Source organism: Panthera leo, chromosome A2 (genome assembly GCF_018350215.1).
Source record: "Panthera leo isolate Ple1 chromosome A2, P.leo_Ple1_pat1.1, whole genome shotgun sequence".
NCBI lineage: Eukaryota > Metazoa > Chordata > Mammalia > Carnivora > Felidae > Panthera > Panthera leo.
In genome coordinates, this window is record NC_056680.1 from 135,743,615 (window position 1) to 135,887,793 (window position 144,179).

The window sequence follows — 144,179 nt, forward strand, 5'->3', positions numbered from 1 at the left end:
GCTCAGTCGGTTGGGCATCCAACTTGGGCTTGGGTTATGATCTCACAGTGCATGGGTTTGAGCCCCGCATCAGGCTCTGTGCTGACAGCTCAGAGCCTGGAGCCTGCTTCGGATTCTGTGTCTCCCTCTCTCTCTCTGCTCCTCCCCTTCTGACACTCCCTCTCTCTCTCTCTCTCTCTCTCTCTCTCTCTCATAAATAAATAAACATTAAGAAAAGGAATTGCTTATGATAAAAGGGTGAAGATTAATAAGGACTTTAAAGAATACAAATAAAGAATTCCTCAATGGGATGGAGTTAGGTAGAGGTTTGTGGGAAAAAATAATGTGTACAATGGCATGGAAGTGAAAATTTACAAGCACGATCAGGCATAAGAAAGAAAAACTTGACTGAAGTCAAATACTGATGTGGGAAAAACAGTGCAACATAAGGAGGGACAGGATGGAGACTTTCTGGAGTAATTATTCATTTCCACATTTATTGCCTTTATGTGCCTGGTATTGTGAATCTGTCAGGAGAGGAAGCTATGGCTGAGGTGGAGTAGAGAAGTATTGGGAATGTAGATTTCAAGGGTGACACGTCTCATTTAAAAAAAAATTAATTCATCCTTTTGTAATCAAAATGTTTTTATAATCTATGGATGTGTCAGATAACAAACCAAATTATCTTTGATTTTGAGTGACTTCAAGAGTCACACCAATAGTAGCTAGTAATTTCTTTATATAGCAGTGAATAAGAAAGTTGGGACAAATTAGCCATTTATATTTCTAGTTGTTGAAATCAAGAGAGTAGTAAGAAGCTGAAAGTTTCAGGTGAGGAGCTGGACATGAGGAAAGGTGGTACTAACACTCCCCATTTTTCCCCTCATTTGTTATATTTTGTTAGGTGTTACTTTCAACGTAATAGCATCTGTATTTACCTGTTATTTTAGGGAGAATGGAAAGGGATAAAAAGATGGGAGAATGAAGGGTTATGTGTAGAGATTAAGACAGGGAAAATGACAGGATGAGTTCATGGGAACATGATGTTACATCATGGGAGAGAAACTGATGGTCAGGAGTGAAGGAGTACAAGAAGAGTCCAGATGACAGAACACGTCAATAAGGCACAACAGTGTTTTATTCCATTTATTCTTAAACTATATGATGCTGGCATTCTGCCTAAAACTCTTATCCTTCCTCCGGTGTTGGATTCATAGACCATTGATTGCCCTCAAGAGTTTTTTTTTTTTTTTTTAACTTTTTTTAATGTTTATTTATTTTTGAGAAAGAGAGAGAGATAGAGCACGAGCAGGGGAGGGGCAGAGAGAGAGGGAGACACAGAATCAGAAGCAGCCTCCAGACTCTGAGCTGTCAGCACAGAACTCGACACGGGGCTTGAACTCACGAGACTTCAAGCCATGAGATCATGACCTGAGCCAAAGTCAGCCACCTACTCTCCTGAGCCACCCAGGCATCTCAAGAGTTTGAGGGTGTTTTATTATGTGAGAAAATCTAATTATGTATTAGCATATCTAGACCATTTTTAGTTACATTTAAAAAAAATTAAATCCAAGTTAACTTACAGTGTAGTATTGATTTCAGGAATAGAATTTACTGATTCATCACTTACACATATCACCTAGTGCTCATCCCAACAAGTGCCCTCCTCAATGCCCCTCACCCATTTAGCCCATACCCCTACTCAGTACTCTGCCAGCAAGATCTGAACCATTTTGAACCATTCATGTATATTGATAACTAAGTGAATTTACTTTCAATTTTAATATATTTAATTAACATAATAAGGTGAATTGTTTGAAAAGTAAACAAAGGACCACATAGAACTATATACAAGTATCTTTCTTATTTCAAAATTGTTGTATTTTCTGAGCTTTAGGATTAAATTAAAGCTATTTTGATTATTAAAGTTGAAATAATTATATGTGCACATTATTAACACAGAGACCATGTACTGACTGTTTCTATGTGGGACTCTAAATTCTAACTTTTAAAATCATTAATTAGTAATCCTATAAGTATTTACTGTGTGCTGACTCTGTGCCATTCACAATTGAGATAGAAGAGAGTCAGCAGTGGACAAGACAGAAAAAGTCTCTGCTTTTATGTAACTTAACTTTTATTAAGGAAAACAGTCCAGAGTAAATAAATCCATGAACAGGGAAATATCAAACAGTAAGTAGCATGAGATAATAAACAGGGAGTATCTGGAATGCCTTTTCATAAGGCTGGCAATAGAATGTCTCACTGAGGTGGAGTTTGAATGAAACCTGACAGGTCTGAAAGAACAGGCAGTATGAAGATCTGGGGTAGGAACTTCCTAGGAGACAGAACGGGAGCAAAGCAGTTTTAAGGGAACTAACACAAGACCAGTGTGGCAAGAGTCAAATGGTCAGAATTGTAGTACATGGAACAGAGACTTGAGAAGGGTTTATGCCAGAGAATCACGGATTCTGTTTAAGAATTTTCTCAAAGAATACATATAATATATTTTCACTTGATACATGAGTATTTTTATACATGAAATGCTTTGCCCCCCCCCCCCTGCCAGTTTATATATTGAAAACTCAACCACCAATGTGATGGTATTTGAGATGAGGTTTTTGGAAAGTAATCAGGTTTAGATGAAGTCATGAGAGTGGGGCCACCATGATGGGATTAATGTCCTTAATAAGAAGAGGAAGAGATACCAGAGCTATTTCTTGTGCAGCCATGTGGAAGACACTGAGAGAAGGTGTCTCTTAGCAAGCCAGAAAAAGGGATCGTACTAGAAATAAAATCTTCTGGCACTTTGATCTTGGACTTCGCAAACTCCAGAACTATGAGAAATAAATATTTTTGTTTGAGCTACCTTAGCAGCACGAACAGACTACCACTAGAGAAAATTTAGTGATTTTTCTATGGTCAGACAGTAAGTAAGTAAGTGATCTATGACTCTTTGACTCTGATCCTTTCTTCTTAGCCAGTGGCCAACATCATCTGTGTAAGTACTCTTAAAATGTTAAGAAGATATTTCTAACTCTTAAATAATCAGACTGAAAGCAATGTCAACAGAAAGCTTCTTTCAACATCAGTTTCATCCAGGAATAATATCTATTATTATTATGGAAAATTTATTTATTTTTTTTCAATATATGAAATTTATTGTCAAATTGGTTTCCATACAACACCCAGTGCTCATCCCAAAAGGTGCCCTCCTCAATACCCATCACCCACCCTCCCCTCCCTCCCACCCCCCATCAACCCTCAGTTTGTTCTCAGTTTTTAAGAGTCTCTTATGCTTTGGCTCTCTCCCACTCTAACCTCTTTTTTTTTTTTTCCTTCCCCTCCTCCATGGGTTTCTGTTAAGTTTCTCAGGATCCACATAAGAGTGAAACCATATGGTATCTGTCTTTCTCTGTATGGCTTATTTCACTTAGCATCACACTCTCCAGTTCCATCCACGTTGCTACAAAGGGCCATATTTCGTTCTTTCTCATTGCCATGTAGTACTCCATTGTGTATATAAACCACAATTTCTTTATCCATTCATCAGTTGATGGACATTTAGGCTCTTTCTATTATGGAAAATTTAAATTGTGCCTAGGATTAATCTTTTTCACAGATCCATCACTGAATATGAAGATGAAGGGAAATAATTCCTAACCAAATTTCTTTTACTTAGAGTTATAACCTAAATACCATCATTAAAATCTCTTTATCATCAGTTGAGCAACATACAAAGAAAATAGGTTCACAATGAATCGGCCAACTGTATTTAATATAACAATTGCATGGAACATTTTAATACTAAAAATATGAGTCTATCTCTGCTTCCTAATAAAATTATAATTGGGAGACATAAGAAAAATATATGAAAAGATGATTGTACAAAAAGTACGTAAAATGTGTGAATAAGTTGTAAAGATGGAAATGTTAGAGAAATTCAAGAACACATGGGGGTCTGAAAGGCCTGAGAAAACTTTACAAATCATTGGGACATGGACGGTCTCTTAATGATTAGCTATTGTCAGAGAAGAAAAGAGGGTTGTGAGGACAGAGTGACATGTAAAGATGGAGAAATGTAGTAGTACTGAAAGCAAATATATGTTCTAAGAGGTAAGCAGAGTTGAGTTTAGAGAGGAATATGTAAAAGAAGAAATGAGAGAGGAAGGATGTTGGCCAGGTAAGATGAAACCACGTTATTGCTGAATGCTCTGCTATGACAAAGTGCATGGAGGATATTTTAAGTTTGTTAGATATAAAATGATCTGGTTACCATAATAGTTGACAAGAATTACATCCATTGTTGAGGTTGAGAGTGGTAGCTTTTTAAAAATTCTTCATATGAATGAAAGCTTATAACTTTAAGAATCCACATTGGGAGATGCCAGAGTCTGTATGGCAAGCAATGGGCATCTAGATATATTTTTTCAAGAAAACAAAATAGAAAATAGTAATATTTGTCAAATCTTAGTATTTTGCATGATTGAAGTTTGTGCTGCAATTAGGAACTGAGTTTTTATTTAGTTATATGGACTGCATACATTAAAGAGTCCTAACATTCACATATCCGTGTGTGTGTGTGTGTGTGTGTGATGTATATTTGCATGTCTGTGTGTGGATGTGTTTGCATACATATGTGAACATGTTTATGAGTACATGTATGCATCAGTGCTGAAAGGAGTAGGAACAGGAGTTTTTTGGTTTTTTGGGGAACTATTGTAAAGGGGCACTTGAGGCCACTGCTTATAAAAACCATTGAAATTTACAATTTTGAAAATGACTTCAAATTTCAAGACTATCTTTGCTGAAGTCTTCTAATAGATGATTATTTTAAGTCATTATTGAGTTACATAGAAAGACAATTTAGTAACTATGGATTCCTACACACATTAACTAAAAGACCACATAATTTCTGTGAAAAGAAAGCAATTGCTCTGGTGATCCCTATTAATTCAAGTTAGTTCTTATGGTCTGTATTGTTACAAATAGGCTTCTTGGGACATTTCAGCATTTATTATAAAAATCTTGGGAGAACCAATGATAATGATGCAATTACTGTGTGTCAACTGCCTGGTTATTATATATCACTTACAGTCAATTTTTAATTAAAAAGCTCTCTGAATATTCTGGCATTCATCTTCATAGTGTTAATAAACAGAAGAGCTAATTGCAGTAAAATACTTCAGATTAGGCTTTAGAGAGTACATTTTTATCTAGATCCCTATCTATGTCCTTTTGAAAAGTACATCTTGGAAAATTATGGTTAGACTGTACTTTTCAAGTTGCTAAGAGGAGGAGGTATCTCTGTACATACTTTTTTTTCTTGGGTTGTAGATTTGACTAAAAAAACAGAATAATAGAACCTGGTGTTTGTAAAATTCCATTAAATAGAAGTGCATATGTTACACATACTCTTTATGAAAAGGGATATTAGTCTCAAGTATGAAAGGATTGTGTTGTAACCAGGAACTGAGCTTCCAGATCTGGCCAGATTATACCATTCCGATGGTATTTCTGTGGGTTTCAGTCCCCTTGTGAAAAATTTTAGTAGCTGAGAGGAGCCATTTGGAAAAATGCTTCAACTGATATTTTCAGTTTGAGGATTGGGGCATGAAGTTAACCTGTGTTCTATCCTTTTTTTCAAAAATTATCTATAATTTAAAGAGTGACCAGATAGAACACCTAAAATATTTCTGCGGAAGCTAGGAGATCACAGATTACCTAAATCAACATATAATATGTGGCAAGACTGTTGATAGCTTGAAGGGAACCAGGGGTTCCTGTGGTAGGAAGCAGAGACAAGATGCCACAGTGGCCTCTTGGAATGAGCCAACAGTAAAGGGATCATCAAAACCAGAAATGGGAGGCTTAAATCTTATGTTTACAAAAGTAGTGATGGTGTTCAGGAACTACTGTTCGAATCACCTCTAGACTATATTTAGCTTTGAGGAATAGAGGAGGTGGCTATAAATATGGATTTATACAAGTAAACCATATTTGCAAGTAGAAGTCTCTTTCTGGCTGGATAGTGAAAAGAAAATACTTCCTGACCATAAAAATCCATGATTGCCTAACTTTATTTTTACTAGATTAGAAATAAATGCTAAATCAAATTAAAATAAGATACGTAGTCATAAGCCTGGAACCTAGTCTTATATTTCTCCCATGAGAACACCTTTAATATATTGTCTCAAGTGAAAAAACATCCCATCAAAATAAATAATCATAAGGGATATGTTATATATATAATATATACAGGAAAAAATATTTTAAGTCACAAACCAAGAAATTATTCCATGTAATAGATAAACATTATGAACACTTTTTTTATTGTAAATTTAGGAAAATGATGGACTAAGTCTCAAAAGAAAATACACAGTCTTAAATATAATAAAGAAGGAAGCGTTCTACTCTTGTAACAACAAAAATTTAGTGAATGAGAAAGTACCAGTGGGTATAACCTCCCCTGCCCCTAACCCCTCAGGGTATGGTTAAAGTAGCAGCATGAGGGAATTTACATGGAACAAAGTTTGTAAAACAGTTCCTAATTATATTGCTAGTTACATGTATATGTACTCTGTGTGTTAAAATTCACAAAACTACCAAAAAAGTGCACTTTTGATATAATTATGATAATTAAAAACATAAAGTGGAAAAAAACCACATAGTCTGACACCTGAATACATATCAGTTATTTTTTCAACTTTACAAAATGATCACCTATATTCTGTTTTCATGTTAAATCCACATCTTTCAGTTTCTTCAGTTGTCTTAAGCAAGATATCTTTTGACCTTGTGTTTGCAAATTGAATTACAGTTGAGTTTCAAATATCTGTAACATATTTGAGGTGACTAAAGTATGAAATATAGAAGTTATTTTTAGCGAAAGTGCATTTAAATGAGAAAAACAATTTATTTCTTCTGAAACCATCACTTTGCCTCTGGAAATTTAGCTTCATTATGTCTGTATGGAAAATTAAATTTTGAAAATGATTGCCAAGTAGCATTACAAAGAATTCTGAAATATCTGCTGTTTAAGACATTAAGGTAATAAAGTTTCAAATATTTATGAAATTATCCATATCTATTTTGAAATACACCAGAATCTTTTTAAACACTAATGTTCACTTACTTGATTACTTAAATACAGTTGAGCTAAAAACTTTAAAATATTCACCAGTCCTGCATTTTTTTCCTCATTACCTTCTGATCATTGTTAAAGAAATTACTACATATTTACCAATTCTTTTGATGGTGCATTAAAAATTATTCCAAATACTTACCTTAAAGTTCTTTGGTATCAAGTTTCCTATTATTCTCCTGAAAGAATATTCCATTTGCATGTATTTTCATGATGAATTCTGAAATACAGCTATTTGTTTCCAGGTTCATTTAAATATTTCATCTTTTAATACCTTTTAATACCTTTTTATACCTTTAGAATACCTGAAATGTAACTATTTAATACTAAAAATTTAGACGCTTTATATATTTAAAATCCACACTTTTGAATTAATTTAGAAATAATTTTTGAGTTATTTTCTGGACCATACTACTTATAAAATAATCATTATTATAGGTTCATAACAGCTTTATCTTTTAATATACTTGCTTTGTTTACAACAGGGGATTTATGAAAAGCTTTTCTCCGGTCATAATTGCCTCTATCTCTAGTTCTTTATAGTGTTTTATGTTTTTTTTTTCTTTTAGATTATTGTAGAGATATATACTTGTACACAAACACGTCAATTGTAATTCAATAAATATCTCTCAAATATTATAAGCCTTCAATATTATAAACCTTAGTATCTTCAGTTGAGAAAAGAAAGTATTTTCAGTTGAGAAAATAAAATTTGACTATCCAACATACATCTCTAGTCTTACCTTTGCCCCTGAAATCTGGATAAATATATTTATTCAGTTGTCTACTCAACATTGCCACTTAGACTGAAAATGAGTATTTCTTTCCTGTTTTATCTTTAAATAGTAGACTTTATTTTCTAGAGCAGTTTTAGGTTCACAGCAAAATTGAGTGGCAAGTGGAGAGGGCTCCCATATATTCCCTGCACCAATACCCATTACTAGCCTCTGCTATATCAGCATCTGGCACCAGAGTGTTACATTTGTTACAACTGATGAACTTATAGTGATGCATCATTATCATCCAAAGCCCATACTTTACATCAGGGTTCACTTTTGGTGTAGTACATTGTATGGAATTTTGACAAATGTTTAGTGATATATATCCATCATTGTATTATATCATTGTATTATAAATTCCACAACCCTAATAATCCTCTGTTGCAGCCAGTTTTTTGAGTCAGGGGTTGGGTTTGAAAATTCAGCTTTCTTGACATACCCAATCTCAGGAAAGTGGGTGCTTGCCACCACTTGGTTAGCTCAATTGCATCCTCTCTGCCCCTTCCACATTTTCCCAATTCACTTTCTAAGGCTATGTAACTCAGGGGATGGAGCACTGGTCTCCCATATGAACATTTCAAATTGTTCCCAACCAGGGTGATTAACTTTCCCTCCCCCTCACATCAGTTGTTGTTCATCTCAGTAAATTATACCACCACCCCCCAAATTGCTCAAGCCCCAAATCCCAATGGCATCCCTGATCTTCTCTCTTATTAGTAACATCCGAATCAGCAGCACATGCTACCTGCTCTACTTTAAAATGACCCCAAAGCTGACTATTCTCCACAGTGCCCACTCCTGCTGCTGTTAGAAACAGCCACTGTCATTACTGGGCAAAAACCTCCTCATGGGTCTCTCTTGTTTTCCTCCTGACCCCCAAACAGCTATTGAAATATAAAATGTTAATGACAGGAGGTTCTTTGTGATCTGTCCCTGCTGTTGGTGCCACTTCATTGACTTTTGATCTCAAGCCACGTCGGCCTTCCTGCCAGTTCTCAAATCACTGAGGTCATTTTTACAACAGGACCTTCTAACTTGTTATTTCCATTGGTGAAATACTATGTCCTTTGTGTGGAGCCTTTTCCTCATACACTTACATTTCACGAAACTCCTTCATTTCATTCAGGACTTTGCTCAGATGCTACCTCCTCAGCAAAACCTTCCCAGACTCCATTTCTAAAAAGTGTACAGATAATCTACATCTTCAAGCCTGCTTTATTTTTCTTCATGCTAATTATCACTGACAGATCTTTTATGTAAGTTTGCTTTTTACTTCTTGCTTGACTGTTTTCCCCACTGCAAGATAGCTCCAGGAGGGGAAGAGCTTTGTTTTTTGTTCTCCCATTTATCTATAAAACCTAGAACATAGGAGCGTCTCCAAATAAATTTTCTGAACAAATGTATGTTACCATAGCAGTACATTAATCTACGTACCAGTAGTTTAGTAAACCAGAAACTAGACTCGTTTCTCTACTTGCTAGGCCATTGTTCTTTCTCTCTCGCCATATCTTTTTTCTCAACTTCAGTAGCCAGAAATCTGGTAGAGCTCAGCTCAAGTTACTGTGCATGGTTGAAAGGACAGTGGTAACATTCTTTGTAAAATGACTTGTAAGTTAGACTTTTCACTAATGTAGTCTAGCATTTCCACTAGTTAGCCTTTAAAAGCTCTTATAATTTCATCTCTATTTATTTTAATGGAATAGAAAAAAATATTTGTGAAATAATATATTATAAACTTTAGGGAAAAGATGCCTGAAATTAATAAGGATGTTGGTTAACTGTAAGATATTGAATTAATCATTAAGTTTATTTATTTATTTATTTATTTATTTATCTATCTATCTATCTATTTCCATGTAATTATTTTTAGTAATTTCAGAGTTTCATACTGTGAAATCCAAACATTAAGAAAATGAAATGTGATTCTATTAAAAAGCAGTATGCTAAAATAAAATGTATTAATTTGTATCCATGGCATTACTTTAGAGAGTATAAATAAACCAACAGTGACTACAAATTGAACTCTCCAATATCAAAAGCTAGGTCTTATTTCCCAACATAGTGTGGTACTTGGAACTTAGAAGAAGCTCAAATGAATGGTGAAAGGAGGAATTTAAAATTCTATACAAAAGTTTAGAATTGTTTTTTTTTTACACATAGTATATAATTTCAGTAAATATAATTCTGATTGTTCTTGAATACCACTTTTCTTTATCCAGCAACTATCTAAAGTACCCTAAACTGCATTTTTTTTCCTGTAGGTGCTCATTAATTCTGAGCCTTAAGCATTAGGGTTCAAATTAGAAATCACTAGACAAGGGTAATGACTAAGAAATAGAAAATCTCCGAATGTCACATTTGTGAGTTTCTTCTCTTTTTGCTATTCCTGTCTTTGGATCATGTTCATCTTATAAAATAGTTTTATTCCTCTAGAGATATTTATAATGTTCAGGACTGGCTTTAACATGGAGGGCTGTAGGAAAAACTGACAGAGCATGGTTTAAGGAAGGCTGTGGTATCTCTGGTACTTTAAAATGTTTCTTGCATCAGCCTGTCAAGGTCCAGTTTCTTTTTCATTAGAGAAAATTTATTTCCTTACATTATGTTCTTACATCATCCCAAATGCATTCTTTGCTCCATAGTCATCGGTTCAAATGTATTTAATATTAGGATATGTCCATAGATCTGTTTATATCTTTGAAAAATTTTGGGTTGTTTTCCTGAGTACTGTTTTATATACTTCTGGCTCCTACTTAGATTCCATAATATACATTACCATATTTTGTATAATGTTGTAGCTATTGATACCCATGTCTATTGTTTACAACTTCCTGTTATCACAAGCAATGCTACACTATGACCATCCTTATACATATCAGTGTGTTTTTTGGACAGGTTTAAACCCACAGTAAGTTTGCCAAATCATGGGGTAACTTTTCTGAATGATGTCACAGTGATTTCCAAAGTGTTTATATAATATATATCCTATTTTCATTTATCATATTTGAATCCACATTTTGAATTACCTACCTCTCTAATTTCTGACATTTCATTTTTGGGGGGTTTTGGTTTGAATTAGAATTTCTCTGACTCTTTATGATTTTCACTCTTTTTGTGTTTACATGATACAGCTAATGAATAGTAGAGATAGGATTCAAACCAGGCTGTTTAGTTCCAGGATCTGTGCTCTTAGCATCCTTTTTGTATTGTTCTTGGCCATTTGGATTGGATTTCCATGTATTTTCCATTTCTATCTTTGTCCATTTTTTTTTTCCTGATACAGAGATACCTCAGTGAACAAAACACAGTAGCTGTTTCATTGGGGTAGATGGTGAGTGGTGCTGTGGGAAAAAAAATAGAAACAGGGTGTGGACAATGTCAAGTTGTGTGGGTATTTATACTTCTCTATAGCATTTGTCAGAGAAAGAGCTTCTGGTATTGTTATATTTAAGAAACTTGAATAAATTGAGGAATAAACCAGTGAAATAACTGGAGACAGACTGTTTCACACAGAAGAAACAGGTGGCCAAAGTCATAAGGCGGGGGCAGATTTGGGATATTTGAGTAAGGGGGTCCAATGTGGCTGAAACAGGGTGACCAGCAGCTCCCAAGTGGTGGTAGGAGATGAAGACAAGCATATGATTATGGGGAGGGTGATGGGACAGACTATGTATATATATATTTATATATATTCACTGTCCTTTGTGACAGTGCAGAGCTTTCTTGGGGTCCTCTTTCTCGCTTTCTCTCTGCCCCTCCCCTACTTGCACTGTCTCTGTCTCTCTCAAAATAAATAAATTAATGTTAAAAATGTATCTTGAAAGATTCCTATAAAGCCCCTAAAATATCTTCTGGGCATGGCATTTGTTCATGCAAGGTAGATTATAACTACCATTTCCATTTCTTCAGTATATATATTTTTCGTAATATATTTTTGTTCTGTTTCTCCGGAGAACCCAATTTTGTATGTGTGTGTGTGTTTGCGTGTGTGTGTGTATGGGTGTGTGTGAAGAGATTTTAAGGAGCTGGCTTACACAATTTTGGACACTTTAAAGTCCTACATTTGCCATTTACAAGCTGAAGAACATGGGGAGCCAGTGGTATAATTCAGTCCCAGTCTTAAGGTCTGAGAACCAGGGGAGCAGATGATGTAGATTCCAGTCTGGATCTGAATGTCTGAATGTTGGAGTCAGGGGCACCAGGGAAAGTATTTATGTTCCAGTACAATCAAGCAGGAAGGGCCAGATCCTTCCTTCTTTGCCTTTTTATTCTATTCAGGTTCTCTTTACTAAACTCACCAATTCAAGTATTAATTTCATCCAGAAATACCCTCACACCCAGAAGTAATGTTTAGCCAAATATGCATCACCCTGTGATGACATGAAGTTGACACATAAAATGACCCATCACAAAAGAACTTTGGCTTTTACTCTGAATAAAATGGGAAGTGAATAGAGGGTTTTAAGCAGAGAATTGACATAACATTAGTCCTGCAAAGAAAGGGAAACTGCTGGTTAGAGAAAAGACGCTATGGAGGTAGGGTGGGAGCAAGGAGACCAGCTAGAATGATATTGCAGTGATGACACAGGCAACAGATGATGGTTATGTTCTACTTGACCATGATGCATAATTTTGATACATTGTTGCACACAATTAGCTGAAGTTCTGTTTATCATTTCTTATGTATATTTGTCTATTTAATTAGGCCTATACATGTTTTTCTAACTTTTCTTCTTTTTGATAAAATTATACTGGCCCGATATTCTGAAGTCTACAGATCTCTCTTAATTTTACTTTTCACTTGTTCTTTTTATTATTTGTACCATCTCATATAAATGGGATTAAATGTACCTTGAAGGGCATCTGGGTAACTTTGTCAGTGAAACATCTGACTCTTGGTTTCAGCTCAGGTCATGATCTGGTGGTTCGTGGGTGCGGCCCGCAGAGGGCTCCTTGCTGACAATACAGAGCTTGCTTGGGGCCTTCTTTCTTCCTTTCTTTCTGCCCCTCCCCTACTTGCACTTTCTCTGTCTCTCTCAAAATAAATAAATTAGTTTTAAAAATGTATCTTGTAAGACTCCTAGAAAGCCCCTAAAATATCTTCTGGGCATGGCATTTGTTTATGCAAGGTAGATTATAACTACCATTTCCATTTCTTCAGTATATATATTTTTCGTCATTTTTAGTTCATTCTTATGCACTTTTGGCATTTTGTATTTTACAAGACTTCTAGTAATTCTATTTACAGGTAACTATCTTTAATTTTTCAGTTTTTTTCATTCTCTTTATTTGCGTCTTTTCCTTTTTTTTCTTTATAGAACTTGCCAGAGATTTGTTTAAATTATCCTTTTTTCAAAGTACCATCTTTTGTTTTCTTGATTGGTTTTATTCTTTAATTTATATACTGACTGGTACTTTCTTATTTTATTCTTTCTTATTTCTTTGATGAACCTCCATTCCATTATTCTGTTGTTGGGTTGAATGTGAAACTCATTTCCTTCCTTTTTATTTTTTGATAAATAATGCATTCAAATATTCAAACTTTTTCTGCCTTTTTTATTTTTGTGAATAATGTATTCAAGCCACTATTACTCCTCTAAGCACCGCATTAACCACTTGCATAAATTTTGCTGTGTAATTTATTGTGTATATAAGTATTTCATACATTTTCTCTTGGCTTCATATTTATCCTTGGATTATTAATAGTTTGTTTTGTTAGTTTTTAGATCTATGTAATTTTCATGGTATTCCTAGTTCATGAATTTCTACTTTTCCTTCTTTAGGGTCTTTATCGCTAAGGTGTTAACACTTGAATCTCTGTATCTCAAGTTTTATTTTATATTCTCCACTCATCATGTCTTCCTGGTATTGTTTAGGGTGAGTTTCTTCGTTTCTTTGCTCCCTAATTTGCTCAGAGCCAATTGTGCTGTTTAACTTCTTTACTGAATAATTTGTTTCAGTTCTTATATTTTTTGTATCCAGGGAGTCCACTTGGTCATTTTTATGACTAATTGTTTTTGTTTCATTTATCCCATATCTTTGCTTATCCCATTACATTTGTTTTTATGCTTATTAATATTCTATTCTGTCTGGTTCACCAATACTGCTTATTTTGCCCTCGGTTGTGTCAATGCCAAACTTGCACTGGGTGTGTGAAATGGGGAAGGGACATTTCATTCAAGGCCACAAGGGAGAGAGACCAAAGATGCTGTGAACTCAATTCCACCAAAGAAAGGGTAGAAGAGATTGTAAGAACTGAAATGAAGGGGGGGGGGGGATCTTAGGCTTTTGTGTTTGTTAACGGTCTTTACCCAAAGGAAAAGTATGGGGCACCTGGTGGCTTCAGTCAGTTAACTGTCTCACTCCTGATTTTGGCTCAGGTCATGATCTCATGGTTTGTGAAGTCGAGCCCCATGTTGGGCTCTGTGCTGATAGCACAGAACCTGCTTGGCATTCTTTCTGTCTCTCTCTCTCTCTCTCTGCACCCCCCCCCCCCACTTATGTGCTCTCTCTCTCAAAATAAGTACATAAACTTTAAGAGAAAAAGGTAAATATTATGGTTATCTTTATGACAGGCGACAACTTTGAAAGTTGGAGCATGGTATCGTCTGAAATTAAGCTCAGACCTCCCACAGAAACTGGGAAATAGGAGCACTGTCATAATATTTGAAATAGATAGTTCCCAGGTTCTTAAAGGAGACATTCTTGGGTTGGAAAACTGGCAAGTGAATTAAAAAAAAAGATTTATATCTCAAAGGGGAAGAGAAAGAACTTAGAATTAAAAGTTTTCTAAAGAAATCCCTCTAACAAAAGGGAGGTCAGGGCTTAGAGTCAGGAAGAAGTCTGTCTAAAGTTAGTACAAGCTGAGGGGGAGGTTAGGGTGTGTTGATCATTTATTCAGTTAGTTGTCTCTCTCATGACAGTGATGATCCACACATACTTTGGTATTTATCCTGAGGAATGCACAGTTACTTCAAATAGCAGCTGCTTGGGGTGCCTGGGTGGCTCAGTCGGTTAAGCGTCCGACTTCGGCTCAGGTCATGATCTCACAGTCTGTGAGTTCGAGCCCCACGTCGGGCTCTGTGCTGACAGCTCAGAGCCTGGAGCCTGCTTCACATCTGTGTCTCCCACTCTCTCTCTGCCCCTTCCCTGCTCATGCTCTGTCTCTGTCTCAAAAATAAATAAACATTAAAAAAATTAAAAAAAACAAAAAAACAAACAGCAGCTGCTTTGTGTGGTAATGTTTTTTGGGCGGGGTAAAATCCTAGTGTCAGGGACACTAGGGTTTAATGAATGTGAAATGGATGGATGGGTGGAGAGATGGATGAATTGATGCAGAATGTAAGATGTTTTCTTACAAATTTGCCAATTTATAAAAACTGCATTGATTAAAAAGAACATAACGTTTAGATAGAGTTATTAATTTAAAAGTGTTCACATGTGACTTTATATAAAGTATATTACTTTGATGGTTAGATATTATAAAGTTTTATTAGGTAAAGAAACTAAGTGGTAAAAGTCTATCTCAGAATATCTCTAAGTAAGCTCTCACATGAGATACCTACCAAGAGGGAAAAAAATAAAACTTTATTAAGAAGTATACATTATAAAGGAAACAAGATGTGGTGTTTTTTTTTTCTTTACAATATAGGTTAATGATGCAGTTGATATTAGGAATTTTACCATAGGCAGCATTGTTTTAATGTAAGAGCAGTAAAGTTTGGTCTACTGGTAGCCCATGATCTCCCACATCTCTGAAAACAAAGACTAGTAGAGGAAATTATTAGTCCTGTTTCTAATTAATGAGACAATATAAGGTAATGCCAGTTTTTCTGTAATCATAGCATAAGGATAGACAAAGTACTATAAAAGGATATATTTGACTTTAATTTGGTTGTTTTTTGAAAGAAGACAAAAAATGCACTGAAAGTAAAGAAAAAACAAAAAGCAAAGTCAATAAACTTTAATGACCTACTAAGGATTATAGTTCATTGCTTATTATCCAGGTACTTGAGCTTTTTGGGGGAAAAAAGTGTGAAGCCAAAACAATATTCTAAAAGGTTTGTGGTTAAGATCATTTTTATTACTCTGTTGATGTTTGATTGGATGGTGATGTCTTTCAAGGGATTTCATTTGAATGAAAGTGCCTGCTGGTTGATGCCTTTATCTCATAGGCACACTACTAGTCTGTTCTTCAATCGCCTAATCTCTAATTGAAAAATGTTCTGTGTAGCAAGACTTGGACTCTCTTCATCTCACTCTCATTAGTTCTTGTTTTAAACTTTTTTTTTTCAATAAGGAGAATCATTTAGGAAACATGGATGATAATGCTGAGAATGCCCTTCTCATTGATAAAATGATGCTTGTAATTTCACACATTGCCAGTTTTAGGGAGGAGATAACAGGTTATTTTATTTTGAGTCTTCCCTCCCCATATTATTTGAGGATACATTTAGCATGCCCTCTCCTTTGGCTAAGGAGTTGCAAGAGCAGAAATGAAACTAAATGAAACCAAAATCAAAACCAAACATGCAGGTCTAAGCAATGCAAATTCTGCAGAAGCAATTTATTTCACCTCATTGTGACTGTATTTTTTTTTCCAAAATAAAATTGGCAGTGCCCTTTGAGTGAGGGCACCCTGCCATACAAACAGATGGACAGGGAAGTAGGTAGCTTAGAGACCATGTTTATTTGTCAGATTTGTTTATAGAGAGCGATGTTCACAGCCAGGATGGTGAATGTTGCTCTCTTAAAGTTTCTCTGCCTTTGGGAAGACTGTTTATTTTTTAAAGCTGAATGTAATTTGAAAAAAAAAATGTATCTCTGGTTCATGGTCAGACCTGAGAAAACACAGACTCAATCACTTTTTCTAGTGGAATAGTATTACAATGAATTATTGAGTGACTATTTCCTATAGGGAACTATCACCAAATCTTTCATAAAAAATAATCATTGAAAGGCAAATGTATGCTTTCAATAAATTAAGGCTAAAAAAGTTGGAAACAGATTTTATAATTTCTCCCTACATTATGCAAGTATGACATATTTGCTTAATAGTGCATCATTAAATTCACTGAAATTCTTTCTTGTCTGTCTATGAAAATGAAAACTGTAAGATAGGAGTCTAGTTCTATTCTTTCGTACGTGGCTATCCATTTTTGCCATCACTATTTATTGAGAAGACTACTCTTTCCCCATTTTGTATTCTTGTCTCTTTTTTAATAAATTAATTGACCATATATGTATGGGTTTATTTTTGGGCTTTTTGTTTTCATTGTTTTCTGTGTCTGTTTTTATGTCAATACCATGCTATTTTGATTACTATAGCTTTGTAATATAGTTTGAAATCAGGAAGTGTGGTGTCTCTAGCTTTATTCTTCTTTCTCAAGATTGTTTTGGCTGTTAAGGATCTTTTGTACTGTCATTAAAAAATCACGATTTTTCTGTTTCTGTAAAAATTACTATAAGAATTTTGAAAGAGATTGTATTGAATCTATAGAATACTTTAAATAGTATGAATATTATTTTATATTTTTATAATATTCTTCCAGTTCTTGAACATGGAATATCTTTCCATTTATATGGTTCCTCTTCAGTTTCTTTCATTAGTGTCTGACAGTTTTTGGTACAGATCTTTCACCTTCTTGATTAAATTTATTCCTAAGTGTTTTACTCTTTTGATGCTATTGTAAATGGGATGTTTTAATTTCTCTTTCTGATGGTTTGTTGGTGTATGGAAGCACAACTGATTTTTGTACATTGATTTTGTATCCTGAAAATTTACTGACTTAATTTGGAGTCTTTAGGATTTACTACATAAAATATCGTGTCATTTATAAGTAAAGACAGTTTTAATTACTTCTTTCTTTCTTATTTGGATCCCTTGTATTTCCATTTCTTCCGTAAATTACTCACTAAGATTTCTAGTACTATGTTGAATAAAGGTAGCAAGAGTGGGCATTCTTGTCTTGTTCCTGACTTAGAGGAAAACTTTCAGCATTTCAGTGTTGAGTATGATATTATATATGTGGGCTTGCCATATATGTTCAGGTGTGTTCCCTCTATACCCAGTTTGTTGAAAGTTTTTTGAACTTTTATGATGAAAAATTGTTGAATTTTGTGAAATGCTTTTTCTGCATCTCTTGAGATGTTGATATGATTTTATCCTCCGTTTTGTTAATGTGGTTTATCATATTTATTCATTTGCAGTTGTTGAATCATCCTTGTATCTCAGGAATACATCCCACTTGATCATGGTATATGATCTTTTAGTGTATTGTTAAATTTGGTTGGTAATAATTTTGCTGAGGACTTTTGCATCTGTGTTCATCGGGGATAATTTTCTTTTGATATCATTGTCTGGCTTTGGTATATGGGTAATGCTGTCTTTGCTAAATGAGTTTGAAAGTGTTCTGGTCTATGTTTGAAAAGGCTTGATATGGATTGATACTAGTTCTTTGATAATTTGGTGGAATTCACCACTGAAACCATCCAGTCTTGAACTTTTCTTTGTTGGGAGATTGTTAATTACGGATTCATCTTTAATATGATTAGTACTAAGTTTGTTCAGGTTTTCTATTTATTCAAGAATTTGTCTTGGTAGTTTGTATATATATCTAGGAATTTATACGTTTCTTGTAGGTTGTCCAATTTGTTGGTGTATAATTATTCATTTTTTATGATCCTATATATTTCTGTGTTATCAGTTATAATACCTGCTTTTTCATTTATAATTTTATTTATTTCTGACCTTTTTTCTTGGTAAGGCTAGCTAGAGGTTTCTATTTTTTGTTAATCTTTAGAAAAAAACAGCCCTCAGTTTCATTGATTTTTTAAAATTGTCTTTTTGTCTGCATTTCATCTATTTCTGCTCTGATCTTTGTTATTTCCATCCTTATGCTAACTACAGTCTTAAATTTTTCTTATTTTTCAAGTTCCTCGAGGCGTAAAGTCAGGTTATTAATTTGAGATCTTTCTTTTTTCTTAATGTAGGTGTTGATCAGTGTAAACCTGCTTGTGCTTCATTCCATAGATTTTGGTAAGTTGCATTTCCATTTTCATTTGTCTCAAGAGATTTTTTGATTTTTCTTTTATTCCTTCTTTGACCCATTGGTTGTTTAGGAGCATTTTGTTTAATCTCCACATATTTATGATTTTTCAAGTTACCTCTTGTAATTGATTTCTAGTTTCATACCATTGTGGTCCAGAAAGATGTTTGATGTAATGTCAGTCTTTCCAAATTTATTATGTCTTGTTTTGTGGACTAACATATGATCTATCCTGGAAGTGTTTCATGTGCCCTTGAGAAGAATGTGTATTCTGCTATTGTTGATGGAATGTTTTGTATATGTCTCTTAGGGGCCATCTGGTCTAATGTGGAAATATCCTGTTACTATTGTATTGTTGTCTGTTTCTCCCTTCAGATCTGTTAATATTGGCTTTTTATATCTAGATGCTTCTATTTTGGATACATAAGTATTTATAATTATTAGATCCTCTTGATGAGTTGGCCCCTATATGATTATGTAATGACCTTCTTTGTCTTTGTTACACTCTTTGACTTTAACTCTTGGCTTTCAGAAGTAGGTATTTGGGAACTTATTCCTCCACTTAGAGTCTTGAAAGTTGAGGTGCTTGATGTGGGGTCAAAATCCTTTACCACTCCTCAAGGAGAAGCTAGGAGTTGGGGATTCACTCCTACCTTCTCCCTACAGAGTAAAAAGTTTAAGTAGGGTTTATGGTGAGAGTATGTATCAGCCTTTTTACCCTTTTCTGTTTGGGTATTTACTCATTTGTCTGATATGTAGGAGTTGCTCAGCTAGTTTCTGGATCTTTTTCACAGAGGATTTCTCTGTGTATAACCACATATGTTGTGTATTATGAGAGGAAGAGAGCTCATGAATCCTGAATATGTCAAAGAAGCTCTTTTAAAAAGCAATTTATTTTATGCTTGTTTGTTGATTAACCAAATGTATGCCACCAAAATATTAACAGTCATGGGCAGAAAAAAAAACAAAACAAAACAAAACTCTTTCTTTAGGAGAGATCATTTAGGTCTCAGAGGGAAAAAGTAAAGCATACAAGCTGAATTTTTTTGTCACAATGATATGTGAATTTTCCCTGTTTTTCCAAGTGTCACAAAGTTTTATTTTAGCATACATAGCTGCTAAATCAGTATTCGCTGTATGAGCAATAGGTATGGATAATCTTTAAAATTAATGGGGTATGGCTATATTTTTGGTGGTTTCTGTGTAGCAGCCACACAAATATTGATATCATCATGACAAGGGTACTGTGTTGTGATAAAGAGATATGGAGCTCCTGGGGATGTTGTGCTTGGCTGTCCTTTCTATCTTATCTCTTTGCATATGTTTCCTTGCACTGTTCTCCTTATCTCATCCACTTCCTGCCATAGTACTCCCCTTAATGCATAAACTGGAGGCATAGGGAATGAATATCTTCTCTTTTTCTCCTTTATCATGTAGCATTTTCAGACTGAGTTGTGGTCTTTCTGATTGCCAGATGCAATAGCACCAGTTAGAGGTATCTCTCTTTCATACATATTTGAGGACAATTTATTTTTCCTCTAGTTTGGTGATACTTGCTAGTCTATTTCGCAGATGTTTATGGCCTTTTGGATTCATTATGTAGGAAATTAATTTGAAGAGAAGATTGAAAAAGTAAATAACTTGAGCCAAGGAGTCAGTAAGGTATGCTTGACCAGGTTCTGTTGTTTTGTTTTGCTTCAAGGATATTTTGATTTAAATCCATTTTGACTCTTACTGGGAAATTTGGGCTGATTGCTTAACTTTATGTGCTCAAGTTTTTGATCTGTAAGTTAAAGTAAAGCCTATAAACTGTTCAAATAGTATCTCACAAGCATTAGGTATATAATAAGTGCCTGTTATAGCTACCTTGTTTGTGCAAATTCCAAGGTAGTCTGTGCCTTTCAAGCACAGGGAACAGGATTTGCTCTTTGTCAAATTTTTCTTCATTGTAGAAACATTTGTCCTTGTACAGGCTTTTATTTTGTGTACACCTATCAGATGTGCCTAGATAAATGCTTGCTGAATAAATGGAAATTAAGACATTCTGTTCATGGTGTTTGGTTTCTTTAGACATCTAAGGATCAGGGCATTGATATATTTTCAATTAAAAAAAAGAATGAAAGCAAAATGTTCTCTATTTTTCTGACACTCACTGTGGTTTCTTCTAATCAGTAAAACTCACTTAAGGGATTTGAACTTAAATTTTATATTTAGTAATCTTAAGGAATGAATTCTTCAGAGGTATTATACTATTTTAAGAATGGTAGTCCAAGCAGTCTACAGAAAATTATTGAACATATATTATGGGTATTGTACTGAATTAAGTGCCATAGCCCTTTAACTTATATTCTCGAGAGGGAGACACTTTACACAAAGCAAGAGCAAGTCTGATGACGCGAACACCAGCCTTGGGCACAAAATTGCTTTCTATTATTAACTGTGTGCCCTTGAGGAAGTTCATTAATGTTTTGAGTCTCCTTTCCTCATATCTACAGTGAGAATAACAACCACTTTCTAATTTGCAGCAGATTTAAAAATAAAGCAGGAATGAGACAATAAGGTGATACCACTTTGAAAAGTAACTATTGTACAAGCATATGCTTTTGTATAGGCCAGAAACAGTCTTAGTTGGATAAGGGGAAAAGCAGCATGAGACTTGGGAAGTAGAGGGGATTAGGCCTGATGTCCCCTGCTCTTCCAGAAGGTTACATTAGTAGGTAGCTGGGAGCAAAGGTATTTGTCTCCATGCCAGGAGGAGGGGACAGGGATCCAGGGTACAGTTTACTCTGCTGTATGAAGAAGGTAGCCTGAAATGGACTGGCCTCAACTCTTCTCCATATGGGAGAGAGATTTAGGCTGCTGAGAGCATCATATTGAGAAATTCTGAAGCATATTTATGATGACACTTCAGGAAAGGAAGAAACAATCTAGTCTATGTTTTGATGGAAATGAGGTAAAAATACAAGTGTTTCATAGTGTTAATTAGAAGCTGAGGAAATAGAAGTGAATTCAGCCTGTGTTTTGCTGGCATCAGGTTTATAGCAGAAGCAGCAGCTGCTGCAGTCTGTGGGGATCCCTCTAGGTCACTGGGATTCTAGCTGGTGTCCCAGTGAGCTCTTCCAACCCTGTGGATTAATCATTTAATTTTAACCTGATCCCTGGAGCCTGGCCCATTGCATTTGATCAAGCAGCCATTCCTTGGCAGCCATCATTTGACTTTGTTGCCTGTTGGGCTCTTTCCTGTGTTACTTACTTTCTGTGTCATGGGCTTGCTTTGTTGGCATACACACGGCTCAACATACTCTCTGGATTTGATGTCCTTGCCTCAAATAAGGATATCTATAAATTTGGTTGACAGCATTTTCAGTTTAGAGATTAAGTGTCTATGAAAGAGGAGGAGACAGGTAATTGTCATCACTGGGTAACAAATGAGCACTTTTAGGCAAAGCTAACAGTTCCTTTGGCACCATGTAAAAGTACTGAGAAAAGCTGGCCTGGTAATAACACAACTCACTGCACCTGAGTAGCTAAAAAATTGATGGCTTGCGAAGTGATCTGTATTTCATTTAATTCTCAAAAATGCCAGTTTGGATATTTAGCTATGAGTTATAAACTTATGAAGCTTCTATTTTTCCCCATTTTTTCCTTTTTATTTCCTTCTCTCTCTTCTTTCCCTCTTTCCCCTTCCATTCTTCCCTTCTATCCTTTTCCTTCCTTTCTTTCTCCCTCCATTCCTCTCACTTTTTCTGTCTCATGTGTATGAAAGAAATAGTAGACAGTGTTAACCAATGCCTGTAGAGACTTGCTTATATATAAAAATTCATGAAGAAACACAGGAATATGCCCCAAAACACTTTACTATTTTATTTTATTGTGTCAAGAATACTTCACATGAAATATGCTTAATAGTTTCTTTTGGCATTTAATACAGTATCATTATCTATAGGCACAGTGTTAGTACAGCAGATCTCTAGAACTTAACTCATTTTGTTTAAATGAGATTTTATACACATTGAGAGTCAAATCCCCAATCCTCCTTCTCACAATTGGCAACCAACATTATACACACACACACACACACACACACACACACACACACACAAGTGTGTGTGTGTGTATACGTATATATGTATATATATATATTCTTTGATTTTATGAGTTTTTAGATACCTGATACAGGTGAAATCATACAATATTTGTCCTTTTGTGAGTGATATATTTTCTTTGAGCATAATGTTCTCATGTGGCATATGAGGATTTCTGTCTTTGAAAAAATTTTTTTTTAATTTATTTTGAGAGAGAGAGAGAACGAGTAGGGCAGAAGCACAAAGGGAGGGAGAGAGAGAATCCCAGCAGGCCGACAGCCCAGAGCCTGACTTGGGGCTTGATCTGAAGAACCCTGAGATCATGACCTGAGCCGAAATCAAGGGCTAGTTGCCTAACTGACTGAGCCCTTCAAGAGCCCCAGAATTTCCTTTTTTTTTTTTTTTAAGGCTGAATAGTACTCTATTGTTATGCATATACCATAGTTTTTGGGGGTTTTTTGTTTTGTTTTGTTTTTTAAATTCATTCATCTATCAGTGGACATGTAGGTTGTTTTAACATCTTGGCTATTGTGAAAAGTGCTTCGCTGAACATAGGAAAGCTACTATCTCTTCTAGATCCTGATTTTACTCCTTTTGGATAAAAACTCAGAAGTTGGGTTGATGAATGATATGGTAGTTCTATTTTTAAATTTGTCAGGGAAAAAAAGTAATATGAAAAAAAATACTGTTTTTTCACATTTGCTGCACCAGCATTCAACAGTATGCAAGGGTTCCAATTTCTCCACATCCATGCCAACATTTATCTTTTTTTTTTTTTTAATAGCCATCCGAACGGGTATGAGTTGCTATTACGGCTTTGGTTTGCCTTTTTGTGATGATTAGTGAAGGTAAACATCTTTTCATATACTTGTGGGCCATTTGTATGTCATCTTTGAAAAAAACGTATATTCAAGTGTGATGCTGACATTTTAATGAGATTATTAATTTTTTGCTGTTGGAGGAGTTTCTTATGTATTTTGGAAATTAACCTCTTATCTGATATTTGGTTTGCAAACATTTTGCTGTAGAGAAGCATTTTAATTTGATGTAGTCCTGTTGGTCTATTTTTGCTTTTGTTGTGTATGCTTTTCATGTTATGTCCATGAAATCATTATCAAGACCAATATAAGTAAGCTTTTTGTCTGTGTTTTTTTTTCCCCTAGGAGTATTATAATTTCAGGTTTTCATTGAAATATTTTATCTATTTTGAGTTAATTTTTGTGTATTGCATAACATAAGGATTCAGTTTCATTATTTTGTGTGTGGATATCCAGTTTTCTAAACACCATTTGTTAAAGACACTATCCTTTCTCCATTGTGTAAAGTCAGTACCCTTGTCAAAGATCATTTGTCTGTATATGCATGGATTTATTTCTGGAATCTGTTTTCTGTTCCACTAGTTTATGTGTTTTTATGCCAGTACCATACTGCTTTTTTTTTTTTTTAATATCAACTTCTTTACACTATGATTTGCTACAATAAACTATTCATCCTAAGTGTGTAATTTGATCAATTTTTAAAAAACATTTATTTATTTTTGAGAGGGAGAGACAATGTGAGCAGAGAAGAGGAAGAGAGAAAGAGAGAGAGAGAGAGAGAGAGAGAGAGAGAATCTCAAGCAGGCTCTGAGCTTTCAGTGTAGAGCTCTATGGGTGGCTTCATCTCACAGTGAGCCCATACCTGAGCCAAAATCAAGAAGTGGATGCTTAACTGATTGAGCCATCCAGGTGCTCAAACTGATATATATATATGTGTGTGTGTGTGTGTGTGTGTGTGTGTGTGTGTGTATAAATCAAACTGATATATATGTCACAATAGATCAGTTTGAATTTTCTAATGGAATCTTCCTGAGATCCACCTGTGTGATATATATTAATAGTTCATTCCTTTTATTGCTCAGTAGCATTCTGTTATACGGATATACTATATATTTTTTTTATACATTCACCTTCTGATGAACAGTGGATTGTTTCCAATTTGGGGCTATTATTAATAAAGTTGCTCTGAACATTTACAAAGATTTTTTTTGCAACATCTCTTTTAATTGCTATAGAATTGTAATATACTTTGAAATCAGGAAATGTGATGCTTTTAGCTTTGCTCTTCTTTTTAAAGATTATTTTGGCTTTTTGATTTTTTTTTGTTTTTCCATAGGAATATTAGAATACCTTTTTCTATTTCTATTAAAATTCCTTTTGAGATTTTGATAAAAATTGCATTGCATCTATAGATTGCTTTTGCTTTTACATTTAATATTTGAATTACTTGATTAAATTATCTACCTTTACCTTCAAAATTTTGGGGTGGAATCAACACTCTAGGATGATGAATTATATTTATCCAATGACTTTGACAAATCAGCATAAGGTCATATGTTCCAAGTGAAAAGTACATATAATGGCTAAATTATCTTTATCTGCCTTTCTTGTATTTCCCCTTTTTCATTAGTTTTGCTATGATTCCCTGTGTCCTATTCTTACTTGCTCATTTGCTACAGTGCTCCATGTTCTATACCTAGCCTTTCTGTTTTCCCTAGTGATCAGAATACTGATGACCTACATAAAAGGAAAAGAGCTGTTGTAATCAACTAGTTAACATGAAAATTTTTACAAATAATGGCCATTTGAACTTTTGAACCTCTAAATGATATTCTCATTGTTAAAGAAAGTCTCTAAAACCAGTAATTTATATTATTTTCACTTTATTAAAGTCTTTGTGTAGACCATTTTAATCTTCTAAAAGTTTAATAACCATCAGCAGGTGGGGAAGGGGTGTATAATGTCCTAGCCCTTCATCTACTCATCCTACATCAGCCACTCTTACCCACACACCTCCTGCCTGTCCTTTAATAGTAAGTGAAATAAGTTCAAAGTGATCCACCACAGAGGTGTAACTAGACATGTAGATTGAGGTTTATTTCCTTTCTAAAGTAAATGGGTATGTAAAAGAAGACATTCTCCAAAGTTTAGATCCCAGAACAATAGCTATATAAAGACTCTTTTAGGAAAGAAAATAAAAACAAAACAATTAAAATTGAAAGGAACCTGTTGATTCTCTTCCTATGTAACTTTGTCCAAGAAAATTAATAGGGGATTTTGACATATAGGGGTTAATCTTGATTGGTAATAAGGTCTTTGAGTCTCAAAAATTTAAAGTGGTTGGAAGTAACTCTGCCTACCTGGGAGAAGTACTGATCATTAAAGTTATTTTGGTAATATAATTATCATGATTTCAAGAGATTATCCAACGGCATGTTTTTTGAAGCACTCTGAAATATTCAAACTTAGATTCAAGTTTATGGTTATGAAATACATTGTCCAGCATTTTCCAGGGAGTGGTGCCAACCGTTGTCAGTGAAGTTAGATATATGACTTCCCAAATCACTTCAAACAAAATTACTTGGTCACAGAGCACCTTCCCTATTCCTAATTGCTTATCTTTTATTCCATCCAGAAATTGTTTTAATCTGTATTACTACCTTTATTGCCCCTCTAGATAGAACATTTATTTTTTTCTTTCTTTTCCTCCTCCTCCTCTTCCTCCTCTTCTTTTTCATCTTTTATTTTCTACAAAGGTCTGCACTGTCTGACAAAGTTCATTTTGTTTTCTTCTTTATATACTTCTGCATATTCTTTATTATACTGATCTTTTCAAAGATTAGATCAGGGTTCAAAGTCTAAATATACATAGGTAGGATTAAGGTTATATAAAAAAAGGATTTTATCCTTAACTAAAATATTATAATATATTAATGTAGAAATGGCTAAATCACATTTTTAAGAGATCCTGTATGAACAAATACTTTCAAATTCCTTTACTGTGAGTTGTGGTTGATATCTGGCACAGAGACCGCTATATACCAGATCACTTGATATGTGTTTTGTAATATATAATAATGAGCTTTACAAGTATTGATTTGAGAGGCTCCTGGGTGGCTCAGATGGTTAAGCGTCCACCTTCAGCTCAGGTCATGATCTTGTAGTTTGTGAGTTCAAGCCCCACGTCAGGCTCTGTGCTAACAGCTCAGAGCCTGGAGCCTGCTTTGGTTTCTGTGTCTCCTCTCTCTGCCCCTCCCCTTCTTGCACTCTCTCTCTCTCTCTCTCTCTCTCTCTCTCTCTCTCAAAACTAAATAAACATTTAAATAGTTAAAATAAATAAAAATACTAATTCGACAAACTTAATTTTTTTTTCACATTTATTTATTATTGAGAGACAGGGACAGGCAGAGCATGAACTTGGGAGGGGCAGAGAGAGGGGGAGACACAGAATCTGAAGCAGGCTTCAGACTCTAAACTTTCAGCACAGAGCCCGACATGGGATTTGAACCCACAAACCGCGAGATCATGACCTGAGCCGAAGTCAGATGCCTTACCGACTGAGCCACCCAGGAGGCCCTAATTTGACAAATTTAAAAGTAAGTGTTTCCTCCTAAATTATTCAAGTGTAGGGCCTTTAGAGGAGAAAGAAGGAGAAAGAAGGTCATGTTCAATAAAGATAGAGATGAATTATAAATCATTCTGTAATAATCAAAATACTGTAATTGTGTTTTGTAATTTATACTGTAATTGTGTATTTTCAGAAAACATCAGAACTTGGAGGTTTTTTGTGGCCTTCTACTTACTTTTTAACTGCTTAAAATCTTCAGTATTACAAAGATATATTACTGTTCAAATACTTTTTAATTCTTTCTTATTATACCTGTCTCACAGATTTTTCAAAGGTATATTATTCTAATACATTTCTATTCAGTAATTCCCAGTATGTAATCAAACATATTGCCTATTCAGTTTCTATTTTTCCTTGAACAAGATATTTCAAAGCAAAAATTTGATCTGAATTACCTGAATTGAATTCATCAAATTTTAGCTGACTTTAAATTCTCTAGGGGAATAATTTTTAAATTTATGAACACATTCTTCTCTGCATGTCTTTTTTTTTTTCACATGTGTTTATTTCATTTAGCTTTTATATGCTGACTATTTACATTTTCCTGTTAGCAAATGTCCAGATACCATAGGACAACTTTGTGGCTCAGTTCGTTGATGGTCCAGCTCTTGATTTTGGCCCAGGTCATGATTTCACCATTCCTGGGATCAAGCCTCCCATTGGGCTTTTGGGCTGATAGCACAGAGCTTGCTTGGACCTTTGTCTCTCCCTCTTTCTGCTCCTCCCCTGCTTATGCATTCTCTCTCTCTCTCAAAACGAATAAATAAACTTCAGGAAAAAAAGAGTTAGATACCACAATTTCATTGTTATTTTATTCAGCCTTGCTATATTGATTCTTTTCATATTAGGAAGAACTGAGACACCAAAATTGCATATTTTCTTTCCTATAAACCAATATTTTCTTTTCATAGGCAAATAGAAACAGTATAGTATTTAAAAATAAAAGCATCTTATTAGAAAAAGAAAAAAAAGAGACTTTTCATGCTAAGTAGATTTTATTTCTTCACATTAGGCCTTAGAAAATAAAACAAACACATCACTGATTTTATGTTATTCTTCCCAGACAAGGAAGCAAAGAGCAATTAACATTGCAAGTAACTCTAAAAGTTATTTTTTAAACAAGAATAAAATGAAGCTTTATTTCTAATGAATTAACAAATTTCAAGTATTCTATAAAGCTTTTTGGTGCGAGGGCAAAATCCAAAATAATTAGGATGATTTGAACTATGCTTCTACATTAATAGTTGTAAAGAAAATTGTCAACCAGACTTTTCTGAAATTACCTCAAATGTAGCAAAAATTTAAATTGCACCTATACATGTGTATATATAAATATATGCATATTTAAAATGAACATGTTATATTCACGAGTATACATGTGTAACCAAATATATATTCTCATAATACTTACACATTAATATCATATATATATATTTAAGTTCTAGTTAGTTAAAAGACAGTGTAATATTAGTTTCAGGTATAAAATATAGTCAGAATTCTATCTACATTACATAGTGCTCATCACAGTGAGTGTACTCAATCTCCTTCACCTATTCCCCCATCCCACCACCCACCTCCCCTCTGGTAACCATCAGTTTGTTCTCTATAGTTAAGAATCTATTTCTTGGTTTGCCTTTCTTTTTTTTTTTTTCCCCTATGCTTATTGTTTTTGTTTCTTAAATTCCACATCTGAGTGAAATCAAATGGTATTTGCCTTTTTCTGACTGACTTATTGCACTTAGCATAATACTCCCTAGCTCATGTCATTGCAAATGGCAAGATTTCATTTTTTAAGGCTGAGTAATATTCCATTGTATATATATACTACATCTTCCTTATCCATAAATCAGTCAATGGACATTTATTTGGTCTGTTTCTATAATTTGGCTATTGTAGATAATGCTGCTATGAACATTGGGATGTATGCATCCCTTTGAATTAGTATTTTTGTATTCTTTGGGTAAATACTTGGTAGTGCAGTGCTGGATCATAGGGTAGTTTTATTTTTATATAACTAGAAAATAAGTTATATTTTTATAAGTTTTATTTTTTATTTTTATATATATTTTATTTATTTATTTTTATTTTAGTTTTATTTTAGTTTTGTTTTTAGTTTTATTTTTTTAGTTTTTATATATATTTTGTAAGTTTTATTTTTATATAACTATAAAAAGTTATATTTTTTATAACTATATAAATATAGTTTATATTTCAGGTATTTATATGAGAACATATATATTCATACAAACATTTCTTATATTTTTAAAATATATATACTATATTTCAAATATGTATACACATAAATATACACATACATGTGTAATGTTTCTGTATATACCTATGAATACATATATTTATGCTTTTATGAACCTGGTGTTCTTTAGAGTTCTGTGTAATTTATTTTCCATGATAAATTTAGCTTAAATCATGACTTTTATTCTGAGTTATTTCCATTACATTTGGGTAATTGGCTAGGGTAATTTTTAAGTGTTATTATGAAAATGAAACCTATAGATGATTTTTTGAGATTTAGATGAAAACTATCCTGTGAAAACTGTTAATTTGAGAAATTAAAAGAAAAGAAAATGACCATATTAACATTTAAAAAATGTATTCTATCTGAAAATTTAGGACAAATGATACTTTTTCATTTTAAATAATGATATGCTTATTTATATTTATCGCGACACTGTATCTTGTATCATTTTTTCCTCTTGCCCTAGACTTATTTTAGTTGTACTTAAATTTATTAATTTTTTTACAGCTTTTTTGAGATGTAATGGAAGTTATATAAGTTTAGGGTATACAGCGTGATGGAGGAATTAAATTTACCCATTTTTATTGAATCAAATTACCTTTCCAAAATTAAATGATTAAGTACAAAATCTGATGTAAAATCTTGACTACTGGTATATATATATGTGTGTGTGTGTGTGTGTGTGTATTATTTTTTCTTATATTTAACCTACAGAAGGATTTCTGCTAGTCATATAAAGGGTCTGTTCTATTAAATTAACACATAGAACTCAAAAATATATTATTTCTTCTATAAAGGCAGAACTATTGCTTTATGTCTAAGCCTGGCTAACTTATTATTCTGTCATAGTTGGAAAGGTATATACATTTTTGCTTGGAAAGTAGATGGAGAAAGTTGGCCACTGGAACGAAGAGGAAGCAAGGACCAACTGTCCATTAGTCATGGTAGACACAATGGACCTAAGACAAACTTAACTTTTAGGGACCCATACAAATGTATAATGTATCTTAAAATCAGAAAAAAAAACACATTATCACATTATCTGAAGAAAAATTATATATATATATACATATATATATATATATATATATGTATATATATATATACACACACGTATATATGTATATATAATACTAATATATTCACATTTATAACAAAACACCTTTTTTTTATTTTTGTTTTAATGGAAGAATGGCCTATGACTACCATAGTTCTACCTTGGGTAAAGCCCATGCAGTGTATAGTACAATCAGGAATGTGAATAAATAGGGATTTGATGATATGAGGTTACTATCACAGAATTACTTTTTTGAAGACAGACTGAAATAAATATGAGGCTTATATGTTATGAAATTTCCATAAACATGTATAAATTGATAATGATTGCTGAATGAATACTCATGTGGGAAGTCATCTCATCTAATTGGGCTTTGTTGTTGTTCAGTGAAATTGCCTTGGAGGAAGCTGTGCCCTTAGTGCTCAGATAAAAAGACTAACCACAAAAGGCAACGCCACAGTTTTTCTGTTCCATCTATCCTGTGAGTTTATCAAGAACTTTTATGCAACTCTTTATAAGGAGACACTTTGCTTTATTGACTATTTGGGGTGATTTTCCATAGAAAACTAACTCATATCTAGATACTGTGTTTATCAAATGTTTTCATAAAGCCATATTTTCAGGCAGAAGAGGAGTGGTTAAAAAAACCAAAGTGTTTGTATTACTCTCTAAGTGAAATTATAACAGAGAGAGAGAGAGAGAGAGAGAGAAAACAAAGAGTAAGGAAACACTGAGAAAATTTGTAGTGAAAATGTCATTTATACTCTCTTGCTCATATCTTTTCTCTAGACTCATTGTTTTTTAAGTGTTTATTTATTTTGAGAGAGAGATAGAGAACAAACAGGTGGGGCAGGGCACAGAGAGGAGACAGGGAATACCAGGCTGGCTCCGCAGAGCCTCATGCAGGCTCCTGGAACCCAGGAACTGTGAGATCATGACCTGAGCCAAAATCAAGACTCAGATGCTTAACCAACTGAACTACCCAGGCTCCCATAGACTTGTGTTTTAATTGGCAGATTTAATAGAAATATATACTTAGAACATTTAATTTCATTATCATAACTGAGCAAAATCTAAGGGAACCCCCTGCTATATAAAACATTAAACTTTGGGGGCACCTGGGTGGCTCAGTCAGTTAAGTGTCTGACTCTTGATCTCAGCTCAGATCTTGATTCCAGGGTCATGAGTTCAAGCCCTGTGTTGGGCTGCATGCTGGGTGTGAAGCCTACTTAAAAAAACAAATAAATAAACTCTGGATCAGACAGGATTTTGAAGATTATTGTGATGGTTAATTTTATGTGAAAACTTGTTTAGGCTGTGATGCCTAGTTGTTAAGTTGTTTTCAAACACTGAAATACATGTGTTGTTGGGAAGGTTTTCTTTTAGATGTGATTAACATTTGATATCAGTTGACTTTAAGTAAAGCACATTGCCCTCCATACTGTGGGTAGGCCTTAACCAATTAGTTGAAGACATAAAGAGCAAAGTCTGAGGTTTCTAAAGAAGAAATTCTGTTTCAGGACTGCAACATAGAAACTACCTGAGTTTCCAGCCTGCTGGCCTACTCTACCGATTTCAAAGTTGCCAGCAATGGCAAACCTGGGTGACCCAGTTCCTTAAAAGCAGTCTCTAATATCAACCAATATGTATATATGTGTTTATGTGTGTGTATGTGTGCACATACATGTACATACATCTAGTTAGAATTTAAAAAAACAGCTTTATTGAGGTATAATTGATATATAGAATTTCACATATTGAAATGTATAATTTAAAAAGTTGTGGTGTATTCACAAACCAGATTCTCATTACAATTAAGATAGAGAATAGTGGATATATCCACTACCTATATGTTTCTATTACCCTTATTGGTTGTTTCTCTGGAGAACCCTGCCCCCATTGTAGCAAAGAGAATGAACATAAGTGAACTAGGCTTTTTGTGAACCAAACTTGGGATCTACAAGGCCAGGAGTTTGATTTGCTGGTCCTCAGCATCTGGCCATCAGACATGCTACCGAATCTTTTTAAATGTTAAGTAAATGAATCATTATCCTTTTTCCTTTTCTGTTTTCTCAGTATCTCCTAAATAAAGTAACTGCAATGATCTATTGCATTGCCGGTGAAGCAGTTAAATTTTAAATGCCTTGGGACTGGGGACAGTGTTTGTGTTCTTTCTTTTCACTGTCAGGCACAGTTTCTGTATATAATTGCTGCTCAGTGACTATACTTTTAAATATCCTTCGTATTTACTGGTCTCTGATTCCATGTATACTATCTACAAGGCTAAAGTCTGGTGGTAGCTCTAAGTTACACAATGGCACATTTGAAAGTATCTCTATTGTGTAACAAATTCCCTTCAGTGGGGCTCCTTTTAAGTAGCTTGCTACAATTTTCAATTTCAGTTGCAGACACATTAAAGCATGTCTGCAAAATGAATTTGTATAGTTTCTTGTAAGCATCTAAAGGATTAAAAACAGCGTTCTACTTCCTCTTTTTCTTCTTTTTGTTTTTAAACATTACAATGCTTTTCCACTTACTGTATTCTATTTTCTTGAATAGAGGATCAAAAAATCTAGCATTTTAGCTAATAGTCTTATGGTAAGAGAGGTAAAGTGACCTATTGCCTTCAAATTTGGAGGACTTTATATATATATTTTTAAATGCTGAGATGCCCCTTTTAGTTTATCTTTGAATTTGGACTGCAGGCTTCCCTATGTTTCTTTTAAATTGAATGTTTAGAGTCAATTTTGTGTGAAGCTCTGAGAACTACAGGCCTGCAGAGCTGGAAAAAGAACATTGCCTATCTCTATTTAAAAACACTGATGGCTATCGTTAGGGAATTAAAAAAAAATCTTGGCTTGCTGCCTAAGTTTCCCTCATTCTGTGCTGTTCTTTTTATTCCTTTTCATTCTTTTAATTTGCTGCAGCGTTTGCTGTGACTTCTTTCTCTTGACTATATCATACTCTTGGTGCTTTTTTTGCCCTGCTGGTCTACTCCCTATTCTGTTCCTGTCTTCTGCTCCCTCTTCTTCTTCCTTCTCCAAGGCTTCTGGAGATCAGGATAGCTATTCTGAGTCTGGAAAATTAGCTTTTCTTTATTTTGAAAAAAATTCAGCTCATAGACAACCTTCCTGTTGGACCCCATGCTGGTCACCTGCTAGATGGCGGGCACTACTTTCGTAGAGCATGTGGGTTCTCTTGGTCTCTGAATGTATAAACCTCCTACAGAACCCTAGGCTTTGAGGGGCAAACTGTGCCCAGGGTGAGTTTGTGGGGGAGATATTGCTCCCATTAACATTTAACCCTGGGAAAGAAATGCAGGGTTCCTTCTGAGCCGCGCATTGGAAGAAGAAATGAGGAAGGAATATGTCATCATTAGTCATCTATACTTGACTTTTTTTTATTATGGGAAGAAATTGCTGCAATTGAGTAAGAGTTTGTACTTAAACATTTAAATTTTTCTCCAGTTGATAATGGTCTATTTTTATAGTTCATACCAAGAAGGAGGGCCTATTCAGAACATCTTTGATTCCAGAATTTCTCTTTATTTGAGGTGAATTCTTCTACTTTGTTTTCCTCCCTTTTTTTTCTTCCCTTTGTACTTTCTTCCACTCTTGTATCATTATCACATAAATACTTAATAATTTTAGCACGTTTTTTTTTTGTTTCTTCTTTTTCTTTTCTTTTTAACCATCTGAAAAAGGTGAAACAACTAATACCAAAGTGAACACTGAATCTGGATTTGGAATGAAAATTTTGATGCTTTCTGTTTTTGTTTTTTTCATGACAATTCCTACCAGTGAACATTGTGTGTTCAGATGTGCAAGGAGAGTGTATTACACATAATACTGTACTTTAAAAAAATACAACCTTCCATGAGTTTGTTTGTTTGTTTGTTTGATTTCTTGGAAAACAATTTACTCATCTAGCACATCACAAGAGATAAGTTGTGTTCGCAATAAGCATTTATTGAACAGATGGTGTTTAACTGAATAGAGTTGAACAAATAAGTATAGTAGATATATTCAAGGCTATGTTCTGAGCTGAAGGTACCACCTACTTTCCCCACTATTTTAAAAATAGTGGTTCATCTATTTAAAATTTTATCATTTTTATTCCTGTCTCTTCACTCCCATCCTTTTGTGATTTTTTGTTTTTAGTATATGGTTTAGTTTTTCCTACTTTTTTCCCCAGTTACCATTTAAGAGAGCCTTTTTGGACAGGGATTATTCTAAATTTTAAGGATATAGAAATGAATAATATATTTCATCCAATAGCTCACAGTAAACAAGTATATGAAAGCTGATAATGCAGTAGCATAAATGTACTTAAAGCTCGAAGAAAACCACCAGTGATTACTATCAAACTGCCTATGAATATTAGAATGTACTAATATGCACTTCCATTTATAGGTAGGATGCTGCTATATGTTAGGCACAGTATTATCATGAACTATATCAAGTTCACATTATCTTTTTGTCTTGATAGTGCATTTTCTTTTATATTTTTTAAAGAAAAATTGTCTTTCTTTTTTAGCAAACAATATATGTTTATTTAAAAGCAAGTCAGGCAGTGTATCCAATTAAAAGACAAAAATAAAAATCATGGAGACCACTGTGACCCTGAAATGACTATTATTAACATTACGTGAATATGAATATGAAGTATCTATCCATGCACTATACAGATAAGATAAACTTGATATTTGAAGTGTAAAATATTTGCTACCTTTAATTATTAATAGTGAAAATATTAGTATTAATTGATGTAAAGGAGTAAAAGAAGCAAGTTAACTGAAGAAATGTTGATAAATAGTCCTTCATCCCATGCTATATATATTCTTCTTGAAGTTTATGGAAAACACAGAATTTATTTTAGTGATATTTGAATTACAAGTTAAATTTTGGACAGCGTTGAAGGTTACTACATCAAAGTTATAAAAACTGACAGTTGACTTCTGATGTATTGTTAATTCACTATTAAAAATGATATTGTCATGCTAGTATTTATACAACTATTTTATATTAGTTATATTATTATTTTCCATGGTTTAGGTGCATGACATTTCCATTTGTTCTGTAATAATAATCCCACAGGCACTTCAGTTTAGTTCTTTATTTTAAATATATCAAAAGTACAGCACCTGCTCTTTAAGCATTGTAATTTCCATTTCTTTTTTTTTTTAATGTTTATTTATTTTTGAGACAGAGAGAGACAGAGCATGAACAGGGGAGGGGCAGAGAGAGAGGGAGACACAGAATCTGAAACAGGCTCCAAGCTCTGAGCTGTCAGCACAGAGCCCGACGCGGGGCTTGAACTCATGGACCGCGAGATCGTGACCTGAGCTGAAGTCGGACGCTTAACCGACTGAGCCACCCAGGCGCCCCTAATTTCCATTTCTTAATGTTTAATTTTTGAATCATTATTTGGTAAGATTTCATTATCACGTTTTTTAAAAAGTGATTGTTGATTCTGTGTTCTCTGTTTAGGAACTTCAGTCTCTTTTGACTTAAATACAAATTTGTCTAGCTATAACATTCTTGAATCATACTTTTTTTACTCACATATCTGTATATGTAGCTCTGCTTTCTTCTGAAATTTAGTTCAGTTATAAGAAATCTGAGAGCAGTCTGGTTCTATTTTATCATATTAGAGGTGCAGTAAATAAATGTATTTCAATTGTATCAGTGTTTCTGGAACATATGACTTTTCCCATCTAACATTTTAATTCTTCTTAGGTTAGGGAAATTTTCTGCATTACAACAGTGAATGCTTTTTAAATATTATTGAAATTATTATTCTTCCTCAAACCCTGTAGGTATTTCTTTGGTTCATCTCTACTTGTGCTCTATTTTTTTTTTTTCTATTCTTATTCTTCTTTTTTTAATGTATTTACTTATTATGAGAGAGGGAGGGATCATCAGTGGGAGAGGGGCAGAGAGAGAGGGAAAGAGAGAATGCCAAGCAGGCTCTGTGCTGTCAGCATGGATCCCAATGGGGGCTAGAACCCATCAACCATGAGATCATGACCTGAGCCGAAATCAAGAGTTGGACGCTTACCTGACTGAGCCACACAGGCATCCCAATTTTTTTTCTATTATTCTTAAGTTTGTTTTTTTGTTATTCATTGCGGTTAATTCAGTACTTTCCTTTCTGTCAGCAATTCAATTTCTAGCACTGTCTATTATGTTTAATTTTGCTTTATTACCTGCCTTGTTGTTTACTGGTATGTTTTTGGTCCTTCACTTGCTATGTTTTCTGGCCCCCACGAGAGGTGGATTACATGGTCATTTTATAACCAAGGAAGTAGTCTCCAGGTAAGGAGGAAACTTCTAGAAAGCCCAAAGATTTTAACACTGGAGTTGGAATTTAAACTCAGTTGGCCTGAAGCTTTTCTTCTACATTTTATCCTGTTGTCTTTCCCCAGATTGTTAACTGGTAATAATTCTTTCTTATTATTTTTAGATGAAATTAATAGAGGCTATAGTTTTACTCATTTGTTATTACTAATTACCAATGTTTTTAATTCCATAATGTGTTTAAAGAAAAGTTATTTTGAACATTAGTATATATGAAAATAGGATGCTCATTTAGTTGCTTATTTACTTAAGTATACTTTGATATACAAAGGAAAAAAGCTGAGAGAAAATATTGTGATGGGTGGCCCAATTCAGTGAAATTTGATGGTTGAGTAAAATAGAGATTTCAAGAATTGAAGTAAGTTGTAAATTTCAAAAATCTGTTAGAGAAGGCAACACACACTGTTTAGTTTTAGTTATGTGTTGTCTTGCTTTAAGAAATGATTATACTAAGGAGCACCTGGGAGGCTCAGTCGGTTAAGCATCCAACTTAAGCTCAGGTCATGATCTCGCCTTTCGTGAGTTTGAGCCCCATGTTGGGCTCTGTGCTGACAGCTCAGAGCCTGGAGCCTGCTTGGGATTCTGTGTCTCCCTCTCTCTCTCTGTCCCTCCTGTGCTTACACTCTGTCTCTCTCAAAAATGAATAAATGTTAAAAAAAAATTAAAAAAATTACTATACCAAACAATACTTTGTAAAATTTTATAAATAAGAATTCATGCAAGAAAGAATTGTGGTCCACAGTCATTGACACTTAAATTTTGCCTTGCTCAAAAACAGTTGGAAGAATTAAAGCAAAATAAGTGTTTTTAAAGTCATTACTCCCAAGGTCATTGGGAGGAGCTGAGCTTCCAGAAAACAGCTGGTATGTCCATCTGAAAAATAATGTCCAAAATCTAGAGACCAGTGGAAAGGACTGAAAAATGAGGGATTCCAGAAAAAGTTAATGTGACATTCATTTGCCAAACATTCTCTTTTTATCAGGGCAACTTGGGGTCTTGGGAAATTTGACTTGAGCAACAACAGTCAAATTGATTGGGGTGAGTCTAGCCAACTTCAATATATATCAGAACACAATGACCAGAAAAAAGTGCTTGACTTGATTACATGAAGAAAAATTCTTAATCTGTGGTATTAGGCAATAATATATCTAGGGGCGCCTGGGTGGCTCGTCAGTTAAGCGTCCGACTTCGGCTCAGGTCATGATCTCACGGTCCATGAGTTCGAGCCCCGCGTCGGGCTCTGTGCTGACCGCTCAGAGCCTGCAGCCTGTTTCAGATTCTGTGTCTCCCTCTCTCTGACCCTCCCCCATTCATGCTCTGTCTCTCTCTGTCTCAAAAATAAATAAACGTTAAAAAAATTTTTTTTTAATAAAAAAATAATATATCTAATTTTACACAGTCTTTTTGCCTGACACATTTAAGAACCATAGTAAAAAATATTGTAGAAAATGTGATAGCACAAGGTCCTTAGGCTCAGAATTGAACTCCAAGCAAAGGCCTTCTGAAGCATGAGTGTGTGTGTGTGTGTGTGTGTGTGTGTGTGTGTGCGCGCGTGTGCACGCGCGCATGTGGCCTGTCATATGTGCATGCACATGTGCATAAGTAAGGAGTAAAAGGACATTTGGCCCCTGGTAGTGGGCCAAATTCTTCTTGGACAGCACTCTGAAACACTTCACATTGTAGCTCAAACATAAATAGGTAGACCCTTTATTGCCCTCCTCTCACTCTCCCAATCTTATTTAGTCAAATGTAAATAAAGCCCGAATAGATTCTACACGTTTTGTCTATTTTTTTTTCTAAGTTCTAATTTGTAATTCAGATTTTTACTAACTCACTTTTGTTTTGGAAGAGCTGATATGATTCTAAATTTTTATTATATCTTTGTCATTCCTGAAATCTCTAGGAAATATTTGTTTAACACATTGGGGGGCTTTCAAAATACTTAGCGTCTCTTTTTATCCAAAGTTTATCTAGTACCCACAACTACTCAGAACAATGAGAATAACCTAGAATTAGGTGGAGATATTTTTGAGTATCCTTTAAGAAGGTAAATTAGATCTCTCAAAGCCCATATCACCCAGAATATGGATGATGTTTTCTTTCTATCTGGACTCCAAAATTCTAGAGTTAACTTTTGTTTTATAAACATTTCAGATTAATACTCTAAATTAATATTTTATTGGACCAAATGCTCTGCTGATTTAAACCTTCTGTCTCCATTGGCAAATGTCCTATATCTCTCCACACATTTACATCTGAAATTCTAGTGTTTTTGGTAGAATATTCACTATTCTGTAATCATGTTAGCTCATTTATAGCTGGGCTGAAAATAGTCCCATTCTGACTATGACCAGTTAGTGTCCTCTTTCTTTGTCTTCAGTACCACAAGGAAATATTCAAGACTTTATACTATTCATCTCAGTTTTGGGAAAACTCAGACTGGTATAATAAATAGTTTTTCATTGTATTAAATAGGATTGTCAAGCCTTTGAACACAATTCATTTTTTCTGAAGAACCAATTTTATTTTGTGGTAATGAATGGATATAATATGCCTACACAACTGTAAGAGTTCTTTGTGCCAAACTGAGGATCAGGGGATCCATCTTTGGTTTGTTTTCTGTTCTGTTTCCTTTTTTTCTCTCTCAGGGAATACAGCAATTTTTAAATCTGAAGATAGCAGTGACTCTTGAAGAAGTGTGTTGTATTGCAATTATTTTTTAGCACATAGAGTAAGTGTTTTGATAGTTGATAGTATTTATTCATCTGGAGCTCTGGGTAAAGTTATTCTGCATACAAATAAACAGGCTGATGAAAGAAGCTAGTGCCTGAATCATTTGATTTAAATAGTCACATCGAAATTCTATAATTGTGCTTTACCTGGCTTTTGGATGAAAGCATTTCTCATGCAAAATAGCAAAGGACAGACAACAAATGTATTCAGTATTTTCATTATTTCTAAAAGTTAAAATATATACGTATGTATATTCTATTCACTGGAGACAGAAAAAACAAACTAAAATCTCCAAATGATTACCGAATCTAATTTTAGCTTATAGTTCCAAATTTCTTACCTTCAAATAGAAGAAAATTGATTTTAGCATACCCTTTTCTTTACAGCTAATGGGCAAACAAATCCACTAAAAGTACACAAGTTCTTTGATTACATTTGGGCTGCATGTATAGGAGCCAGAAAAGATGAGCATGTTTTTGTACACACATAGGCATGCGTAACTTGGGAATCCTCTTTATGCTAATTTTAAATAGACAGTTCTGAAAATGTTTTCCAGTGAAGCTTTAGGTGCTAAAAGTCTCTTTTAGTTTATATTTATCTGGCAAACTATTTCCTAAAACTAGCATTTCAAGCCAAACAGACTTTGAATTAATTCTCAATCTTTCCACTTATTCTCTGGGTGAGCACGAGTATTACGTAAATTCCCCAATAAAGTACTTAAATTCTCTCATAATCACAAATTTATCATGATGCTTACAGTCCAGGGAGAGTGTTAACATTAATATAAAATATTTATTGTATGTGCTACCTATAGCACACTCTCTAAATGTTATCTTAATGCCAATATGTATATGGTATGGTCACAACTGTACTTTTCTTATAGATTCTCCTTCTACTTTTCCAGTCATTTTTGTATTCAAGTACCAGAAACTTTTGGGTTTTTTTAAATAAAATTAATATACTTACTTCATTTTTTAGAGAAGTGTCAGATTATAGAAAAAAATTGAGTAGAAAGTACAGGCTCCCTATTAATACCGTGGTAAGGTTTGAGGGGTGGCAAAACGATTTTTAATCCTACAATTAGGTCCTAGTCTTTTAGATAGCCTGTATCACAAGCCCAGGGTATTATGATACTTCTTGGTAAATAAAGTATTGGTGCTTCTCAAACTTTAGCCAAATGTCATACACAAATTCTTTTTTTTTTCCATCTTCTGTTTTAAGGGAATTGAAGAATTGGCATGCTATAAATATATGGGATTTTTATTTTTAAATGCTAGTTTATGTATATTTATAATTTAGCTTCTGTTTTGTTATTGATTTACGATGACCTTTTAAAATATAGCAAATTATCCAATTTAGAAAGCATTTGGACTCAGAGTTTCTAGACTATTAACAGTTTATTGATATTCCAGATTTTGATTATTCCTTAATTATTTATGAAATCTCTAGGAGGTATTTGTGTAATCCATTTGGAGGCTTTAGAAATACTTTAACATCTTATTTATACAAAAGTTTTTCAGTACCATCAACTTCTCATGAAAAAGAGAAGAATTTAGAAATAGGTGGAGATATTTTGGAAGTCCTTTAAGACTCTAAAACAGAAACTTCCGAGTTCATATTAAGAACCCATATACTTTATTTACAAATGAATCATGAAAACCTATAGACAGAGATATATGTTTTATAGATCCCCAGGAAGTTCGTCGTGTAGCTTATTTCTGAACTGTAACAATTGTCAGTTAGTAATGATGGCTCAGCAGAGGAGAAAGTAGGAAAGGTTTAAAACCATGACAACATTTTTAAAAAGAAGAGCTGTACTGGCCAATTTTGCATACTGGTAAACTGCTTCATTGGCCAGAAGTGGCATCATATATAAGAAGAAATAATTATGATGATTATCCAAGTTTTAGGAAAAATACATGCATATATATGTATGCATGGAAGCTGCTTTGTGTGGAAAACATTTTAGAAATATGTGGTTACATAAACTGCGTGGGAACTCTGGTGAACTTGAGACCTCAGGATTTCAGGATAATAGAGGATATATGATGAGTTGTTGTATAAAATAGATAAATTGGCCTGCACTAATTTTGACTTTCAGCAAACTAGATTTTCAACAGGAGTATTATGAACAGAATGAAAGTCATAGAAAAGGAGAGAAAACTACCTAAAATAAGAGTGACATATTTTTTTTTCCAGTGAAATGTTATACATTAGTGGTAATTCTTATTTTTTGGTTTCACTTTCTTTTGATTTATTTTGTTTTCTTTTTAACCCTTAAATTTCTTTTAAAAGCATTTGTTCAATGGTAGTCTTGACTTTATACATAGGGCTGCAATCTCTGTATTTCTGGAATTTCTACTCCCTAGTATGTTGGAATAATTTAAAATGTTCCTTTTTTTTCAACTAAATATGATAACTTATTTGTTATGAATTAAAAAAAAAACCTTTTTTGAAAGGAATTTTGTCTTTGGCTATGCTTTTACAAAATTTATACTATCCCTAAAATAAATTTACAAATTCAGTATTGATTTTAAAAAGGGAATAATCAAATAAATAATCACATTAAATATAAATGGTTTATAAACTCTAATTAAAAGGCAGAGGTTGTAATATTGTATTAAAAATACCCAACCAAGTGCTGCCTATAAAAATGCAGTGCAATTATAAAGACATAAAAATATGAAAAATAAAGAATTGAAAAATATACCATGTACCATTATTCAAAAGAGATCTTTATTAATGGTTATATTAATATCAGGCAAATTAGATTTTATAACAAAGAATATTAGTAGGGATAAAAAACAATGTCACAATGCTAAACTGGTGAATTCATCAAAAGTACATAATGATCCTAACATTTATGCACATAATAACAAATCTTTAAAATATGTGAAGCAGAAACTGATAGAAGTTCAAAAAAATAGAAAAACCCAGAATTAATTTCAAATGTTTGAAATTTCACATCTCTTCTCAATCATTGGTAGAATAAACAGACAAAAAATAACTGACTAGAAAATATTTGAGGGGTGCATTGGTGACTCAGTGGGTTAAGCATCTCACTTCAGCTCAGGTCATGATCTCACAACTCATGAGTTCAAGCCCCACAACAGGCTCTGTGCTGACAGCTCAGAGCCTAGGGCCTGCTTCAGATTCTGTGACACCCTCTCTCTCTGCCCCTCCCCTGCCTGTGTTCTGTCTCTGTCTCTCAAAAACAAAAATTAAAAAATTAAAAAATATGTATTTGAATACTACTATCAAGCAATTTTACCTAATTGATGTTTATAGAATATAATACCCAATATCAGTCAAATGCATATTTTCTAGTGCAGAAGGCCAGACTATATTCTGAATCATAAAACAAGTCTCAATGAATTTAAAAAATATTTCAGGTCATATAAGGTATATTCTCTGACCACAGTGGAATTGAATTAGAAATCAATAACAGAAATATCTCTGGAAAATCCCCAGATCTTGGAAACTAAATAGTACACTTTTAAATAATCTTTAGGTCAAAAAAAGTCAGAAGGAAAATTAAAAAGTATTGAAAATCAAATTAAAATGAAATCACAACATATGAAAATTTGGGGATACTGCTTGGGCAGTACTTAGGGAGAAATTCCTCGCTTAAAATGCCTATACCAGAAAATAAGAAAGGACTGAAATCAACAACCTCAACTTGTATAAGTTATTAATATATTAGGAAAATAAAATTATATTAAACCCAATATTTGTAGAAAAAAATAATGAAGAGCAGAAATCAATGAAATTGAAGGAGAAAAAAATAAAATTAATTAAACCAAAATTTGGTTCTTTGAGACGAATAACTGATAAATTTTTAGCCAAACTAATAATGGAAAAAAATGAAAGCTTAGAAAACCAATGTCAAGAATAAGAGAGCTGAAATGAATTCTACCATTATTTAAAATATAATAAAGAATGTTATAAAAATGCTAATGCTGATAAATTTGAAAACTTTGATAAAGTAGCCAAATTTCTAGAAACAATTTTTTAAAGCTAACTCAAGAAAAAATAGATAACCTGAGTAGTCCTTTGTCTGTTAAAGAACTTGTACATATAACTCGAAACTTTGCCACAAAGAAATGTTCAGAAATATGGTTTCACTGTTGGATACTAATAAATTAAAAATAATAATAATAATAATCCCATTTCTACACAAACCATTTCCCCCATATTGAGAAGTATGGGATAAAAAAAAAATGAAAAGTATGGGATATTCTCTGGCTTATTCTGTGAAGGCAGCATTAGACTGATCCTGAACTCAAAGACAGAAATTCTAAATAAGATTTCAGTAAATTAAACCCAAAATGTGTTATACAAAACGTATGATAACTCAAGATTGTTGAGATTTATCCCATATAGGCAAGGTTGGTATAATATTTGAAAATTAAACAGTGTAATTTGTCGTATTAACAAATGACATGACCAAAGTGTTTTGGATGTTGGAAAAATTCTACGTCTTCATTGTGGTGGTGGTTACATGACTATATAACTTTGTCAAAGCTTGTAGAACTGTATCTCTAAAAAGAGTGACTTTTTAAAAAAAGTATTTTTAATGTTTATTATTGAGAGACAGAGACAGAGCATGAGAATGGGAGGGGTAGAGAGAGAGGAGGAGACCCAGAATCTGAAGCAGACTCCAGACTCTGAGCTGTTAGCACAGAGTCTGACGCAGGGCTCGAACTCACAAACCACAAGATCATGACCTGAGCTGAAGTCGGATGCTTAACCGACTAAGCCAGCCAGGCACCCCAGAGTGACTTTTACTCTAAATAAATTATACCTCCATAAATTTGATTACAGACAATTAATTACCTTTGTCAACTTGAAATTTGTTGTGTATTTAAAAATATTATCCCAAGTATATATAATTAGCTATCTCAAAAATTGTGTTTTTGATATTTTACTTAAATGGCCTGTTGCCTTCTGATTCCCTGACCACAAAATTAATGCTGGCTGACAATTAGTCAAACATTATTTGTATTGAGGTACAAAGCTGAACATAGTGTCTTCTGCTGTAAATCTTTTTGTCCATATGGTAAAGGTACAGTATTGGCACTATAGCCCAGTGTCCATCTGGACAGAGATACATTTACTGCATGAGGTAAAACTTTCAAAATCAACCATCTGTTTGTATGCCATTGTTGAAAAAAACCAAAAACCTGTAAATAAAATAAAACAATTTGTACACAAAAAGGAGTGATTACAGAAATAACGTGATATTTAGTTTGCGTAGTTAAAAGCCCTTCAAAAACATATACCACATGTTGTCAGATGCAATATTTTGCTGTCTTGAGAATATACTTTATATTATTGGTGCAATAATATCTAACATATGTATTGATCATCAAGTCCAAAAGTTCCTTACCTATCTTCACTTATGTTTCCTTCACCTGATTGAGGCCAAACTAGGTTTTTACTGTTGTATTTAAAAATATTCATCACTTTGTGGATTTCTACATGTCAGTGAGTAGAGGTGTAGATTAGTAAATGAAGTGTATTACTTATTAGGAGTTGGTAGTTATTCCTTAACTGCATATTACTTCCCAAACAGAAATATAAGATAATTAAATCACAGATGTTGCAGTTATACACATTAAAGTTGAAATCATGATTTTTCCTTTTGTCAACTCTGAGACGTTAGGCAAGTCACTAAATTTGTGCTTCCGTTTCCTCATCTGTGAGGAAACAGTAATCATATTGGCTTATTGGTTGTTATGAGGATTAAATGAGATCAGAGAAGGTAAAGCAGAATTACTACTTGTCATGAATAAAATTAGCATTATTATGGTTATTATCGTAAAAATACTTGTTTCTTACATGAACATGAATGGTGAGAGGTGATGAATCCTCTGGAAGATGTGGAAATAAGCATTGAAAACATTTCTTTTTCATTTTTCCTGGTAGGAGGTAGCTTTTTTATGCTGTCCTGTATCTTGTCTCTGAACTATCTTGCAGTTTAGAGTGGATAATGTGGACCACTTGAGAAATAGAATGCCTTCAAGGTTGGTTATAAAGCAAATTTCTGTCTTTGTTGGCATCTCATGTGTTGCTTACTATTAGACAAAAATAATTAGAGTATTAGATACTCTAATAAGAGCTTCCATGATTGAGGTGAATAGAGTGTTCTTCTTTTGGATAAAATATTTCAATTGAATTTTATTTCAGATGAAATTAGAAGACTTTCTTTGAACAATATCTATAGGTTAAGTTATTAGAATGCAAAGTTCCAGATGATATTCAAGGATAATTTATTTGAGCACACTCTCTACTTAAAGTTTTTCTGTGAAATTAGATTAACAGAATAAAAAATATCCTTTTAGTACTGATAAGCATTAAGAGTATGAATCTTTCAAGAATTTGGTCTTATACAGTTTTTCTGCTTTTGTATGTTTTTTTTTCTTTTATAATTTTATTTTTAAATGAAAATTATATATACTTAAGATATACAACATGATTTGATACACATATACACAATGAAATCATTGCTACAGTCAAGCTAATTAACATACCATCCTTTCACATACATTATCATTTTTTGTGTGTGGTAAGAACTGAAATCTACTGTCTTAGTAAATATCTAGTATTCAATATAGTGTTATTAACTATAGTCATTATGGTCTACATTAGATCTATAGAATTATTCATCCTACATAACTACAACTTTGTACCCTTTGACCAACATTTCCGTTTCTCTCACCTCCGCACTCCTGGTAACTACTGTCCTACTACCTGCATTTCAGTGTTTGACTTTGTAAGATTCTACATGTAAGTGAGATTATGCAGTTTATCTGTGTCTGGTTTATTTCACTTACCATAATGTCCTCCAGGTTCGTTCAGATTATTGTAAATTACAGGATCTCTTTCTTTTTCAAGGTTGATAACATATCTGTTGTCTAATCACAACTTATTTATCCATTTATCCATCAATGGAACCATATCCATATCTTGGTTGATGTGCATAATGCTATAATGAACATGGGAGTGCAGATGTCTTCTTGAGACCCAAATGGTTTTAAATTGTGAGCAGACAACTATTCTCTAAATGCAATGGTTTTTCTATAGGAATAATAGGTGATACCACTGAATATGTATTTATGTATGTTATTTACCTTTTTAAGGGAAACTCAACAGTTAAGATTATCTGACATGCATTTAATTGAGCATAAGAATTGTGCACCATGGAGAGTAAACATAAAGTGTAAGCATTTCACCCATATTGGTGTAATCTCTTCTGAGATGAGGCTGCCCTCACCCCTCAACATAAAGGAATATGACATATATATAAAATAAATAATATATGAAGTGTCAGTAATTATATATATAAACTTAGTTTTCTTCTACACTGGCTGACTTAAGTATCCTAATCTTGAGATACCCTAGATTTCCAGTTGCCAAAGATGAATTTTTATTCTATACATACTCATGAATATATGTTAGCAAGACACCTAGAAAATTCTAATATTAAGCTTATTTTAGGACAATAATAATTGAATTAAACATTTGGTTTACTGTCTTATAAGGAATGTTTTGTGGTTATCTAGTCTGCCAAATGCATTAAGTCAAAAGTGATATGAAACATTATACATTTGTAAATAATAATTCAAATAATCTGTTACTTCAATATTAATTTCCTAGGGCTACCCTAACAACTTGCCACAAATTTGGGGGGGATAAAACAACAGATAATGATTCTTTCAAATTTCTAGAGGTCATCAATCCAAAATGAAAGGTTGTTAGTAATGGCATGCCCCTTCTGAAGATTCAGGGGAAAATCTTTCCTTGCCTCATCCATTTCTGCTGACTCCAGGAATTCCTAGGCTTGTGGTAGCATAGCTCTGACCTCTGCTTCCATCTTCACATGCCCTTGTGTTCTATGTCTTTCTCTCCTTTTCTTTTAGAACTCCCTCTTGGGCCCACCTTAATTCAGAAGGATCTCATCTTGAGATCATTAATTTAATCACATCTGCAAAGTCCCTATTTTCAAGTAAGGTTGTGTGCAAGGGTTCAGAGGACCTATCTTTTTTGTGGGGGGGGAGTCACCATTCAACCTATTCCACTTATTCAACTGTTTGATCTTATTCCTACCATATTCTCCTTCAAAAGAGATTTACCTATGTTTTGCACATCTAATTTCGTACACAGGCCCATAAACTAGTTTCATCCAAAGTGTCCTAATAGTATTATGTAAGTCTTGATGTGAACCTTGGTGCAGGTGAATCTGGAGTTTCCTCATGTAGCATCAGTGCAGCTACTGATTTTCACAAGAAGGAAAGATGTGATTGAGTGCTAGATGTTTTTGTGGAACGTGCAAGTACAAATACACTTTAGATTTAGTGATTTGGACTTTATCCATAATTGACAAAGTTGGAGGAATCGGCTCCACAAAGATTGTGAGCTCAGTTTTAAAATCAAAACAATTTTAATGTAAAAATTAGCTGAAAAACACAAAGGAGACACCTGAACATGAATCATAGGAGAGTGAAGTTTCCATTCCTTGCTGAAACAAATCACTTCTGCTCTCCTAGCTAGTATATACATGAGTCACAGGGTTTCTCAATTTATGAAATAAACCCATTAATGTTTTGTAGTTAGATTTTTAAAAAATGTTAGTGATCCTAAGTGATCCTAAAAATCCTTCAAATACTTTCACTGGCAAACTTCTGATATTTTTGGATTATATATTGGTGAACTGTAGGAATGCCTGTTAAATTTCTGCCACCATAGAATAAAAAGAGATCCTATGATGAATATACAAAATACATATGTTTGGCATATAGTTAAGTGTTTTCTGGCCAGTACATTTTAGGGACAAGATTTTAATGAAAGTCAAGAGAGAGAAGAAATCCTTTCTAAGCTTTCACTAGTTTCAGAGATTCACTAATTCCTACATTTAGTAAGATTAAGAAGTGTGTAGTTGTTAAGATTAATATGGTATTGGAAATTGTCACTTTATAATGGGTATATTAAAATAATGTTTCCTTAATAACAGTAATTATTAATATGTTATTAACTAGTATAATGAAAAGAATATTCTTGGGGCAGATGACCTGGTTTGAATCTGGCTTCTTTCTAATAGCATGATTTTGGGCAAGTATCAAATCTGAATTTCGGTTACTAATCCAAAATAGGAGTAATAACATTTACTTACCAATTCTTCGGAAAGATAAGTAAGATAATATAGGTAAAGCCAACTAATGGTGATTAGCTTATAGAATGTTAACAATGAAGTCATTAGGTTAAAATTTCAGTATATGCATATGGAAATTTGTATTAATTTTAATTTGCCAGACTCTGATTTTACCAAACTTTAGTAACTAATAATAGATAAGTTAGTGATTGAATTGCACATTCATATTCTTTTTAATGGCAATATTTAAAATATTCTAAAGGTCAGTTTAGAGTTTTCACTAAACTCCTGAAATCAGAGCATAGCAAAACTAGCAGCCTTTCTATTTTCTATTGCAAGGAAGAGTCTGAGTCAGGACCCTCCTATCACAGACAGTGTTGTAGTAGACTGCTATTCATGAAGAGGAAGAAATATTTTTTGCTGGTATTGATTTGACAAACTTGAGCTTGTCGTGAAAGAACAAAATGTGTGGAAACTTTTTTTTACATTTCTTGTTTATGACTGGTCTACTTTAGAGAATAGGTAACCTGTACTTACCTGGCAGGGAAGATACCATGATCATGAGAAAAGGTAACCTACATCTTTTGCTGCTGTTGATCAAAGACTGATTTTTTTTTTTAAATTGACAAAGCATGAAAATTATTTTAGTTTGTTTTGCATACCAAGAGCATAGCAGATTAGGGAAATGCTTTTAATCATTGAAAGAAATGACCTTGATTCTGTTATTCAACTCTATTTCTGTGGGCTTATAGAAATGGTGTGACCTGTTCTGGAAGGAAGGTCATTGTACCATGTCTCCTAACCTACTGTGACATAAAACAATTTTGCCTAAAATAATTATCTCAAAATTTATTGATTTTGTATGTGGTCAGCACTTGCAGTTGGAAATGATTTAGAGGAAAACATGACATGACTGCCCTTAAAGAGCTTAAAATTTACTGGGGACATAGCACAAGAAATTACTAGAACTCATTCTTTAAATTAACTTAATCAAGTATATTAGGTAATCACTATTCTTGGCCTTTAGAGAAAGTACAGATTAATATATATTGCAATAGTTTCAAAAAATTATCATGAGGTTTAGCAGAATGCTAAGTGAAGGTAGATATTGAAGAATGGTTAGGGTTTATATTGATGATGAGGGCAAAGAAGTGAAATTGAAGTCCTGGTGAGAGCCATCATACTGATGGTATGTTCTCAGTTCTGTGATGAAACATTGGCTGTGCAGAGGCTTCCTGTTATCTATGCACAATTCTTGTTGGACATGAAGAAACAGACTTTAATATAGGCAGAGTTGTATAAGCATAACCTACAGGCAATGGAAATTCATTGTAGAATTTAGAAATATGAAATAAGTTGAAAAAAAAGATACTTAGAAAGCTATTGCAGTGCCATTGTTTGGAATACAAGGATACAGGATTTAAATATATGAAAGGCCATTGCAGTTATCCAGGCTTGGTATGATGAAAATCCAAACTAGAAAAATGGAAACACAGGGTGCCTGGGTGGCTCAGTTGGTTAAGCGTCTTACTCTTGATATCAGCTTAGGTGGTGATCTCGTAGTTGTGAGATAGAGCCCTGTGTTGGGCTCCACACTGAATGTGGGCCGTGCTTGGGCTTCTCTCTCTTCCTCTCTCTCTGCCCCTCCTCTGCTCACACTCTCTCTCTCAAAATAAGTAAATAAAAATTAAATAAAAAAATAAAATGGAAGCAGAAATAGAACATTGTATTACACATAGAATAATCTTTTTAGGTACGTAAAACAAATGTTCACTAAGGAGATTAAAATCAAAACGGCAACAACAAAAAATCGAGGTACCATAGATTGAATTAAATAACAGTCAAGAATGAGAATCCAGATGTCCTGGCTCTTAGTGCTGGATGTTTTTCAGCAAATAATAAAAATGAGTCTTAATAAAAATTAATCTGTAGTGGTGATTTAATTTTGGTAAAGAAATGAATTGCAATTTTAATTTGCCACTGTTAACATTATCTCTCTCTTTGTACTCTTAAGTCCATTGATTATTTTTTGCTCTTGATAAGAAAGAAAACTTCATCAGATTATTTTACTGATAATACTAAAGATAATTAGAATTTCTCAGAATCACAAGTTTTAATGTATCTTCTTCAAAGGATGTTAAGAACCAATGATTATGAAGTAACTACTGCATTAAATGGCATATATTATTGTGGAGCATTATGATTCAAATATTTATATTTGTAAAATATGTATTATAGTCAATATGGGTTTTATTCAAACTTTTATTATATTTTGCTTTCTGTCAGTTCCTTTAACTTTCCACTTGTCCTCCGTTGGCCTGGAATATCCTTCTTGCTCAATCCCTGAGGTTCCCTTATCTTAGCTAATTCTTACTAATTTTTAAGACTAAGGTTTTGCTTCTGTAAAAACATTTTCCTGATCCCCTTCAAGTGGGTTGAGGCTTCTTACTCCAATATTATCTTACACACCTTTTTATCTTTTGTAGTAGTAATCATAGTTATATGTGAAAACTCCAAGCTCTGTAAGATCAGGGCTTGTGTATCTTTTCCACCACTCTCTTCTCACTATTTAAGTAGTGCCTCTGTTTGTAACTGTGGAATAGGATTGTTGAAGGAATAATGGAATAAAGACTAACTCTCTCTTTCTTGTGGTCAGGGCATCCTTTTGTTTTTTTTATAAATTAGTTCTTTTTTTAAATTTTTTAAAAATGTTTATTCATTTTTGAAAGACAGAGAGAGAGCATGAGTGGGGAAGGGGCAGAGGGAGGGAGACACAAAATCTGAAGCATGCTCCAGGCTCTGAGCTGTCAGCACAGAGCCTGATGCGGGGCTTGAACTCATGAACTTTGAGATCATGACCTGAGCCGAAGTTGGGTGCTCAACCCACTGAGCCACCCAGGCGCCCCAGGGCATCCTTTTGTAAGTGCGCACAGAATACACCGCCTTTGTATCCCATGTAGTTGGTGGCTTTTCCTCTGATCCCCATAGCATTTGTACTAATAAATGCAATACTTGATAATTCCTCTCTTTACATTGTGTTTACAGAGTACCATTTGTGTCTGGAAAATTAGCCTCTTTTCTTGAAGAGAGTGGTGGCATATGTCATTATTCAGCTGGTGACAATGGGTTTATTTCATAATCTCTCTGTTTCATCAACTCTGAAATTAGAGATATAAATATAAATAATTATTATGAATGGAGAAGAACTCTGTTAAACCTAAGTATCCCCCTCATCTCTTTACTTCATATAGATAATAGAAATGTAACTATTGTATGTATGTATGTATGTATGTATGTATTGTATTTCAGAGTTAGAAAATTAATTTCATGAATAAGGGGATAGACCAAGGCTGAGATTTTTTTTTTATCATGAGATTGTATTGATTATATGCAGTAATATGGTGCATTGCATTAATTGATATATTTTTTTAATTTTTTAACATTTATTTATTATTGAGAGACAGAGAGAGACAGAGCATGAGAGAGGCAGAGAGAGGGGGAGACACAGAATCTGAAGCAGGCTCCAGGCTCCAGCTGTCAGCGCAGAGCCCGACGTGGGGCTTGAACTCACAAAGCTTGAGATTATGACCTGAGCTGAAGTTGGATGCTTAACCCACTGAGCCACCCACTGAGCCACCCATGCGCCCCCATTAATTGATTTTTAAAAGTCAAACTACTTTTGCATTCCTGAGATAAAGATTATTGGTCATTGTTTGTAAATTGTATTATGACTTGCTGAATTTGATTTCCTAATACATTTTTTTTTACAATTGATTACCTAATATTATCTTACTGATTTTTGCAGTTAGATTCATGAGGGTCATTGGTCCATTAAATTTTTTCTTTTATTTATTTATTTTGGCATTTCAATGCAAAAGGTAACTATGACATGTACGTACGTATGTATGTATGTACGTATTCCTTAGGTATAATTGATATAAAAAGATGCACGTCTTTAATGTATACCATTTGATGAGTTTTGTGCACTTTTTTGCATCTGGCTTTGGGATCAGAGTAATATTGGCTCAGTAGATGAGTTGGATGGTGTTTTTTCTCCCTCTGTTTGCTGGAATTATTCATCTAGTAGTGGTATTACTTCCTCCTTGAATTTTGGTGGAATTCATCAATGAGACATCTTGGCCTGGAATTCTATTTGTGAAATGATTTTTTTAATTGATAATTTAATTCATTTATTAGCTATAATTCTATGAAGATTTGTTATCTGAGTTTGTTATGGTATCATGTGTTTTTATAGAAATATATCCATTTAAACAAAATTGTGTAATTTATTGGTATAAAGTTTTAAATAATATTTGCTTTTAACTTTTAGTATCCACAGCATCTGTCATGATATATCCTGACTTTGGCAATATACCTCTTCTCTCTCTTATTTTTTTTTTGCCAGTCTAACCAGAGTTTTACCAACTTTGTTGATATTTTCACAAAGCAGCTTTAGGCTTCATTCATTCATCTACTCCATTTGTATTTTCTATTTCATTGATTTTCACTTTTTTTTTTTTGGTGCTATTTCCTTCCTTTGCTTTAGGCTCGATTTCCTCTTATTTTCTGATCTCTTGAGATAGATACTTTTGATTTAGGATTTTAGATTTTTCTTCTTTTAGTAAAAAATAAGTATTTGTAGATATATACATATATGTATATATACACACCATAATTAGCTGAACGTATTTGTTTTATATGACAATATCTCATCCCAATCAGTTTATATAAACTTTGTTTCTGAATATAGATCATACTCTTCTTCTTCCTCTCCTTTTTTTGCATGTCTCAAATTTTTTTGTTGAGAAATGGAAATTATAGATATAATATTATAGCTACATTGAATTTTGAATTTTGTTAAATTCTCTTGCTCTTCTCTCTCTCTTGCTCTCTTCTCTTTTTTTGTTCTCTTTCTTGTCTATTTTATAGCAGTTTTGAACTTAAACTATGGAACTTGCCCTCTTACCCCTGTTTTCTTTCTATAGTTTGCAAACACTTACGTTTCTCCTCAAATACATTGAACCTGTCAGTCTTCCACTTTCTTCCAATTAATTAGTGTGGGTTTGCAAACACATGGTAAGGTCAACCATTTGGGAAGCTATTTTGGCTCTCACTTTCAGGTGGTATTATCTATGTGGTCTCTCTCCACATGTACACACTTCCCAGTCAGCCATGAAAGTATGGAGAGCTTGTCATTTGTCTTTTGTCTATCTTTTCTGATACTAATTTTTTTTCAGAGACCTCTGAATGCCCTACCTTGGATTGAAAGGTCAAACTAACAGATCTGAATGTTTTCCCAGTTGTTTCCCACTTAGTTTGCTAAATTCATTGACAGTGACTCTGGTGGTTTATGCTCCTTGCTTAAAACCAAGACCACCCCTCTGGCAGCAGTGTCGCTAGTTTCCATTCTCTGCGCTGGTAAAATCCTTGTCACCAACTGAGTTGGGAGGATGACAACTTGGCCAAAAAGGCCACCTGTTTTTCACTGTTATGATGCAAAGCTGTATCAGTTTTTATAAGTAAATGTTCCTCAATTCTTATTTTCCTTTGAGTGACATCTAGAACCAAAATGGTTGCTTTTGACAATTGCTTGTTAAAGATGGTTAATGGTTGTTAATGACAATTTTGAACAGTTTTATACTGTCATTTTGGGAGAGGATTAGTTAGCTTCCTCAAACTAATGTAGCCAATGTCTGTAGAAGTGTCTATGTCCCATAGAGCAGTGGGGCACTGCTCTCTGCCCCACTAGCCCCCTCTAGCCCCACCAAGATTTCTTGATTCTTCTTTAGAAGAATTGGGTTATCATAAGTGGACATTCTTTTTTCTGGGCAATTTCCTTTATGAAAGGAAGATTCATTTGTTTATTTGCTTTTCGATGCCAGAAATAAGAGCAAAGGGTTTTTTGATAAAGAATGGAGTATTGGGATCAGCACAGAAATGAGACCTGAGGTGTACCTACTTGAGGTCTTGATTTTTTCAAGGACAGATCAGTGCATGTTGGTAAAAATAGTATCTTCATAAGCATCTTGATCATGTGAAAATAGTCCACAGAGAGGAAAGAATCAGGGTTAGGAAACTAGATTTCTTTTAGCTGTGTGTTTGGGGGATCTGAGCAGCTCAGTTAATCTCTGAGCTTCAACACCCTCATCACTAATATAGAGAATTTGGACTGTATGATTTGGCAGTCATCTTCCAAACTTGGCTATAGAACAGCTTCATTAGAGGCAGTTTTAATAGAGAACTTTTGGTCTTCTTTCTGAATTCCTGATTTAGTGGGAAAAGAGGGGGAGGTAGGGCCTTTATTTTGTAACAAGTATCTGTAGATTCTCTGTGGAACCGGGATTTGGAGGCACTGCTCTGTGCCCCACTACCCTCCTCCAGCCCCACCAAGATTTCTTGATTCTTCTTCAGAAGAATTGGGTTATCATAAGTGGACATTCTTTTTCTGGACAATTATTTACCATTTCCTGTGGTATTTTCTTGATACATTGTTCTTCCCTAAAATAAATAATGCAGGCCTCCCTCACCACCACCCACCTCCATTGGTTATGGTACCTGGTTCAGACACTGGGTATAGTTTATGTAGGTGTTAGCAGCTCAGCAGAAAGAATGATTGTTTACTTAGTGAAAATCCTGTCACAGCCCTCTCTGCACGGACCAATAATGCATATAAAGCCAGAGAGGTCTGGGGAAATCCCTGCATCAGTCATCGTGCTGTCTGAGAAAGGATGTTTTTGCTTTTGGTCTCCCATAGACTTCTTTTTTAAATTCCTAAGCCTAAGAGAAAAGTAAAAAATACATACATACATACATACATACATACATACATACATACATATCAGGGGGAAAAAACAGAACCAAATAGCATGGTATAAACTTTCTGGGGATATTTATAACTTTGCATTATATTAGAACTCAGTAGAAGAAGCGGGGAAGCTGGCATGCATAGGCGTTAAAATTAAGTTCATGAGCAAGGACAAAAAGAGATCAGTTTGGAAGAACTAACAGATTCTCTCACTTTTGCCTCCTGATGTTTTTATATCACTAGAAGTCTAGGTGGCACACCTCTATAGTTGCTATAAAGCACTGATTATGTTCTCTTAGCTTAGTGACATAGAAAACTAGTGAAGGTAATGAAGGATGTAATTGGTAAAAGTGCCTACATAACATAAAAAAAAAATCATGGACCAGTGTTTTCATAATTATAATAGTTTAATGTTCATACTACTTCTGCCTTTTTAAATGGTATTTTTGCAGTCAATTGCCCTTTTGTGCTTCACACATTTATGAGTTTAGAGAAGAACAAATAGTGGCTTTCGTTAGATCTTAGGAAACCGACACTCAGAAAAATGACTTGCACAGAGTCATAGGAAAAGAAATGGATGATCTGCAAGGAAGACTCAGTTTGAGACAATTAACTGTGATCTCATTCACCAGAGTGGAGACTCTTCGAATATTTGCTAGGTGATGGTCTTAGAAAACAATCCAACAGACAAACAAAAGAAAACAATTCAGGAGAGCTGGTGGGTACCATTTATCACAAAATGCCGAACAATCTGGAACGAAGCTCAGTGTCCTAAATCACTAGTAAATGTGCATGTTTTCCCATCTGTTACCCAGTGGCTTTAGAAATGACAGTTATTTGATGAAGGCAGCATATTTTATGAGATTTGCTACTGGATTTTACCATAGTTCTTTGGAAAGAAAACTTTGCAACCATTTTGTTAAGCGTATTATATGAATCTACACATTTAAAAACGATTTGTGCAATTCTTAGAAATGGCCAGTTTTACCCTTCTTCAGTTTCAATAAGACGTTATCTTCCCCGTGTGCTGGTTCCTGACAAATCTACACACACACTAGCTTTTAAAATCAACCCCATCTCATTCCTTACTCATTGTAGCAGAACAAACGAGACAGAAATTTTGGGTATATTTGGGATTACAGATTGTGATTTAAAATACGCTGATAGGGATGCCTGGGTGACTTAATCAGTTAAGCATCCGACTCTTGATTTTGGCTCAGGTTGTGATCTCTCAGTTCATGAGACTGAACCCTGTTTCAGGCTCTGCTCTGTCAGCGGGGATCCTGCTTGGGATTCTCTCTCTCTCTGTCTGCCCCTCTCCCACGCATTCTCTCTCTCTCTCAAAATAAATAAACATTTAAACAAATAAAATGTGCTGATATACCCAAAAGAATAATTTTAAATTAATCATCACATATGAGAGCAGTTTTCTGGTATTCTGTGTTCTTCAAGTTCAGAGGTTTATTCTAGATGAATGCATACTTCTACTCCAGCACACGAGCATCAGTAAGTACATCTTGAGTAAAATGAAGTGCTCGTGAAACAGGATTTACTATTTGAGCCAAAATTATAGGCAAAATTAGAATGTATATATGAGGCAGTTGATTGATAAGGTGGAATTATATATTTATACCATATGTAAATGGATTTATAGAACTTTTTTATTTTGAAAATTAGGCCATTTTTATTAGTCTCAGGAATGGCCCCAGTTTATGCTTTTCTGATCTGATGGATCTCATATGCCGGCCTAGAATTCCTGCTTTCCCCAGGTTGGACATCTCGCTTCTGGAGAGCTGCTACCAATTATCTCATTCCACCTTCAAGACCCAGGCAAGGTACATTTGAAGGTCTGGGCCTGAGTCAAATAGCTGCTTTAGTTTTAGTAAGGTTGTGTGTGTAGGGTTTATTGCTGTCTTCTGGCCCATTTCTTTTTTCCTGTGTCCTTTGGCTGTTGACTGTTGCTTTGCCCTTTTGAACTCCCATTTTGTGCCCTTTGGTACATGTATCCCCACTGTCTCTATGGACCATATGCTCTTTTCTGCACTCTGTTGATTACCTCTTTGGTTTTGTTGTCCATCTGCCTAATTTTAGACCTTCTTTGTCAGTGAGAGCCCTTAGATAAGTAAATAATCCCCAGTATTGCTGCTGTATTTTCTAATGGTATTATTTTCACTGTTTATTAAGGAGCTAGTTTGAGTATACCAGATATGCTCTACTCTTGAGTGGCTCTATTGCCTACTTTTACAGGGTTGAAATAACTTAAAGCATCTGTTCTCTGATCTGCTCATCTTTCTCACTGTTGGCTGGGGAGTAGTGTTAGAGGAGGTGATTTTGTGGGGAATAAACAGGTCATCTGACCTAATCCGTTAACTTGACCCTTGGGTAAACAACCTAATGATCCTTGCCTAGAAGGAGGAGACTTTTTGAAATGCTTTCATCAGGATGTTCCTCAGGGGAATGTTCAAGATCTACGACTATGACCCCCTGGAGAATTATCACATAGGTGATACTACTCTTTGGAGTATAAAACAGAGGTATTTTACATGCTAGCCTTCTGTGAGGAGTTTCTGTGAACCTCACTTAGAAATGTCGTGTATAAATGGGCCAGAGAGACTTACCCAGCAAGAGAAGAAACTTGGGAGCAGCTTCTGACATTTGCCTATGTCTTTAGCATTAGTAAAGCTCAATGCTGGTTAAAGATCTCTGATCCATGCCAGTCTGGTTTGACAATCTGATGTTGTGTACTAGCTTAGGAATTTTGCCTCTAGGATGGGACTGCCTGGATTTGAATCTTTATTCCCCCTTCATGCCTGTGGGCTTTGGGAAAGTTACCTAACCTCTCAGTGATTAATTAATTTACCATAAAATGGAGAATAGGAAGAGTTTATATTTTGAATCAGTACATATAAAATGTAGAACATTGTTGAACATGTAAGTACACTTGAACTTATTGTTAGATATTAAGATTCAGTTTAAAAGTGTGGCCACCATAAAAACCAACATTCATTATGTACTTAGTACATACCGGGTACTGATTCAGGCACTTTAAAATAATTGTTTTCCTCTAACTTTTACAGTTGATCCTGTAAGTAGTGAGAAGAATTTCCACAAATGTGGAGAAGGGGACTAAGAGTAGGGTTTTCAGTTTGCATTCTAAAACATATATAAGGCATGTTACTTCCCACCCCCAAAATGAATGTCCCTAGGTCCCTAATACTCAAAATGCTATTTGTGGTATTGGCATCACCGGGGAGCCTGTTAGAAATGCAGACTTTCTGGCTCTATCACTGACCTCCTGATTCAGAATCTGCATTTTAACAAGACTCCTGAGGTGATATATGGCTGTTAAATTTGAGAAACCTGTTTTAAGTAGTTTTAGATGTTTTTCCCCCTTCATTTTATCAAGTACATCTGCCATGATTTCTAAATAAATATGTTTTTAATCGCTGCAGAGTTTCATTGAACTTTGTGGTTTAATCTTCAGCTACAACGTGGGAGTCATTTCATTCATGTTCAGTGCCAGTACTAGGGAAGAAGGAATATAAGACAGAAAATTAAGGAAATGTTCCTTAACTAAACTGAGTTTCTCTTTGAGTAGTTCTGTTCTTTGCATTGAAAAGCAAAGACCCAGTCACGTGGAATTTAAGTTCATGAATGGCTTTAAACAGAAATAAATTTAGCATTTCTACCCTCTGCAAAATGAGTCTTGTGTCTCTGAAAATGAGATCAAAATGAGATCAGGACCATAAGTACTTTATAATTCTCAAAGCCACTGGTTTTAGGAAAAGTAATTTACTCATATTTTGATCCAAAGTCTGTATTATATTGTATGATTTATGAAAGATTTTGCAGAATTTTTATTATATACCTTTTATTGAATCAGGTTTGATTGTAGAAAATTGCGCTTTTTGCAGTCGCCCTATTGATTAGAATACTGGAAGTACTAACAGTTTTGTCTGATAACAGTGCTAAACTTCCATGTGTACTAAATCAATTAGTGAAGCGATGATGATCATATTGTAGCAATACATTTTAACTTAAAATTAGTCTATTTCACCATAATACTCCCAAGGTCTGGTTATGTTGTTGCAAAAGGCAGTATTTCATTCGTTTTTTATGGCTGAGCCATGTTCTATAAGTTAGAAGAAGACAGACACTATATGACTTTAGTTATATGTGGAATCTAAAACACACACACGGATGTACAAATGAAACAAAAGTCATAGATACAGAGAATAGATCGATGGGTTGCAAGAGGGGAGGATAATGGACACAGTGGACAATCAGGATGTAAAAGAACAAACCTCCAGTTAAAATAAGTAATAGGGCTATCATTTATGGTGTGATCACTGCACACTGTACTATTGCAATGTATATTTGAAAGTTGCTACAAAGGGAATCTTAAAAGTTCTCACTCATCAAAAGAAAATAATTTGTAACTTTGTATGGTGACATATGGTAACTAGTCTGTGGTGATCATTTTACAACGTATACACATGCCGAATCATCATTACCTGGAACTAATATAATGTTGTATGTCAGTTGTACTTCAATAAAAATAGTGTAATTTTGAGAAGCATTAAAACAGTAAAGTAAGGGACAGAAACAAGAGAAAATAGCAACCTCTCTGTTAATCCCCACCTTGCAAAAACAGTAGTCAGTCATTGATCTTAATTTTCAGTCTGCCCCAGGGACATTGAAAACATTAAACAGCTTTAGGGCTATAGAAATAAATGAAAACCATAAAGAGAACAGAGGCTTTTTTTTTCTTCAAAGCTTCCTATAGCATGGATGTCAGCAACTGTCTCTTGAATTTGTCAGACTCAAAGGCAGCCAGGGAAGTGTGAAAACTTTACAGTTGGAGTCGGGGGAGGGGGGGAATGAAGGCTTCAGGTATGCTCTGATTGGACGTTATTGACATGGAGGTTGGAGGAGGGCAAACTAGAATCACAATATCTTACATATTTGGTTGGCAGAGCCTGTTTGTTTGGCTTTCTCTCCTTGTCTTGAGTTGGAAGCATAGGCAGAAATTAGAGAAGCTGGCAGCTATTAACCATATCCTGACTGTGCTAGGCCAGTTACTGCAGAGGTTGTGGTTTGGCTTCCTGGGCTGGCTGAAGCAGAAGTTGTAGGTCAGAGTTCTGTTTTCCTGTATTATCTGGCCATTGTATATTCATTCTTTCAGGAAAGAATCCAAGCTGTTGACATGAAAGAACTAAAAATATTAAATGTGCTGTTACTATACCTTTTTTAAAAGAAACTTTATGTTTTTACTTGGTTTTAGGCCAGTGCTCTCAAATATTAAAAGCTGTTTAAAAAATATGTGTAAGCATTTGAATATTTGCATTTGTGCTGGGTAAAATGCTGCCTGTCAGAGTTAAAGGAGAAATAACAAGGAGATCCCTATTGTTGAGGTAATTTGACAGCTATTATTTTTGATATCTTTTGGACCTCAGAATAAAGCTGCAGAGGGGATTTTAGAAGAAATTTTTAACAAGATGGATATGATGACTAAATTTATAGTCATCACTGGAAAGATTAGGAATCACCAATGCAACCTTGCAAGCAGTTAAATGATGGCTGAGTGATACAGAAAGATTGGTCAGCACTGTAGTTATCTCTGGCCCAACCTGTGGGACTAACTAGAGAAATGAAGCAGTTAAATCATTTTAACCAACACTAGAACATTTATACTGCTCCAAGCATGGTATTATGGGTTTGGTGAATATTAAAAAGAATAAGATCGAGATCAGTCTTCATAGAAATTTGTACAATAGGTATACATATAGTTATTTTTATCCAGATGCAAAAATCTGTTCAAATATGACACTGTCTTTTTAGGAATGGATTGTGGCAGCTAAAAGTATATTTTAACCAATTAATGGATTATCATGCTACTTTTAAAGGAGAGTAGATGTATGCTTTTTATAGATTATGTATGTATCTCTTTTACCTGCTCTTAGGAGTGTCAAATTCAAGCACATCATCAGACTGTGTCTACCTTGTCAAAATGCTTTTTTAGCTTCTTTTTAGTTTATTTAATACCAAGTTTTAATATATTAATTAAAAATTACTATACCACCTATGTTTAGCCAGTTACCAGTGGAAGAATTTATAGTTAATTCATCTTCATTAGTATTAAGGTGTTGGTAACTAAAGATAAATAGCACCAGAAACTGTTCAGTTTATGTACTTCTTAGTTATCAATGAAATTCAGTAAAGAACATTAATATTTCATTGGATTTCTGAAAGCTCTCCTGGGGTTCTGCAATCCCCAGCTCCCACTTTGGGATTCTGCATTCAGAGTTCCAAAATAAAATTTCCACATTCTTCCTTAGCTGCAAATTCATATCTATCACCAGTGTGTGTTCATATAGTTAGTTAACAAACTAGGCAAAGGTAAATAAAATTGTTTGCAAATTGGAGAGACTTAAAGTGTGCTTGAAAAAAATATGTAGGTTGAAGAAGAATAAAGTGAATACAGTTAAACTGGCAAAAATAGGAGATTCTGTTTTCAAAAGCTTTAAAGAGTTTTATACTATTGTGTCAGGCTGGTTTAAATTTATGCTCTCCCAATATATGCAGTGTTTCTTTTACTTTTCACTTGCTTTTGTTCATGTTCCATTTTAATGCTTATTTGGAAATGTAACACTTGAAGAACCAGCAAGTGAGGATGAGCTCTTGCCTTATCTTAAATTTAATGTCTCTCCTACAGCCCTCTTTACACCCCTTGAAACCCCCCGCAAAGTGTCTCTTCTCCAGGGACCCCTCCACTGCCTTGCTCCTGCATATCTGACAGCTCTTCTCTCACTTCTCAGACTTTTCCCTTGAATAGGTATGCACTATAACCTCACCCATCTTCAAACCTGACAAAGTCCTGCAACTAATACATCTGTAAAACAAAACAAATAACATTCTAGACATCATCTGTGGCTCTATTACTAAAGCCTAGTTTTGGAGTTAAACTACAGACTTCCTCCTTGCCCTTCCTTGCCTGCAACTAAGTAACTTACCTGCCTGAATGATGTACCTCCCATTCGCTCCCCTCCCACCGCCCCCCAAAAAAACACAAAACACCACATACACACATGTAATACGTTCCTCTACGTGAATTTTCTCAGTGGTTTCTAAGAGTAGTCTGTTACATTCAAGCCCATAGCCTTCTACAAACCTCCCTTCCCCGAGTTTTTACCTTTGAGTGTCCATTAGAATGAAATCCTGCCATTTGCAGCAATGTGGATGGAAATGGAGGGTGTTATGCTAAGTGAAATAAGTCAGTCAGAGAAAGGCAGATACCCTATGTTTTCACTCATATATGGATCTTGAGAAACTTAACAGAAGACCATAGGGGAAGGGAAGTGTGGGGGGGGGGAAGTTACAGAGAAGGAGGGAGGCAAACCATAAGAGACTCTTAAATACAGAGAACAAACTGAGGGTTGATGGGGGATGGGGGAGAGGGTAAAGTGGGTGAAGGGCATTGAGGAGGGCACTCGCTGGGATGAGCATTGGGTGTTGTATGGAAGCCAATTTTACAATAAATTATAAGGAAGGAAGGAAGGAAAGAAGGAAGGAAGGAAGGAAGGAAGGAAGGAAGGAAAAAAAAGAAAAAAGAAAAGAGAAAGAAATAAAGAGAAAGAAAGAAAAGAAAAGAAAAGAAAGAAAGAAAGAAAGAAAGAAAGAAAGAAAGAAAGAAAGAAAGAAAACATTTTAAGGATCCCTTTAAAATAAAAATGTTTGCTCTCAATCATAGGGATGCCAGGTTAGGTTACAACACGTCTCATCTTTAAAATTATAGAAATCTGTTCTTTATGCGAATTTCAAAGAAAAAATTAAAAATTTAAAAATCAGCATTATTTTTCAATGATCAAAATATCCACCCTTTGAACTTTTTATGGAAAATGCTCCATATAAAATATTCCCGTGGTTGTTGAGTCTATAGTGTGCTGGAAGCAACTTTCATTATGTTCCCTGTGAGAGAAAGACAGACTGTCCCAAAGAAAGATTAATTTTGTTTTCTTTAAACTTCATTAAAAAGAAGAAAAACCTGAAGATGAGGAGAAAAACACTCATGTGGCTCTAACAGTATTTAGAAACACTACTAAAAGGAAAGAAATAAAATGTTAATGTTTCTATGGACAAAATACACTTTATTAAAGCCTACATATTTTCAGTGATTTGAATTTTTTGCTGGCTTGCAAACAAGACTAGTTTGTATATATATGTCACACCTTGAGAATTATTCAATTAGTTAAATAATTAACAAGTAGATGTCTTATTTGTCAGAAATCATTATTTGAAAATGACTAACAAGCATTTTTAATAAATTAATTTACATCTCCCTGGTGTGGGAAATGTCCACTTGCATTTGGCCTACTCCTGACAAAGAACACATGCACTCTAGTTCCTGGTGTAAACCAGTCAACAGTGAGAATGACTTTACTAAAATCCACTGTTTTCTAATGAGTCTCTCGATCAACACAGTCCAGTAGAAATAAAATGCAAGACACAGATGTGAACCACACATGTAATTTTCAATTTGCTAGTAGCTATATTTAAGCAGTGAAAATAAAACATATATTAATTTTAGTATATGATTTATTCAAGCCAATACATCAAAACTTTATTCTTTTACAATGTGTTCGATATAAAATTATTGAGACATTTTTCATTCTTTTTTTTCCCTACTAAATTATGAAATCCAGTGTGTATTGTGTGCTTACAGGACATCTCAGATTAGACTAACTCTATTTCAAATGCCAATACCCACATATGTAATGGCTCCTATATCAAACAGCCTAACACTTCCATTTATCTCAAATTTTCAACTGCTATTGATAAACAATTTGATTAAAACTTCTCAAGTTTGGCACTACACAAGCATATATGTGTAGAGAAACTGGAGCAAATAAAATGTAGAGAAATTAAAGATCTGTTTTGCTAAAGTAAGTAATAGAGGCCGTTTTTGGCATAATTCAATAACCATATTTTAGTTTTATTTCCAATTTATAGCATTTAATTTTTGTTTGATGCCACTGTGGCTCTACACTAAGAAGATTATCTTCTTTCAGATGGTAATTTGATCTGTTTTAACAAATGTTCTTGAATTACACTAGATTTTTGAAATTTTTGCAGTAAAAATTACTATTATTCTAAAACAAAATTTAGAATAATATTTAAGGGAGTTAGGCTTTGTAGTAAATAGAGAAAATACTGGAGGATGTAGATTTCATAGTTACAGGGTCAGCCTTTTAGTTAGGAAGTCTTAGCAATCTGAGAAAATAGTTGCCAAAAAGGAAGGGAACAATCTAAGGATACCTGGAGTAATACATAAATCTGTGTATTAAAGCAGTTTGGTTGATTAATTTGGTTATAGTGTGTCTGTGTGTCACATTTAACAACTTATTGACTTCCTACAGACTACTTGATTCCTGAGAACTTTTCTGCTGTTGTTTTTGCTATTTTACATTTCTGTTTTATTTAGTGACCCTAACTAATCTTCACTATTGGTATCCAGCTTGTATATAGTTGTACTTAGAGAATGGATTAGGTTATGGATTATATATTATTGTATATAGTTGTCCTTAGAGAATGGATTAGAAATGCACAGCATTTCTGTGTATATGTCAACTACATCACTAAGCTATCTTGTTCAAAATTGTGTGATCACATCAATTCAGTGCTTCATGTATTACTGGTTTGGGATTCAGTAAAATTAGATGAATAGTAATTTAGTATAAATGCCAGCACTTGATGGTAAGGCGTGCACACACAGACAACCCCCCATGTGCCATCTACATATGTCTCAACAATAAGTGAAGATTTTAGAAAACCTATGAAATATGTGGCATATGGTCAAGAAAAATGTATCCATGGAGGTATATGAAGCTGAGCATATGATATTCTAACACCCTTTAATCAAAGACTATTATTTCTACATGATTAAAATGACTAATGAAATATATTTATGCCCTTTATGCAAAACTAAATGAGGGAAACAACCTATTACATGTAGTGTGACATGCCCCTTTGAAATCTGATTATCCAGGTCTTTTCTTGGCACACATGATTCACCACTGATTTTTATCAGGCAGTATCATTTTGTTCATGATTTATTTCTGTAAGTATTATTTAACCTAATAGAAGTAAGAAGAGGCAGTATACCTTCTGTGCTTGAGACAACAGTTATATACAAATTTAAACATGAAATATAACTCAAAGTGCTTCAAATGCTACTTTAAGGATTTTGTCTGGGCATTTCTGTTATTTTCCATCTCTTTTATTCTGAGGATCTCTATAAATTAGTAGTTATTTCTGAAACCTTCAGATTCATTTTAATCCCTCTGTACCTTTTCACCTTCATGTCTTGATTCTCCCTGATCTTAATGATGGGCAGGTTCTTATTCCCTGTGTACATCTCATCATGTCTTCCTTCTGTGCCCTTGCACATAAATATGGGATGACTCTGCTTGCCCACTTCATCTGCTAGTTAACCCTCAAGACTTTCTTTGGTATCAACACTACAAAAAGTCTTCCCTGATGCCCCACTTGAGTTAGATACCCCACTACTTTTATCGCTACCGATGTAAGAATGCTTAGTAGCATAAATAACCCTTCTTCACTAGGTGCTATGAACTCCTTGAAGGCATGAGCTAGGGTTTTGCTATATATGCAGTCTCAGTGTTGAGACCACATTACATTCAGGATTTATTGGAGAAATCAGTGAATGAATGGGTGAGTGAGTGGATGTTGAATGGATGAAAGTACACATGCCATACTTTGCTCACCTAGATTGTCTCCTCACTTTTGTATAGAAGATGCATCAAGAGTCAAATGAGGTGGCAAGAAGATCCACCTCATTTGGTATTAATTTGGGAATTCATTCTGACTTGTTAATTATTAGAGAATTGCTTATTTTCTGGTAAACTCATGTTTATGATTTTGATTGCATTAAGACAGAAAGAGTAATACATTATCAATATGATATTTAGCAGTTTTTGGTTTGTTTTGTTTTCTTCTGTCATGTTATAGAACTTGAATGACTCTGAGCTCATTTTTAGCTATCAGATGTATTAGTGTAAAATATTTAGATTTACTATTCTTGATCATAATTGCTTCAGAAAAAACCAAACCGTTTTGTTAGAAGACTTTTGGTTGGATACATGTGCTTAGTTTGTATATGTGCATATTTATGCCCAATCTAAAGCCAGAGTAACTGCTTTTGTCTTTTAACATCATTAGTTTTCTCATAGTGCCATTGTTTCCTTAATAGTTGAAGAAACATTCCAAGAAACACTAAAACTGTCTCTGTAATCATTGCATTGAGTGATTCTCAGAGCTGCACATTTGTTTGAAAATAACTAATGATGTTGGACTTCTTCCAGGCATCATACACATTTGGAATATTTATTTTTATTCAGTCAAAGAGTATAAACACATGTCTCCTTTCTTAAAGAAAAGCTGTCTCAGTTCACCTCATGCATGGACTTAATAAACTCTCCACAATAAAGTAGTGTTGATTATTGCTTTGCACAGTTGTAGCAGCCTCATTAGTTTCACTACATAGCTTGAAATGGTTTCATGCCAAATTAAAAATGTAGGTCATTCAAAGGACTAATGGTGCTAGTTCAGCATGAAGTGATTTCAGGCTCACCTATATCCAAGCCTTTTATCTTATTCTATTACAAACCACTTCTCACAATGGTTGTAATTTTATATGTCATTTTTATGAAATTATATATAATTGCATTATTAGGAACACAGGCCTTATGTGTCTACCGGATTATGGAAATTAAGACAGTAGTTTTCAGTGCCTGATAAAGTACTCAGAACATTTTCCCCTTTAATTTTATGGAATGATTTTCATAATTTCATGTTTTTAAAAAATGCATTCCATAGAACACTGTAGAACATCCCATCTGATATACACATTGACAAATCTCACTAATGAATCAATGACAATAGAAATATTTCAAGCTTCTTATACCTCAATTTATTTACCCTTTCAGCAGTGTTTAGCATCATTGCCTGCTTATGTTATTACTTCTGAAAATTAAAAGTATACTTAATTATTGAAGATTAATACAGTCACATATTTCAAATGTCAAAAGTGTAAAAATGTATAAAGTAAAAAAGTTTATCTTTGCTTTTCCATACTCTGTTCTTTGTTCCTCTGTATCCCTATTCAATGTCATTAGATACTGTCTCTTAAAAAGTGACAAACATACACACATTTATATGCATGTATGCAGATATGTATATACATATATTTCTTTTTTTTTTTTTTTTTTTTTTTTTTAAATTTTTTTTTTTCAACGTTTATTTATTTTTGGGACAGAGAGAGACAGAGCATGAACGGGGGAGGGACAGAGAGAGAGGGAGACACAGAATCGGAAACAGGCTCCAGGCTCCGAGCCATCAGCCCAGAGCCTGACGCGGGGCTCGAACTCACGGACCGTGAGATCGTGACCTGGCTGAAGTCGGACGCTTAAGCGACTGCGCCACCCAGGCGCCCCATATTTCTTTTTAACATAAAGATTATTGTAACATTCACAGTATTCAGTACTTTTATTTTTAAATTTTTAGAATATATTCAAGTTTTTTCCATGTTAATATGTAAATTTTTTTGCTATTTTGTACAGATATGTGGTATTATGTTCTTTGGATATACTAATTTATTGAGTCTATTCTATATTCATTGACATTTAAGTTGTTTTCAGTATGTTACTACTATAAATATGCAAGGTTGACCTTGTTCATTTATTATCTCACACGAGTAATGTATAGTGGGTTGGTTTTCCCAAAGTAAATTGCCGAGTACTAAAGTATTGCATTTATAATTTTGATAAACACTGGGGCGCCTGCGTGGCTCAGTCGGGTAAGCGTCTAACTTAGGTTCAGGTCACGATCTCATGGTTCATGAGTTCAAGCTCCGCGTAGGGCTCTTTGCTGACAGCTCAGAGCCTGGAGGCTGCTTCAGATTCTGTGTCTCCCTCTGTCTTTCCCTCTCTCAAAAAATAAATAAAATACATTACAATTTTGATAAACATTAACAGATTGCCATCCACAGGGGTATTATGATAATATCAGTAAGACAGTACTTGTTTCTACCCAGATTGGCTAAGATAATTTAGCAAATTATAAAAATATCTTTCTAGTCTTGTTTTCTGATTTAGCTCTCTCTTTATTATGTATTCCTCTTTTATTTCTTTAAATGTTTGTCTGTTTATTTATTTATTTAGAGAGCTTATGGTGGAGGAGGGGCAGAGAGAAAGGGAGAGAGAGAATCCCAAACAGGCTCTGCCCTGTCAGCAGGGTTCCATCTCATCAAACTTGAGATTAGGACCTGAGCCAAAATCAAGAGTCAGCCGCTTAATTGACTGAGCCACCCAGGCGCCCCATGTATTCCTCTTTCAATTTTTAAAAAATGTTTATTTATTTTTGAGGGAGAGCGCTAGCATTAGAGGGGCAGAGAGAGAGGGAGACCGAGAATCTGAAGCAGGCTCTGTGTTGTCAGCACATACCCACAAAGGATGAGATCCTAGTCTGATGCTTAACCAGTTAAGCCACCCAGGCACCCTTATGTAATCCTCTTTTAATGTGCTAAGATGCTGATGTTAATATTTAATTTAGGAATTTTGTTTGGAAAGCTTTAAGTGAAATTTCTTTTTTTTTAACTTTTATTTTTGAGACAGAGAGAGACAGAGCATGAATGGGTAGGGTCAGAGAAAGAGGGAGACACAGAATCTGAAACAGGCTCCAGGCTCTGAGCTGTCAGCACAGAGCCCGACATGGGGCTTGAACTCACGGACTGTGAGATCATGATCTGAGCCGAAGTTGGACGCTTAACTGACTGAGCCACCCAGGCGCCCCTAGTGAAATTTCTTTATAGTTCTATTTTGCTATGAAGTTTTGATCACATGTTGGTATCAAATTTGCTTAAAAAAATTTATTTGCTTCAAAAAATTCGAATTATAATTAAATTATAAATTAAGTTCTGAAATAATTTAAATAGCATTGAATTACCTACCTTAATGATTTGGTTGAGTTCTGTGAGAACACTTGGATCAGACGATTTTTCTGGGAGGCTCTTCTTGGTATAATTTCTCTCTATGTGGTAATCTCAGGAGATTAGATTACATATCTGTGCTTTTTTTATGTTAAGCTTTCATACATAATGAAACTCTTTTTATGAATTCAATTGAAATAAATGAGAGTGACTGTCATAATTTTTTTTTAAAAATTAAAGGACAATCGAGTAGATACATTTCCATTATATGAAATAACATATTTAAATGTACATACAGATGGAAATGCAAATGATCTTTGTGGAAATGAAACAACAACAGGAACAAAAAAACAAAACAGAAAACACTTTTTTTCTTCTTTATGAAGGCTGACGTTCTATCCCAGTCATCACGACTGCCTCGGATAAGGGTGAAAAACTAAGTAGTTTTTCCCACTCTTTTTACATTTCACCATAATAGATAAGTCTTGGTTTGTGGAGGTTTTCATGCTTTCTTCAGAATATAAGTCTGAAAACACTTTAAACAGATTCCTACATAGCTCAGGTTATGTGCTATAGCATATGATGACACTCAAGGGGGAAGGAATTTCCTTTTCCTAGGGCTGTATTAATTTCACATTCCTAAAGCCAAATGTATTTAATGAAATATGGAAGTTATCTTTTGTATTCTAAAAGATGTTCCGTGGCCATGTGTTAAAATTCTTCTTTGGACTGAGTGATGGGCAAAGATGTTTAGATAAATGTGCCATCCATTGCTGCCACTTGGCTGTGCTGACCTGTTTTGAATTCTGGAAACTAACATGAGTATGTTTCATCAATCTTATTTGATTTGTGCAAAGTTCATTATGGATTTGGGAGCAGATGGTCTACCTAAAATACCCAAAGATATCTGATCCTTGGGCTGCATCCACTTTCACAACCCCATAATTTTTTTTTTTAATCAAAAGGAAGGACAATTAAGTAAAATAAATGTTTTTTATATTTAAGTAAGTAGACAGATATTATGTGATAAGCATCACTTTATTGTTTTTCTAATGATATTTCAATCTTTGTGTAAATATAGAAAATGTCTCCAGTTCATATTTTTCTATAAAATAATTAGCAAGGAAAAGAAACCTTCACTACTACATAGGCTGTAGGCAGGTGGAGATATATGTGGTCCGTCCATATTCACTGAGAATTTTCAGATTATAATAGTTTCTCTAGGTATAGGCTAAAGAAACTGTGTATTGTGTAATTAAAAAAAAATAAACTAATATTTCCATTGTTATAAAGGATTCAAATAATATTTGTTGCTATTCGGAGATTGATAACAGAAATGGTGAAATGAGCCAGTCAAATAATTTTTATCTCTCATGCTATGCTGCATGATGAAAATATTTCATACGGATGCTATGATTGCCTGAAAGGAGAAGATATCTTTGTGTAACCTGTTTTCTTAGGCCAGTAAAAGATATAAAATTTTCTTTATGTATGTTACTTGCATTAAGTCATATTTCAGAGTATACCTCTGATAGCAAAAGTGGTTTCAAGCAGTATTCTCTTAACCTTTATTAACACTGATTCTAACCATTTCTTTTTGATTTGGTTGAATAACTTATATTACATTTACTTATTCATGTTCTATTTAAAGTATTACTGCTTATAAATGAATCACGATAGGATTCTTCTCAGTGATAAAAACGAGTTTTCCAAAAATAGAACAAAACAGGTATTTGGTTTTTTTTTGTTGGTATTTTGCTTAATTGATGTGGTTCATAGACTGGAACATACAGAGAACCACATTTCCACTTCTAATATTAGAGTTAGTTAGCAAATTGTGCTTTTGGTACTCTGGAAAGTATTTTTTAAATGCTTCCATTTGTGTGATTCACAGTTCTTCCCCTATTAGCTTATGGCAATCCACTTTGATTTTCTAATATTAATCTCACTCTTCTAATTTACGTAATATATCTCTATTACAAATATAACTTGTTTTTATGGAACATGAGATTAACTGGGCTAGTAAGATGGGTAAGATGTGTAATTGCTGGGAATATGGTGCATGGTTGTCAGTTCTTTGCCTAAATTTTATTAAATCCACTCAAAAGTCCAAACACTTTGAGATATATAGGTCTTCTATCTTTTTCATTACTGGAGTTCACCTTCTGTAAATTTAATTTCAATTTCCAAAAATGGCAGTAGAATAAATGTCTCATATATTGTATTTGTCAATGGGAACATTCAAAATGACTCCCTCCTTGAACAGATTTTAGCAGACCTTTGCTTTTCAAATGGGATGTCGATGATTTTAGAGCTTTTGGTCTCCACCTTAGACATCTGCACAGATGAATGTCTTTAAAACATTCTCTTTATAGAGTTGGGAATTACCAAATGGGGCCCATTGGAAAGGACATCCTTTTTATTTTAGATGTTTGCATAATTGTTATTTACATGCAACAGCTGAGACTGCAGAACAAAAGTGAGTCAGTCAGATGTTCATTTCATTGAACACATTAGAAAAAGTGCACCTGCCTTGCCAAAGGCACTACTTCTTTGGAGATGATAGCATTTTTGCACATCTAACATAAAAGATGCATAGCGATCTCAGAGAAAAGTTTTGTTGTAGTAGATTATGGTGACTAGCATCCAGAAGAACTTAGATTTAGTAATAGCTCTGTCATGTATTACTTACTTTCTGCACATTTTTTTCTTTGTTTTGGCTTCCATGAGTGTCATTTCCTAAAATTTGAAATAGAGGTAATTTATCTGGGTTGCCTGCTTCTTAGGTGCTTGTCCTATTACATGGAAAGCAAAGTCAGGGTGAGTAATAGTTCATGTTGGCTGTGTGAGGTACAATGGTCAATCTAGAGATGGTGAATGGTTTAATGTTAAACAAATATTTGTCTAGAGAAATCCTAAATAAACTGTATTTACCAATGTGTAAATTTAATTCACAGAGGGTAAAGTCATAGGAAGGGGCATATATATTGTATGCATATACCTTAAAAAGAGAAGAGGAAGCTGTGGAAGTTATACATGGGGACTCTGGAGCCAAACTGCTTGATAGAATTTTGCTGTATCACTTAATATCTCTGTGACCTTGTGGAGATAATTAGTGACATTTTACCTCAGTTTCCTCACTCATAAAACAGGGATAATAATGCCACCTACCTTATAGAGTTACTAAAGATGATTAAATGAGTATTAAATTGACATATAGTATGCTCCCTACTATAATAATAATTATTATTATTACTACTAGCTGTACGTGTACACCTTTGTAAGGCACTTTACTCTCAGCAGTTAGGTATGGTATGGTTCTTTGAGATATGGCTGGTCTGTTTAGAAATAGAGTATTGTGTGAAAAATCTGTATAGGACATACTTCTAAGATAATTATGTCTAAGAAAATGATGTCTTACTCCATTCAGTTATCTGTTTATTATGCCAAGGACAGAGTTAAACTCATACAACATTCACAAAACTCATTTGTTTCTTTGTTCCTTCATTCAAATCTGTTTGCAAAGAGAAAGGATAGTCTACTATAGTCAAACTAGGTTTGTGATTTCAACTTTACTAGCTATAATGTCTTAGCCAAATTTCTAAACCTTTCTGAGCCTCCATCTCTACATTTGTAAATTGGGTCTCGTGGGAATTTAATGAAACAGGTGGTTTTTCCGGAAATGGTCCTTAGAATATAAGCCTTAGAAACAAACACAAAACCAAAAAACACTAATATTGAAGAGGAGAAGGAGGGAAAAAAGGTGAATAATAATAATAAATAATGTAATAACAATTATTAAATATTTTATTGCATTTATTAGATTAATAATTATTATTATTTAACATGGAAATTGGGGGAAAATTATTTTCTTAAGAATTTTAAGCAATGACTTAGAAATGTTCCTGGCAAATAGTGGACACTCAGTACTGGCTGAGTGATTGAAGAACTGGATATGAATGGGAGAGGTCCTGATGATATTTCAGAATTAGGTAAAGGCTTCCACCTGTGGAATGAATAAGTCATGAGAATAAAAGGTACAGCATAGGGAATATAGTCAATGATATTGTAATAAATAGTGTTTCATGGTGACAGATGGTAGCTACACTTGTGGTATGAGCATCGCATAAAATATAGAATTGTCAAATCTCTATGTTGTGCACTTGAAATTAAATAGCATTGTCAACTACACTTCAATTAAAAAAAAAAAAAGCAGGAGAAGCCACTGTAGAGAAACTATTTTACCTGCTTTTGTTTGAACTGGGCCAAAACCTTTGGACTGGGCAAATGGTTATTGCTTTCAGCAATTATTAGAGAAGTCAACAGAAAAAGACATCCTGATTACAAATCTATGATTGCAAAATTTCTAAAGATAAAACCAGTAGTCAATCAATATGTAACTCAGAATAGCTTAGCCTGTTAAATCACCCATAGGAAATCATTTCTTTTCTTCATCTCATGTAATTGCCCCCTTCCTTTTCTATAGGTGGGAGGCAGGGTTGGGAGCCAGAACTTGACATACCTGTCTGTGTGGATGAGGCTTTTCTGAATCTGCTCTAGTTCTCTAATAGCATTCTAGCCATATACTAGAAATCCAGTGAAGCACAATATTAGCAATATTTTGAGAGTTTAAATATTTTGATTCAATAAATGAAATATTTTTACCCACTAAAAAGCATTACCTTGCTTCCCAATTCAGTGAGTGAAATTCTGGAAATTATCAGAACTCAAGTAGGGATACTCATTGCTAGTGCTACACTAAAGTGCTAAAGTTTTTAGTTAATAACTCTTTAGTTATAATCATGCTGTTATCTCTAAAATAGATGGATACGAATTTTAAACTATCATTTTTTAAGTTTTAACTCTTTAATTTTGCAGTTAAATCTACTTACGTTGTCCACCTCATTTGACTGTATTGTAATTATTTTGTTAAACATCTGTGCCAGTTTGAAGCTAACTTTTTCCAATGTGAAGATTATCTTTTCTTTCTAAAGATTTTTCCTATTGAGGAATATATAAATATATATATATATATATATATATATATATATATATATATATAACACAGTATATACAGATTCATTATTATAGAGATGACAGCTATATAACTAACTCAACACAAACTATAATTATGCCTTATTTTAAGTGGATTCATCATTGCTTTCATATCTTATCAAGTCATCTCAGCTTTTTATTTCTTTGGAGAGCATTGTAAAGAGATGATACAAGGATAGATAAGTCCAAAGGGCAAACGGTTGACTTTAATGGAAGGTCCTGGGTCAGTTGAGAAACCATATGAAAAACAAATAACAGAGAACAGAAAATAAAACAAAAAATTAATAAAAATTTTGAATTCTGTCTCATACAAGATGCAAAATTAATTTCAGCAGAATCATTTACCTAAATGTGAAAAGATGAAATAAAAAAAAACTTCCAGAGGATAGCTTCATAATTTAGGATAGCAAAATATGACTTATACGTGATACAGAAAGTACTAACCAAATAACAAAAGATTACTAAATTAGACTTCATTGAAATTAATAACTTCTGCTCATCAGGAAAACACTACTAAGAAAGAAAAGACAGACAATAAAAAGGAAGAAGATATTTGCATTATATGAATCTAACTAAGTACTCATATCCTGAATATAAAAAGGAAAGTTCAAATGGTAAAATAACAGTTCAGTTTTAAAAATGGGGGAAACAATAGGATTATTTGAAAATTTCAAAAATTCCAAAATAAAGTAATACTTTTAGTTGAGTGTAGTCCACAGAAGAGGATCATGTATTTCACAGCAGGGAAAGAATTATCAGATGCATTATTTAAGGACTGTCAGCTGCCCAGCTGATTTTTCTCTGAGTCCAGGTAACAAAAGTAGAGTTCATGATTCTGCCCAGTGAGGAAGAGGGAATGACGTGGATAAGACTGGATCACTGTATGGGGAATAGTGGCAACTGCTCCTGTTGCAAATGAAAGATTTTACAGTTAAAAAACAAATTTTTTCAGTCATGCTATTAAAGTTTACTATTGAAATACTTGCTCTAGGGAATTACTATTCATTCAGTTTATTTGTAGCCTCTGTAGTGTATAACAGCTGGACTATTTTTTCCCCTCAGAAAGATGAAATTGCAACAGTACAATGAATCCCAAATAACAAAAGCAATTATATTTTTTAAAACCTAATGTTTTAAGACTTTTTCTACTACAAATAGCAGATTTCAAAACAGATTTAAGACAGTGATTAATTTTATTTATTTAATATATTCTAAGGGATTCTGAAGGTAAATAGTGAAGCTGTCTAAGAAACAAACTGCATACAAATGTCTAACTTCACAAGATTATACCCACTTTGCTGCCTTTTATGACTCATCTACTCACTGATAATCAAAAAAGAAATACGTTATTCTCTATTTTTCTAATTATTTGTGTTCTGTAACTAAAAGAACTTTCAAGTAATGGCTTTCAGCTTTGAAGTCATTATTCTTTTCCCAAACTCACAAACAATAAAGAGTCACTGACTGTTATTGGCATAACTTTTAATAAACCTGGAACTTTTTTGAGTTGATTCACATAGGGATTATTCCCTTCATGTTCCTACTTATTTTTTGTCTTTCATCTTTACCTTTGTTCTCTTTTCTATGAATTCCTCTCCTGTTATTCAAGTGCAACCCTTGTAACTAAAGCCTATAGTTAACAGTTGACATGAACACAAAAGGAAAATGAGCAAACTAACTCAATCGGCACTTCAAATATTAGGGAATGGTTATAAATGTATGAAAAGGTGTCCAGACTGTATTTGGTATTTTTATCTTTAACATTTATCTTTTTAAATTTTAAACAAAATGTGCACATGTTTTTTTAATAGAAGATTATAATTATTTACATAATAATGGATTGGCTCCCTTTTCCCCAGTGTTTACCCATGGGTTAATACAAAGAAACCAGATGGAAACATTTTCTATGTAAGTGGCCAGAACTTGCATAGAACTTTCATTTTCGCATCCTATGTACAGGAAAAAGTGGCAGCTGCTCTCTCCTTTCGAAAAGAGAGAGTTTTTACTCCTTAGAAATAGGGTAGAAAGTATTCTCAATTCTCTTGCTTACCTTTTGAAATGTAAATGGACATCTTTAAAGGACAGCTGAGCTCTAGTGACTCCAGATTTGGGGATCTAAAGTCATCTCCAAGACCTTGGACCTCATTCTCCCTTGAGATGTAAACACATACCAACAAAGAACTCTTCTCAGTCTCCTATAGCTGTAAATTACTTTCTCAAGTCTTGCTCTTAGCCCAGCATCCTGTGTTTTCAACACAATTTGTTCAGAAGTCCCTAACTCTGCAGAAATACGTTCTCATAAAAATGTGTTTTCCTTGTTCCATAACTTTATTAGTCGTCATGGAAATTCAGATTATTACTACAGTGTGATTGATGTGGTTTTACTCCATACTCAGTAGTGGCTGGCTGGGGTGATGAGCGTGAATGAGCAGATCATAAGGTCCCAATCTAAGGTATGCACACAGTAAATTTACCAGTGTTAACCTTCCAGATCAAGTAACAGAGTACGACCATCTTAGAAGGCTCCTCCCATGCTGCTTCACTTCAAAGATAGTGACTATCCTAGTTTCTTAGGCTATTCTTTACTTTTCATATTTCATATATTGAAGTAATTGTCTCATACAGTTTTGGGGTCTGGCAGATACAAACTGCGAAGGGTAGGCTGATAGACTAGAAGCTCATGAAGGATTTGATGCTGCTGTCTTGAGGCCAAATTCTTCTTTTCTGGGAAAACTTGGTTTTTACTTTTAAGGCCCTCAACTTATTGAATGTGGTTCATCCTTATTATGAAGAGTAATCTCCTTTACTTAATATTAACTGATTACAGATTTTATTTACAGTTGAGAAATACCCTAACAGGAAAGCTAGATTAGTGTGTAAATAATTGTACACTATAATCTGTGGAGTTGACACATAAAACTATTACAGGGCCATTAAAATTAGTTCTGCTATGACCAGTGTTGTCCATATCCCTTGGGAAAGTGTGTATTCACTTGTGTTTGAAGTCAGTTTTCTAGGCTACAGTTTAGGCATCTGTTCAGTTTTAGTCAGTAATTGCCACAATTTGCACAGCAACAAGCAACAACGAATGAGAATTTTAGTTGCTCTACATATTCATTGTTTCAGCATCAGGCATGTAATCCATGGCAGGCCAGGGAGGGTCCTTCGTGAAATACTTTCTAGCTCTGTCAGAAAGATATTTATCTCCTGGGGTCAAATGCTCTAAGACCCTGGTGAAGTACAGAGTAGCTGAGGAACACATACACAGATTCCCTCTGAGATGGAATCCCAAGAAGATCTGAGAAAAAAAGAGACCGCTTCTAAAGATATCGTTTAAATCCCTAAAGACTGAGTACATGAAATGTGTGGATTTCAAATTGGAAAAGGAATGTGAAATATCTCATTAGTGGTACTTTATACTGACAAAGTGTTAAAAATATTTGGTTAAATAAAATGTTTTCAAAATTATATTCACCTGTTCCATTTTCCTTTTTCAATGTGGCTATTAGAAAATTTAAAATGACTTGCCTGACTTTCATTATATTTCCAATGGGTAGCACTGTCATAACATAAACTTTTCTTGAAATGCAATGTCACTTTATAGGTATATGAAAGAATCAAATGACTTATTATTATTATTATTGTTATTTATGCATTGTTTATATTTTTAATGTTTTGTGTATTAAGATTTTTGACATCTTACACTGTGTAATTTATTCCTGTTTTCTCAACTGTAGGTGTCTGATAATAAATTAGATGCTGCAAAAGATGAAGAAAGAGAAAGTGCTTATAATAAAAATGATTTTTTTTAATAAAGCTTTAAGTTAGTACTATGTATATTCAATTACTAGACAACTTTTGAGACAGAAAGTTCACAAATAGCACGAACTTAATTTTTTAAAAAATAGAGATTAAAATGCTAATTATGCAGCATTCTTTGTTTACAAGAGCATCAGAAAGTTATTATAAACTATCATCATAGGTATATATTTTCCTGTATGCATTTATATTATAAAAAGTAAACAGCCTGAAATATTTCAATGGAGCAAAAATTTTCACAGTTCTGTTTTAGTAAAGTTAAAATATTTAGCTAGATATATCAAACTATTATAATCACTGTGTCTTTAGTGATAAGATGTAGAGTATATTTGAGAAATCTAGTTTCCTTTTAGGAAAAAATATGATTTATGTTTTATTTTTATGAATGTTATTATTTTTTAAAACAATTTTTTAAGTGTTTATTTATTTTTGAAAGAGAGAGAGGGACAGAGCATGAGCAAGGGAGGGGAAGAGAGAGAGGGAGACACAGAATCCGAAGCAGGCTTCAGGCTCTGAACTGTCAGCACAGAGCCCGAGGTGGGGCTCGAACTTCCGAACCACAAGATCATGACCCTAGCAAAATCAGACGCTCAACCAACTGAGCCACCCAGGTGCCCCATGAATATTATTATTTATAGTAACTGTCATGTATGGAGATTTGGAGATCACTCATTTGTTGAAAATAATCATCATCAACTAATTAACAGCACAGGTGTCTAAGACAGAACTACTAGTTAGGACTAACAAGGTGACCAAAAAAGGGGGAAAAGTGGGGTATAAGATGTTCTTAGGCAGTGTTTAAAACTTCCCATATATTCCTGGAAATTTAAAAGGACACATAATGCAGGACTCCGTGCTTTCTAGGGAACACCTGAAAAGCTCATAAACTTTCACTCTGGCTGATGAGAGACTACAACCAGAAATGGAGGGCTAAGGGAGAAATGTAAATTGCCTACCAGAGTTTTGAGGGCATACTCTGACATACACAATGAGCCCATGGCAATGGCTGGGAGATATGTTAGTTCAAGGTATTTAAGTATATCTATGTCCAATCATAAGTTGAGCATTGAGCAGAGACATTAGTAGCCACACATAAGGAATATAGGTGTTAGAGAATTATTACAAAAATGTCACTAAATAAACAGAGCAACAAAAATAAAGAGAAAAATGAGCTCTTGGGAGGAGGAGGAATCTTACAGCAGTGCCACCTTATACTAATTTAAATGTCAACAAAAGTTGTAAGACATCTAAAACGGGAAATGATGGTAGTGTGTGGTGTGTGTGTGTACATGTGTCTCTGTATACATCTGTCATATATATATGTCTATATACATGGCAGTAGAGACTGCCCAGACTTTAAACTACCAAACAAAGACTTTAAATCATCAATCATAAATACTATTAAAGAACTAAAGAAATCCATCTTAAATAATTAAGGGAAAGTATGGGAAAGATGTATTACTAATTATAAAACAATAGATTATAAAAATAATATAGAAATTGGGATTTGAAAGATGTAATAAGTGACATGAAAAATTCATTAGTGGGGCGCCTGGGTGGCTCAGTCGGTTAAGCGTCCGACTTCAGCTCATGTCACGATCTCGCGGTCTGTGAGTTCGAGCCCCACGTTGGGCTCTGGGCTGATGGCTCAGAGCCTGGAGCCTGCTTCCGCTTCTGTGTCTCCCTCTCTCTCTGCCCCTCCCCCGCTCATGCTCTGTCTCTCTCTGTCTCAAAAATAAATAAACATTAAAAAAAATTAAAAAAAAAAAGAAAAATTCATTAGAGAGGCTGAATAGAAGATTTGATCAGGGAGAAAAAAGAGTCAGTAATATTGATGATAGTTCTATTCTACTCTGAAGAACAGAAATAAAAGGGGAAAAAGGAATTTTAAAAAAATGAACAAAATATCAGAGATATATGGAGAATATCAGATGTATCAGTGTACACATAATGAGAGTCCTAGAGGGAGATAGATACAGAGACAGAGAGAGAAAGAGAGAGTGAGATGCAGAAAAATATTGAAGTAAATAGTGGTCAGAAATACCCAAACATTGATGGAAAATATTAATCTATATATCCAAGATTGTCAACTAACTCCAAATAGGATAAAAGAAATCACACTTGGGGCACCTGGGTGGCTGTTGGTTGAGCGTCCGACTTTGGCTCAGGTCATGATCTCACAGTCTGTGGGTTCGAGCCCCGCGTCAGGCTCTGTGCAGACAGCTCAGAGCCTGGAGCCTGCTTCTGATGCTGTGTCTCCCTCTCTCTCTGCCCCTCCCCCACTCGCACTTTGTCTCACTCTGTCTCTCAAAAATAAATAAATGAAAAAAAAATGTAAAAACAAAAATCACACTTACCACTTTATAGTGAAATTGCCAAAGCCATAGACAAAAGAATCTCAGAAGCTGCAAAAGAAAAGGAACTCATTATGAACAAGGTGTCCTCAATAATACTAATAGAAGACTTCTCATAAGAAACTAGGATGGCCAAAAGACATTGGTATACTAAAATAAAAAAGAGGAAAAAGAAAAAACTGTCAAGCATGCATTTTATATATAGCAAAACTATCTTTCAAAAATTAAAGTAAATAAAGACATCCCCAGCTAAAGAAAAACTGAGTGAATTTGTTGCTGACAGAACTGTCCTACAAAAAGCTGAAATTATGGGACACTAAATAATAACAAATCAACAAACAGAATCAAAGAGCACTGGTAAAGGTAACTACATATAGATACAATACCAATGTAACTTTTTATTTCTCCAAATTTTTATTTAAATTCCAGTTAGTTATCATACAGTGTAATATCAATTTCAGGTGTAGAATTTAGTGATTCATCACTTACATTACAACTCCCAGTGCTCATCACAAGTGCTTAATCCCCATCACCCATTTAGCCCATCCCCCCCTGCAAACCTCCCCTCCAGCAACCCTCAGTTTGTTCTCTATAGTTTAGTGTCTTTTTCCTGGTCTCTTTTCCCCCCTATGTTCATCTATTTTGTTTCTTAAATTCCACATGTGAGTGAAATCATATGGTTTTTATCTTTCTCTTACTGATTTATTTAGCTTAACATAATATTCTCTAGCTTTTGTTTGTAAAACTTTGCCTGTCTGACTTAATTGATAACTGCAGTTAACAATAATTATACAATGTGTGAATAAGCCTGTAATGTTTAAAGATATAATTTGTGTAACATAATAACTCAAAAGAAGGAGAAGGAATGCATTTATAGTAGAATAGCATTTTAGTATCCAGTTGAAGTTAAGTTAATGATAATGAGAAATAGATTGTTTTAAGCTGTTAATTATAATCCCTGGTGGACGTACTATAGAAAATAGCTCAAATACAATAAAATAAACAACAACGTAATTAAAATTATATAGTATAAATATCTGTTTAACTCAAAAGAAGGTAGGATTAGAGAAAGGTGGAAGACAGACCTAAGACATCTAGAAAAAAATAGCAAAGTAAAAAACATAAATTCCAATTTATCAAAAATTATGTAAAAATGTAAATAGGTTAAGATTCCTAATAAAAACAGAGATTGTCAGAAAAGTTAAGAAACAAAAATAAAACATGATCCAAGTATATAATGTCTATGAAATACATATTTCAAATTCAAAGTCAGAGATTCATTGAAAGTACAGTAAATAAATATATATATATATACACACACACACACACACATATATATACATACATACACACACCATGGATATATATATATATATATATATATATATATATATATATATATACACACACACACACCATGCAAACTGTACTGAAAAGAGAAATGGATTGGCTTCAGTCCCATCAGAATAATAGACTTCTAAAAATTGTTGCTAAAGAAAAAAATGAGTACATTATATGATAAAATAGTCAACCTATCAGAAAGATAGAACAATTGTAAACATACAGGCATCTAGCAGCAGAGCCCCATATTACATGAAACAAAAACAGATGTTAAGGGAGAAATATTCAATAATAGTTGGAGAAATAAATGCATTGTTATTAACGAGGAAGACAGAGAAATCAACAAGGAAATAACAGACCTAAACAACACAATAAAATAACTAGACCTAAAAGACATCTATAGGGCACTCACTCTACCCACCAAGAGCAGAATACATTATTACTTAGTGCATATGGAACGTTCTCTAATGTAGACCATATATGAGGCCATAATACAACTCTCAAAAAAATTTAAAAGATTTAAATCATAATAGAAAGGAATTTGGCAAGTTTACAAATACTTGAAAACTTAACATATTTATACCACCAATGAGACAACAAATCATAGGAAAGTTAGAAATTGTTATAACATGAAATGAATGAAAATGAAAACACAGTACACCAAAAGGTAAAACAGTACTATGTGGGAAGTTTATAGCATCTTAAAAAAAATGGAAAAAAGGAAGAACAAATTAAAAGCAAAACAACCAGTAAGAAGAAAATAATGAAGACTACAGCATAAAGGCAATAGAGAAAAAAATAATAGAGATAATCAATGAAACAATAGCTGATTTATTGAATTGATCAACAAAATGGAAAAAAAAAAAGCAGTGTAGAAAAAAGAAGCCTGAAGTTAATCCAGGAATGACTTAAGGGAAATTAATACCAATACACAGAAATAACACAATTTTAAAAGGGTACCAAAAAAGTGTTTTTCAACTAATTATTTAAAGGGATGGAATAGATAAATTTCTAGAAAGCTACAAACTACAGAGAGTGATTCAAGTAAAATAGAAAATCTGAATAGATCTGTGATTAGATTTTACTACTGTATAACAGAGTACCATAGACTTAACAGAAATTTATTCTCTGACAGTTCTGGAGGCCAGAAGTCCAAAATCAGTATCACTGGGCCAAAACAAAAGGGTCAACAAGATTGCATTTCCCCAACAGGCTGTATATGAGAATTCATTCCTTAGCTCTTCCATGTTCTGGTGGATGCTAGCATTCCTGGGCTTGTGGCTACATTATTCTGATTTTCAAGGCCAGCATGATCAAATCCCTCTTTGTTCTGTCCTCATAATGCCTCCTTTTATGTGTGTGCACCTTTTCTTCTCTCGTTGTGTCAAATTTCCCCTTGTCTTTCTCTTAGAAGGGTACTTGTGATTTAATGCACTTAGGGCCCACCTAGATAATCTAAAATAATTTTACTTCATTTCAAAATTATTAATTTAATCACATCTGCAAATATATCCTCTTCTGAGGTAACATTCACAGTTTTTAGTGATTGGGATCTGGGACTTGGCTGTTTCAAGGGATTATATTCTGCCTAACAGTGTTAATGTGAATGACTCAACTCAGTATTCTACATCATAACACAGTCCAGTAACAAGTGATAAATTAATGATAAAAATATGTCCAAAGAATGAAAGGCTAGGCACTACTGAAACTGATGAATTCTTTGGAAAAGTTAAAGAATTAACACCAATCCTTTAAGATTCTGCTGAAAATTAGGAGCAGTTCATTTTCCAGGCCATTCTAGGAATATCCTGAAACCACAATCAAACATATCATATAAAAGAAAATTATGGACCGATACTTCTTATATAATATTGACAAAATCCTCAAAAATAATAGAAAACTCAATGTAGCAATATATGAAAAGTATTATACACCATGACTAAGTGGGATTAATGTAAGCACATCATATAAAAGAATAAATGACAAAAATGATATGACCATCCCAATAGATGTAAAAAAAAAAGCATTTGATAAAATGCAACACACATTCACAATAAAATCACACACACACACACACACAGAAATCATACAACTAGGAATAGAAAGGAATAGATATGACTTGATAAAACATTGCAGGTAAAACTAATACTTTTTCCATCATACTTAATGATGGAAGACTGAATGCTTTCTCCTTAAGAAAAGGAATAAGACAAGAATGTTTGTGTCTTACTACTTCTATTCAACACACTGTTCTAGTCAGGAAAATTAGGGGGTGAAAGTCCAAATTGGAAGAGAAGGGAAGCTATCTCTAGTCACAGATTATACACTACACACACACACACACACACACACACACACACACACACACAGAAAAACCTATTTGAAGTAATAAATACATTTAAAAAGTTTCCAGAATAAAAGATTAATATAAAATGTGTTGCAATTCTGTACAATAGCAATGAATAATATGAAAATTAAGAAAACAATTACATCTACAATAGCATGAAGAAAAAATAGGGTTAAGTTTAACAAAATTAGTTCAAAACTTGTACACTGACATAAAAACATTGTTAAAAGACATTAAAAGAGGCCAAAATAAATGGACAGATCTACAATGCTAATGATTGGAAGACGTTATTTTTAAGATGGCAGTAATTCCTAAATTGATCTACTGATTCAATGCCATTCCTATAAAATTCCCAGCTGCCTTTTTTGTGTAAACTGATAAGCTGATCCTTAAACCATGTGGGAATGCAACAGACTCAGATTAGCCAACACAATCTTAAAAAGAAGCACAAAGTTGGAAGGCTCACCCTTCCAGATTTCTACATTTACTATAAAGCTACAGTGTCAAGACAGGGTGGTATTGCATAAGCAACAACATTGAGATAAGTAGATATAATTGAGAGTATCAAAATGAACTCATGGTCAACTGATTTTAAACAAGGTTGTTAAGACACGTAAATAGGGAATATACAATATCTGTAGCAAATGGTGCTGAGGCAGCCATATATCTACGTAGAAAATAAGATAACTGATCCCTATCTTACATTCATATGCAAAATTTAATTCAAAATGATCACAGACACAAATGTCAGATTTAAAATTATAACTCATAGAAAGATACAGGAGTAAATCGCCTATATGTAATGGTGTCTTAGGTATGACTTAATCATCACAAGCAAAAAAAAAAAACAAAAAATTAGGCTGAATTAACTTTATAAAGTTAAAAATTCTTGTACCTCAAAGGATATCATCCAAAGAGGGCAAACACCTGTCATTAGTGTAATATCTTAAAATCATACACCTGAAAATGGACTTATATACAGAACATATGAAGAATACTTAACCAGAATATAAACTGCTCAATTAAAAATATGCAAATGATTTAAAAGACATTTCTCTAAATATGCAATCATCAATAAGCACATGAAAAGATGCTCAACACAATTAGTCATTAGGGAAATTTAAATCAAAAGAGATACCACATCATACCCACTAGAATAGATAAAATTAAAAAGAAACAAAAAGATCCACAAATACCAGTGTTGACAAGAATTTGGAGAAATCAGGACTCTTGTACATTGTTGATGGGATTATAAAATGGTGTAGACATGTTGGAAACAGTTTGATAGTTTCACAAAATGTTATATATAGGCATATACTCAAAAGAATTAAAAACATACGCCCACCTAAAAACTTTCACAAGAGTGGGGTGCCTGGCTGGCTCAGTCAGCTCAGTCGGTTAAGCATCTGATGCTTGATTTCCGCTCAGGTCATGAGCTCATGGTTCGTGGGATCGAGTCCTGCGTTGGGATCTGCATAGACATTGCAGATGGCCTACTTGGGATTTTCTCTCTTCCTCTTTCTCTTTTTCTTCCCGAGCTCACACACACTCTCTCAAAATAAATAAATAAACTTAAAAAAAAAAAAAAAAAAAAAACTTGCACAGGAGTTTTCCTAGCAGCTATTAAAAATTAAGAAAAACTTGGAAATGACCCAAATGTCCATCAGCTGATTAATGGATAACAAAATGTGGTATTGTCATAGAATGGAATGTAATTTAGCAATGAAAAGTAATGAAGAACCTATACATGCTGAAACACAGATGGACATTGAAAAAATGATACTAAGTGAAAAAAGCTAGACATTTTAAAAGGCTATATATTGAATGATTCTATTTATAGAAAATCTTCAGAAGAGGCAAACGCATAGAAACAAAAGGTAGATTTGTGTTTTCCGGGGGCTGGGGAGATTAAGTGGGGAGTGAATGTGAATGGGTTTCTTTTTGAGGTCATAAAGTGTTCTATATTAGACAGTGGTGCTTATTGCACAATTACATAAATATACTAACAACTGAATTGTATAAATTTGAACAGGGGAAATTTTATGATTTGTGTATATCACAATAAACTTATTTTAAAAGTGTATTAGTGTGAAGAGTATGATTTTCCACACTGTGATTTAACAGTTAGTTTACAAAAGACAGTAATCTGGGAATACACATACACACACAAATACCCACACATAGTCTTATTAATAATGGGTTAACTCCTAGGAGTGAGATTGGAAATCAGGAAAATATCAGCATGGTATAGGTGAGATAAAATGAGATCAGATAAATAGATAAAGAAATGCTGGGGCGCCTGGGTGGCGCAGTCGGTTAAGCGTCCGACTTCGGCCAGGTCACGATCTCACGGTCCGTGAGTTCGAGCCCCGCGTCAGGCTCTGGGCTGATGGCTCAGAGCCTGGAGCCTGTTTCCGATTCTGTGTCTCCCTCTCTCTCTGTCCCTCCCCCATTCATGCTCTGTCTCTCTCTGTCCCAAAAATAAATAAACGTTGAAAAAAAAAAAAAAAAAAAAAAAAAGAAATGCTGAGTGAAAACCAACATTCATAGTAAAAATGAAAATCAGAGATACAACTGAATGCCTATTTTCCTTGCCAAAAAAACAGTCATCATATTTTGCATTTTTGAAATTAGTGTTAAATGTCTCAATCATTTATCTAACTGCAGAAGATTAACAAACTAATAATCGCAGTAGCAGATATTATAAAATTACCAAGCATTAGTTAATTTTTCTTCCTTCTGGTGTCATTAACAATGGCTGTATTAGTGATGCTTTAAAATTCAGCTGTACTTTTAATTTACATACATAATTATACATATAAAAGTCATATGAATATACTGAAATTAATTTTCTCCAATGAATATGCAATAATTTTATAAGCAAAAAAATATTACTTGATGTTATTATAGGCATAGTTAATATAATCTAAGAGAAAATAAGAAAAATTATATGTAGTAATATAACTAGAAGGAGATATGCAAAGATATTTTTAAGATTAATATGTCATTGATATATTTATAAAAAGTATATAAATTATAAATGGGCAGATAAATTAATTTTTGTAAAATGAGATCACCTATGTAACTATTATTCATCTGGAGTTGAATTTTTATGTGATGTGCCTAGAGCATCTACATTTTTATATGTAGATATTAAGTTGATATAGCCAGCTTGAGGGATGGTTAGTGGGTGATTTGGGGCACTTCTTTCTCCAGACTCATCTTCTGGTCAACGGAAGTTAATTGAGTGTGGTCCAGCTAGTCCAAAGTTTTTCAGGCTTCAAATGTAAATGCTGGGTGGTTAATATGTGTGATCAGAGATGGAAGCAGTCTGCCAAAAGTTCATCTGATTGTAAAGCTTCCTAACTTCATTGGAGAAGACTTTCATGTTCTGGTCACAGAAATTACCAAGTCTTTGTGAGACCAGCTCGGAAATGCCAAACCTGGAAGTGATCCAAGTGGATTGTTTTGATGAGTTCCCTTGCCCTCTGGCATCCTGAAGTAGCTTTTGTATATCCGGTTGTGTTTTTCCCAGAGTGACCAGGCTTTACATAGGCTTAGTTGTGGATTCCAGTCCTGAGCTCCAGCCCATTTATTGAAAATAGGGTACTTTTTATGTTACATTATGGCAGGGCCTTGATTGTAAATCAAATGACCATTATGTAAGTGAATCTGTTCCTGGAGTGTTTTATGTTTTATAGGTTTAGTTGTCTTTTGTGACAGATCTAAGTCATGATACCTGGTAGTATAAGTTGACTAATTTTTTTTTTTCTTCAAGCTCAACTTAATCTTAACCTGGATATTCTAAGTTGTTTGTATTGCATACACATTTTAGAATTGGCTTATCTATTTTCATGAGACATCTTCTGGCTGTTTGGGATTTCATTAATTCAGTAGATTAATTTGTGTTAAGAACTGTTTTCTGTCAGCACTTTAAACGTGTTACTGAAATGTCTTCCTGGCTTACCTGATTTCACATTTAGGAACTCTCTCCATTGTGGAATTCACTTTTCTTGATGTTTTTGGTTTTTTGTTGTTGTTGTTGTTTGTTTGGTTTTTTTTTTGTTTGTTTGTTTTTCTGTCTGGAATTTGTAGACCCTTTTGAATTTGGGTTAATCTTTTTCATCAGGTTTTGGAATATTTACTATTTCTTTCATTATTGCTTTTGCTTTTTGAGTCCATCCTCTGACTCATCTTTCATCCTTGTGTTAGATCATTTTACTATAATTATTATTTTTTCAATGCTTCAGTTTGGATAGTTTCTATTGATCTCACAATCTTACTTTCTACTAACCTTTCACTACTCTGTCTTCAATTAAATTTGTTTATTGAATACTTAATTTCAGCTTTTATTTATTTATTTATTTATTAAAAAAAATTTTTTTAACGTTTATTTATTTTTGAGACAGAGAGAGACAGAGCATGAATGGGGGAGGATCAGAGAGAGAGGGAGACAGAATCCGAAACAGGCTCCAGGCTCTGAGTGGTCAGCACAGAGCCTGACGCGGGGCTCGAACTCACAGGCCACGAGATCATGACCTGAGCCGAAGTCGGCCACTTAACCGACTGAGCCACCCAGGCGCCCCTAATTTCAGCTTTTAAATTGATGATTCTACATTATCCATTTGATTCTTTTTAAGAAGTTTATTCTCTAGTGAAATTTTCTGTCTTTTCAATTTTTTTTTCTCCGTAACTTGCCTTTATTTTGTTGAACATGTTAATACTAGTAAATTAAAGGAGCTTATGGCCATTGTCTATTTACTCTCTTCTGTTTCTATTGCATAAACATTTCTATAGACATGACTAGAAATTTTTACTTAAATCCTGGACATTTGTATAATATTTAAAAATCTGCCATACTTGAGAGTTTATTGTATTCTTTGCTAGGCAGACACATTAAGGACCAATCGTGTTCATCTAACTAGGGACTTTGGTACGACTAGATTGAACTTTGGTGAAGTTCTGTCAACACTTTGTTTGCTCTAGATTCTGGATATAAGCCTCTGGTGTATCTGGTGAGTTTTGAAATAGAATTATTTTCTCTTTAGCACAATGGAGTTACTGAATTCCCTGATCTACTTACTGGAATATTTATGCAATTTCTGTTAATTTCCTAAACTAGGTGGCTTACCTTAAAGGGAAAAATGGCAGTATGCCAGGTTAAGTTCCTCAGTTTTGCCTCTAAGTAGTTAGTATCTTGCCCTTCCAGTCTCTGGAGTTTTCTCTCCAATCCCATGAGACCAACAGAATTCTGTTCTTCATAGCATCCCTGCTAACTAACAAAATAAAATCTGCATTCTTCCTGTTGCGAGAATATTGTGATTGCTAACTTGTAGACTAACATTTTTACATTTCTGCTCCCTCGGCACTCTTGGATCTTTCTGTGCAGTTGCCTCTGAATCTCTCTGACATTGACTGGCCCCCCAAAAAGTTTTTCTAGTATTCCATATATTTTGTCTAGCTTTTCGTTTTTTTTTTTTTTTTTCCTTTAGAAACATTGCTCTTAACACTATTTGCATGCTGTTCAAAACACTCTATCGTATTAGTAAGCAAAAGTAACACTGAGATGTTTTGGTTTCTTTTCTAGAGTTAGAGGAAATTAATTTTTCATTATATTCCAAATATATTCCATAATTATTATTTAATTTTATGTATAAAGTAATTTTAAAAGTAGTTGATGGAGAAGGAATAAATTATGTGAATTCTTTGTTCTGGATTTTCTTCTAACCTCTTAGTAGAGGAGGATTGCATGAAAGTTAAAATGCATGAATCTGTATTCACTCATTCAACAAATATTAATTGAACATTTTTATAGACCAGGCAAATAGTCATGGACTCTGGAACTTATGGAATTTACTCATTCTAGGGCACAACATCATTATATTAAGTATATCATATTGCACAAATATATGGCATGGATAGAGTAAAAAACTAAGGAAACATTAACTGGGATAGCTAGGGCTAATTTAATGTACCTTTATATGAATATGTATCTTATTTATAATTATGTATTTGTCCTTCAACCGATGATTTTGGTTCCTATTATTATGCCCCATATGTACAACTGTGATAAAATACCCAGTGACCAGCTGCCCCTTCTGTTCTGACACTCTTGTGAGCCATTTGACAAATTATTATTTTAGACAGTGCCAGTAGAGTCTGTGTCTGTCTCCAGAAATGCTGCTTCTTACCCTTGCAGTCACACCATGTTTTCCTTCAGAGTCCTGCTGCTGCTGATTGCTTTATTCCATCCCAGTCTGCAGCTGCTTCTCCCTGCCATTGACATTTATGCCACATTGCTTTATATTATGCTCTGTGCATCCCTGAAGAATTAAACCTGCCTGCCTTTTATATAATTCTCCTTTTTTTAGGTCATTCTACTTTCTCAGATTTAACATTCAGGTAAAATTCTTTAGAGAGTGAAAAGCCCAGTATGGGTGAATTATGATGAGCAGTTTCTCCCTCCACAGTGACTTTACTTTTCTATCTTCCAATGTAGCTTATGAGAGTAGAAAATGAACCCTTCCTCAGAATATGTGAAAAGAAGCATTGAGTCACAGGCTTAGATACAAATAAAGTATTTCTGAGTAAATAAATTACATATGCCTTTTATATTCTTAGTAAAATATTTGCAACCCTGATCATAACCTTGTCTTCTCTGAAGAGATGTCAAAATAACTGTATCTTGGATTTATGGGCACTTCTTCATGTGCTCAGTGAACATCCACAAAACACTTTCCTGTGCAAGGGTTATCGAGTTCATCCCAATCGATTGATCAGATTCTCATTATGATAGTTTAAATTATAGCACACAAAAACATATTCGTTGACATAGTATTCTGAAAACGGTGATGCTGACCTGAATTTGTTCAGATAGGTCAGAATTACCTAGCTGAAGGGCCTGTATGTGGTGATAACAGAGAGGAAAGAAATGGCACATTTGGGCATTTGAATTAGTTTGAGTGTAATAGCCTTTCGGTACATGGCTTTATCAGTCATTTTCCATGGATGGTGTTGTATTTCACTTACACTCCTTATATTCTGCAAATGCTGCCCACCCCCCTACTTTAGATGTATGCCTGAGAAATGATCTAATTACTCCGTTTTTTTCCTTAATGCCCTATGTCCCTGTTTTTGTTTTTTGATTTTTTTTTCCTCCTGTGTTCCCTTTGCCATGTTCAGTGTTCTTCAATAAGGAAGAGACATATGATAGTTCCATGTTTAATTTTTTCTGAGGAACCCTGTATACTGTTTTTTATAGCTTCTGCACTATTGACATTTCCACCAAAAGCACAATGTTTCAAATTTGTACACATCCCTATACTTCTGAGTATATATCCAGAAGAACTGAAGTAGAATCTCAGAGAGATATCTGCATTCCCATGTTACTGCAACATTTTTGCAATAGCCAAAATATGGGAACAGCCTGAATTTTGATCAACAGATGAATGGATAAACAAAATGTGGAGTATATATATAATGAAATACTATTAAAAATTAAACATACAAGAAAATTTTGCCATTTGTGTTAACATGGATGAACCTTAAGGACAGTTCTGTGTGATTCCACTTATAGTATGTATTTAAAATAGACTTATAAAGCGGAAAATACAAGAGTACTTGCCGGTGCTGGGGGTAGGGGAAATGGGGGGATTGTTTTCAGTTAAGCTAGATGAATTAAGTTTAGAAATATACTGTACAACGTGATGCCTATAATTAACAATATGGTATGTACCTCAAAATGTAAGTGTTATTTCCACAAGAGAAAACAGAAGGACACAAGAGAATTTGAGGATGTGTTGAATATATCTATTATCTTCATTGTGGTGATGATATTACAAATATTTATAAATATCCAAACTCATCAAATTGTACACATTAAATATGTTCAGTGTGCCTAGTATCAACTCTATTTCAAGAAAGGTATTTTAAAAAGAAAAAAATAATGAAGGGAAACACTTAAACCTTCTTTCAGTGAGAAGAAGTGTAATGGATTCTGTACTCTGCTACACTTGATATATTACCAAAAATTTTTAGTCAACAGCACCTCTTGGCTTTTGCAGATTAATTCAGCAGACTCTGAGGAGAATTAAAGCATATTGACTTTAGAAGCTTCCTAAAATGTTTAGAAATTAAGATAGCCACTTGTGACATTCCTAGAGGAAGGGAAAAATAGGGTAGAAGTATCATATGAGAGTCACCTTCCATCTCACTTTTTCTTTAATTGGATTCATCTCTTTTGACTTAAACATTTATTGGAAGTTTTGGGTAATTGAAATTAATAATTTAAAAGCTATGCTTCCAAAATGTGTTCCTTAGACATTATTCCATTAAGATGCTCCTTTAAAACTGTATTTGGAAGTGTAAACATTTTAGGAATGCTGTCTGAAATAGTCTTTTGAAAAAAATAGTATATTTTATTTTATCCTATGTCCTATAGTGAGGAATTTTGCTTAATTTTCTGTAATTCAGTATTTCCCAAACTTATTTGACCACAACAAAATTGATTTTGTTATATAACCCTTCTTAACATCCTTGTGTTCTATCTCAGATTTTGTTTTCTTTTAAGATAACACTTATTAATGTATCAGGTAATTAGGCTTCCTTCAAACACCTCAAAATAATTATTAAATGAAAATATAGGTATGAATAACAGATAAACATAGCATCTATCAATTCCTGTATCTTCAACTTACCTTATATTATTTTCAGAGCTATTTTTAGACTTCTGTGAAATAAAAATGAGAATGATACTTTGGTCTATATACTCAAGTTTAAAGTATGTTTTAGTAAATATTCATGTATGCTATAATAATGAGTGTTACAGTCTATATTCAGTATACTTTACCATGCATAAATCACCCTAAATTTCAATCATACTGAACCATTCCCCCAAAGCAGTTTTCTAGTTGTATCTTAACCCCGTAAGCTATATTATTTTAATCTCTCTGTATGTCATTTCATTGTCTTCTCCTCCAGTAAAAATCATACTCATCTGTCATAGTTGCAGAATGTTAAAGCTGTATTTTATGTAAATATTACCTCTTTTACAAGCCTTCTAGAAACTTAAAATTTATAGTGATCTTTCATGTGTATTCCCAGAGCTCATGAGTTATGTCTCAATTACAGAATGTATTCAAATCCAAATTATTCTATAGTTTGTTTATAGAATTTGGGTCATCTCATGTGTAGCACATTGTTTTGATGATATGATGTACATAGTGATTGACAAATGATTAGAGTGTATATTTTCAATGAAGTTTTCCTAATTATTTTCCCTCCTGGCATTCTTAGTGTTCATTGTCTGAAACACATATTTGGATACTTCGTTTCTTCTTCATAAATGCTTAACAGGCTAAGTATTCAAGTCAGATATGTTTTGAAATATCTCAGAATGCCTGATAAAGGGCTAGGCAAATAACAGACTTAATAAGCACTTCTTAGGTAGAAAGCATTTCTGGTTTTGGGAATTTTTTTAGATGTCATTACACTCATCTAAACATTTCAACAGGAACTGTTAGAACATTTTTGGAGAAAGGCAATAGTAACAGACAGGACTACACAGGGAGTCTAGAAGTCTAGTTTCATTCAATAGTATTTGCATAATTAAACTTGATAGAGCAGTAAGGGAGGCAAACATATTTTACTTGAAGACTTGTGCTCTTACGAATTCTGATATGTAAAGCTCCTATTTGTTGGTCTATCGAAAATAGAAAATTATGCTCTGTGAAAGTCCAACCAAGCTAAATATGTCTAGAAAAATAACTTTTCTGTCACATCCCATTATATGGATGAATAGTCAAACAGGTAAGAGAATAAGAGGCTTACACATTTTAGAATTTTATACTCAAGATCTCTTTCCTCACATACACAAAATGAAAAGCTAAGATGAATAATTGAAAATTTTAGGGAACTTTTGAACGTATTTGTCACTGCTATATTTATTGCTCACATTTTCTCGTATTTTACATGTTTCCTCAGTTCCATATTCAGTGAAGTAGGACTGCTTCAATTTATATCATCAGAGCTCTCTTACATTTAGATTTGTTCATTTCCTACTATAAGCACATTGATGATCTATTTTGCATATGAGGCCTGAATTATTTAGAGAACATCAGTGATTTTCATTTTTCTTTGAACTTGGGAAATCATTTTCTGTCCTGTTATGGAAAGAAGGAGCATATTGATGAAATACTGGTTAACTTTTCTGTGCTATCCAAAGCACCTAATTTTCTAAGGGTAGGGGAGACAGTATTGTAAATATTTTAGAGTCAGAAATATTTTTGAGTCAAATGAAATACTTATCATTTCTGCTAAGTCTTTATTTTTATGCTATATTGAGGGGGGTGTAAAGAATCTGAAAGGGACTTTGACTGTTTTTTGAAAATGCCAGGTATACAACACTTCTATAAGCCCTGCAGCTACCATGTGGTGACTGTTTTCTTCCAGTTTTTGTATATCTAAATAATATGCAACCATCTTGAAAAGTGGGTTTTTTAGGGGTGCCTGGGTGGCTCAGTTGGTTAAGCATCTGACTCTTGGTTTCAGTTCAGGTCATGATCTCATGGGTTCATGAGTTCTAGTCCAGTGTCGGGCTCTGCGCTGGCAGCACAGAGCCTGCTTAGGATTCTCTCTGCCCCTCTCTCTTTACCCCTCCCTACCACATGCTGTCTCTCAAAATAAAACAAAATAAAAAAATAAACTTTAGAGAAAAAAAGTAGTGTTTTTCAGCATTCATGGTTTGCTTGTAAGTAATTCAGTTGTTTTCTACACTCTATATGACTGAGTGCTTTACAAAGCCACTTTTTAAAGTGACATGCATATGCAGCTATATAAAGTGACCTTTTCATAAAGACCATTTGAGCATGTCTTTTGTTTACACTCAGGAATAGGGGATTTAGAGAATTTCTGTTTAATTATTTGGAATCAGTCAACACTTACCAGATGTACCACTTTATCTTCTCATTCTTTTTTCTATTTTCTTCTTTTTTGAGGGTTTTATTTTTAAGTAATCTCAACACCCAACATGGGGCTAGAATTAAAACCCCAAGATAAGAGTCCGGTTGCTCTACTGACTGAGTCAGCCATGCACCCTTAGTTTATTGTTTTTCTTGATGACCTGCATTATTTTCCCTTCTAGTCCTAGTTTATAGAAGTGTTTGTCTTTTGTGTGTCTGTGAAGATAGGGAACATGTTTTTCCCTGTTTCCTTTTTCTTATACCTTACTCTCTCCCTGTGTTATCTTCTATCAGGGAGACACAAACGTCTACTTCTGATGTATCACTAGTAGTACGGGAATGGAGGGGGGAAAGCAAATAAGTATCTGTTGACTCTTGATGGCTTTATTTCAGAGATTTTACATGTCATTTATACTCACATCTCATCAGCTATTAAAGTGAAATGCAATCCTTCTTTGTGATTAGAATAAGAAACAAAAATATTGTAGATCAGTACTTCTGCAAGATATTAGTTTAACCCAGTAATGTCCAAAAATTTATCTTTAATTTGTAATGATCACAGTAAATGAAATTGTTTAATTCTAAGAAAAGCCTTGATCTATAAAAATAAAATATTATTAAAAAAACAGAACCCTGATTGAGCTTACTACAAAAAGTAATTCATATCTTTGTGGTATCTGTTAAGTGTCACAATAATGTGGCTATAGTGGCAGACTGTACATAACCACATTAGATGAGAGTTGGAAAGACATATCAGGATGGATTACCTATCTTGTCTCTTACTTTGAGGCTGTTGTTGGGCAGTAATAATACATGTTTGGATAATTATTCTTTATTCCCCATGAATTATTCTCACTAGTAGATGTAGACCATGGAAATGTAAATTAGTTTTGCTTATTATTCGCAAAGTTGGATTTCTTCATTTTTTTTCTTTAGTTTTATTTTTTCCTATATTTTATTTTTCCCCAAATATTAATTTAAATTTTAGGTAGTTTACATGTAGTATAATATTGGTTTCAGGAATTTAGTGATTCATCATTTACATATAACAACTGGTGCTCATCATAAGTGCCTACTTTAATACCCATAAAGTCGAATTTCTTATTTATTTTCTATTTTTTAAAATATATTAATTTATTTTGAGTGGGAAAGGGGCAGAGAGAGAGAATCCCAACCAGGCTCTGTGCTGTGAGCGTGGAGCCTGACACAGGGCTTGATCCCACGAACTTTGCAACCATGACCTGAGTTGAAATCAAGAGTTGAGTTTTTAACCAACGGAGCCACCCAGGCGCCCCTGGATTTCTTATTTCAAAGAATAATTTGGCTACCAGTAACTTATACTGAGTAGTGTAGGCATAATTCCCAATGGGGGTTGAAGCATGTTTATGTCCTCCTTCTGTTTAGGTGTTAGCCATAGAATCAGAAAGAGATTTTACAGAATTTGGGCTCTCCTTCTTTGGATCTCTTCTTTCTGAGTTTTAAATTCTCTTAGCAATTGTGGATATGGTTTTTTGGACTTTTTCCTCTACTTCTTTAAGCCAACAAGTGTGTTTATTGGAATTTCAGTCATATGCATGTGCAGTATAGGTTATTCCATAGGGTCAAAGCCATAAAAACAAGATATTCAACTAATATTGATCTCTTCATAAAATGTTGACTTCCATCTGCTATATGCTTACTTTCATAAATTCTTCAGGGCTTCTGGTATATGAATTTGCTACCTGCATAAGATATGGTACAATAGAAGCTATATAACCACACCTGAAACATAATTCTTTTAATATTAACATTTAGAATTGCTCTCAAAGAACATATTACAAGAGTAATGGCAGTGCATATATCTGAGTCTCATGACACATTCTGCAAAAACTCACAGTCAACAAAAGCCAGAATATGAGGGGGTGACCTGTTGGGGAGAGTAGGAGGCACAAGCAGTGTGAAGAGAGTGTTCCCAGAGAGCAGTGGCCTGGCCTGTGGTGTCAGAAGATACACAGCCAGAATGGCATGCATATGTTGGCATAACCCAATAGGGATATCAAAACCCAATTACAATGAGAAGCAGGTTTTTGTGGAATGATTGGTTGGCATGGTATATTGTAACTTAGGGGTAGAGGGTGTTCAAGTGCAAATATGGACATAATACATAGAGTTGAAACAGAGAAGTAGCAGAGGTAGGAGATCAGTTAACATGAGGATAGGATGAAGAGATAGAATAGTGTATTTATTACATTAAGGATAATTGGAACCAGGTTTCCCATTTGCTCAGAAAGGAGTCCCAACCCAGAAAGGGGATCATGAGTCAACAGGTTGTTAAGTTATTTTCAAGTAATTCAGGAGGAAGTTCCTCCTGGTATTTATTCTTTCCAAAGTTCATAAATGTTTTGAAAAATTAAGTGTATATTAAAAATTATTTTTTTAATGTTTATTTTTGAGAGAGAGACAGAGTGTGACCAGGGGAGGGTCAGAGAGAGAGGGACACACAGAATCTGGGGCAGGCTCGAGGCTCTAAGTTGTCAGCACAGAGCCTGACATGGGGATGGAACTCACGAACCATGAGATCATGCCCTGAGCCAAAGTTGAATGCTTAATTGACCAAGCCACCCAGGTGTACCCCATAAAAAAATAATTTAAAAAGACCTTATTGAGCTTCTAGTTTCATATCTAACATGTACATGCCATTTACAACTATCATTATAAAAAAAGAAAAGAAAAAACCTAAGCTGAAAATCACTGACATTTCATGGACCCATAAGAAACACAAGAAATCCAAAGAATTATAACATAGATGTACTACTTAGTACTGAAGTCATTGAAACCATAACCTGGTAGGAATACTTACATGTAAATTTGATGAATTCCTATTGACTGAGTGTATAAGAGCTTGGGACTTGAGTATTATGGAGGACACCATAAGGTTAAGTTTTACCTCCAGGAATCTCTGACATATTCTCATGATGAAAATGTAAGAAAGATCCCCTTCTGGCTTTGAATGAGAAAGGAAGGAATAATCATTTTTAAATATACCCAGAGCATTCTACATAGCAAGGTCCTATTCTCTGTGGATAAAGATAGATGTCTTTAGGAAAATATATGAATCTAAAACTGGGTAGTAAATATATAGCATGAACCTGGACTATGCTATAGTGCCAGAAAATAAGGCAATATCAAAAAAAGAAAAATCACTGTCATGAGAATATGTCAAAAAGATACAGAAACTGATTAAAAACCAATGGCCAAAGATGGAGCAATTCATCAGGAAGATAAAGTAGTATTATACTCAAATGTATAAAATTAATATTCATATGTCCACATTGATATAAGATAACATATGGAGTAGAAGAGGTAAATCTCTCATGAAGAATAATACCAAATAATTTATGTATGTATTTTGCCTTCAAGAAAATGGAGTAGGGGCGCCTGGGTGGCTCAGGCGGTTAAGTGCCCAACTTTGGCTCAGGTCATGAGCTCACGGATTTTGAGTTCGAACCCCGCATTGGACTCTCTGCTGTCAGCATAGAGCCTATTCAGAACCTCTGTCCTCCTCTCAATCTCTGCTGCACACCCCCCAACTCAAAAATAAATAAACATTAAAAAAAAAAGAAGATGGAGTATAACTTCTCACTCCTTAAATTGGTCTCTGTCTAGTCATTTCTTTCAAAAGATGACAGAATGGAGGAAAAAGCTGAAACACATTGCCTCAGCCAGGTGATCAGTGTTAACATCAACAGTGATAAATCATGTTGACAGTATGTGCCCTCGATAGATATGGTAAATTTTACTTTATGTGCATCATCTTCCTCCCCCAAATCCATAACCCTAGTCTAATCATGACTACACTATTAGACAGATTCTAGTAGATTCACATCCTTCAAAATACCTGATCCATGTTCTTCTAAATTGTCAAGGTAATCAAAAACAGGGAAAATCTGAGAACAACATCCAAGAGATGCTTGTAGAGATAGGAGTAAAAAATACAATTTAGTATTCTAGATGATACCCTAAAATTGAAATCCTTGGTGAATAACTAAGGATCTAAATTAAATATTGATTTTAGTTCATATTAATGTATTCACATTTGTTCCTTCATTGTAACAAATGCACAATATAGTGAAAGACGTTAATAATAGGGAAACTTTGGGTTGGGCATATAGGGATTCCCTGCACTATCTTCACAACTTTTCTATTAATCTAATTCTCTTGTAAAGTAAAAAATGTGTTTAGAAATCTATTGCTGAAATTACTTTATGATGATTAAAATGTCTCATAAGAGAATCATTTCATCGAGAAATTAAAAATTCCTTTAAGCAACTCGTGGGTCAAACTTGAAATGAAACCCAAATTGCAGAATTTCTGAAGCATAGTAATAATGAAATTAAAGTTCTAATTAAAGTTCTAGGTAAGGTGGTGATCAGAGGGACAGAAAGTTTTAAATATTTATAGAAAAATGTAATAGACTGATGATTAAACTAAATTTTCAATATGAATATATATAAAGTATACAATAAAATAAACTGAAAGGAAAGAGAAGAACAAATAGCAATGGTAAAACAAAAAAAAAATTAGTGGAAAATAGTGAAATTAATTAACTTTTAGGAAGTAATTTTAAATGACTTTTCCTAAAAAGATATTTATTCAAATAAACAAGATAATTGCTAACCTAATTAACAAAATAGGAAACTATTCAAAAAATACAAAATTAGACATGACAGGAGGATTAGCTATTGAGACATGAGATAGTTTAAGTTTCTATGAGACAAATTTATATAACTTTCTATATATGTATTTTTAAAATAAACTAGGTTAATTAGGCGATTTCCTAGAAAAATATAATTTACAAAATTGACTTCACAGAGGCCTTAGACTAAGTCATTAAACATTGCATTATTAATGGGTCAACCTAACAACATGTGTTTTAAAGTAACATGATACAAAGCTCAAAATATCACCTATGAAGTATTCTTGCCATGCATGAACTTGAATTTTATGAAGCCTCTAAACCTAACTCTCAGATTATAGAGAATATAGCCGCAAGTTAAAGGAAAACATGAAGAGACATCTGAAAAAGTACAGAATGCATGTCATTTTACAATTTGGTCTTTTTAAGAGAAGAAAATAATAGAAAAACAGCAATGATCAAAAACAAAGCAATGCCAGAGGATTGTTCTAGATGAAGAGACTAAAGAGATCTTAAAACTGAATGCAATATGTAAACTTTGTTTGGTTTGAGAAGAAATATAATCTTATTACTATAGCATAAAGAGGGAGATTGAGTGTGTTTGCATGTCTATAAAATGGGTAACTAACGTGCAATCATTTGGTCATGTTTTTATTCCCTCCAGCATCTATCTGCCTATGGCAAGAATTTAATAAATATATCTAGAAATAATTTGGCTAAGTAAAGTGAGATGTTATTTTTTGATTATTCAGTTTGTGGTCCTTCAATGGAGGCCAAAAGAGGTCAAAAGGTGATACAATGCTTGTTAAAAATCATACTAAAATATTTTTTCAATAAGCAACAAAAATTGTATTAAATATTAATTGCTTTTAGAAATCTGTAAATGTTATTGTCCTAAAATTGTAAATGTCTAAAGTTAAGTTAATTTTTTTAATGTTTATTTTTATTTATTTTTTTTAACATTTATTTTATTTTTATGAGGGAGAGAGAGCACGAGCGGGAGAGGGGCAGAGAGTGAGGGAGACACAGAATCTGAAACAGGCTCCAGAGTCTGAGCTGTCAGCCCAGAACCTGATGCGGGTCTCGATCTCACAAACCATGAGATCGTGACCTGAGCTGGAATGGGAAGCTTAACTGACTCAGCTCCTCTTTTAATTTATTTTTGAGAGAGAGAGAGAGAGAGAGAGAGAGAGAGAGCGAGTGAGCATGATCACGTAAACTGGGAAGGGACAGAGAGAGAGGGAGACACAGAATCTGAAGCTGGCTCCAGGCTCTGAGCTGTCAGCACAGAGCCCAATGTAGGGCTTGAACCCATGAACCACGAGATCATGACCTTAGGTGAAGACGGATGCTTAAGTAACTGAACCACCCAGGTGCCCCAAAAGTTTAGTTAATTTTTTAAAACAAGATTAATTAAGTACATCATTGGCCCTCTCCATTCCTTATATGATACCACTTTGATGTGGAAGATCTCTAAATCTTATTTATAACAAACTTTGGTTTCACTATCTAAGAATATCAAGGTAGAATATCTTTTGAATGTATCTGAATTTTCCCCTTACCAAGCATAGTTTTTTTTTCTTTCACTTTGTATATTATTTCTCCATTTACAAAATGAAGGAAAGTCAGATCATGTAGCATAATAAGAACGTCTTTGTTAGTCAAGAGTTCTTTACATATAGATTCTTTGCTCCAGGTCAGCCAACTATAGCTTATGGACTACAGCTGGCAAGCTACCATTTTTTTGGTATGGCTTGAGAGAAAGAATGGTTAGTTCTTTGGTTAATGCTTAAGTCATTTTAAAAATGACTGTAGAAAAATCTAAAGTAGAATAATATTTTGTGACACATGAAAATTACGTGAAATTCACTCTCATTGTCCATATTGTCCATACATGAAGTTGAGTCATTGTGCAAAAATTACAAAGCTAAAAGTGTCTACTGTCTAGTCTGTTAAAGTTTAGAGGCTAGAGTAGGGACCCTAGAACACTGCACTGTCTGAGCATCAAATAATCAACACAGCTTGCTATTTATTACAGCCCTTTGCACAGCATTCTCCCTCTTTGGTATCATTAACCCTACCCATGGCTTGGAGTTCTGATTTCTTTCACCTGGAAGGAGTATGGTGCAGAATGAAGGCTTCCCTACTTTCAATATATATAGTGTAAAAATGATAAGTGAAAGAATTTAGGCAAAATATATCTATGTGATACCACTTATATAAAGTTTAGAACCAAAAAAAAAAAAAGTTTAGAACAGACAAAACTATGGTGCTAGGTGTTGGGAGTCCATATAGCGGTTACCTACAGGGGAGTATGACTAAGATGGGTATTGGACATGTTGTATATTGATATAATTAATACTTTCACAGACACATACCGTATCCTTATCACTGCTTCTACCTATATTTCTATTTCACATACACACATAGGTATATAAATATTCATTGGGATATATACTTAATATTTGTGTATTTTACTGGTTGTAGGTTATCCTACAGTTTAAGAATGGAGACAATTCAAATAGCACAGTGCAACTGAGAAATCTTTGGGAGTCCAAAGTTGTTTAAACTTTTTATCTGAAGGAAAAAAAAACAACTAAGCCAAACGAACAAAAACAGGTTTAGATATTTGGTTTTAGTCTCCTGAAAAAGCATGTTTCAACATTGATTCATTTTGTTTCACATCCTTTTACAGATGTAGTGCTGTGCAAAGAGTGTAACTGTAGTCATCTGGCAAATCTGAGAACCTATACTATAAAAAGTGAATTTAGATAGTATATGGCTCCCCTGGGGGAAAGGTGTAAAAGATGAGTTGCTGAATATATGAATGAATTATATGAATTATATAGGCTTTTCATCTTCTAAAACCCTGCAATAATATTGACATTGAGACCAGAATATAAGCACAAACATATTTAGGAGAATAGTTTCAAGAACCATTTGAAGAATGGTTCCTTTTTAAAATTCTCCTTTTTAAAATTCTATTTAATTTCAATGTTTTTAGCTCCAAACATGAAACTTACCAGTATTACTGCTAATACAGACAGTTCTTAAAATCAGATAGGGTGACAAAACATAGCACAACCCAGCGTCGTAGTAAAACACATTTCTGAAAGAATGCTTTTCTGTTCTAAGGTACTGTCCTTTCGTTGCAAGGTATCACTTTACACTGATCTCCTATGTTCAGATGAATTCAGGCATTTTCTTGGATGCTATTTTACTGACATTTACTGACGTTTGACCTGTAATGTTTTTCCTAAGGAGAAGATAGCATAAAATCTGTGCTTGGTTTTCTGGAACTCCTCGTGTTCTAATTTTAATTTAATTTAATTTAATTTAATTTAATTTAATTTAATTTAATTTAATTTAAGGGATTGAGTAGCCAAAATACATATAATTCACATATTTTAGGAACGTTTCCTGTACAAATCCACTATCAAGTTTTGATAAAGCTTCTTTTATTGTAATAAAGACAATGAAATGGCTATTAATAAAAAATCAACGAAGTTAACTATAAGAAACCTGAATGGTATATAACCATTCCTTTTGAATTGCACTTGGGAATTGAAAATAAAACAATAAAAATATAAGTGTATCAGGAACAATTGTTAACTTGACTACTCTAAGGGCAAGAACAAGTTTTATTGTCAGAACAAACACTTTACATAAAATATCATTAAGAAAATATCTTAAGGGATATTATTGTAAATTTATTTCAGTATTTTATTTTTCTGGACTTTGCTTTACAAGGAAAACCCTTTCCTTTGTATGAGTTTGAAATGAGCAAAAATGTTGTAGCAATTTTTGTCCATTTTTCTTTTTTTTTTAAATCTAGTTTTCCTGTTAGAAGCAGAGCTGTTTCTGGAGGAAGGCATTAAATCATACTGCTAGCTCTCCCCCATTATTTTATACACTTCAGGATAGAACTGAAAATCCCTTCAAATAGAAATTTATATGGCAGCGTTAAATAACTTCAAACTCAATGTCCTTCTTCAAGGATTAAGTGTTCATATGCAGCTTGTACTTAGTAGTCAAACACAAGCACACTGAAGATATTTAAAGAGTAGAAAAGGACTAAGACTTTCTACAGGTTTTAATACTTGAAAGTTTTAGTAATGACAAAACAGTTCTAATAACTCTTTGCTTTTTATGGCCATTTTTTTTTCATTTCTTGCGAGTTGCATTGATCAAAATTATTTCTGTAATAAATAAATAAATAAATAAATAAATAAATAAATAAATAAATAAATAAATAATAAAAACTGAACAGAAAGGTATCAATAATAGACTGCGTAATAAAATGAAAAGCAAGACAAAAGGGTCCAATGTGAGTACATAAAATGCAGTATTACATCACATGAAAACCTACCACAGCAGACCAGTAGCATATGTGCAAAATTAAAATTAACAGGCTGATGGTCTAGGCTGGGAAACATTCATTTAGTCCCTACTAATGATCCCCTAATGAACAGCCTCAGTGTAAGATGGGGCATTTTTCACATGAACTGACTTTCTTGCCTGGTTCAGTTATTATAAGGAATGAAAATGCTTGAAAGTGAGAATTTTAGAGGAAAAGGTAACTGTGCAGAGACATTCTGAATAATACCATTACAAACTAGCACTCCCTTTCAGAATTATCTGCATATTCACTCCATCATCATATGTAAAATGGAATCATCTGACTGCCTTCTGAAATGTACAGGGCTAAAAGATTATAAAAAGAGCTGGTACTTGGTTAATTCTATAATCCTGTTCTCAGGGTAGAAGTCAGTAGGGCAAGTGTAAGTTCTGCAAGTAAACGCTCTTCCTTGAGAGGTGTATGAGAGCAATTTAGAGTACCTCATGATGGTACATGCAATTTTAAAGTTAACTTGTTTGTACCGACAGGAGAGAACATCCTAATGGAGGCCCTGAGGGAAAGACTTTGACATTGTGTCTAAATGGCAGTAAAGGTTATCTATAATGTAATTTACTTTAAAGTCCATTTTAAGTATCTGGCATTGCAATTCCAACTATATTTCCATTTGCAGACTTTAACATAGCTAAAGTGCTAGCCTTTCAGAGAACACAGTAGAATGAGGCCTATCTGGAAAATTGGTTTTATTGGGACTTACCTGAAACTTACTAACATCCATGTTTTGGCTTCTATTGACAGATCAGACATTTCATGTAGCCCTTGTAAGCCCCAATAAGACTCAAATTAACATGGTAAATTAAAATGTTTCTAAACACCGTATTTACTAATAGTTGGTAAATCTCTAATTATGGCTATTTGCATCCTATTGGTTAGACTTTTTAATTGAACACAGAGCAATACTGTCATAGCAAAATGTCACATAGAGCTAGGTGTGTTTTATATATAAATTTATGAATAAATGAAATAACATGTAAATTTATTATAGAGTAGCCATTTTATTTTAAATTTCTAAGATCTTAATAGGATCTGTGAGATGAAATTTCTGGTACTTATACAGTATGAAATTTCCACTATTCAGAATTTGTAATAATTTTACCCAGACTATGCAGTTCATAAAATGATAACTTATAAAGTGAAAAGGCAAAAAAGGTATAATATTCTGTAAGATAATAGATAATTTCCCAGAGCTAGCACAAATTTTGACTGCATATCAGGCCTAAATACTACCGGTGATTATTTTTCATTCATTATTTCAAAACCAAATGAATATTATTTAACACTTGACTAATAAGGACTATTTGCTATAGGCTCTTGACAGAAAGAAAATGAACTTTTCCTTAAACAAATTAATTTTGATTGCTCTTAGAATTACTAAGATTTCATTTTCTATAAGGGAGGAGTATTACTAATTAGCTGGACCCAAATCCTATGCTTTTATGCAATTCAAAGAATTCGGATTTAGTATTCTTCACGTGACCATAAAATTGTAAAAAAAAAAGTACTAGTGGAATGTAAAACAGCTCTTTCTGATCATATGGAAAAGTGCCTATACTTTCATACATATATAATAGATATGTCCTCATAAAATAAAAATAAGACTTTAATGAATGCACTGAATATTCTGTTGGAATCACATTCTATCAGCTCTATAGAATGCCTTATTATATCTGTATATTGTTTTAAAAAATACATTTTTAGGAAATGCAGTAGGAAAAGATACTTTCTCATACTTTTTTTTCCCTCCAATGTTTTCCTTTTCATTAATTTACTGCTTTACTGCATATGTGATCATGTGCACCAATAGTTCTCAACCTTGGAGAGAAAGTAACATTACATGAGGGGTTTTTATACTAAAACCGGGGCACCTGGGTGGCTCAATGTGTTAAGCATCTACTCTTTTTTTTTTTTAATTTTTTATTTATTTTTAAGACAGATAGAGCATGAATGGGGGTGGGGCAGAGAAAGATGGAGACACAGAATCTGAAGCAGGCTCCAGGCTCCAAGCTGCGAGCACAGAGCCCAACGCAGGGTTCGACGCAGGGCTCGAACCCACAAACCATGAGATCATGACCTGAGCCAAAGCTGGATTATCAACCAACTGAGCCACCCAGGCACCCCACATCTGACTCCTGATTTTGGCTCAGGTCATGACCTTACCGTTTCTAAGTATGAACCCTGTATTGGGCTCTGTGCTGACAGCATGGAGCCTGCATGGAATTCTCTGTCCCTCTGTTTCTGCCCCTCCCGTGCTCGCTCTATCAAAAATAAATAAACTTTTAAAATATACCAATACCTGGCCTTATCCAGATATTTTGATTAAATTGAGAAGAGACCTGGCCCCAGTGTTCGTATTATTATTTTTTTTAACGTTTTATTTATTTTTGAGACAGAGAGAGACAAAGCATGAACAGGGGAGGGGCAGAGAGAGAGGGAGACACAGAAGCAGAAGCAGGCTCCAGGCTCTGAGCTGTCAGCCCAGAGCCCAACGCGGGGCTCGAACTTATGGACTGCGAGATCATGACCTGAGCCGAAGTCGGACGCTCAACTGACTGAGCCACCCAGGCGCCCGTATTATTTTTTTTTTAAAGAGAAGATGAAACAAAAACAGCACTCTCAGGTTTTATCTTACTGTATACCCAGTTTGAAAAACAAGTATATAGGTTGAGGATAATGAGTATTCTATTTATCATTATAAATGAACTCATAATAAATATACCTTGTGTTATATAGAAGATATTGATCCATCTTCATTAAATAAAAAAGAAAAAATCTTTACAAGACATGGAAACAACTCAGTGTCCATGAATGGATAAGCAAATAAAAAAGGTGGTGGGGCACCTGGTGGCTCAGTCGGTTAAGTGTCAGACTTCAGCTCAGGTCATGATCTTGTGGTTCATGGGTTTGAGCCCCATGTCAGGCTCTGTGTTGATATCTCAGAACTTGGAGCCTGCTTCAAATTCTGTGTCTCCCCCTCTTTCTGCCCCTCCCCTGATCATGCTCTGGTTCTCTCTCTCTCAAAAATAAATAAAAATTAATTTTTTTAAAGAAAAAATGTGTGTGCATTGATATATATTTATATATGAATATATATTTATGTATATAAATATTCAGTCATAAAGAAGGAGCATGTTTTATTCTGAGTATAGTTGATACACAATGTTATTCAAGTTTCGGGTATACCACATGGTGATTTGACAAGTCTATACCTTATGCTATGCTCGCAAGTGTAGCTACCATCTGTCACCATACAACATTATAATATCCTTGCCTATATGCCCTATGCTGTACCTTTTATTAAAAAAAGGAAGGAACTTTTGCAATTTGGGAAACATGGATAAAATTTGAGGGAGTGAAATAAGTAAAATATATGTAGAGAAATACTGTATCATGTCACCTATATGTGGAATCTCAGATGAACTCATAGGAACAGAGAGAAGATTGGTAGAGTAGTAGATTGTGGGATGGAATGGGTGGGTGTAGATGATCAAAGAGTAAAATTTCCAGTTATACGATGAATAAGTTCTGGGGCTGTAATGTACATCGTTGTAACTATAGTTACCAATACTGTATTGTACATTGCAAAGTTGCTACAAGAGAGAGTAGAGCTTAGGTGTTCTCACTGGAAAAAAAAAAAAACAAAAAGTAACTAAGGTGATAGATGTATTAACTAACTTTATCATGGTAATTATTTATAATATATACATATATACAGCCATCATGTGATATACCTTCAACTTATACAATGCTGTATGTCAATCGTATATCAATGAAGCTGGAAAATAAATAAATATTTTTTAAACAATTGAAGAATTTTTAAGAATTGTTGATAAGATTAAAACTTGATAGGATATAGCTTAGCTTACCTGCTTTTTTCCAACTTGGATATCATAATTTTGACTTCTGTAGTGGTGATTTTATTTTTAAATTTGGTGGCTTTTTTTTAACTTGGGGTTTACTAAATATGAAAAGTGCTTTTACACACTGAGAAATTATAACTGTATTGGACAGTTAAACATGCAAGAATACTGAATTCTATGTAATAGATTTTAATTGCCTTATCCCTGAAGATTTAGCAAATAAGTGAATATAGTTTGGTTACATCACTTACTACAATAATAATAGGAGATCCCATAACCAGAGTGCTCACTGTATACCAAAATCTGTTTTTAATCCAGTAAATAAGTTAGCTTCTTTAACATAAAAGGTAGTCCTCTGATTTGTATTATATTATATTATTCCCTTGTCTCAGAGGAAGAAAATTAAATGTGGAGAGGTTGAGTAACTTTCATGAGGTTGCACAGTTGATACATGGTTGAGCTTGGATTAGAAGTCCACAATCTGGATTCAGGTCCTTGTTTTTATTCTTCATAAATCATACCAAATGTTCAAAGAGGTTAACAATATATGAAAAATTCAAAAAAAGTCTACTTTATTATTAAATTCTTTGCACAAAGTAAATATTCCAGGAATTCTGTCAAATTGACTTTCATTGATAAGCTTAAAGAGGACTATTTTATGACAGCAAAAGCTTGAGTATAAAGTGAGGTATTAGAGCTGAAACTGATTCAAGAAATTTGGTGATAGGAATACATTAAAACAATGGGTGGCAACTTGAAGTGAGAAGGTCTCAGGTGGGATATCTTTGTTTGCTAAGGTTTGGGTTTGAAGCTGTAAATCTTCTGTTAACAAATATTTATAGAGAAGCTACCTGTTCCAGGCCCCCTGCAGAGCTGTGTATCACAGGCACATCTGTTAATGGAGAAGCACATCCATGCACAGAAACATACACATTCAGGGTTTCACAGAATTGCCTTTTCATTTATCTTTCAAATCCAGAAGGCATCATGTTGAAACTATCTGCTATAGCTCTATGAATATTACAGCACTTTTGGCAATCTAATATGCTCCCCAGAAATTTTACATGTCTTCTAACGATAGTGTTTCCAGGATTGATAGAGAAGAAATATATACATGCTGCTTTGTTTATGTCCTGCATTTTGTCATTTATAGCCCCCCTGTAGTCCTAAAATATAAGTCAGGTAGTTTTAGGTCAAGTAACTCATCTCTTAGAGGATAAAATGGAGGACTAAAAGTATAAAAATGATTTTTTTGGTTCCTACATCTGTACTTCCAACCCTAATCATTTACCAGACTTCTATGTTACATTGCTCTATGAGAACCTCTGTAGAGCATACCTATTCAACAGTGATGAATGATACAACATCATTACAATGAAAAGTACAATACATATTCATTGTTTCATGCTTAATGCCGAGTGTTGTGTATACAAAGATGGAGGAAACAGAGTTAGTCCCCACTGTCAGGGAGCTTGCAGTTGGAACACTAAAGAACCACACAACAGCAAAATTCAGATCAGGAAGTCTGTTACTCAATTTCTATGAACAGAAATAATCTTTATTATGATTTGTAGCTCTTCATGTGAACCTCTGTTAAAACATTTAATTATCTGACTTGCTGTTGATGTATTTATATGTCAGTTGGCCTTCACAGAATGTGTGCACTGTGGAATGGCAACACGTGCATATGCAAAGCATTAATAAATGTTATTTGAAATTAAATAAAATTAATATATTTCATTGTATAAGACAAACTACATTTTATTTCTAAATCACTAAGACTAATGAGTTTGGCCTCAGGAATATTCTAAACTCTAATAAAAGCAGCCTCATTCATATTCAAAGTAATAGATTTGTACTTCTGTGTTGTTTGCTATATTACAATTTTGTATTTTTGATGAATACTAAGGGACAGAACTAACAACCTTAATAATACCCTTATCTTATATTAGCTTATTATAAACATGTAGGCTACTGTTGAGTTCTGGTAGCATTAGTTGTCAGGAAAATTGTCCCTAAAAACTTGAAGAAAGTTCTCTGTGAGTGACTTATATTTAAGGATCAGGCTCATTTATAGTAGTAAATTTAACTCACTAGGCAGTGACTATCAAACAATATATTTTTACTGTTGGGGAATCTAATAATAGAATCACAGCCCTTCCCAGAGAGAGTATATACATATTCTTTAATAATTCAGTTCTGTCCTATAAAGTTGTCTGAGTCATATATCTATTTACATATAAAGGAGGTAAACAGAATTGATTCTACAAGAATTAGCAAATCATCACTTTCAGTTTCTACAGAAGGTTGAGGAGGCCAGGGGAATGTTCTTTGGAGAGAATTGTTAACGCACTAGATTCTTCTCTTCAAACAGGCAAGAAAATGATGGTTCCTCCCATCTCCTCAAATCAGAAAGGTGCCTGAAATGAAATACTCAATAAAGATCGATATATGTACCCTGGAGTTTGAGGAACAAAGGGTTTCATGTTTGACTTAACATGGTTGAAAAGCCATAAGCTGTGGGTGGGCCTGCCTCTGCCTGCAGTTGGGCAAAAGGAAGTGCTTACAATTGCCTTTTCATTGGGCAAAGTAGGAGTCTCTAGGGGCTAGTTTCTGTTGAGAGGAGACAGACATGAATGGCTTATCTCAAAAGGATCTCATCCAGGATGACAGACAAAAATTTCCTAATGGAATGGTGGGAGACTGGAAGCCAAGAGGATACAAAAATAATTGTAAATGACTAGAGTAGAAGGCAGAGAGGCATTATCTGCTCCAAAGCGAATAAATACATTCAGAAATTTTCAGCTGGGATGGCAGAGGCATCTTCAGAAATCACCCACCAACAGGGGCACAGTCATCAGATAGGAACACAACACTTTGCCTCACATTATTTTCCCAGCCTCACCTATTTCTCATCTAGACACTGGAAGAGTCAGAAACAGCAGTAAGTGAGAGAGATTAAGTACAGTGAGAACAGGGAAGAGACCAGTCAACTCTCTTGCTACAGTTTCCCCAGCAAGTAAGTGTCCTGGCTGTGTAGAGAGGAAAGATTTAAATTGGAAAAGAACTGGAAATTTTGATATTATTCTAAATTCTGTTAATTATTCAAATATGTTTTTATATGACTTTTAAAGACTGGGAAGAGAAACACTCTTAAAAGAGAAACTCTTTTAATGCAGGGGCAGAAATGGAGGAATCCAGAGAGTACCGAATGGGGAGCAGTAGGGAAGATTAAAAGACACTCCTTGTCCAATTTCTGAGCTAAAGCTGCTGCACAACTGAGAATGTCAAGGCCATCACCTTTTCAGAAGTTCCACTTCACAGCAATAGGTGGAGTTTGAGCATTTATAATTATATAGTTCTCAAACATATTAGGTCTTTAAAATCAAAATAGAGAATAGAGTTGAACATTTGACATATTTGGCTAAACTACATGCTATTACAACTATGTAGGCAGGAAAGGCCATAGATTTAACTCTGATTATCCTAGATTCTGAAATTTGTTAATCATATAGCTAGTTTAAAATTATTGGATGTGTTTACTTACTGTATTTGAAAATATAAAATTTGACAAATCAAAATATTTATTGTTTCCTATATATAATTGTAATGTACACAGTAAAATTATGCCCTGTAATATATAATAACATGGACAAATTATAAAATTTACACAGTATATTGGTTAGCAGAAAATCTGGAATCTAGTTGTTTTAGGGTTCAGTGAAGAGACAACAACTTCACAGTAATTGGCATAAAAAATATAGTATGGAGGGGCTCCTGGGTGGCTCAGTAAGTTAAGCATCTGACTCTTGGTTTCGGCTCAGGTCAGGGTCTCACAGTTTGTGAGTTCTAGCCCTGAGTTGGGCTCTGTGCTGAGTGTGTGGAGCCTGCTTGGAATTCTCTCTCTCCCTCTCTGCCACTCCCCTGTTCTCTCTCTCTCTCTCTCTCTCTCTCTCAAAATAAATAAACTTTAAAATAGACACACACACATATATATATAATATACATATACATTATGGAGCATTAAGTAGCAAGAAGAGATTAACTATAAAAAACTGTAAAGAATACAGATAAAAGCAGCAGCCATCATCTTTAGGACTAAGGCATAGCCCCTAAGGAAGGTACAGATTTGGAAGATACCCTCCTAGCTGCTAATCAAGGCCTGATTGCAGTAGGTACAGCTCTGGCCCTGGATGACAGAGAAGTTTGCTGAAAATCCACAGGCCAAAGCTGGCAATCAGGAGTGCCCTTTGAGGCAGATTACAGACTGATCAGGAGGCTGCTCATAAGGGTGGTGCTGCTGGAATCTGGGGAGTGAGCCCCACTGGCTGCCTCCTATGCAGCTGATACATGGTAGGAGGAGAAGGAAGAAAATGGGCACTCCAGAATCAAATCCCTGTCTCCTCCAATGTCCCTCTGGCGCCATCTAGTGACAAAGCTGAACTAGTATGTCACTACTTAGAGTTCAGAGGCAATAAAAAGGATTTGGAGCTGAGAAGCAATAAAGTGATAACTGGGGTGCCAACTTTATTATGGAAAATGTATAAAATGTGGAAGGATTACAGATGGACGGACCTATAGATAAGTAGAGATATAAAATATTTTCACATATAGGAAACCAAAATATGGCATAATGTTATAAATGATATATATTTTTAGTACAGACAATAGGATGGTATGTGTTACTTTTTTTTTTCATTTTGAAAATTTAAAAAGAAGTGAGAGCATGAGCAGGACTACCACATCAGTTAGGTTTTCTATGAAATAAAATTTAATAAGGTGAACATCATTAGCAAAAAGTAGAATAGATGACTGGGAAAGTAAAATTATTTCAGACTGTGTCAGGAATCTCCAAATCTGACCCACTAAATTAATGAAAATTACTATAGCTGACCCATTATTTTCTCCACAAAAATTGCTTGCTCAAAGACCGTGTCTGAAAACTTAGATCCAGTATGATTAATTTTCTGAAAGTGTATCTTGTTCATTTTATTTTTTTAAATATTTATTTATTTTGAGAAACAGAGGAAGAACATGGAAGGGGCAGATAAACGGAGAGAGAATCTCAAGCAGGCTTTGCACTGTCAGTGCAGAGCCCGACTTGGGCTCTATTCCATAAACCGTGAGATCGTGACCTGAGCTGACGTCGAGAGTTGGTTGCTCATCCGACTGAGCCACCCAGGTACCCCTGAAAGTATATCTCTTTTAAGCAGATGCTGTTACACTCTAAGAGTTGCTTAGACTGTGAGGATCTTTGCATATTTTTCTGTGCAGCCATATCCTATTAATGCAGAAGTCCTCAAAGTGTGGTCCTAGGACCAGCAACATCAGCATCATCTTGGAACTTTCTAGAAAGTAAGTCCTCAGTTCTAACCCAGACCTCCAGAATGAGAAATACTGTTCATTGGGCCCAGCAGTCTCTGACTCCAGATTATCTCTGAGGTGATTCTGATGCATGCTAATGTTTGAGGATCACCGAAAGGTTTTGCTAACATAATTTTTTTTCACATTGTCCAGATCTAGAGAACATTTAATGAACATCCCTTCTTAAAGGTCTATTTGAATATGTTTTATTATGAGGTCTAGTTCTTCTGGTAGAGCTTCCCATTCATTGCTATCATGTTCATTGAGCACATTGTGGATATTGCTATCTGGAATTATTATGTATGGCAAAAACAACAAATGCTTTAGCCTCCCTCTTTCAAAAAGAATGGTACAGTTTAAATATTTGGCATACCGGGTATTTAAGCTTTTGCCACATGGAGCATTGAAGCAAATATCAGGATCAACCAGCTAATCTAATACAGTGATGTGTTAAAATTGGGCATTCCTGCGAGTTCAATTTTTTTTGTGCAAAAAATATCACTTTCAGAGATTTCTTTATATCCTGGAAGTATCATCCTACTGAATAGCATTTATTTTTAGTTGATAGTCAAATAGATATAAAATTCTGTAGGATAATAACATCAAATGATTTAAAGTAAGTATTCTTGAAATGGATTCTCTCTTCTAGACCGCTTTTTTCCCCCTCTAACATTGACATTTAATTTAAAATATTTTATACCATTTACTAAGAAACTGCAGGTTTCGGGTAATGTTGCTGTTTATTGATGTATACATCTCAAGCATTGTATTCAGAGCAGATCTAATGTCATACTAACATGTTAAACAATCTTCATATCTATATATGATTATAGGTAAAGTACTACTCTCTGAAGGTTTACTTCATCCTCCATGTTTATGATTTTGGACAGGAAAACTGACCAAGTTGACCCCCAAATCTGAGATGATATATTTTTTTGGATGCTATGATTTCTATCCAGTATTACCTGCCCAGATTCTGCACTCTGGCGATGTGTACACATACTCAGGAGACTGTTTGTACTCTGTCTAGCACTAGCTTCTCAGAGTAAAGGTTCAAGTCTTTGACTTACATTATTGGAAACTAAATCTTTCACTTTATTTATTTATTTATTTATTTATTTATTTATTTATTTATTTCATTACTTACAATAAAAGGAAACATATGTTTTCATAATAGTTGGTTGACAGTGAGACTGTTGGCCTGCATTATCAATTCTAAGGTGCTGGATTCTTAACAGATTCTCAATAAAAAGACACCTCCCTTCTCTTGTCTATTGGATATGAAGGAAGAGAATTGCATTTTAGATTTTCATTCCATTTGTGTAGTAGCTTCTTGATTCAGCCACTGAGGCCACAAAGTTATGTTTCCATGGTGAGAATTCCTCTCTTGGCATTTTTCAAGCATTTATAAGAATATTATTCTTCCTATGACACAGGTTTTGAAGAATTTATTAGGAACCTATTGAGTGTTTCTAACTTACCTGTACACAGATGAATATAGCACACACTGAAGAAGAATCTGAATGTTAGCTGAATTCCCTTCTATTGTTCTTAGTGCAAGGGCTTGATCTTCTTTCCCTCCAACCAGTTTTCATTTACTGTCTGGATTCTAGAACCATATATTCCTCCAGAAGCATACATTTCTGCTTTTCTTGCAAAATGTGTTTATCTTCACATATATTACTATAATGCCACAACTATAAAAGTTCTTTCTGAATTAAATTCTGTACCAAACTGCCTTTAAAAAATAATTCGTTACATTTTATTGATTCATGTATTATTTGTTTTTCTCCAGCTTAATGAAGTACGATTGACCAATAAAAAAGTGTATTTATTTAAATTGTTTAAAGCAATTGTTAAGGAGTACAATATGACTATTTAATATTTATATATATTGTGAAGTAATTACATCAATTCAGTTAATGTAGCCATCACTCCACTTAGTTATCTTTTTGTTGTTGTTGAGAATGCTTTATATCTATTATCTTAGCAAATTACAAGTATACAATACAAAATTATTAACTATAATTACCTTGTTGTATATTAGATCCTCAAAATTTATAACTGAAAGTTTGTATGTACCTCTTAACCAACATCTCTCCATTTTCCCCACTTCTCAGCCCCTGGCAGCCATCATTTGAATATCTATTTCTAGAAGTTTGATTTTTTCAGATGCCACAAACAAGTATAATTCTATATAGTATTTGTCTTACTGTGTCTGGCTTATTTTATGTATGTCTGGCATAATGTCCTCCATTATGCCATATGTTGTCACAAATGGCAGGATTTTCTTTTTTCTTTATGGCTGAATAATACTCTACTGTGTGTATGTTTATATCTATATTTGCCATTTTCTTCTCGTGTATTCTCTTGATATCTTCTCATGCTGCAGTGTTTTCAAGATCATAGATGATTGTGGTAAATTGAATTTGGGATTGAGGAACATAATATTACTTCAACTAACTGATTGCAGTAGCATTTTTGTGCTTGTACTAGTTCCAGAGAGTGCCAAAATAAAAATAAGAGAGCTTTGCTTGATATAAATATTTTATTGAGTAGGAAATAAATGGTTCAAGAATAGGGATACTGCAACCTGAAACTATTACGACTCTCAGAGACATAATGTTTTAGGATCACTTATAAACTGGAAATGAGGAAATTCTTTAACCTTTATAGTGATTGGTTTTAACTATGGTAGTTTCCAATAGCAAGAGTTTGGTTGAAAGTGATTATCTTCTATCACGATAGGAAGATGAGTTAAGTTTTTGTTGTTGTTGTTGTTTTGTTTTTTTTATGATTATCAGAGGTATTTACAAGAATTAATCCAACTTATCCTTCATTTTGTGTTCATAACATAAACTACTAAGTTTTGCTTATGTGGCTTAAGTGGTTTTGACTGCTCAAGGCATCTTGAAGTCTGGTCTCCATTTTATTTTATTTTAACAAGAGATTCTTCTGATGTCTTTAAAGTTATAGATAACGTAAACCTTGGTACCTTAAGATTTCCTGAACTAAGTGAACATGTAGATCTCCATCTACAGCATTTACACTTTCTTATTAGGATCCCAATTTCTAAAAGGCATAAACAGTAGGCTCTGAGATGCCAGGGAGGATCACAAAAGAATAGTCTTCTCAATCTTTATCCCATTATCACCTGTTTAAGGAAATCAATTAAACAATTATTTCAACAAATACCCTAATCAAGGATTTATTTCTATGACTGTCTTTGTTTTTGCATATATAACATATATACCATGTGCCAAGAGCTATGTTCAATGTTTTAGAAGTGTTATATTGTTTAATAACAATCCAATTAAAAATGTTTATTTATTTGACAGAGGGAGAGAGAGGAGAAACAAGAGAAGAGGCAGAGAGAAAGGAGAGAGAGAATCTCAAGCAGGCTCTGCTCTGCCAGTACAGAGACTGAGGCAGGGCTCAGTCTCACAACCATGAGATCATGACCTGAGCCAAAATCCAGAGTTGGACGCTTAACTGACTGAGCCACCTAGGCACCCCAATAATAATCCAATTATTAAATATTTTATCAGAATACTGATGAATGGAAACATTAAGTAATTTGCCCTTGGCCACATAAATAGCAAGGGAAAGAGATAGGATTTGAACCTCAACCATAAGTATTTTAGAGCTCATACTAAATTTTTAACAGCTTTATTAGGGATAATTAACATACAAACAAACAGACAAAAAATGCACATACATGTTTAATGTATACAAGTTGATGAGTTTGGACATATGTATACACCTGTGATGTTATTATCACAGTCAAGATAATAAAACATATCTATCATCTCCAAAAGTTTCTTTGTGCTCCCCTTTTGTGGTACGAATGCTTAACATGAGATATATTCTCTTAACAAAATTTTAAGTGCACAACATTTTGTTAACTATAGGCACTATGTTACATAGCAGGTCTCCACAACTCATTCATCGTTCATAATTGAAACTCAATACCTATTGAAAAACAGCGACCGTTTTCTCATCCACCCCTGCAGCTCTGGCAACCACCATTCCGTTCTCTGCTTATATAAGTTTGACGAATTTAAACGCCTCGTATAGGTGAAATCATATAATATGTGTCCTCTGAAACTGACTTATTTCACTTAACATAACGTGCTTCAGATTCATCCATGTGGTCACTAATGATTGGGCTTCCTTGTTTTTTAAAGCTGGATAATATTCCACTGACCATACTGCCTTTTTGAGAATGAAATGCTGAAGAGGTAAGTTCTTCATCATCTCTGGAAGAACTGGAATCAACAGACAGTTATAGTTGTCATGGAAATTACTACCATGAAATTCTTTCACTGAAAAGCCAAAGTTGTGTGGGATGTCAGCATGTCTGATGTCGACATTTATGATTATTTTTCTTTTTTTCTTTTTTGCTATCCTGGTCTTCAGCTTTCATTCTAATTGTGACTTCTTTCTCCTTCTGTGTGGCCTTATTTGTGAGAATTTCCCTGTATTTGGTGAAATTTTCTGTTGATATTTCTCAAACTTCATGCCTGTTTCTCCCACAGTATATATATTTTTTAATTTATATTTTAGTTACCATACAGTGAAATATTGGTTTCAAGAATAGAATTCAGTGATTCTTCACTTACATACAACACCCAGTGCTCATCACAAGTGCCCTCCTTAACACCCATCACCCATCTAGACCATCCCCCGCTCACCTTCTTCCATCAACCCTCAGTTTGTTCTCTATCATTAAGAGCCTCTTATGGTTTGTTTCCTTCTCTTCTCTTCCCCCTGCCCCTTTATATGTGTTCATCTGTTTTTTTCTTAAGTTCCACATATGAGTGAAATCATATGGTATTTGTTTTTCTCTGGTTGACTCATTTAGCTTAGCATAATACATTTTAGTTCCATCCACATCGTTGTAAATGGTAAGATTTCATTCATTTTGATTGCTGGGTGATATTCCATCGTATTTATATACCACATCTTTTTTTACCTATTCATCAGTCGATGGACATTTGGGTTCTCTCCATAGTTTGGCTATTATTGATAATGCTGCTATAAACATCAGGGTGAATGTACCCCTTCAAATCAGTACTTTTGTATCCTTTGGGTAAATACCTAACAGTGCAATTGCTGGATCATAAGGTAGTTCTATTTTTGGTTTTGTGAGGAGCCTCCATACTATTATCCAGAGTGGCTGAACCAGTTTGCTTTCCCACCAGCAGTGCAAGAGGGTTCCCCTTTCTCTGCATCCTTGTCAACACCTGTTGTGGGGCGCCTGGGTGGCTCAGTCGGTTGAGCGTCCGACTCAGCTCAGGTCACGATCTCACGGTTCGTGAGTTCGAGCCCCGCGTCAGGCTCTGGGCTGATGGCTCAGAGCCTGGAGCCTGCTTCGGATTCTGTGTCTCCCTCTCTCTCTGCCCCTCCCCCATTCATGCTCTGTCTCTCTCTGTCTCAAAAATAAATAAACATTAAAAAAAATTTAAAACAAAAAACAAAAAAAAAACAAAAAAAACACCTGTTGTTTTTTGAGTTGGTAATTTTAGCCATCTGACAAGTGTGAGGTGGTATCTCATCATGGTTTTGATTTGTGTTTCCCTGATGATAAGTAATGTTGAGCATATTTTCATGTGTCTGTTAGCCATCTGGATGTCTTCCTTGGTAAAGTGTCTTTTCATGTCTTCTTCCCATTTCTTAACTGAATTGGTTGTTTTTTGGGTGTTGAATTTGATAAGTTTTTTATAGATTTTGGGTACTAACCCTTTATTAGATATGTCATTTACAAATATCTTCTCCTATTCCGTAGGCCACCTTTTAATTTTGTTGATTATTTCCTTTGCTGTGCAGAAGCTTTTTATCTGGATGAAGTCTCAATAGTTTATGTTTGCCTTTGTTTCTCTTGCCTTTGGTGACATGTCTAGTAAGAAGTTGCTGCGGCCAAGGTCAGAGAGGTTGCTGTCTGTGTTCTTCTCTAGCATTTTGATGGTTTCCGGTCTCACATTTAGACTTTTTATCCATTTTGAATTTATTTTTGGGTTTGATGTAAGAAAGTGGTCCAGTTTCATTCTTCTGCATGTTGCTATCAGTTTTCCCAACACCATTTTCTGAAGAGACTGTCTTTTTTCCATTGGATATTTTTTCCTGTTTGGTCAAAGATTAGTTGACTATATTGTTGTGGGTCCATTTCTGTTTCTATTCTGTTCCATTGATCGATGTGTCTGGTTGTTATTGTTGTTGTTTGCCAGTACCATACTGTCTTAATGACTACAGCTTTGTAATATAACTTAAAATCCAGAGTCTTGATGCCTCCAGTTTTGTTTTTCTTTTTTAGGATTGCTTTGGCTTTTTGGGGTCTTTTGTGGTTCCATACAAATTTTAGAATTGTTTGTTTTAGCTCTGTGAAGAATGGTGGTGGTATTTTGATGGGGATTGCATTAAATGTATACATTGCTTTGGGTAGTCTAGGCATTTTAATAACGTTTGTTCTTCCAGTTCATGAGCGTGGAATGCATTTCCATTTCTTTGTATCCTCTACAACTTCTTTGTAAATCTTCTATAGTTTTCAGAGTAAAGATCTTTTACCTCTTTAGTTAGGTTTATTCCTAAGTATCTTATTGTTTTTGGTGCAATTAAAAATGGGATCATTTCCTTGATTTCTTTTTCTGCTGCTTTCTTATTGTTGTATAGAAACACAACAGATTTCTGCATATTGATTTTATATCCTGCAACTTTGCTGAATTCATGTATTATTTCTAGAAAATTTTTGTGGAGTTTTTCAGGTTTTCTACATAGAGTATTATGTCATCCGAAAATAGTGAAAATTTGGCTTTTTCCTTGCCCTTTAGTTCTTCTTTGTTGTCTAATTGCTGAGGCCAAGACTTCCAGTACTATGTTAAATAGTAATGGTGACAGTTGGCGTCGGTGTCTTATTCCTGACTGTAGGGGAAAGGCTCTCAGTTTTTCCCCATTGAAGATATTATTAGCTGTGGGTCTTTCATATATGGTCTTTATTATGTTGAGGTATGTTCCATATACCCTTACTTTGCTGAAGGTTTTTATCAAACATGGATGCTATATAATGTCAAATGCTTTTGCTTCATCTATTGACAGGATCATACAGTTTTTATATTTTCTTTAATTAATGTGGTGTATCATATTGATTGATTTGTGAATATTGAACCAGCCCTACAGCCGAGGAATAAATCCCACTTGATCATTGTGAATAGTTCTTTTAATGTACTGTTGAATTCGACTTGCTAGTATCTTGTTGAGAATTTTTGCCTCTAGATTCATCAGGGATATTGGCCCCTAATTCTCTTTTTTCGTGTGGTCTTTGTCTGGTTTTGGAATTAAGGTACCGCTGGCTTCCTAGAATAAGTTTGGAAACTTTCCTTCTATTTCTACTTTTTGGAACAGCTTGAGAAGAATAGGGATTAGCTCTTCTTTAAATGTCTGGTAGAATTCGCCTGGGAAGCCATCTGGCCCAGGACTCTTGTTTGTTAGGAGATTTTTGATGACTGATTCAATTTCTTTAGTGGTTATGGGTCTGTTCAACTTTTCTGTTTCTTCCTGTTTTCAGTTGTGGTAGTTTGTGAGTGTCTAAGAATTTGTCCATTTCTTCCAGATTGCCCAGTTTGTTGCATATAATTTTACATAGTATTCTCATATAATTGTTTACATTTCTGTGGTGTTGTTTGTGATTTTTCCTCTTTCATTTGTGATTTTATCTTTGGGTCCATTCTCTTTTCTTTTTGATAAGTCTGACTAGGACCCTATAGTACATTTTTGAGGAAAAATATATTTTATCTGCAAGTTGTTATATTTAAAACTGGGATTTTAAATGTGGATATCAATAGCTATTTATATATCAAGTCTGAGTTTTGATAGATGAAAAGAGGGATACAAGCATATAGACTCACTTGTAAGTGATGTTATTATTTATAACTTCTGCTTTAAAAAGTGTTTTCATTATTAAAAGCTAAGGGCTGATTGATTTAGTATTCATACACTGATATTCCATACATCTGTACAAAATGATGGAGAATTTCTTTATATATTAAAATTTCTAATATTTTTGCACAAATTTATCTGTAAGATGATACTATATGTGTATTATTATGTGTCCTATAAAGGGTATAAAATCTCCATGATTGTCCACAAAACTAAACAACCATAGTTACTTATTGGAAGAAGAACAACATTGATGAGGAACACAGACTACAGAAAGACTTTACCATATAATTTAAAAATGTTTTGTGTTGATTGACCCAATAATTTCTTTAGAAATGTAAAATAAAATTTAAAAATATGTATGGAAGAACAGGGATTTTGTTGTTGTTGTTGTTTTGTTTGTTTTTGTTTTTTTTAGAGAAAGGGAGAGAGAGGGTGTGAGTGGAGGGAGAGAGGGGCAGAGAGAGAGAGAGAGACTTAAGCAGGCTCCATGCTCAGCGTGGAGCCCAATGTGGGGCTTGATACCATGACTATGGCAAGATGACCTGAGCTGAAATCAAGAGTCAGATGCTCAACCAACTGAGCCACCCAGGGTCCCTGGAAGAACAGTTCTAAGGAAGCAAGATCAGCTCAATAAAAACAATGCATAGAGAAGGGTTTGCTTTTTCAGATATGGATTACTGTGGGAAAATTTTTCCAAAATGAGCACATCTCTATTATTCCCACACTTATCATGCTATAGAACATTGTCACCATCAAAAAAAAAAAAAAAAGGAAGTCTCTATTCCTCCTATCCATTACTTATCAGAAGGTAATCGTTATTCTGACTTCTATCAATAAAGATTAGTTTTGCTTGTTTGTGAACTTTTTATTAATCAATTAATATAATTTGCCCCATTTTGTATCTTGTTTCTTTAACTTAAAGTTATGTCTATATGTAGAGGTAATTTGGTCTTTCTCAGGGTTATAGAGAATTCAGTTGTATGGCTGTAGGCCACTTTATCCATTCTACTGCTGACAGATGTTTCTGGCTTTTGCAAATAATGCTGCTAAATATTTTTATACATATTTCACTGTATTTCTAATGGACTAGCAGAACAATTGCTTGTTTATGGGATTTGCATGTGCCAAGCTCTAGTAAATACTGCTAATGTTTTGTAACTGGTTATACTATACAATTTACATTTTGCCAACCCCTGCCATTTCATCACAGTTTACATTTCCCTGGTTATCTTGTTAATTAGTTAATTTTCTAACTTTATGAATCACTGTCTTAGATGTATCTTTCTGCAAAGCGATGTGAATTTTTCTCTTTAAAGATATTTCTGATGAATGGATAAAGAAACTGTGGTTCATATATACAATGGAATACTACTTGGCAATGATAAGGAATGAAATATATGGCCTTTTGTAGCAACATGGATGGAATTGGAGAGTGTTATGCTAAGTGAAATAAGCCATACAGAGAAAGACAGATACCATATGTTTTCACTCTTATGTGGATCCTGAGAAACTTAACAGAAGACCATGGGGTAGGGGAAGGGGGAAAAAAAGAGAGAGGCAGGGAGCCAGACCATAAGAGACTCTTAAAAACTGAGAATAAACTGACGGTTGATGGGGGGTGGGAGGGAGGGGAAAGTGGGTGATACTTATTGAGGAGGGCACCTGTTGAGATGAGCACTGGATGTTGTATGGAAACCAATTTGACAATTTCATATTTAAAAAAAAAGGTATTTCTGTTATTCTGTGTTATTATGTTCTGTGTTTACTGTTGTCATAAGTTTTTAAGAAGCTCTTATTAATAAAATATATGGGCTTAATATATTAATAAAATATATATCATATAATAAAATATAAAAGTTTGGGCTTAGGTTTTATTCTGTCATGTTACCTTGTGGGTTTTAAATATTTATACTTTTTATGTTTTTTGCCATGTGTTTTCTTTTGTTTCTACTTTATTTTGATATATATTTGTATTAAACATCTTAAGTTTTATAGTGATATGTAGTAAATTTATCTTATTTTTAGGTTGTATTGAATAATTTCATATTATGAATAATGAGAGAACTAATATATTTTATTTTTCTTTCCTCTTCCTTTCCTGTACAGTTGTTACCATTAATAATACTGTTAGCAAGTAGCTTATCTTTGTGATGTGCATATGCGTACAGTCCCACTACTTAAATCTTTTGAATGTTATTTTGTTGTATTTTGAAGTTATTATAAATGAGGAAGTCCATCTTCTTGCCTTCTTTCCATATACTCTCCTCTTCTCTAAGCAATTATTGGTATCTATAATCTCTATGTTGTTGGGACACATCAATTTTTTAAAATTCCCACGTTTGTTTTAGTCTGAGTTTTAATGTCAGATATATTTAGTGCTCGTTGCTAATTCTTTTGTTGTATTGTTAACTGGTTGCCTCGTGAAGTGCTATGGGAACGTTTTCTGAGTTTTTTCAGATTCGAAAGTATGGCATAAAGTTTTCATGCAGAAGGGAAAGTTTGGCTAGATAGAAAGGTCCTTTAATCCTTCAGTATTTTGTACCTGTTGCTCTACTGTGTTCTAATACTGAATATGGAAATTTAGCCATCCTAATTTTTTTCTTTAATAAATTTTTTGAATTTTGTCTTGACCAGGGAAAGGACTTTTTTTTTTTTTTTCTTTTTCATTGAAGTCCATTAAGTTTACTAAATAATTTCTCAATGTATGTCATTCTGGATCAATTTCCCCTGGTCCATAGTAATATGTAGATTCGATCTTTGTTTATTTCTTTTATTATGTGTGTGTCTTTTCTCTGTGCTCTCACTTTAGTTCCTTTTTTGAAGCCTTCATTTATGTGTACTATCTTAGATTGGCTAAAACTATTCTGAAGAGATTAGTATGTAAAATGGCTGCTGGAGTGGGCTCTTGGGATAAATACCTGTGAGGATTAAGGGAAAGAAGCATGATGAGCAAGTGGAAAAAGTTTAACCTCCGTTTGCAGAGAGGTCTTAGCTAACTCATTGAGGCTGGAGCTAAATGTACTTTGGCATCTCTTCAGAATTGGGGTAACAAAACCTGGGCATTTATTCCTCCTCTGTGCCAAATCACTGGATATGGGCTACCCATGGAAGGAGGTAAAACTTAAGGTGAAGAAGTTTTATTCAGCTCTTGCAATCTCCAAGGAGATCTAAGAGTATGAGGGCATCTTTCAGCAGAGTTCCCAACAGTTAGGGGAACAAGCCATTCATTTCTGAAGGGGGACTCGGGTGGCATATTGCAATATCAACCACAGACTATTTCTTGAAGTGCTTGGATTCATTTCTCAAATATGACCTGGAATAAGATCTTCTATGATCCCTGGGAAAGTTGGTAGGATAAAGTATAGCTCTTAGTGTTGCAGTTGATCTTGAGGCTACACTTGCTACTCTTCTACTCTATCTTCTAGTTTTCCCTCACCCTTGCCATCAGTTCTGATTTCAGTGGCTTATTTGGTGGTGCTACCCATACTTTTAAAGCCTTTTACAGACCAAGATTGCTGCGCTCAAACATTTTACCAGCAAAATTACACCCATGTGACAAACTAAGGCCCCTTGGTCTCTGTTGTGTATAAAAACTCTTGCCCCTCTTGATAATTAGAGATAGTTATCCCTGCAAGATGGTTATTAGGACTCTTCTTGTCTATTCATCCCTTGGAATGAAGTCTCAAGTACTCATGTGACAGCCATAGCTCACAGCTGAATGCTATTTCCTCTGATGAGAATATGTCTCTTTTGGAGACAACAACTTCTTAGCACATATGACCTAGAGTTGTAGCTTCAGGGACGACAAATTTCCTAGTTGTGTTTGTGAGAAGGATGGTAAGCCATTTGTGTTTCCATACTTTTGTTACCAGACATGTGTAGTAGTCTACATATATAGACTTTTGTTACCAAATAAAACCATATATAGACTACATATATATACTTTTGTTTCTATCTCTGGAAGATGGCACTCTATTCATGTAAGATACATCTCCATGCTGTCATTACAGCTATCCATTCAACAGTCTATATCGTTGCTTTACCTGACTGGCAGCTTCTGGATTGTATGATATGTGATATGACAAGTGAATCTCATAGATATGGAAACCCTCCTACTCTTCTTTTGTTGTCAAGTAAATATATTGATTTAAAGTGATACCATGAGGAATCCTGTATCCAAGGACTAAACTTTCTGTAGGTCCTCTGATAATAGTGCCCTATAACCTGAAAGGAAAACTTGTATCTAGAAAATGTGTATTTTTTCTGAAAAAGTGATTTGCTTTACTTTCCAGGGTGGAAGGGCTCCAGTATAGCCAACGTTCTACCAGTTGTTGTGACAGGTGCTCAAGGAGTGCAGTTCTGGGAATCAGCATTGATTGCTGTTGCTGGCAAGTTGGGCACATTGTAATAGCACTTTGGAAGTGTGGTAAGTTGAACAATGTATAATCTCCCATCCCTCACTTCGTGACTACTTCATTCATGTAACTAATATATTAGTATTGAGATGGTTGAGATCATTTGGTTGAGAAATTTTGTCTTTCTGGTTGCTTTGTATCTTTTCTGTGGTTGGTATATACTCTGGTGGGTGTTAACATGCAATCTGAAGACTCCACACTATGTTGCACTACTGTATGCCCATCACATACCTCAATTCCAGTTCTTTTTGCCTTAGATCTTTCATTTCTCCTCCTTTAAGGACTTTGCCTAGTTTGCTATGAATTCACCAATGTTCATAAGTAAATATTTAATGGAAGCCTCAGCCACTCATTTTATTCAAAGTAGATAATCTGGTATACTGCACAAATCTCTGCCTACAGGGAAGATTTTCTGTACCACTGCCTTTAAAGGCCATTCCCGAATGGGGCTTTAGTTAGCTTTACTGTGGTGGCTTATTCATGAACCAAGTTAGAATTTGTTTTTCTGTTACCTGGTGGTAGGGGGTGTCCTTAGGGACTATCACTGCACTGAGGAGGGCCTCTTTTGCAGTATTCGTGAGTGTCCTAGGTATCTGGACTGCCTGCTCATACAGTTTGCTTGTGTTCTTCAATCCTGTTAATGTTTGATTCTACATTTGCATTCCCATATTAAGATGGAATATTGTCAGGCCTGCCCAACTGTATGACTCAGTGAGTCTGAGGAAATCCAGTTTACGATGAATAGTACTTTCCCTGGTATCCTTTGTGGTGCATGTCAAGAGTTCTGTCTCTGCCAGTATCCAGTAACATGCCAAGAACTATTTTTCAATAAGCGCATAATTCGCCATTGCAGATGGCATGGCCTTCTCTAGACATCCAGTGGTCTGCATTATAATTCCACTTACTATTTCCCCCAGCCAGCCCATCCCTTTCCAGGAGTTTAAAATCCCAGTTTACATTAATAAGTGTTTGAAAAACCATTCCACTGTCTTCTGCCAGAGGCTATCTGTGGTCCATCTACCACAGAAAATGAAATCATCATTGCCAGCTGCAGTGAAGATGATTCAAGCACAAAATCCAATATTATCATTTTCATTCTTGAACCACTCCACTTCTGGTAACAACTGACAAAATTTCAGTATCCTAGGAGTATATAGTGATTAATGTGAAAGATTTTTATTAGGGCATACACACTATTGACACCTACGGAAGGCAGATGGAGGAAGAGGTTTGGGCACGTGGAGAAATGTCACTAAGCAGTCCCAATGGAGGAATTCTTATGAGGAGTACTGTACCTAGGAGGGCCTTTCAGTGTTATCCTGAATTGGGGCAAATGGGCTGTGCCTTTCTATTCCTACCTTGATACATTTTAGATATAGGCTTTTCTGGAGAACAGTTATTTTTCGAGTGAGGCAATCTCTAGAGGGCCTGACAGATGAGGGTTATCTTCTGGCAGCAATCCCAGTAGCTGGGGCTTATAATATGTCTTTCATTCATAAAGGGAGATATGGAAAGCTAATTACAATGTGTTCATTTCAATTTCATTGGATTTCTTTTGTCTACAATTACACACACATAAATATGGCAACATTTTTCTGGTAGTTTTCTTTGCTGGTAATTCATCTTGTTAACATCTTCATCTTTTTCTTCGTATGTTTTTACAGATATCGTGCCAGTTTTTTACTTCTTTATTTCTCATTTTATGAGTTTGTTTTTCCTAGTCCAGATGTTAATTAGGTCTCCCTTGCTGTTGGGGATTGATAATTTTAACATTTCTGGATAGCTCACTTTCACAACGCAAAATCCTCTTCTCTTTTTTGGTTAACCACAAACACATACTGCTTCCTGCAAATATGGCTTGTTTGTATAATTTTAGTGCAATCTTATGCTTTTTCTTCAAAATCAACTGGCTTGGAATGCTTCTGCCAACATCCAATTCATTTTATGTTTTCTTACATTTTGATACTTATTGCCTTTATTTAGCCTATATTTTCTCCTCCAAAAGTATACCTTGTGATCTGCTACAGCTGGGTTCAGTACGTGGAATCTACCTAAAATGTCTTTCGTATATGAATTTCGTATATGAATACAGTGAATAATCATTGCTTGTGGTAGTCCTCATTAACATTATGGTTTTATCAAAACATGTGTTTAAGTTTGAGTTTTTATTTTTTTATCTGTATACTTTTGAGTGAATTCTGAGAGGAGAAAGGACGTATGTTCAATTTTCCAATCTGTATGAATTCTGGACCCCAACCAATGCACATATTACAGTAAGCACCTTAAAAATTCCTCTACAAATGTAACTGAACTTTCAGTAGATGTTCAAAATAGGTTGGGAAAAATTGGCAGCCTCAAAATAGTAAGTAGTCCAATCTATTAACTTCCCAATTATCCTTGTGTTTCTTTATACCCTTTAAGAGAACATATTTAATACCTTAAAGTGTATATTGCTTGTGTAGATAGTATTTTGATTTCTATTATATTTTCTAGATGAGTATTGATGATATATGTTAATGTTATTGATTTTTGTTAGCTGAGTTTATATCTGACAACCTTGTTGACCTCTTCTGTTTGTTATGGGTTACTATTGATACTCAATTTCTCTGCATTTTTATTACCCTCAATATCACTCCTCACTTCTTTCTCTGAGATTATATCAAAGAATTGTAGCTCATCTTGCTCATTGTTGAAAGACAGGAGGCATCCTAGTGCTTTATTTGTTTTAAAGGGATTATATATGCATTTATCTATGTTGTTTCTTATATGATGTTGGTATACGACCTATACTCAGTAAGGAGAATTTCTACTTATTACTAATTCTGAACATTATTCAACATTTTGAGATGTTGGACATTATCAAATGCTTTTTCTATATTTACAATTTACATTTTCATTCATGGTAAGACACTGAGAGAAGGTTTTCTTACTAAAATTACTTTTGAATTGCTGGGAAGAAAACATATACATGCATTTTAAAAATACAAAGATGACCCAGAAATATCATTTGAACTTGTGTCATTTTTGATCAATAGAGAAATGTCTTCTCTTTTATTGTACCATGTTTACCAATTCTGGAATTAAGTTTATTTAACAAGAAAGACATTTATCTCATTTTTTTTCTAGTAAAACTTATATAAGATAGAGAATTCCTTGATAATTTGGTAGACTATTCATGTAAAACAATCTTGTAAAGGCATAGCAATTGTGGGTGGGGTGTGCAAGCTTGGGGGGGTGGCAGTGAGAGGTCTCTAATTAGCATTTCAGTTACTACTGTGCTTGTTTATGTGTACTTTGCCAATTTTGAAATTTTATGTTTTTCCAGAAGAGTATGCATTTAGTCTAGATTAGCAAACATTGGAATATAACTGTGTGTGTTACATGCAATTGTATATATCCACACACAAACATGTATCTACATATATTCATTTATATGTACATTGTGTGTGTGTGTGTGTGTATATATATATATATATATGTATATATATACCATATATTTTCTAAATATTAAATTCTGTATTACATTCTTTCTTTCATAAAATACCGAGGGTTTTTTTTTTTGGAACAATTTGTATCATCAGTCTTCTCTAAGGAAACGTTCTTTACCTCTGTTGTAACTTATTAATCATGCTATTCAAGTTTTCTACAATGTGAAAGATTTCTGAGAATTATTGTATCATCATGTCATTCTCTTTGGCTTCTTTTATGTCTAGAGTACTGGGTGTGCGAAAGGAAGCTAAGAATCCAACATCTTCTCAGAGTTAGCATTATTTTAGGAGTCAGCGACAGGAAGAGTTTCAAAAGATATTGATAGAAATAAGTAGAATAGCTATAATACTGTAAGGTGTTTACGTGTTAAGTTTGTTTTTAGCTGTTTGTGAAAGACATTAAATAAAAGTCTTAATTGAGACTTAGTCTTCTCAGTCCATAAAATGTCTAGAGGACAGATTTTGATGGCATAGGTTTAGTGGCTGAGTGTTAGAACTCTGTGCCATCATCTTACCTTATTTTGTCTTGTGTAGAATTTGCATTTAACCCCCATTTAGCACACCCTTTGTGGCAGGTGTGTACGTTTATGTTTGTTCTTTTACATTTAATTCTTACCAAAATACTGTGAGGTAAGTCTCACTCGTTCTCCCTTAGATGAGTCTATAGGAAATAAAAATCACCACCAAAAGTTTTTATCACACTTCAGTTTCTCATTAGTTGACTGAGACATAGCCTGTTCCTTGGATTGTATTGGTCTTACCTGAAATATTCTGTCAATATCAGAAAATACATCAGGGTTATGTTACCAGTTAAAATGAGGGAGTAGAAATAATATTCTCTAACATAAAATATTGTAGAAGAACTAAAGTTATGGCAAGATTAAATTAAAAGTTTAAGGAAGAGCATAGTGAAAGTAAAATATGTAAGTTGCTTGAAGCCACATAATTTATATGATTAGTATCATCTGCTTTTAAATAAATAATAAGCAAATTAAATAATTTCAGTAAATTTTGTTTCCTTTGTGTTTTTTTATGTTTATTTATTTATTTTGAGAGGAGAGAATAAGAGAGGGGTAGAGAGAAGGAAGAGGGAATCCCAAACAGGCTCTGCAGTCAGCTCAATCCCACGACCAACCGTGAGATCATGATCTAAGCTGACATCCAGAGTCAGATGGTTACCTGACTGAGCCACCCAGGGGCCCCTTCCTTGTTTTAAATAGACTGGAAGGTTTTCATAATAAATTAGAACAATGAAGAGAAAAATATCACTCTTCCTAACTATAAAGCTTTGAACTGTAAAGATCTGAACTCTGTAATCTTTGAATTTATGTGGCATAAAAAAAGTAAATTGTACTAGAACATTACATTGGAATGCAGATGAAAATCAAGTGTTTTCCTTGCCTATCAGAAAGATTATTTTTGGCAGGAGATATGTAAGATTGATCATACAAGGCTTATTACTGGATTTTAGAATTGTTGAAGAAAAAAATCAAAGAAAAAATTTAAATTGCATTGATATGGCATATGAGAGTTAACAAAGTACAATGTAAATTAAGAAAACAAGGAAGATAATTTGGAAAAGTATCCATTGATTTAGATACCTTTATACAAACACATACAATTATAGTTGTGATAAAACTCTGACTTTTATCAAAAAGAAACGTAAGCATGGTAATTTAAGCTGTTATATGATGAGATGTAAGAATGGATAAGTATGATGGAAAACTTGAACTGTGCAGTGAAATGGATTTAACTGGTTAGACAACTGTGTGAAGTAGGATAAATAATCACAGAAGTCCATAGGACACTGGATTGTTCTAATGCTGACTTTGTTCTTGCTCTTTTACCATGCATAATGTCACCACACTTCCTTTATGTTCTTAAGTTCAATCTTGTTTTAAATTTTTTTTTTTTACATTTATTTATTTCTGAGAGACAGACAGGGAGAGAGCGCACAAGCGGGGGAGGGGTAGAGAGAGGAGGAGACACAGAATCCGAAGCAGACTCTAGGCTCCAAGCTGTCAGCACAGAGTTGGACGTGGGGCTTAACTCACAAACCGCGAGATCATGACCTGAGCTGAAGTTGGACACTCAGCCGACTGAGCCACCGAGGTGCCCCTAAAGTTATATCTTAATAGAAAACTCTCTTCTGTAAAGTTTATTCCTGATCTTTCTCACTTGGAAATGATTTGTATTTCTTTTGAATATGCCTTACTTATTTCCTTACTTATTTATTTGTAACTTTTAATGAAAGAATACACACACACACACACACACACATACACACACACACACTTTCTTACTAACAGACTCTAATCTCTCCAAGGACAGAATTTTATTCTTAATTTTTTCTGTATCCTAAAATAGTTTGTCTTATGCTGACTGATTTATGTAGAGAATACAATGCAATGTCTTTTTGTTGATGAAGTGAAGAATATAGATTTAATGGCAGCAGAGTTACTTATTTTAAACCACATATCCAAAAACAAAATAATTTCCAAAAATATTGACTAATAAATGGATGGCTACTTGGAAGACAGATTCAATTAGCAAGGTACAGGTATTCTGTGACTTTGAAAGAAAATATCCAGAATTTGCTTTATCAAATCTACTTAGAGAATTTTCAAGAGGAGAACTTTCAGGTGAGAAAATGAATTTAGTTGCTTCCATATTAGTTCTGCCTTTTAAAATGATATTTCAGAGAATAAATTGTATATCCATCATTAATAAAACCTGTGAAAACTCAAATTCATGTATCAGATTTGTAATTTCCATAAAGACTCCGTAAAATATGTTGAAATCCTACATCACACATCATGGACTTATTAAAGTAATTCAGGATTATTTCTAAAATATATGTGGATTGGCATGCTTCAGAAGCAGCTGCCAATCTTGATGAAAATACAGATGTCTAGAATCTATCATTTTAAATATTTGGGATATGGGAAGAGAAAAAGAATAAATATTTTTATCATGTCTCCAAGTAGGTTTTGATATGCAGTGAAGTTTTGTAATTGCTGATGTAATTGTTTTTTTTTAACTAAGTCATATTGCCATAGGTGAAGTGGGAAAGTATCAGGACTAAACATTAATATTTGACTGTTATTTATACAGGAGATACAAATCCAAGTTTCTGTGCAGTAGAGCCTTAGAGCTGTGCAGATCACAAAAGACTTTTCAACAGATAGGGGAAAAATTTTAGTATTTATGGGGAAAAATGGATCTTTAAATCAAGAGAGGGAAATCCAATATTAAATGCACTTCCTATTGCTGGGGAATATTGAAGTCATGCTTTAACAACCTTCAAGATTTCAAACTTATCATACAGAAGAAAATTTTTTACTTCCTTGAGTTCTCCAGAAACAGAGTTATTAAACAATATTGTATACATTGTGAATGCAAAGTTAGGGTCCATTAATAATAAAAGTGGCATTTGAATGAGAACATTTAGATGGTTCAGTGGAGTGTTTCAGAGATAGGCTATTGAAGTTATACTTAGTTGGCAACTATAATGTGAGAGAATTAAAATGATCTAAGACTGGATTCTAAGATGAAATTTACTGTACTTCTAGTATTTTAGAGTTTCTCTCATTCCCTGTAGGAAGTAGACTGTGAATATTTATTTATTATTTTTTGTTATTATGTTTATTTATTTTGAGAGAGAGAGACAGAGTGTGAGTAGGGGAGGACCAGAGAGAGAGGGAGACACAGAATCTGAAGCATGCTCCAGGCTTTGAGTTATCAGGGCAGAACCTGACACAGGGCTCGAATCTGCCGTGAGATCATGACCTGAGCCGAAGTTGGACACTCAACCGACTGAGCCATCCACGCACCCCTAGACTAGGAATTTGATTCTTCTCTTACTTTAGTAGGAATAGCTTGATAAATATGTAAATTTTGGTGTTGGGGAGACCAATGTTTTTTAAATGTTTTTGATGTTTATTTATTTTTGAATGACAGAGAGAGACAGAGCTTGCGGGGTGAGGGGCAGAGAGAGAGGGAGACACAGAATCTGAAGCAGGCTCCAGGCTCTGAGCTGTCAGCACAGAGCCTGACACGGAGCTTGAACCCGTAAAACACGAGATCATGACCCGAGCCAAAGTCGGAGGCTTAACTGACTGAGCCACCCAGGCGCCTTGGGAAGACCAAGTTTTAATAAAGGAAAAATGTTCTATATTGCTGCTGGAACAGCAGGTGCTGAGGCTTTTGCTTTAATTCTCTCAGTGCTCTAACTACATAAGTACATTAGCAACAACCTATGAGAATATGTAAATTTATCATTCAGTCATTCCAGGAGTAGAACCCTCTCTGGTGAGAAGTATCACATGAGGAGTTACCATTGTGCTCAGTGATCACTGCAGGTGGTAAGGAGTAATTTGCTCATATGACAGGTGGCTCTATGAGTCTGTTGGACTAAACTCATTTGGTAGTAGATTCTTCTTTTAGTGAATTTTTCTTCCCTATCCAATTATAGTGCTTATAGACATCATCTCCATCAACACTTAATTAGTAAACCAGTTCTTATCATAATGTGATTTCTTAAGCTTTTCCCATTCTGTAAGGACTTTGGTTCAAGGGAGGTTTTTGCAGAATGGAAATATTTGACTCTTCCTTTGAGGAGAAAATGCTTTCCTTTAGAATCTGTCAAGAACTTGAGAGTTGCTCCTAAAATATAAATCTGGTTTAGTAGCATTTGGAAGTCTTCAAGTCCAAAAACCCAACAGGAGCTAATACCCAAAAGTTCTCATTACTGAATTCATTAATCAACTGTGATCTTGGTCACTGATACTTTTAATTCTTTGACATATGAAAGAAATGGGGAGCCCCCAAAAGAGCTTATTTTATTACTTACTCAATTACTCCAAGGCCTCCTGTGGCACAGGGTTCTACTCAAATTTGTCTTCTTACCTGGATACGTCATAGAGAATTAAGCACATCCAGGTATTGATTTGTTTTCTTTAATATACAAAGATAATAATCAAAAACCAAGATGAGTCTCTTTTATTATAGGAAAAGATGAGCAAATGGCTATTGGTGACTTTTTAATAAGCAATGACTTTCTGTCTGATTACATAAGATAATCATCTGGGGAAAATGGCCTGAGATTTTATCCAACTTCACGGTTTGCCTTTTTTTTCTCATCTGTGATTGGATAACACCTCATATAAGACAAAGAATTTCTTTGATGCAAGCCACTATCAGAATGTAATTAATCTAAATAAATATTTGGACCACGATTGAAGACTCTACTATAGTAATATTTGTCAGATTCACTGATAGCATATTACTATGGAACAGATATACCTCTATATGAGGGTGATTCAGATATACTGCATTTCCTATTAGGTGAAAACAGACTGGTATTTGACTTCCTTTAAAGAAATATGGACAAGAAGGAAATATCATCAAAGGACACACACCAAGAAATAATAGCAAAATCACTATTAAGATATCAGGCATTGGGGCGCCTGGGTGGCTCAGTCGGTGGAGCGTCTGGCTTCGGCTCAGGTCATGATCTCACAGTTTGTGAGTTCAGGCCCTGCATCAGGCCCTGTGCTGACAGCTCAGAGCCTGGAGCCTCCTTCAGATTCTGTGTCTCCCTCTCTCTCTGCTCCTCTCTCACTCGTGCTCTGTCTCTTTCTCTCTCAAAAATAAATAAAGATTAAAAAAAAATTAAAAAGATATCAGGCATTGTGGATTCAAAACTTCTTTATTTAGGCCACCATAATGCACAGTGAAGCATTATGCACTATTGGCTTTTGTCATCAACTGGACAAGAGTGTTAAACTGGACAATAAAATGGCATAGTCTCTGCTTTATGTCTGATATGACAAAATGATTTCATAGTTGCACACTCCTAGAAAGCTCTAGGAGTGCTGATTCTACCATGATAGTGGCCACTCACAGTGGTTATAATAAGCATACCCATCCAGTACATTGGCCCACTAACATTGGACTTGAGTAGTGCTGAATACCTATAACTTAATGCAATCTGAAAAATAGCTAGCAAAATTATTTCAGAGTTCCGTTAATTCTCATCAATGGATGATACTAGTTGTGAATCCCAAGAGGGTAATTTGTTTATGATGGTCTCTCGTAGGTCCAGGTATAATGAGGGTGTTCAACTATATCAATTTCTTGGAACTGACGAGTTTTCTAGGACATATTAGGCTATCATTGTATATGTATACCATAATTGTAAAAGCATTTTTGATTGCTGGAGCCATCGGTTGTTTTCAATTTTGTAACTATGACAAAGAATCTTTCAAACAAAGCATCTAAATTTTTATACTAATTATTTTCTTATGGTATCTAGATGTAAGTGGAGGAATCGAATTATATAAAAAATATTTACGGTTTTGCTAAATTTTTACCCAAATACCATCTTACTCCCAAAACATTGTTCAGTAGTTCCCCAATATAAATGATTGTTAATTATGTATAATTTCTGTAAGCTTTACTTTCTTTTTTCTTAAATTGGAATGACAAGTTAAGAATATAATACATTGATCTATTTAGTGTATCCAGACTGTATTGATAGAACCATAAACTATATGGCCATATTTTTTTTTGCTACTTTAGCGGTTATGTTTAATTTCATTCTTATAAAAAATTAGGGCTTAATAAATAAATGAACCATGAAATAATGTTTGCAAAAGGATGGACAGCTTATATCATGATCCATAACATATAACTGAAGTGTTACAGGAACAGATAATACTATCCTAGAATTGCATATATGACAGGTTGATTTATCTTTGTGTTCTTTGTGTTTTGTTGCACAGACTTTTAAATGGCAATTCATTCATTAATTTGACAAGGTATATCTCCTATGTGCATGACACCATGGTGGTGCTGGAGCAATATATAAATGAATAAAATACAGACTCTGCCCTCAAGGAGTTTAAAAACTAGCAGGGGAGAGACATGAAAATAAATAACCATGATTCAGGATGAAATGATAAGTGCCCCCAGAGAAGTGTGAAGGCAGACTCCAGGATAATGCTGATGGATGCAATTGCTTCTATCTAACAGAATTAGATAAGTTGACATTGGTGGGGACTTTAAATGTTGAGTGGAGTTTTACTCTTCAAAAAGGTCATTCTTTTTGAAGATCTAAATAAAAGATATATCACAATATCATAGATGACAAGTAACATTAAAATACCAATAGATTTCTTAAGATGTAAATGCTGTAAGGAATCTCAGAAATCATCTGTTCCTGTATATTATCAAGACATGAATAACATACATAGGACATTGAGGCAAGTTTTCAACAAAACCTCAGCTATTCATAACCAGATACAATTCTTTGAGAGTTCTAAACTTGGAGACTACCTTCTTCTGATTTGTAGATTATTTATCCTGGGCAAAGACTTGGATCTTTAAGGCTTGCTCTGGTGAAGAAACCTCAATTTGTCTCTCCATTTATAATTAGTATTATAATTTTATAATTAGAATTTAAATCAAAATGCATTTCTTAGGGTGCCTGGGTGGTTCAGTCAGTTAAGCCTCAGACTCTTGGTTTTGGCTCAGGTCATGATTTCACAGTTCATGAGTTCCAGCCGTCATCAGGCTCTGAGCTGATGGTGCAGAGACTGCTTGGAATTTCTCTCTCCCCATCTCTCTGCCCTTCCCAGCTTGTTCCCTCCCTCTCTCTCTCTCTCTCTCTCTCTCTCTCTCTCTCTCTCAAAAATAAATAAATAAATAAACATTTAAAAATTAAAAATCAATCAATCAAAATGCATTTTTTAAGAAAGTCGATCCTAAGTCCTCATCGCAATGAAAAAAAAAATGTAACTACGTATGGTGATGGATGTTAGTCTTACTGTGGTGTTCATTTTGCAATACATGCAAGTATTGGATCTTTATGTTATATACCTTCAACTTATATAGTGTTATGTGCCAAATATACTTAATTTAAAAAATGCAATCAGTAATGGGCGCCTGGGTGGCTCAGTCAGTTGAGCATCTGACTTTGGCTCAGGTCATGATCTTGCGGTCTGTGAGTTCGAGACCCACGTCAGGCTCTGTGCTGACAGCTCAGAGCCTGGAGCCTGCTTCAGATTCTGTGTTTCCCTCTCTCTCTGCCCCTCCCCTGCTCATGCTCTGTCTGTCTGTCTCTCTCTCTCTCAAAAATAAATAAAACATAAAAAAATGCAATTAGTATTGAGTTATTTCTTTTATAATTATTGTTTTAACGTTTTTATTTATTTTTGAAGGAGAGAGAGACAGAGCATGAGTGGGGGAGGAGCAGAAAGAGAGGGAGACACAGAATTTGAAGCAGGCTCCAGTCTCTAAACTGTCAGCACAGAGCCTGATGCGGGGCTCGAACTCATGAACCGTGAGATCATGACCTGAGCAGAAGTCGGACGCTCAACCAACTGAGCCACCCAGGTGCCCCTTGGCTTATTTTTTTGTATAGACTTTATAAATTGGAGAATATTTTCAGTTGAGAATCAGAAAATTGGAGTTTAGCTTTTATTCTGTAAACACTGTGAACAATTAGTGGTAAACTTGGTTAAGTTCTTTAATCTTTCTTGATATAGTTCTCTTCATTGGTTAAAATAGGAGAAGCCACCATATCATCTCCAAGTCCCTTTCAACTCTGTCTAAAATTTTCTTTGCTTTTTTCTTCATTAAATCATAAGTGAAATATAAATAATTGATTTTACTACACAGAACATCCATGGAATTGACTTATGGAATCTCTTATACTCAGCTGTTCTAGCGTCAACCATTAATTGCCTCAATAAGAGTACATTGTTTTATAAGACTGTTTCTTCCTTCTCCCAGAGGTAACTGCATTCTACAAGTTAATTTTTTGTCCTCCATTTTTGTGTGACACCTTGTTAAAATTCAAGCCTAAATTCAACTGTACTGTAAATTATTTTTAAGGTTATAATTATATGCCTTATTTGTCTTTTAAATACAGCTACATAATTACTATAGAGACTTGTTCTGTGTTGAATGCAGGTGGGATGCAATATAAAAATGTACATTTTCTGAACAAAGAAAAAAGTTGTGCAAATCACAGAAGTAATTACTAGGTGCAGGTGCATAGAAAAAATGATTTTCTAGTCACTATATTCATTCATCTTATTTTGAGTAGAAAATTATAGTTTTTCTAATAAAAAAGTTGTCACTTTAATTTGCTAAGCAGTTGATCAGTTGAATAATATCATATACTTCTACTTTTTGCATGTAATAGCCTGTTCTGGGGTTACTTTCTAGCAAACATTGAGGGTTTTGTTTTGTTTTGCTGTTGTTAAATCCCTGGTATAGTATTCTTTCCAAACTGTCAGCTCAGTGCTGAAATCTTGTTTGGAACATGAGAAATGGGTGACCCTGTCTGCAAGTCTAGCACTCTAACCTCTGTAGCTTTCTCAAGAACCCAGTGACAAAATCAAATTATCAGATGTCATGAAGAGGTTGCTCCTGGCAGTGTATATCACTCTCGAGACTCATCATTGGCAAAGTCATAATTTTTATCAACTATACACTTGCAGGCACAGGTGCCGAGAGAACTCAAGATGAATCAGCCCACCCACACCCCACCTTTTACCTCCTAGAGGCTTGCCAGTTCATAAGATTCTGGTACCTTACTGAAAATCGGCCTTTTAGTTTTTAAAGTGTTTTGTCGCAGATTTGTTTAATTTTGAAAGGATTTTTTGGCAGATCTTTTCATTTAAACTATTTTTCACATTTTAAGATCATTATGCTCTGATAAAATTACATTTATACATTTATTTAAAATACTTAAAAGTATATATACATTTTATGTACACACTCTGTATATAAGTAGAATGCTATAAATACTCTGTAAGTACTTTTTCACTATAAGTAGAGTACTTTTAATTTAAATCAAAACATTTATATCCAAAACAACATAGTATGTAAGTAGTCAAGTATCCTATTTATATTGTATTCTTCAGCAAAATTTTTTTACAATTATAATTTTTTATTTTATTTTTATTTTTTAATGTTTATTTTATTTTGAGAGAGAGAGGAAGAGAGAGAAAGAGGAATGAGCAAGAGAGAGAACAGGAGAGGAAGGGAGAGAATCCCAAGCAGGCTCCAGAGTATCAGCACAGAGCCTGATACAAGGCTTGATATCATGAACCTGTGAGATGATGACCTGAGCAGAAATCAGGATCATGATCTCAGGGTTCAAGCCCCACATCGGGCTCTGCACTGATAGCACAGAGCCTGCTTGGGAATTCTTTGTCTCTCTCTGTGCCCTTTTCCTGCTCGCTCACTCTCTCTCTCTCTCTCTCTCTCTCTCTCTCCCTCTCTCCCTCTCTCCCTCTCTCTCTCTCTCTCCCTCTCAAAAATAAATAAATAAAATATTTTATTACAAAAATAAAGAGAAAGAAACAATCTCTAGGAGTTTTAATGTGTTTTTCCCCCTAAGTGCCTTTTATAAACTCAGGTATGAATATAGTTTGTATATATTAAGTAATTAAAATATAACTAATTTTTGCTCTTTAAAAATACAGACCAGCATATATTTTATTTATATCAGCCCTAATGTAATAATCAATCATGTAATTCACATATATATTTGCAACTGAAAATTTTCAGTGTGTCAATTCCTAGCAACAAGAAATACTTGTTTGACTAATTATATTTTTGTTTACTGAGATGGTTACTTTATTAATGCCATAACTGGCCACAGAAAAAGATTTTTATGATTCACTAGATAAGAGGGATAAGAAGACATTAAAAAAAACTCTTCTAATAATATATTTGAGTTTATTTAATACATATTTTTGCTTTGATAGAAAATATTTATATCCCATGATTGAGAGATTCCAAAGCCAGAGATGTCATTGTTAAGTCTTTGACTAATTGCTTTTGCTTATGTGTGTGGGTGTTTGTGTATACGTGCATATAAATTTAAACACAAATATAAATATAAATGTAAACTAGTCTAGATTACCAAACTTGGCCAGGCCTTTTGCAAGTTAGTAGTATCTATAAACTTTTGGAACTATTTTCCTTATGTAATTTGTGCAGAAAGCTGGTAAATAAGTACTGGGCTCATGCGTAGACTGCCTTGTCCATAAGCAGTACGATGAATTACTTCCAAATTACCTAAAGCTAAATAGGAGAATCCTGTTTTGTGTGTCTACACAAAATACAATTAAGATTTTTATGTCTGAATGATGTCACAAAGATGGTGACATATGTTGTTTTTGACTCTGCTTTCCATCACAAGAACAACTAACTATTCAAGAACAGGAACCCACTGAGAGAATCTTAGAACATGAAGATGAGGCTGAAGTACCCCTGCACTACAGGTACCAAGAATTACTGCATTAGTAGGGTAAGAGAGAGTCTACGTGTTGAACAAATTGCCCTTCCCCCAAGCCAGTTCAGCCCTACATGGAGAGGTCTCCCTGAGACTTTGGTTCCTCTGGTGGGAAAGGAGAACGCTAAAGGGACAACCAGCTCCCCTCAGCATTGTGGGTCACCTTTCAGGATTCCTCTTATCTCACACCACTGGGAATTTGTGATGGAGAAGGAAGGAGAGGCTAATAGCAACTAGCACATGGATCTAGCAGACTGAGTTCATACCTGCAGTGCCCAAGTACTAAGACACTTCAGCCTTAAAGACACACAGATTACCATAAATTAAAATCTTCTAACAAAGAAAACCCTAGGGCCAGATGGATTCACTGGTGATTTTTGCCAATATTTAAAGAATTAATGTTAACACTTCTCAAAATTTTGCAAAAAATTGAAGAAGAGGGAAAACTCTCACACTCATCTTGTGAGGCCAGTGTTATCCTGATACCAAAACCTTAAAAGGACACTGCTAGAAAGGAAAACTATAGGCGAATATCCTTGATGAATATACATATGAAAATTCTCAGTAAAACACTAGCAAACCAAATTCAGCAATACATTAGAATGCTCATTCACCACAAACAAGAGGGGTTTATCCTTGGGATGTGAGGATGGTTCCCAAATGCAAATTAGTGCAATACTCTACAATAATATAAGAGGAGAAAAGAATCATACGGTCATCTCAGTAGAGGCAAAAAAAAAAAAAAAAAAAAGAAAGCATTTGATGGAATTCAACATCAATTCATCATAAAAATGCTTAACACATTAAGGATAGAAGGACCATATCTGAACATAATAAAGACCATACATGTCAAGCCCACAGCTAACATCATATTCTATGTTGAAAGGTTGAAAGCTTTTCCTCTAACATTAGGAACAAGACAAGTGTGTCACCTCTCACTGCACCTATTCAACACAGAAGTCCTAACTAAAGCAATTAAGGAAAAGAAAGAAATAAAAGGTAGTAGATTTAGAAAGGAAGTAAAACTTTATTTGCACATGACATGATTTTATGTATAGAAAACCCTAGTCAACCAAATATTGATTAAATCTAATCAATTAATTCAATAAGCTTGAAGGATACAAAATTAACATACAGAAGTCAGTAGCATTTTTATACACCAAAAACCGATTTTCTGAAAAAGAAAGAAAATTTAATTTACAGTAGCTTCAAAAATAATAAAATACTTAGGAATACATTTAACTAAGGAGGTGAAAGATCTCTACACTGAAAACAAGACATTGATGAAAGAAATTGAAGAAGACAAATAAATGGAGAAGTGTCTCATGTGCATAATGATTTGGAAGAAATTGGAAGAATTGTTAACATTTCAATACTACCAAATGTCATCTATAGATGCAGTGCAATCCCTATCAAGCTTCCAATGGCATTTTTCACAGAAGTGGGGGAGGGGGAATCCTAAAAGTTACATGTAACCACAAAAGATCTTTTATTACTCAAAGAAATCCTGAGAAGAAAAACAAAGCAGGAGGCATTATACTTCCTGATATCAAACTGTACACTAACGCTAAAATCATCAAAACAGTGTGGTACTACCATAAAAACAGATACATGGACCAGTGGAAGAGTATCAAGAGCCCAGAAATATAAGCATGCATATACAGTCAACTAATAGTTGACAAGGAAGTCAAGAATACTCAATGGAGAAGAAAATTTTTTCAATAAATGGTGCTAATTGGATAATCACATGTAAAACAAACTGGGCCTGTATCTTACATCACCCATAAAAATTAACTCAAAATAGATGAATAACTTAAATGTAAGACCTGACATCATGTTTCTTGGTATGGGCCTTGGTAATGACTCTTTGGATGTGACACATAAAGCCCAAGTACAAAAAATAAAAAATGAAAAATAAATAAAAAATTTTTAAAAATGGTGCTACATCAAACTACAATGCTTCTTCATAGCAAAAAACACTGTGAACAAAGCAGTAAGAGGAGCTATTGAATGAGAAAAAATATTGCAAACCATAACCTAATAAGGGCTTAATATCCAATATATATATAGAATTCATACAACTCAATTGCAAAAGATAAATAAATAAATAAATAAATAAAAGTTAAACAATTAAAATTTTTAAATATGGGCAAAGAACCTGAATAGACATTTTTCCAAAGAAGATATATAAAAGGCCAATAGGCATATGAAAAGATGCTCAGCACATCTAGGCATTAAGGAAATGCCACAATGAAAGCCACAATGAAATATCACATCACACCTGTTTTAATGTCCATAATCCAAAGACAAGGGATAATAAGTGCTGCATGTGGGGAAAGGGAATCCTTGTGCACTGTTGGTAAGATTATAAATTGGTATAACTAATATGGAAAACAGTATGGAACATCCTCAAAAACTTAAAAATAGAGCCGCTATATGATCCAGCAGTTTTACTTCTGGTAATATATCCAAAGGATACAGAATCACTAATGAGAAAAGATACCTGCACCCCCATGTTCATAGCAACATTATTTATAATAGCCAAGACATGGAAACAACTCGTGCCCATCAGTAAATGAATGAATAAATAATTTATGCTATATGTGTACAATGGAATATTATTCAACCATAAAAAAAATTCTACCATTTGCAACAGCATGAATGGACCTTGAAGACATTATGGTAAGTGACATAAGTCTGACAGGGAAAGACAAATATTGTATGATGTCACTTATATGTGGAAAAAAACACAAAACAAAACAAAAACAAAACAAAAACTTAGAAAAAGAGATCAGGGTTGTGGTTACCAGATGCAGGGAGTTGGGGGTGAAGGGAGGGGGAATTGGAGGAACATGGTCAAAATGTACAAAGTCCAGTTATATGATAAATAAACACCGGGCATAAAATGTACAACATGACTACAGCTAACACAGCTTTATGGTATATAGAAACCTTGAGAGAATATTTCCTGAGTTATCATCACAAGGAGAAA